At 42.1% G+C, this 144,179-nt stretch overlaps 1 protein-coding gene and 1 pseudogene across 2 annotated transcripts; one reads left to right on the top strand and one right to left on the bottom strand.

Moving 5' to 3' along the window:
* Positions 1-52,164: 52,164 nt before the first annotated feature.
* slc38a12 (solute carrier family 38 member 12) lies at positions 52,165-141,905 on the bottom strand. Of its 2 annotated transcripts, none has more exons than XM_085158185.1 (10): positions 141,622-141,905; positions 140,998-141,064; positions 138,787-138,908; positions 135,555-135,636; positions 127,891-127,987; positions 127,060-127,140; positions 115,576-115,675; positions 108,026-108,122; positions 69,699-69,792; positions 52,165-55,853 (listed from the first exon to the last, which is right to left on the bottom strand). In XM_085158185.1, the coding sequence occupies exons 2-10, from the start codon at positions 141,040-141,042 to the stop codon at positions 55,090-55,092; spliced, it is 1,482 nt and encodes a 493-aa protein (XP_085014311.1). In that variant the 5' UTR covers positions 141,043-141,064; positions 141,622-141,905; the 3' UTR covers positions 52,165-55,089. The 2 variants fall into 2 exon arrangements, with proteins under 2 accessions (XP_085014311.1, XP_085014310.1); XM_085158184.1 differs by having other exon boundaries at positions 140,998-141,071; positions 141,629-141,904.
* A 1,293-nt stretch (positions 141,906-143,198) lies between these two features.
* On the top strand, positions 143,199-143,924 carry LOC146519464 (uncharacterized; annotated as a pseudogene).
* Positions 143,925-144,179: the final 255 nt, after the last annotated feature.

The following is a 144,179-nucleotide window of genomic DNA, read 5'->3' as shown; positions in this document are numbered from 1 at the left end:
ATCTTATGCCATCAGCTTGTCCTCGGTCACAGTTTCCTTCCACATATAACTTTGCAAAAACTGCATAAAAAGCACTTGCAGCAACAAAAACATAATATTCCAGAAACACGCTTTGCTGATCCGATCAGCTGTTCATAACACTTCCTACATTGGATTAGACGTCAGCGCGAACTTTTGGATGTCTGCCATGACCTGCCCGAAACCGGAAGTAACGTCATTTTCGCGGAAATGTAGTTTTTTTGTTTTTTTTTTACTATCAGGGCCTCATGAGTCTATACTGGTGTTTTTAAAAGTTATCTTTGACTTTATGACTTTCTGTGTTGTTTCTGGGATGCTTAGGACTCATATTGCACTGCTGGAAATAGTTTATTTTGATGCATATGCTGCTTTTTTTGCAAATTTGCACTATAATATTTATTTTCGTTTTTCCTGCAGTGTATAAAAATTGGTGTATTTCAAAAATAAAACTATGAAGACACTCAAAATAAATTTCCTGTGGTGGGAAACTATTTTGTGCAACTTTTTTGTATTTACAGTTTTGAGGGATAAGCCTCTTAAATTTCTCTAACTAGAAATATATGTTAAAAAAACAAAAACGATTTTCAATTTTTTTGTAGTTTATTGCACTTTTTTGCAATTTATGTAATTACTATGCACTTAATGCAGACATATTATTATAATATAGGCTGTAATGGTTGTATTGATGTATAGCAACTTGAAATGCTCCCAAAAATGGCTCCACAGCATGTAAAGATATAATATAAGCTCTGGCGGACTTGGTTCTATGGTAGGTCTTAAAGGGTTAAGGTACCCATTAAATGCAGCCATGTAGCATCTGTTCTTCCTGGGGTCGGTGAGCTTTACACTTTCACATACACGTAGGAACTATAACCACATACACACATGCACAAATTCTGCCCTAGATCAGGGTAAACAAAAATCTTTATTATCCTGACGTGCACGTGTTTTGTTAAATATACTTCCCCATCAGTCGGATGGAACTTCTACTTCTACCGCAGCACTTAGTGTTGTGTTGACAAGTTCAGTAATGGGTTCGGTTAACACCGAGTCCCAGCGATGATCCGATAGAGGAAGACACTGCAGTCGGTGTTTCTGTTTACCTCTCAGAGTGGTCAGCAGACAGATAAGGGAAGCAGACAGCTCAATGAGCAAAACAATAAGCACTCAAACAGCAATTTCCCCCAGCAGAATGAGGAGGGAGAGACTGAAAGAGCGAGGGTCTCTTTATCAGCAAACAGAGGAGCTGGGTGTTTAATCTCCATCTTGTGGGGCTGACACTTAAATAGATCTCTGGTGTCGGTGTGTGCATTTGTTTGTTTGTGTGTGTGTGCGTCCTCTGACAAAAGCAGCCGAGTGTGTCCTGACATTTTGCCCTCTGCTGCACCTTCGGTCCCACAGGTCTTTCTTTCTACACAAATTCCTTCCCTCCTCGCTCGCCCTCTTGACTCTTTCCCCACTAACTCGGATTTTATTCCTTATTTATTTTTTGCAGAGGAAGTAGAAACATTTGAAAGTCACTGCAGACGAGGTCAGAGGTTTTCTTTATATCGCGACACAAAACTCTGAGGATTTTTACTTTTTAGAGAACGCAAAGATAATTCTCCTGAGTCCTGCTCGCTCCCTGCAACCCAGGAGAGTTATCTGCAGTTACCAAGCAGGCTGACAAGGAGGGGTCGCATTAAAATAGCAATAGAAGGACTAATTTTAACAGTTTCTGCATGGGTACTCTGAGGAAAGGCATGTACTCAGCTTTCTAACAGTATATTAGAGGATCTGAGTTAAGAGTAAATGTGCCGTGCAGCTTTGATCTACTCTTGAGATGATTTGCAAACTCAAACATCCATATCCGAGTGTTCTTGGTATAAATTAGTTGTTTTCTAACTCAGTGCAGATAGATTTCCTTCATTTATTTTTCAGGGACAATGAACATTAATCAACAGTAAACTGCAAATGTTCTAATTCCCCCCCCGCTTTGGCCAGATGTTGAAACATTAAAACAACAATAAAGCTGCGGCGTTTTTATTAGTACACAAGAAAGCAAACCATAACAGGAGCGCAAGCATGAACGAGTACAACGTGCGCAACCGATGCAGGACATTATCGAGCAGACAATTAGCGCCGCAGACAACAACGAACGCCGTTACATCACAGACAAACGACAAACGGCAACAAACGAGAGCAGGAAGGTGAGCAAGCAGAGCGAAGGTTTGACGGCGTGAACGCTTCCTTTTAATGCAAACGAACACCAATCTGCCACAACAGTCAAATAACCGGTTTAAGATCATGTAGGCCGTCCTCGTGTTCAAAAACACATCATATGAACACAGAGTCACACGGAGTTGTTGCCGCGGTTACAGCCTCTGTGCTGTGTTGCGTTAATGAAGAGGCGAGCCCACCGTTGCCCACTTTGCCAGCTGATCAGAGTTTATTCTCACAAGAACTGTTTTAAACTTCACATTATTTTAGTGCAGCATCTTATTTTGAACGCGTTAAAATAGAATAAAAACAACAACAGAGAAAAAAGAGACAAATAAACAAAGCAAAGCAAAAGGAAAACAAAGCAATAATAATGATAAATTACTTACATGTTCAAACAGGAGACTGAGCTTATTTAGTAACTAATCGTCTACACCAGGGGTGAGCAACTCCAGGCCTCGAGGGCCGGTGTCCCTGCAGGTTTTAGATGTCCTCGATCCAACACAGCTGATTCAAATGGCTAACTTAGCTCCTCAACATGTCTTGAAGTTCTCCAGAGGCCTGGTAATGAACTTATCATGTGATTCAGGTGTGTTGACCCAGGGTGAGATCTAAAACCTCGAGGCCTGGAGTTGCCCACCCCTGGTCTACACCCTTTTCTTCCTGTTTATGGCCTGCCCATCAGAAGTTCTTCAGTATAATTACATGTTACATCAAATAATGATGTCACTGTCTGTACAGGTGATCTCTGCATCACTCTCATACAGTTTTTCTACTATTGGCTCTTCAGTACGTTGCAGAGAGGGGATATCCCTAATATGGTCATCCTAAGTACATCCTGGCTGTGAAGCCCCACCCACCTCCCGTTCAAGCCTTCTGTGAGGGGCAGCCAATCTGATGCAAGTATGTTTAATGGGAGGCCTTAAATGGCTCGTTTCACACGCAGTGAGATAAATAAAGATCGTTTCGAGCTATGAATCACGAAAAAGGTGGAAATGTGCTTAACGGACCCGCTTTAATGAGACAAATGGTGTTGAAATATTTTTAATGGTCTAATTATATACAGAAGAACATTTAATCAACAGTTTGGTGAAATCTTACTATGAACTATAAAAGACATCTCCTGGATGCACTGGTACGCATCTTCAGGGATGTATCCTGGGGTCATCGGGTGTTTCGGGTCTCACGACCAGAGATGGGCAGTAACGCGTTACTTGTAACGTGTTACTGTAATCCGATTACTTTTTTCAAGTAACGAGTAAAGTAAGGGATTACTATCGCAAAAACGGTAATTGGATTACCGTTACTTTCCCGTAGGAACGCTGCGTTACTGTGTTACTAAAACCGTGATTTTTTTTGCGAGAGTGTCTCATGACAGTGACGTAAGCGAGTGAGACGTTCGTGACAACAGCTGTGTGCAGATCAACAATGGATCATATATCGAGTGCAGAGAGAGTATGAGCGTGCAGCGTTTAAAGCGTGGAAGTACTGACCTTACTTTGAGTTTGATTCCATAAAAAGTGACAAAAACATTAGTGTCCGTTGTGCGTGGGAAGAAAACTTCTTTTTACAGCGAAAAAACCCCTAAACTTCCGAACAAGCACCGAGTAGCTACGACGTAATGGGAAACTCACAGAGAAACTCGCGGATTCTTCCACTGACCGCGGCACACCTGCACCAGGGTAACCCTCCGCCTACCCCACTCCTGCTTTACAGGTGAAAATAGAGCAACAGGACCGCTAGTCTTTGACTTTATTTATTTTCTGCTGTGTTTTACTTGCATCTATTTGAAAGACTGAGTGTAAACACACAAAAATTATTTTATTTTATGTGCTGGAATGTGCAGAAAATAGGTTTAAATGTTAAACTAATTTCTTCCAGTCAGAGAATGTTGCATATAATTAAATTTTTGTTTGATGCATAAAGTTAAAAGATTAAAACTGATAAAACAAGTTTTAAAAAGAGACTTTTCCATTTGATTACATTTTGTATGATGATTATGCAGAAAAAGTAGAATTGGGCTGAAAGATCTATCACTTTATCACCTATTCAGGTTGTAAATCGTGTTTTAAAAAAATAACTAAGTAACTAAGTAATTAATTACTTTTGAAAATAAGTAATCAGTAAAGTAACGGGATTACTTTTTGGGGGAAGTAATCAGTAATTAGTTACTGATTACTTTTTTCAAGTAACTTGACCAACACTGCTCACGACATCATACACCCTCGCCCAGGCGACTCAGCCGGGGGTGATCAGGCCCCGACTTGCGTACCAGTAACTACCCACGGATCAGCCCTCTTGATCCACAGCCATCTTGTGGCGTTCTCTGCCGCTTCACTCACAGCCTGGATGACCCTCTTCTTGGCTGCCCAGCCGGCCGAAGACTTTGCAGAGTGATCGTCCTGCAAAGCCCCTACAACCCATTTCTATGGGCTCACAGAAAGTCTTCCAGCCCCTTCCCCTGCACTCCTGTTTCTATTCTAAGAATAGAAACAGAATAAAGTAAAAGTGTTTGCCATTAACATTAAACAACAGCTATTTATCAAGATATTCAAATAACAGGTGGATTAATCCTTTTCTTAAATAATACAAAGTACAACAAAATTCATGAGGTCATCCTGCGATTTAATGCCTTATTTAAATTCCAACACATTCCATAATTGCTTTTTTTCTCTCTTTTTTTTACTTCATCAGTTTCTAAACTGAGGTTAATGAAACAGCGTAAAAGTGGCGCTTCAGCCTGGTAAACGGGGAGCTGGAGGGATGTGAGGCGCTGGAGTGTCACACAGGTACGGACAGATGGCCCTCTGTGTGCTGATGAATGTTTCAGCACATTAAATCTGGTCATTTACTCTAATGACTTGACTTCTTGTTCCTCGGCGCTCCCTCTTTGACTCTTTGATGAAGCCGCGGATTCTTCTGTTCGCTCGCAGATGCTTTGTTTGCTTCATTCATCAGTGTCCAAAATTCAGGAAACTTTTTCTGACTGGCCGCCAGCATCGCGCCATCTGTCTCCACCTGTCCAATAACTGGAGGTGCGGCGTGAGAAATGGACTTCTGGCGCCTGAGCTCATCTGCAAGAGAACCAGATGAAGCCGCAAGGTGCAGGCTAATAGCTGCAAATTATAATAGAGCAACAGCTACAAATATGTGTTGAATTATGCAGCGATGCGCTGGGCTAATCTGTCATTAATATGCCGTCCTGACCTTTGCTGGTGTTTGTGACTTTCACTGTGAATAAATGATAAATGATACCAGAAAAAGAAAGACTGTTTCGTGATAAGTATTTCTTTGAACAGCTGTTGTAAGCCACAGAAGTTTGTGCCCCGCTGAGCATCTGCCTTTGCAAATTGATTACCCAGGGGAAGCCCAGACCTGCCCTCCCTCCTCCACAAACTAACCACAGCTGCTGCTTTGATTAAAAGCTGGATGGAAGTCCCTGAATGCAACTTCCCGCTCATAAAAGTCAGACTGCAAAGTGGGATCGGTATTATCTGAAGAGGACGGAGACAAGGTGCCTCTGTGGTAGAAGAATGCTGAAGCTTCTTGTTTGGGTTTTGGAGCAGAGGGTCATGTAATCAGGTATCAGCTAATGCTAGCGACATCCACAGACTGTTGTGCAGAAACACAAACACCTACACAGACTCATAGATATGGTTTTTAACAATTAACTACAGAGCGGATGAGTGATCTGTCACTAAAAAGTGTTTCAAATGGCGTTAAACGCGGTCTGGAGGTCGAGTACGGACACTTTGGAGACCACTTGAAGACATATTGGCAAGTTAAATATATAAGTTGTGAAAATATTCAACCTGTATGGTTTTTAAGTTTTTGTATCAGGTTATAAAAATGTTTATTTCTGCTGTAAACTCACACTTTGGAAGTTTAAAGTGTCCATTAGACGTGCAGTTAGTGTCCTGTCACCTCGCCACAAATGCATCTACACAGATGGAAGAGCAGAAGAAAGACCGCAGCACAAAACAGACATCATCTCTACATCAGGACATATAGTAGCTGGTTATCAGTTGTCCAACTTAACCAGCGTTTCCCGTGGTTAACTTAGCAAACTGGGTTCACATTAGAGGGACGGCCCAGCAGCCTCTGACCAATCAGATTTATGGATATCTGTGAGGCGTACAGGAAGCGCTGGTTTTCTGCACCTTAGGTAAGATAAAAATGTACCATGAGAAAAATATGAAGAGGTTGAAAAAAGAATACAGTCCAGAAAGACTGGGAAACAGTTACTATATCAATAAACATACATGAAGCCAGGAAAGAACGTAACACTTACTACAACTAGGTGTCCTGCTTTAAGGTCATATACTAATACTTAGAGAACAATAAACTGTTGTAAAATAGTTTGCAGAATAAGAATCTGCATTTCGTACTGATGCTCAGCAGGGAAACACAAACACTTCAGATACAAGTGACAAACTTTAGACCGCTTTACTGTCTGCACACAAAGGCTCAAGGAGTGTCCAGGAATGATGAGGCTACTTTTCTGGAGAACTGATTGGTCAGTGGAGGGCCAGTTCATTTCATAGCTGCTGCATCATCAGGAAACATGTAAACATGTAGTTTCTTTGTTCACAGAGCAAAGATGAAAAGGTCCTCGGGCTGTTACAGTTTATTAACTCATGTTCAGCTAGACCAGAGCTTCCCAAAGTGTGGGGCAGAGCCATTGCAGGGGTGGGGAACAAACAAACGCTTGGACACTGCTCTCATGGGGCGCCCACACAAACGCAAAGCAGGAGATGAAGCATCGCTGAATATGTTTCCAAACCAACTTCATTCTAAGCCAAAGTCTAGAAAATATGGTGAAGCAAATCTTCCCTTTGGTTGCACCTGCACAGGTGCCGAGGTAGGTCTCCCTGCAGGATTGGTTTTCCCTGCATCAGGAGCAGCGCTGGACTCTTCAAATCACAGACAAACAGGATCCCACAGCTGTTTATGTTTTTGGACCCATTTTGCACAGAGAGGCATTTTTTGAAAAATGTATTGATAGCAATGTTGAATATTATTACACATACAGTAAAATAATGACACCGTGACGCCTCTGCCTTTCTAAATGGAGGGACAGTAACTGTGTGTAAAACCTGCAGACAGTCAGATTAACAGTATTTTGTCTCTATCTGCCATTCTGCAATTCATCCCATGTAAACAATAACGTGGCGCACAGCGTGACGTGAAAAAAGGCACATAGACGTTGCGTGACGAATATAGTGTATATTTTAAAACATCAGCGCCCACAGAATGTAACAACAGGTAAAAAGTAGCGGTGCAACGATACTTGTATCAATATTGAACCGTTCATACAGTGCTTTCGGTTCAGTACACATATGTATGAACAATACAACATTTTTAATTTATTTTATCAACTTTTCTTCTGACGATGCTGTCTGTGTTGAGCGCTCAGTGGATCTGTGTTCGACTACTCCGCCTAGGCTGCACTGTCGAGCGCAGATCCACTGAGCGCAGCGCAAGCTAGCAAGACAGAAGCTAAGCTCTCGTTGCAACATGGCAAATTGAACCTCCCCCACCCTCATTCAGATCTGGCCTTTGGAACTATTTTGGTTTTCATGTGACGTATGACCCTGAAGGTAAGTCCATTTTACATGGACTAAAGTAAAACAGTATGTTGGATGTGCCAGCAATGCTCAATTACATTGGTGGGAACTAGTGTGTTAGCGCAGTTAGCTCGTTAACGTGTTGACGCCGTCCAGCCCCACGCACGGGGCGATCCGTGGTAGCTCGTTAACGGAGATTTGCCGTGTTGTGGCGTTAACGTCATTTCAGATTAACGCTGACAGCACTAGTGGGAACACAACGAATATGACAGCACATTTACTCCGACATCATCCTAGTGCAAAAACAAGTGGAAGCAGACAAAAACAACAAGCACGCATGCTACAAACTTTACCCGAGTCATTTAGACAGCCGTTAGCACATGATTCTCCTTATGGGGACCTGATATGTTTAATATGCTGCTGAGAATATAGCCCAGAAGAAGCGTATAGTATAGCTTTTATTTTGGAAAGAGCCATTTCTTTGTAATAAACTCTCTTTTCCAAAGATGAGTGATTTCTCGATCAGATAGATTTATTTTTTTATTACTTTGTTGTTTCAGCAACATTAAATTTAAAAACTGTACTTTTGAGTTAAAATATATATTTATAATTTTAATAAATGACAAATTAAAAAAGCATGAACATTTTTTTGTATCGAAAAAATATCGAACCGAACCATGAATTTTGTGTATCGTTGCACCCCTAGTAAAAAGGTTTATTTACAAAGGGCAGGGAATGTGCAACAGAAGGATGCAGGTAGATATCGCAAAGGTAAAGATTCAGCAGTGACACGGGAGAGCGGGATTCGAAAAGCCACTGAAGACGAACACAGGGACGACTCTGCGACGGAAGGGAAGAAAAACAAGGCCAGTCGAAGTCAACAACACAGAATAGGATCTAAAGCTGAGCATCACTACCAAACAAGAAGAACGAAGACGACCGAGCGGATACGTTTGGGCCAAGATGGATTGCACGTGTGTCAGCAGGCAGAGAGCAGGAAACACAGGAAGGAGAGAAAAAACAAACACGCAGGCGGATCCACGACAATAATTCAGGTTCACAATTTAAAAGTAAATAATTGGTTTAACTTGAACATTTCTTCTTTTGGTAAAAATTAGTTTGGATTCTGTCTTTGTGAGGTTACTGCATGGTGTCTCGTGTTTGTCCTCTGGTACCGTGTCCGACTTGTTACCTCATCAATCCACTGCCCATGAAGCAGATCTTTTCTGCTGAAAAACAATCACTGGAGAAGATGAAGCTTGTTGGTCAATGAAGACGGAAAGTTGCACAGGAAATTGGCCTCTTATTCATCCAGCCGTCACCAAATTACATCTTCATGGACCAATGAGGAGGAGGTCTGCTTCCAATATCTAATTACCCCAGTCGTGTTTAACAGGAAGGAGAACTGACCTTTGACTCTTTTTTATAACATTTCAGGTCATCGATCTTATCGACTCCACGGCGGCAGTCACCCTCCTGAGCAGTGCTGGGGTCATCTGGTTAGCTTGAGGGTAAGAATAGCAAAAGAGGCACTCCTAAAGCAGAAAATGCCTCTTACACGCAACCAACCTCCCCAATATTTAGCCAAACAAATTTAAACCAAAGAGCCTCTAATCAGGGGTTAGAAAATCCTCCCAAGCAAATCAAACGACTAATATGTAATTCTAATTTTAAACACAGAGGGATGATGGAGGCGCTACATTAACACTGACCTTGTGTTGATTAAAATAAGAAAATAATTTCAGTCCAGTTGTGAATTTGTCCAGAGGGAAAACTCTGATTAAGTGCACAGACTTAATAAGTTACATCTATTTCAAAGACTACATGCCACGAGTGTAATCACAATGATGAATACATATTCACATGTCTTTGGTTTACATTATTATGAGTTGTGTGTGCATCGCAGTGCAGAGTCGTCACAGTGCTACGCAGGGACAGGGACTGAAATGCAACACAATCAATCGAATAACTGTGTTTGCATGCATGCAGTCAGAACGGTGAAGTCTGAGATTTAAAAGGACAGTAATGATTACTTCATAAGGTCAGAGACAAGAGACGATCATCTGCAAGACCGAATATACGAGGTTCACCTCAAGCGCTTGATTTGGTGCAGGACACGATGCACCTGAGTGCGTGTACGCTGCAGATTTGGGATCATTAATGATGACTTTGTCTGCAAAAAAACAACATTTAAAAATAGTTTTAACACGATTAACAGAAAACGTTCGTGTAGATTCCAACAAGGTGGAATTATAACTAAAAATAAAGTGGATCTACATCTAATGAATACAGAAATGTGGGATACTTCAAAATAAAAGCATGAATAACAGTCATAAATAGAGCCAAGAAGACAGTTAGTTACATTCAGGATATGCAAAGTGAAGGTTGTGGAGGAGTCGTGCACGATCAGCAGGATCAGCTTGAGGGTCACACTCATGAAGTAACCAACATGTTCCTTTGAAACACTGTTTGGTCTCTGCCTGCTCGGTTTGATATGTGACGTTTACGTTAAAATCTTAGGTGACCCAACACCAACCATCACTCCCACCTTTGAAGCGTCATTCTCTTTGCATGTGCTTTTCTCTGTTTGCATTTTTACTTGTTGCATTTTATACATTTGAAGCTTTTCCCCATATATGCTTGTGCTTTTCCCTTCTACAGTATGTGTTTTGTCCTTCGGGACCACATTATATCGCTGACTCTTGAAGCCTTTTGCTTATCTGCCGGTGAAAGATGTGTTTTGTGCTTGCGTACCACTCCGCTGTATTCTGTGCCGCTCTGATTCATCTATCTTCTGTTGCTTATCTGGAGCCTGTGCTCGCGGCAGAAGGGCAAGTAAGGTAGTCCCTCTTCGGGGAATCCCGAACAGTTACCGAGCCGAATGAGATGTATAATCTCTCCAGCATATTGTAGGTCTGCCTCAAAGTTTCTGTCCAGTTAAGCGCATGCAGAAAACCTCCAAAGGTGCCCCAAACAACCTTGACCGGCTCCTCTTATTGCAAAGACTCGTGGGCTTGTCTCCAAACTCCTATCTGTAAGTGTGATACTCTGATTAGTGGCACATTTGGTGACTAACAGCAGAAAGTAGTTTACGACAATACTGAGCAGATAATGGCTGAAGTCACCTCAAGTGCATTTAAAGAAAGTTTGCTGTACAATCTTTCACCTGTGAACATGTGTCTGATAGAAATGAGTGCACCTGCTCTCACTACCAAAAGACTTTTGCTGAAACCAAAACTGTAGTTCCTCTAATGACCACATGGGGGCGACTTCAGAGGTGGATCAATCCTGGCAGACTCGCATGTTAAAGCAGAAATCAACATGTTCGCAGCCTGTTTTTGTGCAGCTCACATAATTTTTTAACGTTTCGAGATGTAAGCTGATGATTTCTGCACGTGAGCGGTAATCTGAGTAGCGTCACCGTGCTGCTGCTTGAATTCTAGTGTTTTATTTGCATGCATCATGTGACCTCCTGTGCAGACTTCTTTTCTTTTCACCTGGCCGGCTTGTGTGTTTCAGAGGCGGAGCTTCCTCCAGCGTTCCTGTGCTGCTCCTACTGGAAACAATCGCTTACCTGCTACTTAAAGTTTCCCCGCCGTGCACCGGTGGTGCTTCTTGTTGTTTTTCTTCTGTTTGTGTATTTGCTTGTGGATCCTGTTCTTCTCGTGTGCAGATGCCTCCCTCGTGTCTGAAACCTGCAGAGAAAAATGAAAACAAAACTCTGCATTTTTGCATTTTTGACTGCTAATTCAATCAGAACTGCAGTAAATGTGTTAAACTTTTATTCTGGTGGTTGCAGTTGAGTCCAGATGTGGTTCAAGTCATTAGGGTTTGCTAATAATTAGCAGGTATTCATGCAGCACACCAAGCTGGCCCTCCACTGTCTCTGTGGTGGAAGAAGCTAAAGTTTAATAACTAATGTGATGTCAGAGTGGCTACTTCTGTCTTTTATATTAACTCTTAAAAACCGGTCAGAGCGGGCACGCTCCGTTTTGCGCAACTTCTTTTAAATCCCGGTAGCTCTGCAACCACGTAAGCTAGCGCAATAATTTTTTTTGCATATGAAACTGGAGGAGTTGTACTTACATCTTATGCCATCAGCTTGTCCTCGGTCACGGTTTCCTTCCACATATAGCTTTGCAAAAACTGCATAAAAAGCACTTGCAGCAACAAAAACATAATATTCCAGAAACACGCTTTGCCGATCCGATCAGCTGTTCATAACACTTCATACATTTCATTTTCCCGGAAATGTAGTTTTTTACCATCAGGGCCTCATGAGCCTATACTGGTGTTTTTATAAGTTATGTTTGACTTTATGACTTTCTGTGTCGTTTCTGGGATGCTTAGGACTCATATTGCACTGCTGGAAATAGTTTATTTTGATGCATATGCTGCTTTTTTGCAAATTTGCATTATAATATTTATTTTCGTTTTTCCTGCAGTATATAAAAATTGGTGTATTTCAAAAATAAAACTATGAAGACACTCAAAATAAATTTCCTGTGGTGGGAAACTATTTTGTGCAACTTTTTTGTATTTACAGTTTTGAGGGATAAGCCTCTTAAATTTCTCTAACTAGAAATATATGTTAAAAAAACAAAAACGATTTTCAATTTTTTTGTAGTTTATTGCACTTTTTTGCAATTTATGTAATTACTATGCACTTAATGCATACATATTATTAAAATCTGGGCTGTAATGGTTGTATTGATGTATATCAACTTGAAATACTCCCAAAAATGGCTCCACAGCATGTAAAAATATAATATAAGCTCTGGCGGACTTGGTTCTATGGTAGGTCTTAAAGGGTTAACAGATTTTGGGCAGATCTGTTCAATCTGACGTTAACTGTGCTTCAGAAAGTTGAACAATATTATTTTATTGCAATTAAGAACTAATAATGTGAAAGATTTCATGCACTTACATGAAAGTAGCACAAAGGGATCGTTTGTGCAGCAGGTTATAAATCATGTGACGTCATTCTTTTCCACACGCAGACGGCCTGCTGTGACTAAAAATGATGCCAGCGTGTCATAAATTATGACATCCAGTGAGACGAGAGCGCTGGGTTTTGATGGCTGCGTAGGAGGGCGGCTACATTTCACTCCTTAGAAAACACAGACAGATAAATAACATCATATCCAGTGTAATTCCTGGAATGACAAAGACGCTGAGCAAAGGAGATGGAGGTGTGTGAGGATGAGGAGAGGAGGAGAGGAAGGAGGGAGACGGCAAGCAAGCAGAAGTAAAGAGTAATTTTGAATGAGTGGAAAAAATAAAGTAATGGCCAATAAAAATGAGACGCCCGCTCCTCTGCTCTCCCGGAAACACTTTTTTGTGCTGCTTTATGCGATGCAATAAAAAGGACAGCTGAGAGCAGCGAGCCGGAATGGCCGTTTTATCAGCTGCGAATGAGTCTGTCTCTCTCAGCCCCAAAGACTCATATTAGTTTTATTCTTGTCACGGTGAACTTCCCTGAAGCTTCCTGCCACATTTTCCCGTGTGCTCGTTTAGCCGGTTTGCTCAGATTTACGCACTCATTCTGCTTCCTCACAGCTCCGGGACTCTCTTGCTTTTTATTTCATGTAGTGCGTGGAGACGAACAGTCAGAGAGGCACTACCAGACGCTGAGAGAGGCACTCCCCCCCCCCCTTTTTTGCATTTACAATACATGTTTCTAATCTGTCCAACAGGAAACTAACCCTAGCCTCAAAACATACACACACTGCAAACTAGTGCTGAATACTAGATTTGTTGTGCATGCAAACTGGAATTTACATATATAATAAAATGAATGGAAGGCTGTAATGAGCCATGCATTCACATGCAAAAATAAAATAAGATCATCTACAACCTCCAGTAAAAGCAAAATTCATTCATTAAAATTAAGATCCGACCTTCAGGAAGCAGGAAAGGCCAACATCTACATCAGGAAGCTTCATGTGCTGCTATAGCTAAAAGAAAACAGTATCCCCAATCTCAGTTAGGACACATCTTTGGCTGTTTTAGCTCAACATAGATTTGGAAGTATGAGTTTTCAGAATCAGGCACTCATCAGAGACCGGTCAGCAAATAACGGTAAACTAAACTGGATCACAAACATAACACAAGGAACTAAGAGACACAGGGTTGACATAGGGAAGGAAACAGAAAGGAAACAGACTGGGTAGACAAGGAGGAAACTCAAGGAGGCGAACATGGGAACAACTAAGGGAGGGAGAGGGAGACCGAACAAAGACATGAGTAGGGAACATATAAGTAAACTCAAACCTAAATCATTTTAATAAAGCAAAGAATCATGAATCTAAAACGTAAACTCAAAAAGCTGGGTCACAGACCCACAACCACGACACGCCCACAGTGTCACAGTACACACTAATTTGTCTGCAAACACACATGAACAGGCCTGCTCGCCTTCAGAGTAAAAGCGCACCTTACCGCTGCAACCAACACATTTCAGAAGGCACAGCTTTTACTTTGAAGGGGAAAGGTCTCTGTTTCCACACATTTCCCAGCTACGATCAAAATCACAGCTGTTTTTGGTGCCGCTCTGTGTACCTGTGACCAGTTTCATCAAGCGACACCAAGCATCCTCGCAGCCGGTGTGGGAATACACTTGGTTTTGTTTCACAACCAATAGTTACCAGATGTTTGCAAACCCGTGGACCTGTGTGATCGTGACCTCTCAGTCCCACTTTAAGGCACTTACAGCCTTCGCTGCTTCTTATCTAAAATTGAATTCAAATGTAAACATGAAAACATATCTCAAACTCTCAAACGTTTGTTTGTGTCAAAGCTCGGCACTGAAGCTGCTTCCGCAAATGATTCCATGATGGACCTGGAGGAGGAATTCTTATTTACCTGCAGGTCCGACTGCATATGCATGGACGAAGGATTTGTGGAAGCGGAAACCCTGACGCTGGGATCATCGCAGATGCTCTTCAGCCTCATTTCCAATCCAAGAGGCAATGATGACAAAACACTAACAGTGATAACTGCTTCTACTACAACATTAGAAAGTCCATAAGCCTTCTAATGTGGATCACACAGGCCGCATTTACATTTATTCAAGGTTGCTCTCTCCATAATCAGAGCTGTAAACACTCGTAGTGCTAAACAGCAGTCAGCTGGCATGTGCACAGTGAGTGGACAGACTCACAATCTACTGCAAGGGCACAGGGTTAACAAACAGATCCTTCATTACAGCCAAAACAATCTTCTTCTCCTACAAAATTAGCGCCAAAGCTCCCAGCGGAGGCTCGACAGCGCTGTGCTGCCGTCTGTCTGCTCCCCGCTCCGTCCAGGATGACGAACACTCGTGCACAGCAGTGTCTTCCCTCTGTTTCTGCTGCTGTGCAGCCTCAAAACACCAGGCAGACGCTTCCAGAGCCAGCAGCTAACAAACCGAGCTGCTCCCAAGGGCCCGGGGACAGAAACCGTCTCCAAACACGAGGACAGAAACAATAGATTCAGTTTGTCAGAACTTCTCAAAGCACTGGATACCACTTTACCACAGAAAACTTTTCTGTATCAGTCCTATTCTCACATATATATGCTGTTTTTAACACACGTTTATGTAGTAATTTATAAACAATCATCTTTATCGTCACTTTTCACACAGATTTTTTTGTCTTTTCTCATAGATAAATATTTTTTTATGAAAAGAGCAAAACATACAAACAGCTAGACTCCACTGAGAAGCAAACTAATGGAGCAAACCTGCAGATGAAGGGAAGAGATGGTGACAGGACCTTCCTGAAGTCTAGAAGCAGGTTGCTGTGACTGAGGTGGAGAAGGAACAATGATGGAGGGGCTGAAAGGCAGTGTGGCAGAGCACGAAGCGTTTACAGAGCAGGAGCTAAGGGCTCATCGGACTGGAGAAGGTGAAGAAAAGGAAAGGAGATCATCCTTACTGAAGTAAAACCTGGAAAGCCCATATTTGGTTAAGGACACTTCTGCTGCTCGGTGTTCAGACTGGGAGGTGAGGGTGAAGGAAGCTGCTGGCTTCCTCGTATACATCTTCCTTTTAGCCACACCAATATTGTTTAAACTAAGGAGCAATTTGCACATTATCCTCATGACAACCGAACAGCTCTCGATTCATCGTCGTGTTCAATTTGCACGACTAGTTTGAGCCAAGTGGAGACGCCTCCCGACAGCCCGGTGCACCCTGCATGTGTGATGCTCACATGCCTGCGAGAGAACGGATGAGGAACGCAAACAAGACAAGCATTAATGTGCTCATCCATAACGTGCTGGGCAAATATCCCATAATTACTGCACAGACCGGGGTCCAGTCATACATTAGCTTTGATCATTACAGCATGAAGCTACCTGGTTGAAGCAGCTGATGATACCAATCACAGCCTTAATGAATCCCACTTAGCACCAGTGGATGTTTGTCCCACAGTGATTGCTCTCCCAGTAAATTAGAGGCTCACATCTGTCACATTCCTGCAGATCAGCAGTTTAACCACCGGGAGCTGTCACGGTTCGATGAGAGGCACCGTGTGTTTCGCAGGTTTTCCTTCGCTCGGTTTGAACTGAAAGGAAATAATCTGTTTGTCTTTTGTTCTTTTTCCAAATGACTTTGGTCAGTTAGCGGAGCGATGAGCCGTTCCAAGCAGCCCTAATGACCGTCCTCCTCCGGCTATTAGCAGAACAATACAGTGGATTTAGAGCTCGTGGTGGGCAAGCAGATGTGGAACAAAATTTCAGGCGTTATTACTATTATTGTTATTATTGTTGTTATTGTCATATGTTCGTAACAACCTGTGCTTTTGGCTCCAATCACTTCCCAAAGAGTCCGGTGTTTAGAGGCTGCTACAACGACCGCTATGGCTCATTTACTTCATGATAACTGCTTAGAGCAGAATTTGTTTTTATCCTTTCACATTGAATGGCACGTGTGCTAACACAGCTGCTAACTGTTTGCTAGGCTTCACCTCTGTGCTGTCGTTGCCTTTTATTACAATTATTATTTTAAAAATAGTGACAACTAAAGCAGTAAAATCAAGGCCAATCACCAATTATTTTTTCTTATACAGTCTGTGGTGCCTCTGATACTTCACCTGCACTGTGTGGATTTTTTAAAGTGTAGACTTGAAAAGCCGACTGCCCCCTAGTGTCTAAATGTGTATTACAACAAAGAAAAAAGGGAGTAAATGGCTGTTACAGAGACATCTGTGGTTCACGGTAACACTTTGAGTCATTCATATTATTTAGTAGCTTTACTAAAAACAACAACATTTCTCCGTGTGGAGCAAAATTTAAATATCACGCGATCAGTTATTATCTTCACTCCGTGTCACAAATTAAAAAGGATCCAAACTCTGAAAGTGTTAACCCAGGTTAAAAACTGCAGTGCAAACATGTGAACGAGCCAAAAATCCAAAAACAAGTAAAAGGCTTAATTACCACGACAGCTACAAACAACGGGCACCAACGATAAAACCAGTGATTTCAAAATAAAACAGACAATTACTTTTATTTTGAAATCATTTGAGTCTTTTTGTGCAACTTTAAAACTTCGGTAAAACAGACACTATGATATAAAAATCCAGTTCATCCATCAGGTGTCCTTTATTATTTACTATTGTTGCGCTAACATGTTTGAATCAGAATCAGAATATTTATTGATCCCTAAGGGAAATTATTTTGGTTACAGTGCTCCAGTATAAACAGTAACAGTAACTCCTGTGACTGACCAGTGTGTCGTGGAGTGGGTGGGAGGCATTATCCAACATCGTCTTTATTTTGGACAACATCCGCCTCTCCGACACCACCTTAAGGGAGTCCAGCTCCATCCCCACAACATTACTGGCCTTACAGATCAGTTTATTGAGTTGGCATCAGCGACCCTCAGCCTGCTTCCCCAGCATGCAACGGCATAGAGGATTGTACTGGCCACAACAGACTCGTAGAAAATCTTGAACATTGTCCAAGGAGTCTAACAGTTTTTGCTGCTGGCCTCACTTTGCAGCCAGCGATATAATCCTGATTCACTATAGTGACAGTCCGGTCTTTTGTACCTTGTTCTATGTAATCTGAACAAGCCCCTAAAAACAGTCAGTGATCACTGTCAGCCTCCCTCTGTTTTTATTACCACTGTTCATTTTAAAGCTCAGTTTTTAAAACCTTCCGATGTAACTACAGCCCAGCAGCAGTATATTAATGACTAACCTTGTATTGTGGATGGATTATCTCAGTCGTTCTCCTGACTGAAGTTTGGTCCGTTTACAGCATCCTGCCATGCGATTGCATTTGTCTCTAACCATTGTGAATCCTCGCGTTAACTTTTATCAGTGGAAAAAAGTTAGCATTCATCCTCCAGCTTCACTGTTTATATTATGCTAACATAGCTGTTAGCTAGCCACCACGTAGCACATCATTATATACCAGCTAGTCCAACTTCAGTAACCCTGTAGTAAAGGGACCTCTGGCTAATACGGTGGGTTCATGTCAGGCTTGTAGCTGAAAACTAGCTTTACTTTGTTGTCTGGGTCAACTTTGCTAGCGAGAGACAGAGAGAGGCGTTGAAAGGCTGCTCCAACGGGACTTATTGTTTTTGGAGGAAAACACGAACACGGTGTACAGTCGAGTCTTAATAGCTTACTTACAACTGGGCTCGTCAGGCTCTCTTCTTGGCTGCAGTGGTTATTATTATATTTATAAGCTTCCAGCTCCCGTTTTTGCTCGATGACAGCTCGTACTTTTCCTTTTTCTCCCTCCCTCGCTCACAGACACATAACGTGTATGGCAGTCCATTCTCCCTGCAGCACGGACTACACTGCCCATGATGCTACATTCTTTAGAGCTATACCTGTAGCATTCTGCCTGTTAGCTTAGCACAACAACAACAACAAAAAGTCGCTCTCTCACCCAGGAAACACGCAGAGAGAGAGAGAGAGCTGCCTGTAACCATGGCAGCCGTAACGCTGCCGCCTGGAACAACAGAACGTAGCTGTCAAACAAAACCCAAACAGTCCTGACCCGCCACAATATGAAACAGGGAAGTACCGCCGTGTAATCCATTTATTTCAACAAAGTGAGCGGTACATGTATTCCGTTACTCCCCAACACTGGTCTTCATTTATGTTGGAAGTGACAGCAGAGCTGTACGTTTGAACTTTTCATAAATCTCTCAGTCAGAACATGCTACATCATGTTTAGGTGGAAATTAGCGAGCTAACTTCCTGCTAGCTTCAGACTCCTAGCTTCATAAATCCTGCATCCAGAAGATGCAGGTAATGATCTCTGTTTATGCTCTGACAGTGCAGGGAAAATGTTCCCACACTTCCCCACTAATCTGCCCACCTTCCGGTGCTATTCTCGCCCTTTTTAATTGGTGACCAAAGACGGCGTTCACCACCAATTAGGAGTCAGTATGAACAAGGGGAGTTAAAAAAAGCTCAGGTTGAATCCAGAAGTCGTCCAACCTGCAGCTGCAGCCGTTCTCACGCCATGAAAGGAAAAAGAGTCTCATATATGTCAAGACGCATTAACGGAGATTTAACCACGCTGTTCCCTGCGTCCCTCAGAGGGGGGAGACGATTCGCCCGTGAGAGAAACATGGTAGCCAGAGGAGAAGGACAAGTGTAAATCTGAGGACACTTTCAGAGGCAGGAGACAGGGGGACAAATATTGTGTCATGTGTCCGTAAATACCAGCAATAAAACCAGACAAATCCTTTGGACCTTGGAGAGCTTTCATGCAAACAGGCTCCGGCTGGGTAGGGCAGCGCTGTTTATCATGAACTTGTGGATCGTTGCAGTGTGGCAAACTGTTTGGATGGGATATTAAAAGTCATATTTCACTTTCTTCCCCTGGTTTTAGCCACAGCAGGTGAGGGAGTTCAAGCCTCCCGGTTCACTCATTGATCAACACAAATAAGGCAACGGCGCTGCTTTTTAAAGGCTCTGATACAGGAAACAAAATTCTTTTCCTGAAATGAGAGTTAATACCTCACATTTCATCATCGTGCTTCAAGTTTGCAAGCTGTCAGTTTGATTGTGATTTCAGACGTGGGCATAAAGCTACGAATCAGCCTGTAAACGTGATTTATGGTCCAGTGTACTCTTTCATTTGGAGCTGAGGAGCGTCTGATGTGGGAAGCTGAGTCACTGCATCGTAGTACAACGATAGGTAATAAACAGATGAATAAAGCACAGCTGACATTTGTTAATGATAAGTGAGAGCTTTAGATTTCTGCACAAGGTGAAGTTCATCAGCGGGACGTTGGCTGAGGAAGCAGAGCAGGTCGTTTACTAATCGAAAGGTTGGTGGTATCATCGGACATAATAACGAACCCTGAGTTACTCCTGATATGTTCATCGTAGTGTGAATGGGTCTCTCGCAGAGGACGAGACGAGGGAAGTAAAACTACAGCACAGGAAACCAGAAACTATCAAAATAAAAGTGGAACTAACTCAGAGATTCAGACTAAGACAAACAAAAAGTTAAACACGGAGACAAGACTGACCTCACAAAAACGACACAAACACAGAGAAACAACGAAGAGAACTAATGAACTTAAAGTCATCAACAACTAAACTAGAAAAACAAAAATAACAGAACTCAAAAACCCCACAACCCGGGAACTCTGATGGTTTATGTTTCCTAAAAATATGAAAAAAGGTTTCATTTCTATCTTGAATTTTTAATTTGCTTGCAGATGTCAAACTGTATCTGTTCTTTGAATTCTTGTGTTTTAATAATGATGCAAATAGATTAATACTCACTTTTAATTAATTACATAAACTTAGGGTAAAAAACTGGGTTTACAAGAAATCATCACACTTTTATTAAAAGTGGCCAAAGATGGAAAGTTGTCATCAGAGTGGGCGGAGCAATCCAAATATGAGTAGTATTGTTGCTAATGCTGACTGATGCTAGCGCGATAGGATCGCTATATGTTTCTATCTTCTAAGTTTACTATGCAGATCAGTGATTCTGACACCTCAGCTGCTTGTGTTTGCTGTCAGGTCTCTACAGCTCATTCAAACAGCAGACAGATGCATTTACAGTCCAGGTCTCCAGAAATAAACTATTTCAGAAGCAGAGATGGGCAGTAACGCGTTACTTGTAACACGTTACTGTAATCTGATTACTTTTTTCGAGTAACGAGTAAAGTAAGGGATTACTATTGCAAAAACGGTAATTAGATTACCGTTACTTTCCCGTAGGAACGCTGCGTTACTGCGTTACTAAAACCGTGATTTTTTTGCGAGAATGTCTCATGACAGTGACGTAAGCGAGTGCGACGTTCGTGACAACAGCTGTGTGCAGATCAACAATGGATCATATATCGAGTGCAGAGAGAGTATGAGCGTGCAGCGTTTAAAGCGTGGAAGTACTGACCTTACTTTGAGTTTGATTCCATAAAAAGTGACAAAAACATTAGTGTCCGTTGTGCGTGGGAAGAAAACTTCTTTTTACAGCGAAAAAAACCCCTAAACTTCCAAACAAGCACCGAGTAGCTACGACGTAATGGGAAACTCACAGAGAAACTCGCGGATTCTTCCACTGACCGCGGCACACCTGCACCAGGGTAACCCTCCGCCTACCCCACTCCTGCTTTACAGGTGAAAATAGAGCAACAGGACCGCTAGTCTTTGACTTTATTTATTTTCTGCTGTGTTTTACTTGCATCTATTTGAAAGACTGAGTGTAAACACAAAATATTTTATTTTATGTGCTGGAATGTGCAGAAAATAGGTTTAAATGTTAAACAAATTTCTTCCAGTCAGAGAATGTTGCAGATAATTAAATTTTTGCTTGATGCATAAAGTTAAAAGATTAAAACTAATAAAACAAGTTTTAAAAAGAGACTTTTCCATTTGATTACATTTTGTATGATGATTATGCAGAAAAAGTAGAATTGGGCTGAAAGATCTATCACTTTATCACCTATTCAGGTTGTAAATCGTGTTTTTAAAAAGTAACTAAGTAATTAATTACTTTTGAAAATAAGTAATCCGTAAAGTAACGGGATTACCTTTTTGGGGAAGTAATCGGTAATTAGTTACTGATTACTAATTATTGTGGAAAGTAGAAATCACAGTGGTGGTGATGATGATTGGTCGGTACTGGTATCAGCAGTGATGGCGCTGTGCTCACTTGGTATCAGATCGATAACTACAGGCCGGGTCGCCTCCACAGGGGTGTGTGTCTGTGCCGAGCAGGGGGTCGGAAACTAGTCAACAAACTAGATTTTTACAGCTTTGAGAGATTTTTGCAGACAGTGAAGTTAACGTAAGAAACTTTGGAAATATTTGAAAGCCTGGATCTTCTTGTTTGCGTCATCGTTTAGCAGCCAAAGTTCTCGGTCGGCATCTTCGGCTGACTTTTCCTCATTTGTTCAATAGACCAGCAAAAAATAAAAATGGTGTAAATAGGCGTGACCTTTACCCTTTCTTCTTTTTAAAAATGTTTTTGTTTTATACCTCTCTGTTATCTAAATATCATAATCACAGAGGGGACCATTGGGTTAATTCTCACAGTCGTCAGCGTATCCTGATTAAACGTCCTCGCTGACAAGTCATTTGGGTGAGAACGAAATTGGAGGCTGAGGCTGGCATTAGCGGAGCGAAGTCTTAGAGAGATGATGGCAGGGCGGGATGGGTGAGATGAGAAACAAAGCACCTGGAGACTAATTAGATATGACATCCAAAGCCTGCTATCAATTTGTACCCTGCGCACACGAGCCCGGCCAGGACCGACCTCGACCAAGGGCGAGGCGGCGAGGTGAGAAAAGGAGAAGGAAGAAAAGCTCATTGAAGTGTAGAAGAGGAGGGACATTAATTACAGAGCAGCTCTACTCGGCTTTTTATGGGAAGTTAACTCTCCAAACTGAGGCAAAGCGTGTTCAACATGGACTTTGAAAATGAAAAAAGTAGCGCTGACATTATTAATTGATTAATCAGCAAGTCTGAGAGCTGATCGATCATCTTTTCAAACACTATTTGATCCGTGCCTAAATGTTTCGATTATCAAAAAATGTATACTCTTGTGTTTCGCACTTTGATCGTGTCATTAATCAGCTGTTTTTCAGCAGATCATTAACATTTTGTCTCCTTCTTCTTCTGTGGTGTCTGATACCCACAGGGGGCAAATTAAAGGCCTGAGGTCGTTCGCTGTGGGAGCTGCCGCCTGTTGTCCTGGCGCTCTGTCTTTGTCTTCAGGAGGAAGTGTGTGCTTTGCAGCCCAGTTCAAATGTAAAGGCACTACTTTTCACTTTTTAGCCAAACCTCAGCGTTGTTCGGACACGAGGCGAAGTCTGAAAACTTTAAATCTGTTTAAATCGAGAATAAAAAGTAGAGCAACGATTTACAACACCTGTCACACTCCTCTGAATTCCTCCGTTCACATTAATAAAACTGTGCAATCGACTGAAAATGAGGCATATTATATATTTATAAAGTGCTGACAATTTCATCCACACTTTTGTGACTTTAAGATTGTAACTCATCCCTGAACATCGGCCTGAGCCAGGAAAGCTGCAGCTCACCTGCAGATGCTTCAAATCTCTGCAGACTTTCTAACAAGGACAAAGTGCAGCACTTTACTCCAGTGCTGAGCCTCTCTCCGCTGACAGCGAATACGACCCAGAATTTAACATCAAATTTTGCTTTTTACTTATCAGCTTCTAAACTGTGGAGCGCCCGTCTGTATTTCACATTTACGTCTGTATGTTATAATCTAAAATCTCTTATTCTGGCTAACCACCAGCTACTGATGTGCCTGGAGCTGTGCTGAAGAAGACACGCTGAACACTTTCCAAACTTTCCCAAGACACCAATTTTATCTTCACCCATGAGCTGGCGCTTGCCTTCATTTCATTACCAGGGGATCGGTGTTGGCTTAATAACATCAGGCCTGAAATGTGCCCCTTTAACCCAAATCAAGGCAGCGCTGGGGCACGATACAGTCCATCTACTTTCCTAACAACATTGGGGATGGCATTCTCAGGAGGCTCCACTTATCTTCTGCGTGTGCATATCAGTCATTAGTTCAGCCTAAAATAGTCTGCAGGGGCCACATTAAAGAGAAATTGTTGGAAATGTAGCCTGAAGTTAACCTCGGGGAGTAAAAAGTCTCTGCAGAATCAAAGCGGCTGTTCCTCACTGTTAGAGGTAGCTGGAGTCACGTTACCCGTAACACATCACATCTCATGGTTGAATAATGATCCTGGATGTTTGTACACACAGTGAGGTGCATTCTTTGTAATGGCCAGCAGGGGGCGACTCCCCTGACAGGTAAAAGAATTGCTAATTGTCGGCAGGACGATCAGAAAATGACCCAACTTCTCATTTAGTAAAAAACGTGATTAAACACACTATTTGTCTTGAAATTTTAAATTATGGTCTCATGAAGAGCAAAGTAAAAGTCAGGTTCAGTTTACTGTCATTGCAATGACGGCAGCAAAACAACAGAATCACTCTGAGACCCACTGACGTGCAAAATGTAAAAATGAGTACAAAATGCAAAACATTTATATGATTGCACGTAAAATAAATATGTACAAAGATAAGAAAACTATAAAACACAGTTTAGACGTGCAGTTAATGATCATATGTGCAGTTTAACGATGTGACATTATCACAAAGAATGATCACACTTTTTTCTCATATTCAGGGCGACAAATACTGCAGATTTTAAAGCTTCTGGCATCCTTTGACGCTGCTGCATTGACACATCAGATCATGACTGTGGTAAGACTTGTTTCACTTATATATCTTCACATATGAATGCTCCATCTCTCACTAAACCACTGGGTACATTTAAGCATTTTTTATTTTATTTTTTTTACAGTATGCGGGGTTAGTGTTGTTGGAGCATATCTGAACCCAAACCATGACCTCCTGTTGCACAAATCCAAGATTCTTTGGTGTCTAAGTCTTACAAACTATTGAATAAAAGTAAAAACTAGAGAAAATGCAAAAAAAAATAAATCATAAAAATCACAAAAATGTGACACAAGCTCCTGACTCACAGATGTGTGTCCTTTCAGACAGTGCTCGGATCCTTTGGCATGATTATTGTCACCATGTGCAACAATCTCACAACAAACTCACAATCTCCCTTTGAAAGGGTTGTTTTGATGAGCTGGTCTGCAACTCCCAGTAAGTTTCCATCTTCAAAGCAACTCTGGTGCATCAATATGGCGATAAAAAGATAATAATGTAATAGATAATAAATAAATACTTTTCTGTAGCGTAATTTTATTGTTTGTCTGTTATTTTTTCACTTTATACGGAGCCCCGCAGGGGACATGGGAGAAAAAAAAATGAAAACGGACTTTTGTGAGATCTCGCAAAAGTTTTTGAGATCTCGCAAAACAAACTCGGGATTTCGCAAAACTTTTGCGAAATCTCACAAAAGTTTTAGCCGCATTCTTCGGACGCTGGCTCGAAGCCGGCCGGGAGGTCGAGGCACGATGTGCCGGGAAAGCGGTGTTCCTCCCAGCTGTAGTAGGTCTCGACCTCCCATTAGCTCGAAGCTAACGGGAGGACCTCCCGTTAGCTTCGAGCTAATGGGAAGAATGCGGCTAAAACTTTTGCGAGATCTCACAAAACTTTTGCGAGATCTCACAAACGTTTTAGCCGCATTCTTCGGACGCTGGCTCGAAGCCGACCGGGAGGTCGAGGCACGATGTGCCGGGAAAGCGGTGTTCCTCCCGGCTGTACTAGGTCTCGACCTCCCATTAGCTCAAAGCTAACGTTAGCTTCGAGCTAATGGAAAGAATGCGGCTAAAACTTTTGCGAGATCCCGAGTTTGTTTTGTGAGATCCCGAGTTTGTTTTGCGAGATCTCGCAAAAGTTTTGCGAGATCTCGCAAAAGTCTCGCAAAACTTTTGCGAGACCCCCGTCTTAATTTTTTTTTCTCCCATGTCCCCTGCGGGGCTCCGTAACTTTATCAGCAGCCAAAGATCTAAAATGTTAAAAGCCCCAAAATCTATGCCCTCCTGCATGTTTTCTAAAATCCAGTATTCCAGGTTGGAGTCTTTGCTGGGCCAGTTCTGCCCCCACGGGCCTTATGTTTGACACCCGTGACCTGGAGGTTGACTGTCTTGCACAGTCAAACTCTGGGCAACGGGCTAATTACTGCACCGGGTCACCAAATGCTAAAAAAATTCAATGCATCCACCTGTTTATACTCTAGTGACTCTCAGCATCAGGTGTTTCCATAGACAGCGAGTCAAAGTCCAGACACCTCTGTATGATTCCTGTGATGCCTCTGGGATGAGATCATGTCACAAAGCATGCACACTGGACACAGCAGATATCAAAGTTTACATTAATAAATATTCAGAAGTAAAACAGAGCAGCAGAGAGGCACACGGACATGAGTCCCTGCTCCTCCAGTGTTTCCTGTCTCATGCTCTCACATCCCGGAGTGTGATGGAGCTAAACAGTGGAATTTCTCTAGTGACAACAAACCCAAATCAGAATGTGCGCACACGTGCACTTCTGGCCACAATTCAGGATGCAGCGGCGACAGATGGCTCCAGATGAAGGCGGCTGGGCAGGGTACAGTATGTCATCAATTCATTTGGACTGTGTCCTGAATCCCAAATGATGCTCCTGTACAATTTCAAAGACGCAGCAACAGATTGGAGCTGTGAGGGAGGAAAAAAGAGTTTAATTGGGAGCGCTAACATGCAAATTCCTTGTAGCATCAAAGGCAGCCGCAGTTATTACAAACCTGTCTTTTCAGAGTATCTGTCAGGTATTACTGAGCGAATCAATCCAGACTTTGAGGAAGAAGTTCAATCTGACCCTGCAGCCAGAGGCGCAGCGATGATCTGTGAATAAGACGCTTTTAACCTAACTGAACTTCATGACGACCACATGAACAGGTAATCAGCAGACACAGAGTTTGTCTCCACGACGCTCTGCTGTCCTTGTGAGGTTTGTGATTAAGATTGCGAATCAGTCCGTGCCCTGTCAGCCGAGGCAGACGCGACCCGAGGCCATGGATTTGCAGCGTGGAGCAGATCGGTCACCGGGGAGACTGCTGGAAAGTCTAAACTCGTACGACCGATACGCCGCAGAACATCTTAATCTTCTCTGGGAGCGGCGAGACGCCGGGATAAGCTGCATGATCTCGGGAATCTTCTCGGCTCAGTCGAGCATCTGGGCACACTCATGCATAAATCCACGTCTTAATACACAAACAAACTGTCTGAGCGAGCTTGATGCTGCTGGGTAAACTGGGTCACTGCATCGGTGGAACTACGACAACATGAGGTGAAGAACAGCAGAACATGAATGGATGGAAGCATGAATGAAGATTTGAGACATGCAGCGATGGCCCGGCTTTCGGGACGACGAATCAGGGCGTGTTTATGAAAAAGCAGGGGGGTTAAATGTGGTCAGAGTAGGCGTGGCCAAGAACACGCCACACTTCAGATCGTCTCTGCTAAAAACTGCTCGGCTGTAGCTGCGACATCCTCTCTCACTATCACTTCTACCTCTTCTTAAAGTCAATAAAGAGTTCTTTTACTGATGGCATGAAGTTGGCTTTAATGTTAGTTGTAAGGTCTTGGGGTTGTTACAGCTTCACCTTGATCACAAACTATGCCACCGTCGAACTAAAACATAACATAAAATTCAATGAAATAGTAAGACGAGTGAAATAAAGACATAAAATGATCTATATAGCATACAAACATACCTCGCTGGCTGAGCCATGCTTTGAGGCAGAAATGAGCACTTTACAGATACTTTTAAGAAACAACTTTCTCTGAATTAAATTGGCTTCTCTTGCTTCAACTTGCCATTGGCGTGCACATCAACATGGGCGTGCATCTCAACAGGTGCACCAGTGGAACCAACATGCAGTACAATAGTTCCTACATGAGAATTTTCACAATAAATGACCTAATGGCATATAAAATATGCATAGTGCAAAACAAAATACATTAACTGAAAGTAAGGCAGTAAAACTCACCACCACATGATCCTCGAAAAGAACTTTTATGTTTACGGTTGATGACTGACAGGCTGTCAACAGCAGACGTGCTCAGTGTTGCCAACTCCTCAGTAAGGAAAATCGCTATTGGCTGTCCTAAAAGTCGCTAGAAGTCGCTAAATGATGTCATCACCTAATTTGCATAATTGGTCATGCTAATGTAATTGTAATCTATGTTGTTGGAGAGAGAAATAACATCGTGGAAGAGACATAAAGTGAGTAAAAAAACGTCCTAAATGCAGTTAGAATTTATTTAGAACTACAAATTAAATTTATTTTAGCAATTATTGTTTTTTAATGTCACAATTCCAACCCTGCTCCTTTATCCGGGCTTGGACCGGCAAAAGTGACCCGAAATAGGCACTCTGGTGGAGTTACTTTGTGTGTGTTTATAAGTAGTTTTAAACCTGATCCACAAAACAGCATAAGAGTAAAAGAAGAACTGACTGCGTTACAGCACCCGCTGCTTGTTGAGAGTAAAAACGATATGCGCTTTCACGTCTTTTTTTAGCAACTTTTTTTAGAAAAAAAGTCGCTAGGGGGTCTGAAAACTCGCTAAATATAGCGACAAAGTCGCTAAGTTGGCAACACTGCGCAGGGAACATGTGAGAAAAAAAAATTAAGACGGACTTTTCGCAAAACAAGCTCGGGATCTCGCAAAAGTTTTAGCCGCATTCTTCGGAGGCCGCCAGCTCGAAGCCGACCGGGAGGTCGAGGCACGATGTGCCGGGAAAGCGGTGCTCCTCCCGGCTGTAGTAGGTCTCGACCTCCCGTTAGCTTCGAGCTAGTGGGTGTCAGCGAGCAGATATTTGACGTTTACACAACTACATTCACGCCTCAAAATATCTTAAAAGTGTATTTTGTGACCCAGAAAGAGGAATATTACAACTAAGTAGCTGCCGCCATTGTTGGAATTAAACTTTTGCGAGATCCCGAGTTAGTTTTAGCGAGATCTTGCAAAAGTCCGTCTTAATTTTTTTCTCCCATGTCTCCTGCGGGGATCCGTAGAACCAGGCTCAGGGAGGGGCGGGGCCATCTGCTGTCACCAGTGGGGGTTTCTATTTATTTATTATATGTATATTCTCCGTGGCACATGGAGACCAGCACCAGAGTTACCTTCTACCCAGCTTTAGTCTGTTTCTGTCACTTTTTAGTTTTATTTATTGTCTATTTTATTTCTATGTTTCATATTTCACCGTTTTTTTTTTGTTTGATATGTTTTGCATGTTATTGCTCTTTTTACTAGAATGGGCCATGCTCCTCTTTTTAAAGTGCTCTATAAATGCAGTGGGATTGGAACGTGGCCCACTTGTGTTAGAAGAAGCACTGCGAGGTATGAGAGGGCATATCCACACTGTCATAAATCCAGCTGTTATGTAATGTGACACAAGCAGCCGTGTACACGACTGCGTGTTCGACGTCAGCGTGAAACTCGAGGGTTTTTTCCGTCAGCGCCGTGGCCTCGTGTCAAACCCGCCCGCTGTCCCACTGCGGCTGTTTCAGCATCACTGCTCTGCAGAGTTTAAGCTCCTGTCACTTTCACCATTTTGTATTCTGATGGCGAGTCCTAATGAGGATTATGGAGGTGACTCCGTGACCCCTCCCCAACCCCGCCGTCCACCCACATCAATCCTAACTTTGTCAATTAATCCTCGGCGGGCCGGCTCCTCCTGGAAAGAAGGGCAGTCGCTCACAATGCAGAAGAATCTTTGACCTTTTTACAGAGGAAACTGCCAGAAACAGCCGCTCAGGCAGGAACATGATACGCTTACATGATTCTGATGTTTTTTAAAGATTTGTATGAGGTAAATTTATTTGAAAAACATCTATACGGGAACATTAAGTAGGATTTGGGAATGAGCCTTCAGACTGAAAGGATCGGAAGAGGCTCACCGATCATTCTCACTGCAGGTTGAGCAGATTTATCGTGACATTTCTGCTGAAGCGAATGATCCATATGGACGTATCGTTGTTTGACCCTCACAGAAACATATTTATTCATCCATCTGTACCACTGTTCACAGCCCAGGTCACAAACCTCTGGATCCCCTCCACCTCCAGATTTTCCAGGAAGGCACCGATGCTTCCCGAACCAGGCGAGAGACACGATCCCTCAGGTGTGTCCTGGGGTCTGATCCCAGCGAGACAAAAGACGTCCCATATGTCTGAACCACTCATACACTGTATATTAAAGATGGCTTCTGGGTCTCAAAGGTGAAACTAATGAGGAAGCACGTTAGCAGGAGGTGACTCCCAGCGGGTGATCCTGTGGGAATGTTGTGATGTGTGACTTCAGCAAACTCTCCTGATGACTTTATGGTCAAACTTTCATCGTCTTATATCTTATTCGTTTATTTTAAATACTGCGTGCTCCTCCATGACTACGCCTCACTCTGAGGGAGAGTGGCCCTTTGGAAAAATCAGGTGAGTCATGAATCAGGCAGAAGTCAAGCAGCAGCCGTGGTGGTCCAATCACGAGCTGCCAAAAAGACTCAGACTCAGCCGCTGTGCCGTAAATCCTGTCAGTCCACATCAGCTGATAGATCAGCTGATGCCCTGCTACTCATCCTTATATATTCTCATATAGTGTGAACAATTTATTTTACAAATATCATTTAAACTACAGTAAAACTAGGAAATCAGCGATCACACTGGATCCTTTTTTTTAAAATTGGAAACAAATTGTTGCAGCAACTGAGCTGAGCGTGCAACACCGTCAGTATCTGGGCGACCACGTTCAATCGCCCGGTGGGAGGCGACAGACTGGCTGGTGTGGAGGTCACTGACTGTGGTTCTGAGCACTGACTTTAAACGATGCAGTGTTAGGAAATCAAATATTATCTTGGAGTTTATGTAGAATTTTACAGTAAACCACATGAACTGTTGAAGATTTGTCCTGTTACCTTATGTCATGCGTTACTGTAATCCGATTACTTTTTTCAAGTAACGAGTAAAGTAAGGGATTACTATTGCAAAAACGTAATTAGATTACCGTTACTTTCCCGTAGGAACGCTGCGTTACTGCGTTACTAAAACCGTGATTTTTTTTGCGAGAATGTCTCATGACAGTGACGTAAGCGAGTGCGACGTTGGTGACAACAGCTGTGTGCAGATCAACAATGGATCATATATCGAGTGCAGAGAGAGTATGAGCGTGCAGCGTTTAAAGCGTGGAAGTACTGACCTTACTTTGAGTTTGATTCCATAAAAAGTGACAAAAACATTAGTGTCCGTTGTGCGTGGGAAGAAAACTTCTTTTTACAGCGAAAAAAAACCCCTAAACTTCCAAACAAGCACCGAGTAGCTACGACGTAATGGGAAACTCACAGAGAAACTCGCGGATTCTTCCACTGACCGCGGCACACCTGCACCAGGGTAAACCTCCGCCTACCCCACTCCTGCTTTACAGGTGAAAATAGAGCAACAGGACCGCTAGTCTTTGACTTTATTTATTTTCTGCTGTGTTTTACTTGCATCTATTTGAAAGACTGAGTGTAAACACAAAAAAAATATTTTATTTTATGTGCTGGAATGTGCAGAAAATAGGTTTAAATATTAAACTAATTTCTTCCAGTCAGAGAATGTTGCATATAATTAAATTTTTGCTTGATGCATAAAGTTAAAAGATTAAAACTAATAAAACAAGTTTTAAAAAGAGACTTTTCCATTTGATTACATTTTGTATGATGGTTATGTAGAAAAAGTAGAATTGGGCTGAAAGATCTATCTAGTAATTAATTACTTTTGAAAATAAGTAATCAGTAAAGTAATGGGATTACTTTTTTGGGGAAGTAATCAGTAATTAATTACTGATTACTTTTTTCAAGTAACTTGACCAACACTGGTCCTGTAACATGGACACAGCAGCTGGAAAATGACCTTTTCATGACTCCAGAGGACAATGATGGATTAGAGGCATTTGAATAAAAAGCTGGATGTGAGGTAGGAAACAGGGAGGTTGGTAAAAAACCCCAAAATTTAAATTTCTAGCAGCATTGTTTTTTTTCCACAATCCAATTATCTGAAAGCTGCTTTCACATTGATATTAAAGACACAATCCTCCCCACAGCTTTTTGCTCCTAATAGCTGATTTTTGTGGTTCGACACACAATTTCGAGGAAAACACTGTGAACGATGATTAGCAGTCACCTCTGCTGCCCCCAGGAGGGCAGCTAAATATTTAATAATTAACTCCGTTAACCTTCCCGTGGGTTTTCCACAGGTGTGGCGCCGATTTCACCCCCATGAACGCGCCGAGTCGTGGATGAGAATTTTAACGAGCTGATTCGTGACAGAAACAAACCTGGATGTGCAGAACGTCCCGTGTACGCAGCGGCTTTGATGGAGTGATTTTATGGGTGATTAACAGGAATTACATCCCTCCTGTTAACAGTAATAACAACTCTTGTGCATTAACTGCATATTCGCCCCGATTAATTCGAGATTTATAAGCACACAGGGGCCAAATGTTTTTCTTGGCCACTTTTAAGTGTCACCATAAATTGTCGATCCAAGCAGGGATGAACATAAAGTGTTTCCAGGACAGGCGAAGAGAAGCTTCTGTTTTCTTATTTTAAATCTTTATGAAAAAGGAAAAGAACAACACTGCTGCACACACTAATTATGAGCCGCCGCCGCCACTATTAAGGGCTTCGCTTTGGTACAGTGGGAGGATGCGGTGAAGTGTCATCCATCTTTATATACAGACTTTGATTAGCAGACAGGCGCCTAGAATAACTAGGCTGTCCTCCCTCAGACGAGCAGATTATTATGGCCTACGCTCGCCTTTTCAAAGTTAAGCAATCATTAGCGGCGAGCATGGAAAATATCTGCTGCTGTCCTCTGCTTTAGAGGAAGCCTGGAAAACTGTTTCACATGCATTTAAACCCAAAATCAAACAGTTTACAGCTCGACTGATACGCAGCAGGATTCTTAAACGTCTGATATTCTAATATGAGCAATAACTTGCTTTTTATCTCTTTCAGACACAGGAAACATAAACATAAATATGTATTAAATGCAGTTATTTGTCTACTGCAGGGGTGGGCAACTCCAGGAGTCCTGCAGGTTTTAGATCTCACCCTGGGTCAACACACCTGAAATGATTAGTTCATTACTGGAGAACATTAAGACATGTTGAGGAGCTAATTTAGCCTTTTAAATCACCTGTGTTGGATCAAGGGCACATCTAAAACCTGCAGGACAAACCGTCCTACTTTAGCGAAACGTCCCACCGTAAGTAGTTTATGCACATTTCTGCTGTCACACAGTAATTACAGCACAAACTTAAGTAGGTATGACAGTTTGCCACTTAACTTTGCCCATTAAAGTATGCTTGTAGGTCACATTCACAAAGGCAGGACGGTTTGCCACTTAATTTCGTGATGTGCGCATGCGCAGAAACAACGGGTAGGATGGATTCCCAGAATCAAGGCTGCTCAAAGTAGCAGAGTGACCTCTGCTGGACAATCGATGCCACGCCAGCACACATAAGACTGAAGGGTGTTTCTTCAGGACTGGTAGATTTGGTGCCTGAAACAAACCAAATGAGTGAATGGGAACACGTTTCAGTGCCAGATGCTCATATTAAACATGGTCAGAGCTTCAAGTAATGCGGTCAGTGCATGTAGACGTAATCCCTGCAGCCAGTGGTCAGCATTCAGACTGCTCAGAGAGGTGTTTATACTTTTTGAATGTGTAAATCATTGTGAGTGGATATCCCTAATGTGGACATTAAGCCCCACCCCTTGCTCTTTGACCCTTTAAAACCAGTCAGAGCAGCACGCTCTGTTTTGCGCAACTACATTTAAATCCTGGTAGCTCTGCAACCACGTGAGCTAGCGCAATAATTTGTTTTGCATATGAAACCGGAGGAGTTGTACTTACATCTTATGCCATCAGCTTGTCCTCGGTCACAGTTTCCTTCCACATATAGTTTTGCAAAAACTGCATAAAAAGCACTTGCATCAACAAAAACATAATATTCCAGAAACACACTTTGCCGATCCAATCAGCTGTTTGTAACACTTCCTACGTTAGAATAGACGTCAGCGCGAACTATCGCATGTCCGCCATTACCTGCCCGAAACCGGAAGTGACGTCATTTTCATGGAAATGTAGTTTTTTTACCATCAGGGCCTCATGAGCCTATACTGGTGTTTTTAAAAGTTATGTTTGACTTTATGACTTTCTGTGTCATTTCTGGGATGCTTAGGACTCATATTGCACTGCTGGAAATAGTTTATTTTGATGCATATGCTGCTTTTTTGCAAATTTGCATTATAATATTTATTTTTGTTTTTCCTGCAGTATATAAAAATTATAAAAATTGGTGTATTTCAAAAATAAAACTATGAAGACACTCAAAATAAATTTCCTGTGGTGGGAAACTATTTTGTGCAACTTTTTTGTATTTACAGTTTTGAGGGATAAGCCTCTTAAATTTCTCTAACTAGAAATATATGTTAAAAAAACAAAAACGATTTTCAATTTTTTTGTAGTTTATTGCACTTTTTTGCAATTTATGTAATTACTATGCACTTAATGCAGACATATTATTAAAATCTGGGCTATAATGGTTGTATTGATGTATATCAACTTGAAATGCTCCCAAAAATGGCTCCACAACATGTAAAAATATAATATAAGCTCTGGTGGACTTGGTTCTATGGTAGGTCTTAAAGGGTTAAACCTCCAGTTTATGAAGGACAGCCAATCAGGAGAAAGATGGTTTAAAAGAAGAGTGGTAAAAACAAGAGCACCAGTAACCTCTATGTAAAACATGTAGTAGTTGCCACGTCTGGCTTCACAGAGTTAAAACCATGATTTTTAAGGCAGAAGACACATTTCAGCTGAGTTAAAACCTCAACATTTGTTTTTGAGATGTTTCATAGATAGCAGAAGCAGCAGTTTGCAGGTACATATGTATGTGACATATGCGGGGATGTAATTCAGCGAGTCTGGCATGTAGCGCACATCGCAGCATCGCCCGGTGATGGATGACGAGGCTTCAGACAGCTTGGAGGGATGAAGCAGAGTCTTATCTCTCACATCAGACTCACAGCTTGCCTGGAAAACACGCCATCTCTGTGTCATCCCGCTGACAGAGACTAATGCTGCTCTTTCTTCTCATGCAAATTCACAAAATGTGCAAAGAGAGAAGACACAAACTGCGGCCTCTGCAGGGGTTAAGGGATGTTTGATTGCAACATGATTGCCTTCAAGTCTTCATGAGCCAGTTATGTAAAATAAAAACTACTGTACAACAATCCCTCCCAGTCTACCACTGGTCTCAAGAAGTTAGTTTAGTTTGAACTATATGAATAGTTCAGTGAGGGTTAATCGCACCTTTTTGAAGCCAAAGATTTCCATAAAATTACTGCTGTTTGCTGCCAGCTTGGTTTTTCTGTCACAGTGGGAGGAAAATGCCTCAGACACTATTTAATCCAAGCTCCACTTAAACTCTACAATGGCATAAAAACTGTCCAGTTTATCTTTTTGGAAAAGTTGCAAAAAATTTAGGACGTTTGCATATCTGCAACATTTTAGAGGCAATTTAGCACAGATGGGATATTCAGTCCCAGCCAAGACTGGATGAAGCCAGGCGGCACCTTATCTGCCCTGATGGTAGTTTTACTCTTTATTTTACTACTCAGCAAATCTGATAAAAGACCCTGAACACAGCCTCAAGCCAGCTGCTTTATTTGGAAGATGAGAAGAGTTGGAGTCCTTTTCTGGACTGAGGTGTTTAAACAGAGTAACCTGCAGCGTGTCCAGCAGAGGAGGTCTATGTGTGCCAAAACATAACACATCTAATCTCAGAGCTCTTAAAACAATCAGTTAATTTTACATTTGCAGGGATTAGTCTGTGTATATAAATCATCATCAGACGTCTTTACTTACTTCACATGCACAGACTGTATATAAGAGATGGATGTAGCCACTGTGACATCACCCACTGGTTTGCTCAGGCTTCAGTTCAAGTGCAGTGCACAGATACCTGCTCAGTAACATCCAAATGGTACTTTAGCCCAACTAACCTCACAGAAACCAGATTATTTGTCAGATGTAATTTAAAAGTGCTTGAAAACCAACAGCACCAACATGGTCTCTAATTGGCTGAGGTGAAGCGTAGCAGACAGTGGCCATGTTGGAATTCAAACAGACCACACCCCTAATAATGCAAATAATTGTCCTTTAATCAAATTCAAACAGGAGAATTATGCTAAAGATTTCAGAGCAGGGTTTTAATAGTTTTGCAATTTTCATTAGTTTTTATTTTTATTTAGTTTTGACTTCAGATTTTCAATTTTATATCAGTTTTAATTAGTTTTTACCAATTGTTTGCTAGTTTAGTTTAGTTTTTATTTTTTGAAAATCCTTAGTTTCAGTTTAGTTTTGATTAGTTTCAGTTATAGTTTTAGTTGTGTTTGCAATAATTAAGTGTAACAAAATCCGAGTTTCATCATATCAGTCATTCTGCTCATCCTTGGGTATGTTGCTATTCCAGCTACCATACTGCACCCTGGACAGGTCGCCTGTCTGTCGCAGGGCTAACACGCAGAGACAGACAACTCACATTCCCACCTATGGGTTCTTTAAATAAATAAATAAAGGCAGATGAACAACCATTGATACCAGGCAACTATAAAACGTATATCTTGGCCCCAATGAGACTATTAACTCTCGCAGCACCGGGTGTTCGTAATTTTGGTTCAAGTGAATTGATAAACTTTTTGAAGGTAACTGACTCACACAGTTGTGTAGATATCCCGTCCTGTTGTCTCGGGATGCATCACGCTGCCTTGCCTGGGGTTAGCTTCTGTTTTCTGGGGACGAGGGTTGAGTGTGCTCCCTTACCTTCTCAAGCTAAGCTAGGTTAGCCTTCTTGTGTGAGCTTTTCAAGTGCACTTTAAGGTTTGTGGGATTTTTTTCCCTTTAGAAATGTCCCTCATAATTTGTCTCTTTCCACTACAAGACACTTGCTTTATCCAAAACACAGTCATATTCAAAGTAATCCCAAATTGGACTCTGGCGCTTTCTCCCGACTTTTCCTGACATGATTCTGCGCGTGGACGGAGCAGCGACACAGACGACTCGACTAACGTGCTGCCACCTGCTGGCATAATGAGACACAGCAAGAAAAAAATCTGGAAACTAAAATTCATTTTCACCCTTGACTATTGTATGACACGCACACATCAATGAAAACTAAACACATTTTTGCTATAAATTTAGTTAATTTTAGTTAGTTTTGTGAACACTCATTCCAGTTTTAGTTAGTTTTCCTTTTTTTGTTTTTGTTTTGATTTCCGTTAACAAAATGTTTTTTCACTTCTAGTTTTCGTTATTTCGTTAGTTTTCGTTAACGATAATAACCTTGTTTCAGAGGAACGAATAAACGTGTTGATTTCTACTGTAGAGTTTGACATTTAAACATGGGAGTCTATGGCAACTGCACATACACAGTGGCTTCATCATTGCTGCTTGGGTACAAAGCACCTTGACCTCTCAGGTTACCTGTGCTAAGCTTCCTTAGTGTTCCCAGTATTACAACCAAGCAGCTTTAAGTTTAGCCTAAATTCCTAAAACCTTCAGCTCATCAACTTCATTGTTTTCTGCATCTTTCCATTAAATTTACCGCCATGCTTTTATGAAACACCTTGAACTACCTTGAAGTGCCTGAGTGGCGCATCACTCAAGTCACATCACTCAAACTTGAGCCTATAGCGATCAGAGTGCAGAGGAAGTGGAGCGAGAAGGGCTTGTGTATTAGCACGTGTCAAATACTGTGTGTACATATGTGCAGACCTGGAATATATCTGCCTTATGTGACAGTCGAGTGTGGAACATACAGCCCAAAGTGCTCCAGCAATGCTGCAAAAGCAGTAACAGAAAGCTAATGTTGGAGCACATCACAGTAAGCTCTGGGCTTCAAATAACTGGCAGGTTCTGTTTGAACCCTTCAAATAAAGTGACAGAGTTCACAAAGAAAGAGGCTGCAGAATGCTTTTCCAGGTTAAAAAATACCCTAAAATCCCAAAGAAAACTGAGTTCCTGCCAAAACACGGCCGTTTGCTTTTGTTCCCAGACGGTGGGACAGTGAGAGAGTATATGAGCAGCAGGTCCAAACATGGCAGCTCTGTCTCAGCGCCCTTTAACCGCTGAGGCTGGGTACACACAGGCCGGCAGTGCTGCCATCAGCGTCTGCAAACAGGCAGGAAGTGAAAGAAGCTGGGAACATGAAGAGAAACACCTCACTCATCACCATCAAGCTGAAATATCTCACATTTTAAAGCCACGGACGCTTTCTTGAAGTGATGTTGTAATGTAAGAAAAACAGACTGTATTTAAAGATGGACGTAGACACCATGGCATCACCCATTGGTTTACGGCTCCTCATTTTGAACTCTTAGCATTAGCATTCGGCTGATGTCGTGTTTAGCTAGCTTGGTTAGCAACTGTATCCACTGACCGCATGGATAGATCAATAACTATGAGTGCAGCATAGAAACCAGAGACTATAGAAAGTGAATGACTTTCCACGACTTTAAGCAACTACGGGTGCTGGTGACGAGAAGTGGGCGGGGCCAGAGACAAACATTTGTAAACCTCCAGGCGTGATTAAAACACCAACCAATAAGAGTGAAGAACACCCATGACTGATATACTACCTGGTAGTAAATTAACAAGTCAGCCAGAGCCTGGATAGTGACCGCGTGTACGCAGCTTTAGAGATACGGGATAAGGAGCTCAGTTATTCGGAATTTATTCCTCTACATCGGAGCCGGTTCAGTATCTGACTAGGATGCTTCCTGGACACCTCCTCAGTGAGGTGTTTGGGGTAAGATCCAGGACACGCTGGGAAGCTTATATCCTTTCAACACGTTCTCACTCCCAAAGCGTAACATTTTACGCTAGGTGACAAATCGTCAACATATTATGTTTTCGGCTACCCACCACGTTCCTGAATGACGACCTCGGAAAAATGAGGAAATACGAGAACCCTATGGACTCAATCTACACATGTTCGCTCTTTTTCTTCAAATCGCTTAGAAACACGCTATTTAACATCATTAAAGTCCTGGTTAAGCTCAGGAAAAAGGTTATGGTTAGGGCTAGGGATAAGGTTAGGTTTAGGGCTGGAATACAGGGCTGGAACGTCTATTACCGCGGGAGCGTCATTGCACTGGATTTCAGCCATAACCCGCCGCGTACCATAAGAACGCCGAAGGTCTCTCGCGTTCCTCAGGAACGCCGCGGGACGTGACAAAACGTCGGCATGTTATGCCTCGGGAGTGAGAACGGGCTCATCCTTTTGTTGGCTTGGGAATACCTCTGTGTCCACCTGGAACAGTTTAGGAAAGCAGCGATGGATGGATGGACTTATTAAAGGTGTATCTTTTTAGTGTCTGGTCTGTGATCCTGCAGCTGCCTAATACAAGACGATTTCCTCCCGCAGGCCGCGAGTTTCAAATAACAATATCTGGACAAGAGGGTGGTTGCATTTCTGCACTGTAAGGATGCACAGCAAAAACATAGATATCTGTTATTTGACAGATTCTCCAAAAAGCTCCAAGGTCAATGCCTCAGATTAGAGGCTCTGTCTGTACCCACCTGTGTTACGGTCAGACAAACATATCTTTGAAGGTTAACAGCAGCTGCAGAGACTGAATCTGTTCTCACTATCGGACCGTAAACATTTTTACTTCTGCTGTAAAGTTCTCCAGGAGTGAGTCGGTCCCCTCGGACTCCTATGAAGAAATGTTTTTGTTTCACGTTACAGCAGGTAACTAAAACATTCTGCAGTTAATATTCAAGAATTTAAATAATAAGCACTCGGACCATATTTATCCACTCCAGCTAAACCAGCTGTTTCTCCACATTTCCCCGCGCACAGTAAACTTCAAAGTGTCATCAGCAGCACATAAAATATACGAACTTTAAAGAGTTGAGTTAATGTGCGTCTGGTTGAACTGCCCAGATTAAATATGTAATATGTAGCAGGAGCACGGCTACGATGTATCACTGCTGCCATCTGGTTACGCTATAAATCTGCAGGCAGGAGATCACCTGCAGGGCTACAGTACAGGATGGAGTCGTGTGTGAGTGTTCGTGAACGACAGAGAGGCTTCGCCGAGCGCCGTGTCACGGACCGAGTCTGTTAAGCAGACAGGTGTCAGAGTGTCCAGCTCCGGCAAAGAGCTTTCTCAGTGAAGCGGCGAGCTGACAGCAGAGAGCAGCGAGATGCTCGTTGACCTAAAAGCTGCCTGAGACGCCATCCTGCAGACCTGTCATCCTGCAGAGGCTCACGGGTGACGAGCTCGTTTTACATCGAGGAGAAATTCTCATTCTCGGAAAAGGAAGAGATGTTAGCTGCACACATTTCTGCAAAGCTGTTTATTCATTTTTACCTCGTTCAGTTTTCTCATTTCTCCAATTCCTGGAGGAGCCGCGCTGTAGCGCTCGGTGGATGAGGATGAAACTGAAACGAACACTAAAGTATTTACTCAACACACGCATCCACATCTAACTAACAAAAATCCAAGCATGCAGGGAGTTTGGTTTCCCTGATGGTAAAAAATAAGCATCAGACCACAGTGGCAGCTTGTTTAAGGTGGACTGATGGGACCCTTTACCATATAAAAACAAATAAGAGCCACTGAATGAAATTCCAGCTGGATTTTAAATGGAAAACTGAACATCGATGTAGGTTTAAGCCTGAACACAAACACACGCGTGTGCCTGCTGAATGTAAAAATCATGTTAAAGTTCATCTGCACGCCGAGCGTGAGGATTATTAATCACGCACCGACACGCTGTCCAGACACGACAGCCGCAGAATATTCAACTACAGCGCCATCCTTTGTGCCATCGTGTGGCCACGCCCCCCCAAACGGTTTCTATAATACAAACCATTCAAGCTGTGCTGTTTGAGGATATGTTAAACCAATAAAAACGGACTTTACTGTCCTGTCTACAGTTTAAAGAAGAGGAAACTAAATCCTCCTTCACTGCTCTGAACGCCTCTGAAATAAAGACAATGGTCGTGTCCAAATTCATGGGCTGCATCCTCCTGAGGACCCGGCCTTCGTGGTCTACATGGGCCGGGTCCTCAGAAGGACAGGTAGGCTGGAAGTAAACGGCTGGAGAGATTGGACGGTTTAGCCTTCTGATTAGCGTCACCGCTGTCTCGGTGGAGTTTAATAAACTCAGCCGTCTGCTCCTTGCTATCTAAAATATAACAGGACACTGGAGTAAACTCTCGACCGTCTCACACTTCTGTTTAATCAGTTTTCTGTTTGACGTTTAGTCAGCTGTGTGAAAACCAAGGAGGAACCCACCCGGGGGATTAATAAAGTTTTATTTTATCTAATCTAATAATTTTAATCTCAGCCAAACCGATTTACTCACGAACAAACAAAACACTGAAAAAAGCCCAACAATAACATTTTTAGGTTGTCTAAGTGACTTATATATTACGTTTAACCCGAGCAGCGAAACTCCGCGGTGATCTGAGCATGATGTGCCGGGAGTTGTGCCGTTCTCGGCGTTTTCAGTGACCCTCGAGCTCCCGGCGAGCTATCGAGCTGGTGGGTAACAGACGTCTCCAAAAACGTCGGCACACTTTTGCAAATATGCGATATCTCGATAAACCGAGCAGATATTTGATGTTTACACCGCTACTTTCTCGCCTGAAAATATGTTAAAAGTTTATTTTGTGACCCAGAAAGATTAGTATGAGTAATTTTAAAACTTAGTAGCGGCCGCCATTGTTGGAAACTGGAGTTTGGCTGGGCCGCGCTATGAATTCTGGGATATGGTGGGCCAAGAAGGACACACCCGACCCATCCTTCAAATTCGGGGAAAAGGAGGACGCATTTGTCGGCTGCATTCGGAGGAGTCTACGAATTTGGACAGCCTTCGGCGCGTCGCTGTGACGTAATCGGTCTACAAATGCGGCCTCAGGAGGAAGCAGCCCATCAATTTGGACACGACCAATGATAAAAATGCTTCACTGTTTTTGAGAATGACGCCTGAAAGTGTTGATCTAGTTTTCAGAAATGATGAAAAGGTTTTATAATATTATCCCTATCTGACCTTTGACCTCCTCTCTGACTTTATCAGCTAATCAGTAGTGCTGCAAAGAAAATAATCTGTACTCTGCGTTTAATGTTTCATGTCCCTGTAACCACGGTGTCAGCGATGGGGTCAGACCACCTGTGACCTCCACCTGATCCACAAAGCGCTGAAGCCCGACAGAACCTCCTGATGAGGAGGCGTCTCCTCCACATGGAGAGATGCCTCCTGCGCACCTCCTACAGTGGGTGAAGTGTTTCGGGCACGTCCCGCTTGAAGAGCTGAGGAGGTGGGTGGGGAGAGGCTGGTATGAGCGCTGTTTCCTCCTGTTACTTTATCATCATCAAGTCATCAACGCTTTAATCTTTTCAGGAGATTTGACCCCATTTAAATACTCACCATGTCTCTGTCCCAGTGACCACTGAAATGAAAATCATTTAGATACATTTTTAAAATAAGTGCCCCAAAAAACTGCCATTACCAAGATGGCACTTAGTTCAACGTGGCTGTAATTTAAGAGGTAGAGTAGCATGTTTACCGATTGGAAGTCTTAGCATTAGATAAAAGGAGAGCAGCGAGAGTGAAAGGAAAGGTTTGGAAGATGGCAGTGAGACCTGTGATGTATGGTTGGGTCTGACACGGACATCGGGCAGGAGGAGGAGCTGAAGATGTTCAGATGTTCAATGGGAGTGAGCAGAAATGAGTCAAATTAGAGGCTGGTGTTGATGGTGTGAGCTGAGGAGGGAGACTGGATATACTGGGCAGGAGGATGAAGATGGAGCTGAGAGGCAGGATGATGCAGAGGGTTGGTGTGACAGAGAAGGATGCTGGGACAGGAAGAGATGGAGGCAGATGAGCTGCTGAATGAAGAAGAGTATAATTATTATTATACTGACTGCTGTTGTAAAAGGATTTCCCACATTTGGGATGAGCAAATATCTCGTGTTAAAACTGAAGTGAATCTCTTGCCCATGAGGTCACTCGTGGCTGCAGAAACACTCCCTCCCTCCCTCCCTCCCTCCTGTCTGGACGCTCGGTTTGAGGACGCAGCTCCTCACACAGTTATGCAGATGCTGTTAAAGTTTAAAGAGCGCGTCCCGTCAGCGCAGACAGACAACCCGCTCCGTCCTGCATGACGATCAGGCTGTCACAGCAGCTCAGTCAGGGCTTGGCCAGCATCCCTAAAATGCTGTGACCCTAATCTCTCTCCAAGACTTCTGCTAAGCCCCGTTTGTGCTAATGAACCTCACAGCAGCGAGGCACGAGGGAGGGCAGCGAAAAAAAGGCCATTTAAAAAAGGGAAGCATCTGTCTGGAATTAAAAGAAAACCATCTGTCATTACAAGATGAGACTGCACCTGGCTGGGATGGAGCTCCAAATGGGCTAAAACCTCAGGCAGTTAAATTCAGACGTGAGCGATGATGAAACAAAAGCAGTTTGTAGATGGACATGAACGCTCCGCTCTGGTGCGTTCATGTCTTACCCTGTAACGCCTGTGTTTGCTCCTATCGTCTGAAATGACTTCTATTAGTGAGGCAAGGTGAACTAAAGCTCTCAGCCATGCTGGCTGTACCACACGGCTGCAGACAGAAGAGACATGTGACCTGTTAATGAGCGGCGAGTGGCTTGAAACGGCACGCGGCGACTGATTTCCCTCCGCAGCGGCCACAGCGCCCTGCCCGCTGCTGCTGACACTTAATAAGAGCTGCTGATAGAGTCATAATCGCCTCCACCGCCGGGGCTCACCTGAGGGGCCAAGCAGGGCTCGCAGAGGCACCTGACCCAGCCTCAGTAAATAAATCTAGTAATAAAGCTGTAGGCCAGAATAGATGCGACTGCAGATGGCACTGTGTGTGTGTGTGTGTCCGTCCTCACAAGGACAAATCTGGTCAGATTCCCATGACTATCAAAAGAGCTCAGCAAAGACACAGAGGGAATTTAACTGCAGAGAAATAATATTTGACAGAGCAAGAAAGAAGAACGTCATTGCAAAGAAGCGATGACGTAAACGTGCACGGAGGGAGATGATCGGCCTGCTGTGTTAAGTCTCCTCCAGCATATCTGAAAGATTTCAAAGATGAGGTGAATGTCTGGTATGGGCAGAAATCTGTGCCATCAGAAACTGAATTTGAATAAGTTAAATTTGAATTTGAATTGCTCAGATTGAATCTGAATTGTAACTTGAATAAATGCTTTTGAAAAAGTAACTATTTTAATTTTATCCATCCATTCGCTTCCACTTATCCTTTTCAGGGTCGCGGGGGGCGCTGGAGCCTATCCCAGCTATCATAGGGCGAGAGGCGGGGTACACCCTGGACAGGTCGCCAGTCTGTCGCAGGGCCAACACACAGGGACAAACAACCATTCGCACTCACATTCATTCGCACATTCACACCTAATGGCAATTTGGATTATCCAATTAACCTATCCCCACAAGCTGCATGTCTTTGGACGGTGGGAGGAAGCCGGAGTACCCGGAGAGAACCCACACAAACACGGGGAGAACATGCAAATTTTAATTTTATTTAAATTAAAATAGTTACTAAATAAATAAATAACTAAATAAATAAATCTATTTTAATACTATCTTAACTATTCACTTTAGCTAAAGTTATTAAGTTAGCTAAAGAGTTGGGATGCTGTGTAAGACTTAAATAAAGCTAAAACACAAAGGTTTGGACACCGTTTTGCATGTTTCCCTACTATAGGGGTCTCTGCAAGCATACAGAGGGGGTACTCTGAGAGGGTCCAAGATGACAACTTTGGAATTCTACTAGAAACAGTCGATCATATTTGTTTGTCAAAGCTGAATCCAGGGCAAACTACGCTAAATTAGCGTTTTTAGCTAGCAGCTACAATAAGCATAAAAGTTACCGTACGGCTATCATTTGTTAACATGACGCTTGTTCTTATACATGTAATACATTTATTACCAACCTGAGAGTTTATCCGCTGCTCATTCGACATGACGAATGACTTCTGAAGTCTTAATTCAGCTCAAGATGCTGTAGATTCCCGTCAGTAACACTTCCGGTCCGTTAGTAAAACGTAGTTCTATTAACCGGCGCTTGAACCGGAACCGGATGTAAGTTCCAAAAAACTGAATTTTGAAACTGAAATTATTCGAGAGCTGAATTTTTAAAGGATAAAATGCAGTTTCAAAGCAAATCAATTCATTTTCAAAATATAAAATTCAATTTCAATTTAGTGATGATCATTTTCAAACCATAAATTCAATTTCAAACTAGACTAATTCAAATTCAGTTTTCAAAAGCATTTATTCAAGTTACAATTCAGATTCAATCTGAGCAATTCAAATTCAAATTTAACTTATTCAAATTCAGTTTCTGATGGCACAGATTTCTGCCCATAGTCTGGATTCATAATCTGAGTTTGAATCTCCATAATCGGCAACGTCCTCGTGGAAAAATCCTCTGATGGAGAAACCTGGTCATTCGGTCTGTTCAGGTTGTCAGATGACCTCAGTTTGCTGAAGCTGACCGACAGAAGCGACCCCAGATCATAATGTGATGGTAGGAGCGATGCATGCTGGGTGCTGCCCGTCCTCCAATGGCACAAAACGAGTAAATCTGGACTCAACAGACCAGGTGAGCCTTTTTTTCATTGCTCCAGAGTCCAGTCTTCACGCAAACTGAAGCCTCTGTGGTGTTTTTTGTGGTGCACAGGTGTGCACGAAGCCGTGTTCTGCTGATTTTCTTAGATTTGATTGAACTAAACCTTTAAATGAACATTTTTTCACTGCTTTGCTTCCAGGTTTGAACTGGTTTGGACTGGTTTGGAAAGTTTTAACCTCATCCTAGTTTCCCTTTCTCCTTATTTTTTTCATTGGAGGCCAATAATGCAGCAAAAGCGAACTACAAAGTGTTCCAGTGTAGTTGTTGAAGAGATGAGAAGCTAATCACTAATCAGTTAGCACTAAATAACCCAGAGCCAGCCGAACAATATTAATAACTGCAGTAATCATGCAGTGGAAGCTCATATTTGCTTATGTAAGGAAGCTTCTTTTGGGCCACTCGGTGTAAATACGTTGATGTAAAGGTTTAATTTTTACATTTTAAAGTCTCATCAAATAAACCTTATTCGCTTACAGGCTGACCTTCACTCAGCAACACTGAGGTTTGTGCCAAACGAGACACATCAGAGAAAGATTACGCGACACGCCGGCGTGATGGGAATGTGATAGCGTGGATCGGATCCTGGTCTGATGGAATATTAGGCTACGTTCACTCTGCAGGTCTTAATGCTCAATTCCGATTTTTTGATCAAATCCGATTTTTTTGTCTGCTCATTCACGCTACAAATAAAATGCGACAGCAAACGCGCTCTAGTGTGAACGCTCAAAGTGCCCGCATGCGCAAAAGAAGACGTCACACACAACGCGCTCTGTTTAGACCCAGAGCAACAGTATTGTTTGACTGATGCACCTTAATATAAAGACTTCGGACTTCACGTTTCCCAATTTTTGCTTTAAGTTATTTTGTTATTTACATAATAATATAAATAACCTAATAATGATCCTTATTGCTGTTTTAGAGGAGCGCTGCTTCAAAGGATAGTTACAGATTTCTGTCAGAATCTGCAGATTATACAGTACAAATAAAATGTTCATGTTTCTCCAACGTTGTCTTCCCAATAGTTTCACCGGATGGCCAGGAAGCGTTCACGATGTCTTCTCTGTCTTGTGTCAGTGACGTAAAAGACGGATTTAATGCGACATGACCATCAAACAGCAGCTTTCTGAAACATCAGATATGTATCGGATTCAGGACCACATACGAAAGTGACCCAGATCGGATTTGAAAATATCGGATTTGTGCCGTTCACACTGTCACACCATGATCGGATATGGGTCGCATAGGGTCAAAAAGTCAGATTTGATGCGCTTTCGCCTGCAGTGTGAACGCAGCCTGAGTCCCAAACTAACACGAGCTTGTTTGGCTGTTACCTGTGCAGCATCACAACAGAAAAGTGTTTTTCAGGGAATTTTTAACCCTTTGATTCTCTGGGAAACATGATGTCTGTGTGAGATTTAAAGGTGATCCTTAAATGAAGCCTAATCGTCAAAGTCATCGAAAAAGTCCAGAAATCCCCAAATGTGTTCAGGACTTTGAATCAGTCCATTCTTACAGAGTGAATGTTAAAGCTCTCTATTACCTTTGACTACCAACTAGATTTTGGCATTATGTCATTATAGTTTTCTTTGTATTGAGAGAAAATCTGTCTGGCACGAGATTTTCTGTGAGAACAATCAGGTTCATGAGAGCACAGCCCTGCAAAGTGTTTGTTCTCTGGAGTTTGTTAAAGTTCAGGAGAGAAAAACATACTCGGCACTAATAAAAGACTGTAGTGCATTAAAATAAACCATTTCAAGCACGGTAATGGGTCACGTCCCAAATATTTTCACTGTGAGAGGTCACCTTCTTACCCAGCAGCCTTCAAAAATCCAAACGTTTCCGAGTTAATTCCAGCTGCCTGGAGCCAAAATAATATTTTTAATTTGTATTTAATTCGTATTTCTTAAAAAAAGAAATAAATGAATAAATAAATAGCGTGGCACTTTTACCAACATGATACTTTAACGTTAATTCAAAGTGAAACGAGAGAAAACTTTTTTTAAAGGATGTAGAAAATTCATCAAAATCGTGTTTTTAATGAGAGACGGGAGTTTGATTCTGCAGATTATCTGACGCTTCAGCGGAGAAGAGAGCAGGTTCGAGCTTTTTGATTAGTTCTGATGAAGCCAGCAGTTAAAAAATATCCCCAATATCACCCCAGGTGATCAAATATTTGCAGGCGTGAGGCAGCCAGTACGCGCGCTCTCTTCACGCCGCCGTGCTGAATAAACCATGCAGCAATTAAAAACGCTGTGAATTAATTAAGTTTGCATTTCCAATTAAAGCTCTGCCCCCAAACACGCAGGCACATCCCACATACATAAAAGGACAGAGGGTAAATTAAATTACACCGGAGCGGCCCTGCTGGGATTGGAATTGAGAGGGGGAGGCTTGCTTCGATAATAAAAACAACCATCTCGAGTATCAATAAAAAAAAATATGGCGTCATCCTTCAGGGAAGATCGAGGTGAAGAGGGCTGGAAAAAAAGGAGATGCCAATTACCTGCAGAGCAGATACAAACACTGCCAACGGTGAGTGTGTGGAAGTATGAATGCAAGAACGTGGTACGAGACTCTGATTCATGCATCCAATTCCAGGGAATAGAGTCGGGACAATGTGTCATGTTTTTGTACTTTCAGGACCCTGATAGGGCGGCACAGCGATGCAGTCGCCGTCATCCACAGCAGGAAGGTTTGAATCCAGTCGAGGCCTCTCTGCGTAGAGTTTGCATGTTCTTCACGTGCCTGCGGGATCTCTCAGGGTTACCTGGCTTCCTCCCACGGTCCAAAGACATGCACGGGGCGTACTGGTGACTCTAAAGTGGCCCTTGGTATGAAAGCGTGTTTGTAATTTATGTGTTGGCCATGAGACAGACTGATGGCCCCGCCTCTCACCCTGTAACGGCTGCGACAGACTCCAGCAACGCTGAGTTAGAAAAGCAGAAGCAAATGTATGTACGGCTGATTCTGTGAACGGACACAAACTCTTGTAATTTGATTGACCGACTCTTACAGGAGGATTTGATCATTTTGGAGAATCAGTTACGGTTTAGTAGTTTTTGCTACTTTGCTGGTTAAAATACTTTAATTGCTTCACTACTAAGATTTTCCACTGTTTTAGAGTCGAGTCAAAAGCCACAGAATTCCCTTTTGTTATGGTTTTGGGGGGGAGTTGATTTTTTTTTTAATTATTCTTTTTTTGTTTGTTTGTTTGTTTGTTTTCTGTGTGGGGGTTCTTGTTTTTTTTTTTCCTTTCTTTCTTTTTTCTGTTTTATTGTTATCATCCGAATCTTAATGGCCTAATTTGTTTTGATATATGTCTTTATATCAGTTAGTGCTTGCTGTATTGGGCCTGATATGTCAAATTACATGCGCAAAACTTTATAAATAAAGAGGGGAAAAATTTTTTTTTTTTAAAAAATAGAGTCGAGTCAAAAGACACCACGTTGGCAATCTGTTACCTGGTTTCCTCAAACACGTCGGTGGATGAAACCTCTGAACACCATCTCAGGAAATCTTCCACCCTGACTGTCTTCTCCTTCGTCAGTCTTCAATATGAAATAAATAAAGACCTGTCTGGACCTTAGAAATGTAAACAATAGAAAACATCTGGCCTATCACGGTGCTGTTTGTGCTTTGTTAGCTTGTTTACTCTAAAATGTCCTGAAGCGGCTCCTCTTTGGTTTGAATTTTCAGCGATCTGGTGGTGCCGTTCCAGTTTTTAGTTTTGGTAGAAATGCATGAAACCAGTTCTGCACTGGTGTCCTGTCAGTGGGCCACCTCAACACCGACAGGAGCTACTCCACCAGTGACGCCTACGTCATGAAGCTCCTGGCACACAGTTTTTGTGCTGATGTTAATGCCAGACGAGGTTTGCAGTTGGTCCCTTTCACGCATTCAGTGCCCCCCTCTGTTTTTCACTCTGTGGCTGAGTGGCTGTGGTTCCTAAACACTTCCACTGTGATATAATCCACTCACAGCTGATCGTGGAATATCTCGGAGACAAGATGCTGCACAAATTGACATGATGCAATGATGGTATTCTCTCACATGACGTAACCGGCTGTATAAAAGGTGAAGAAGCAGAACGCAGATGTAACGTCTGCTCCTATAGAAGGTCTGTGGAAACCTTTCATGAGTTTACAGCTCAGGCATCGTATTCGGATCAATTTTGCACATTTTCGTCATTCTAAATGTAACAAAGCCAAAGATTTCAGTCCGATCTGTCCCTCGTCATCACATAAGGTTTCAAAACAGAGAAAAATATGATTTTTGTTTTCCATTAACAAACTCGATCAGTTTTGAAGTAACGGTCGATACAGTACGTCGACCTGGATCTCCACCAGGGACAACAAATCAGCTTCCAAGTTTTTATCACAAATTGAGAAACACAACAGAGCTGATGCCGTAGCACAAAAGCACTTTGTTCATGTGGTCATGCAGCGTATCTCAGCGGTTAATAGAAAATGACGGTACAACAGAGACCAGATTTGTTTGAGTCCTAAATGTCTGACAAAAGGCTGAAGTCACCGAGGGTTAGGAAAGTTTTCCTTCAAGGCTGATGCACTTCAGATGAATATAAATCATTTATTTCATTTAACCTTTATGTGAGTCATAAAAACCAAATAATAAAAAAACATAAAGAAAAGAAACAGAATATCCATTAAAGCAGAAACATTACAGCCAGATCTCTAAACAAACACCAGAAACACAAGACGTAAACTTATGGAAGAAAAACAAAGAAATGAAAAACATGTAAGTTATTTTTTGGCAAACACAGATTGTCATTTTTAAAGAAAAGGATTAATGCTGATGATGTCGGACACGCTACTCTTCAGATGATAAGGAGGAAGTTTAGGGCTGTTTTTAAAAAAAGGCACGTTTCATATCCGATCTGCTCGCACATGCACACACGTCGAGTCCGGCTTCAGGTGAAGTATCAAACATCTCTTCAGGGTTCAGGTGTTCGTATTATTCGCTTCACTTCAGGCGATTGCAAACATGTAAATGGCTTCTAAACATCACCTGCTGGCGGGCGTCACACCAGCGGGACCCGCCGCCGATATTTGCATTAAATTCGATTATTGGCGATCGATCTTGTTAAAGACGGGCGCGTCCTGCTGACGCCGCAGACGCCGTCACCCCTGTGACCTTCAGCGGTGCTGGACTGACGCTGCGGTGCCTTAAAAACACTCGAGTCACAGCACATTACCTTTCAATTTAAACTGCGTTACAGCGGTTGATGAAAAAGCTGCGGCGCCTTTGGAACCACTGCTCAACCCGCTGAACCCTCCCGACACCCTCAAACTGCGTTTGCATTTAAATTGACCACAACTGTTAATTCTTCTACAAGCTGAGAACAACAGCAACAATTAAAACCCGGAAGAAAATGCTTTCCCACAGAGTCTCGTGTAATCATCCTGTACACGCTGCAGGAAGTTTTAACTGTGCTTTGGACTAAAAGTGTGGATCTTTGCTGGGCCAGCTGACCATGTCCGTTCTTCCTTTGACAGACAGATGCTCAATTTAACCATAAAGATAACCTGGATCTTTATTCTGAGATGTAAACAAAAACAATGTGAGACAATGTAGGAATGTTATGAAGTCCACAGACAAAAAAAAGCTGTTTTTACACAGTAAAGGTGCAGAAAATCCTTGTAAACCAAAACTATTTCCTCACTGGAAATACTTACAGACCATCTGATGTTCAATCAGGCCGACTGGGACTTTTATAAACTTCAGCTTCAAACCAAATAAAAGCTCCATTTACCTCACATGTTACCATGGGTTCAGTAGAAATCTGTACTTGTCCTCATTCTCCATTTGTTCCAAACTCTGAGGTGTGGAGCCTCAGACACTAATAATCCAAAATTAAAATCCACGGGAGAATTTCAGAGGAGCACGCATCCGGGCGGAGATAACCTTTAGGTGGTTTTTATTAAACTTGACCTGTGACTCTTTATATGCGGTTTTAATGCTGATCTGAATCCACTGAAATTACATTTATTTAAATAATTATTAATTTATCCAAACGACTGGGCGAAGACTTCGAGAAGGACTTTGGTGTTACCCAGTCACGCTTTAAGCATCTCAAAGTCAAAGCCTAATCTAGAGTAAACCTAGAGTTCATTATTAGACTGACAAGTCCTCTACACCCGACAGAGGGGCTGAAGCAGCAGATGGAAAGGGCCCATAACCCCGTTAAGTGGTAGAAAATGGACGGATGGAACCAACATCAGCCAAGCAGGAATCTGCATCTATGTTATAAAGCAACACACCTCCCAGCTCTACTTTCTTGCGCTTCTTAAATGCTGAATTCTGTCTTTGGTGGTTGCAAGCAGTCACAAAATCATATTCAGAAACAAAAGAACTCCTAACGGCTCCAACACGCTTAAGCAAAAATAGAAAAGTGACTGAAGATTGGTGAAGGATTGCAAATAATCACAGAGTGAGTCAGTCTGCACTGATGTGTCTCTACACAGCAGGTACTTCACTCAGCTGGTGGCCAACGGGTTGCATTGTGGTTACGTTGTTACATAAAAACAAAGGTTGCTCATATTAACGTGCAGTTAAGTTGCCGTCCTGCAGCAACTACGTTGCTATCTGATGAGGGACTTCTGTTCTGTTCTAGATGCCAGACTGAATGTAAAATGCCAATGACACACTGTCTTGCTGCCTTTTTATTTCCATCATTTGTCCATTTATTTCCAGAGCTGTTTGTCTCCAAAGGCTGAAAGTTCATTGCCCATGATTGCATTCATCTTTGCCGCGTTGTGATCTCAACTGTTTTCCTTAAAGCGGCGTTTTGTTCACCGTGCTTCGCTTTGCAGCTGAACCTGTCGTATGTCAAAGTTACTCTATGCTGTGACAGCTCAGCTCACAGTTCAGGTCAATTTAATTTGGGATCTGCCCGCTTTGTACTGCTGCTAGCTTGAATTTCACTGAGATTTCTCAGTCTGCGGTCACCACGCTGCTGGAGGTCACTGCTTGGGCTCTGAGCACCTACATTTTCCTGCAAACCTGTGTGCGACACTATAAGTCGAGCATGAAGGTTTTTCTGGTTGTTGTTAGTATTTCCAGATGATTTCCACTGTAATGTGAAAATCACACAGACAGAATCGTGCAACGGGTCAAAGATGGAAGTGTAAGGGCGATGATGAAGTTGGAAGAAGCTGCCAAGTGTCAGTGAAGTTACCATTGGTGTACAGTCCAGCGTGCACTTTATGAAGCCGTGCAGTTGGCTCCCTTCGCTTTTGGCCGCGGATGCCTTCGTCACAGCCAGAGCTGAAGCACTGTAGATCTCCATTATGCTGTCAGGTGTAGCTGCGTGATGGATACAGCTCGAGGCTGACAGAGTCATGAATGGGTGCTGAGGAGTAGAAGACGGGAAGACATGCCCTGTGTGTGAACTACAGGCGCGAGTGTCAGGTGATAAACAGAGATGGAGCTCCTCCTGGAAGCCTATCTGTCAGTGGATCTGTCACGGACGGAGCTTCATTGTTCACCGGGGGGAGGCGAGGAGATTGGAGGCAGCCGCCGCTGAGGAATGGATGCGCGTCAGACATGAAAGAGCGATCGTCCCCGATCCCTTCGTTTTTCTTCTCCTGTTGGTTCCTGTTCCAATCTCATTATCAAGTTTTGCAACAGAGCACAAGTCTGAATGTGACAGCCTCTTTTTCACGTCTGCTCTTCCGCTTGCTTTAATATATTTTTACTGGAACATTCTGCCCTCGAGGTCCGTCGGATCTTTTCTATAGTTTGGAATATGAATGAGGCAAACTTTAAGAGCGACCCACAGAGCTGTTAAGCAGCACGGCGTGTCAAGTAGCATGTTAGAGTACTCAGATTACACCAATGAGAGCATATGTTGCTGCAGATCAAAAACAGCACATTGTTGTTGAGCCAGCGTGGTGACAGAGCAGACGCCCTTGTTTCATATTCATATTCTTGTGTATCAGGGTGATGCTACGTGTCAGCTGCTACTTCAGAAGCACCGTTACTGCTGAATAAAACCAACCTGCTCTGCGATAGAGTCGCAGCTAAATCCCCAGTAGTCTACAAATCCTCCAGATAACAACACGATCGAGCTAACTGCAAAGGAAAAACTCATTTATCCACATTGTAGAATTCAGAACTACTTTGTTGCCCGTAATGTTGTTGTTGTAATGCGAGTCACACCACCCAACTCTAATCTTACGCCATACGTTTGCTTTAAATGAAGCGTTTGCTGGAAGAACGCTCTCCAGTGATGGTTGTGTTGACAATTTTGTCCGATACTTGGACAGCAATCCTGGCGGGTGATGAAGAAGGTTTAAACGTCTTTCTCTTCTGTTGGATACATTTTTAAAAAGTGAAAAACTCAAACTGTCTGGTGTTTATTGACAAAAAATCCTATTAATAAATTCCCTTTAACTGTCGTGCACTGTTCCAGCTTGAAACATGTGACATTTGGTCCCTTTTGACCAGGACATGTCCTTCAACGCACATATTAAACAAATATGTAAGACTGCTTTCTTCCATTTGTGCAACATCTCTAAAATTAGAAATATCCTGTCTCAGAGTGACGCTGAAAAACTAGTTCATGCATTTATTACTTCCAGGCTGGACTACTGCAATTCATTATTATCAGGAAGTCCTAAAAACTCACTGAAAAGCCTTCAGTTAATCCAAAATGCTGCAGCAAGAGTACTGACAGGGACTAGAAAGAGAGAGCATATTTCTCCTGTTTTGGCTTCCCTTCATTGGCTTCCTGTTAAATCCAGAATTGAATTCAAAATCCTGCTCCTCACATACAAGGTCTTAAATAATCAGGCCCCATCTTATCTTAATGACCTTGTAGTACCATATCACCCTATTAGAGCACTTCGCTCTCGCTCTGCAGGCCTACTTGTTGTTCCTAGAGTATTTAAAAGTAGAATGGGAGGGAGAGCCTTCAGTTTTCAGGCCCCTCTTCTGTGGAACCAGCTTCCAGTTTGGATTCAGGAGACAGACACTATCTCTACTTTTAAGATTAGGCTTCAAACTTTCCTTTTTACTAAAGCATATAGTTAGGGCTGGACCAGGTGACCCTGAATCCTCCCTTAGTTATGCTGCAATAGATGTAGGCTGCCGGGGATTCCCATGATGCATTGAGTTTTTCCTTTCCAGTCACCTTTCTCACTCACTATGTATTAACAGACCTCTCTGTATTGAATCATATCTGTTATTAATCTCTGTCTCTCTTCCACAGCATGTCTTTATCCTGTCTTCCTTCTCTCACCCCAACCAGTCACAGCAGATGGCCCCGCCCCTCCCTGAGCCTGGTTCTGTTGGAGGTTTCTTCCTGTTAAAAGGGAGTTTTTCCTTCCCACTGTCGCCAAAGTGCTGCTCATAGGGGGTCATATGATTGTTGGGCTTTTCTCTGTATCTACTGTACAATATAAAGCGCCTTGAGGCGACTTTTGTTGTGATTTGGCGCTATATAAACAAAATTTAATTGAATTTTCAAAAAATATTTGATAAATTACTCTTAATTACATTTAATTGACCCAACAAACGTTCAAAAAAAGGCACACTGCCCAACCAGCAGCAATAAGGCTTCCTGTACGGGAACCACAAATTGAAACACAGAGTTCTCACTTCTTGGTGTCAGTCAGGATGATGTTGGCTGTGACAAACATGAGGCAGAAGGCAGCCCACAGCAAAACGAACCACACCCAGAAGCTGTGGCGGAAGGGTGACCGGTGCTTGTTGATGGCATCTCTGCCCATCACAGGCTCCAGGTGGCGCCTGGCGTAAAAGACAAGGAAGGCTGGGACAATGTACTGGATCCCTGTACCGGCATAGGACCCTGTGATTCCCACCAAGGATTCCAAGTTGTGTGTACAGAAGGCCACCACGATGGGGGGCACGAGTGTAATGAGGGGAAATACCACTCGGTCCACCACCCACGGGTAGGTACCTCCGTCTCGGTGGAACAGGGTCTTCCAGTTGTTTCGAAGCGTGACGGCGATGATGGGGAAGTTGGTGCTGATGGTGAAGACGGGGAACAAGCCGAGGAAGTAGCGCAGCACCGGGATGTCCAAGACGTCGCAGTTGTCTGTGAAGTTCAGGGTGTACATGTCGTAGAGCAGCGAGCTATCGAAGCAGAAGATGGCGGTGAACGAGAGGAGCACGTAGAAGCCGAGGATGAGGACGTAGTCGAAAAGCACCAGCGAGCCGACGCGCTTCTTGTTAGAGATGGGCGTCACCAGGGACGGCAGCGAGTGTTGGCACATGAAGGAGTAGACGCACACCCCGAACAGGTTGGGGACCCCAGACAAGGAGGCGACAGGTGGGTGTCCCGCGCCGTGGTCTTTACCGATGCGAATTAATGCCAAGATGATCATCATGGTGAAAGCTGGAGGGACAAAAACAAAACAGGAAATAGATTTTAAAAACCCACTGATGGCAGAAAAGCTATAATACTATTGTACATTTGACCATCCTGGTAGAAAGGAGAACTATTCTGCTCATTTTCAGCTCCACTTTATTTTTCTTGAGTAGCTATGAAAGAAGTTAAAGTTCAAAACAAGCCTGCTTTCTTCCAACTGACTGCACCCCACAAACAGAGGATTTAAATCAGCGGGCCAGTGGGGCGTCAGCACTGTGTGCCTCAAATGACCCCCAAAGACCAATGGGTGATTCCTCGGCAACCTCCAGTCAGTAGGGAAAGATGTGTATTCCTCAACCAGTTGGTGAGTGCTTGTTGAGTTTGCGGACTGAAATCTGTTGCCGAGAGGATCCTCCACCAAAAACCTCCCTGTGATTGCTTTGGTTGCTAACAGATCGCTGAGGTTCCCACAGTTTACACGAAAGACCCTGACGAGCAAACACTTGCCAACTAACCACCGAACAGTAGCACGCCATATGGCATTTTTCAAAAGGCCCAGCTTTTATTTTGACAGTGAACAGTCTCCATTTCCAGTTTGCGTAACATTTTCACAGTTTTACTACTTTTACTAAGAAGGCCTAGTTGGCAAATTCAATTAAGTTCAGTTTTATTTATACACACCACCAAATGACAACAACAGTTGCCTTAAGGCGCTTTATAGTGTAAGGTAAAAACCCTACAATAATACAAAGAAAACAGAGAAAATCCCAACAATCATATGACCCCCTATGAGCAAGTGCTTTGGCAACAGCAGTAAGGAAAAACTTCCATTTAACAGGAAGAAACCTCCAGCACAGGGGTCCCCAACTCCAGGCCTCAAGGGCCTGCAGGTTTTAGATGTGTCCTTGAACCAACAGCTGATTCAAACGGCTAAATGACCTCCTCAACATGTCTTGAAGTTCTCCAGAGGTCTGCTAATGAACTAATCATTTGATTCAGGTGTGTAGACCCAGGGTGAGATCTAAAACCTGCAGGACACCGGACCTCGAGGCCTGGAGTTGGAGACCCCTGCTCTAGCAGAACAAGGCTCAGGGAGGGATGGCCGCCTGCCTTGACTGATTTGGGTGGGGGTGGATGGGTGTTGGTGGGTGGGTTGGGGGACACACAAATATTTGCAGACAAGTTGGAGTCCTCAATGCAACTTGCGGGTGACTGTAGAAATCTGCAAAGGACTTAAACAATCATAGGGAGGTTTTCAGTAGTACCCATATAACAGGAAGCACTTGGCAACAGGAAAATACCCGTTTTCCCTTAGTGATCGGTGGTTACTATGGGGTGCTCGACCGGTCTCTATGGTTGTGTGACTGCAGCCTCAGCGTGGTGGCTGACAGGAGTAAAAGGGAAATGTTGACCATTACACTAAATGAATCATTTCTCTGGGTTTAAACACCAAAATGTAAGTCAAATTAATCAAATAAACTATATCGTTCTTGCAGATTATATTTTTTAAAGATGTTTAACTTCAAACTTCTGCAAACTATTACAGTAAATGTGCTTTTTACACATTTTCAATTAAGTTATTTTAAAGATATCATGATCTGGTCATCTGGCCTTCAGTGTTTCGCAACTGCAGCTCAAAAAAATCTAATTTAGTTAAATATCAGTAACATAACTCTAACATTGGTTAGTAACATCCACAGGGTTAAACCTTGTAATCTTCCAAGTGTTATTAAAGGTATTTAGATTGAATCTTGTGTTTGTGAGTGGAGGAGGCGTTAGTGTGAGGGAGCTTCCTGTACATTATTTATTACAGGTTTCCAAATAACAAATAAAATAGTAATAAGGGAAGGTTTAAGTCAGCGTTTTTCTGATGATCTCACTTGATTTTAATGTTCTTATAAAACAGCAAAGTGAACCCAGTGTGCATGACAATGAGAGCTGGAACAGCCGTGGGTCAGCTCGGGCTCAGATGATGAAACGATCCTTTTTGTTGCTCCTCCCTAATCCAACCGCTTTTGTTCCTTTACATCCTCGACTAATTTTGCCTTTTACTGAAAGAGATAAGTACAGATAAGTAATGAAACCCTTGTTTCAGTGCTAATCACTGACAGATTAATGTGGTATTTTGTTGCCTTTGTGCAATCACAATGGAGCCGTCGAGATAAATTAACACCCTCCATCTTCACAATATTCCCGGCTAAACTGGGAACGCCAAGCTGCTTTTTGCTCTCTCTCCCTGGTTTTGGATCAAAAATCTCTGAATGTTTTTCAGCACGAGCCCTGTTTGATCATCTGGCTAACTGTTTCCAGTTGGATTAAACCTCTGGAGGTCAAAGTTCACCCAGTCTATAACTATTCATTTGGTTTAAATCCAGGCCTTTAAGCGTCTGTTTAATTCAACTTTTTTTAAATGAGGTATTTGGTGCATATAATCCACTCAACTTCAAATTGGTTATCATTCCACCTTTTTTGTGCTTTTATTTTGAATTAAACTGGGCTGCCAAACACACCGTACATAAAGTTGAAGGTGAATTTGACTGATTTCTATGGTTACAGAGTGAATTCTTTCAAAAGATCAACGAGGTGAAAACCTGATATGGTGACCACATTGTAGTCCGGTCTCAGTTCTCTCAGAGTTTAACCTCATGTGGATAAAGATGGCAGTGCTGAACTGCCTTCCAGCTGTTTGTTCCAGAAACATCAGGCGTAAAAAACAAACCAGTTTCACGGCCCAGTATAAAACCGTCCCGCGGTTCCCACTGCAGCTCCAATTGATTTCAGGAGGTGCATCGTGTGTCTAAAGGAGACTCCTGAGAGCCGCATGCAGTCCTGTTACAGGCTAACGGTCATGTGGCCCAGCAAGCCTCCAAATGCGCGCACACACACACACACTCACTCAATCAACCCGTGACACCAGGAGTTAGTCATAGCCCAGGCCAGGAGCCAGCTCCTCAGCTTTCATTATCAGCTGTCCTTTAAACACTCGGTGACATTTAGGAAGTGTCACTCGGACCATTATATGCCTGATATCTGCAGTAAAATAATTCTATACCTTAAACTCTGACATCACTCTAAAAGACTGAGACTCACGCCGTCTTTGATGGGACTATCTAACATCTCAGACCAGCAGCTAAACTGTAGGGATGCAGTATGTCACAAGGCAAGCTTTGTTCATCTGCACTGTGGCAAAATAACTGCTGACCAAAGAAGAACCAGGGAAAAAAAGCTCATTTTGCCTTTGTTTTAGTGTTTCAGTGTCAATGTAGAGCTTTACAAAAGAGCAATCGGATCTCTGAAAAAGAATATTCACTTTTATTCACTTGCTTAAATTTATCCGCATGGATAAAGAACAAAATCAGCACTGATTTCAGTATAACTTGGTATATATTTTATATCGTGCACAACTTAAAAAAAGGCAACGACACGACACTGCAAGCTCATGAGGTACCGACTCATCTATCAGAAAGCAGCGGCACTTTAAAGCGCACCATCCTTTATCGTCTGCTTTACTCAGAAAGTGAAGATCATGTAACAGAGAAACATGGCGCTCATCAGAAGCGTTTTTACTGAGGTCATACATCAAAGGAGAAGTAGGCTAATTTTGTCATAGACCTCGATTCAAACAGACTTCTTTGCAGAACCAGAAAGGTCACCCCCTAGTGGCCACGTCAAAAGAAAGCAACTCCATTCGACCCAGAAGCTGTGTCCATTGTTTAGCTTCCTCCAAAACTCGGGCCATTGTCTCCAGAGGCTAAACTCATGAGATTATAACTGACGGGCCGCCTGATTGAACACTTGCTGAAAATGTAGCCGTGTCAGGAAAACACAACACGGCTACATTTCGCACCCTTGTTTCACGCTTGCCTTGAATCTCACACGTAAGCACAAACTCTCTAAAACCCGTTTCACGACTGTTCAATATTGAATGCATCTTTGGCTTAGGCCCAATGTAATCTGTGGCTCCGGGGAAAGCTCTGCGACTCACCGCTACAACCTCAACCCTCTTACGCAGAGATGTCGAACGAATGGGCAACACACCAGCTTTCAAGGACGATGACACGCAAAAAAGTTCCTTAATTTATCCGTGCTGTTTAGATACTCTTTCTGAATTGCTCTCTCTTCCTACAAAACATCTGCAATGTGTGAAAGAGTCATTGCCAAAACCATCTGTCTGCCCCCTTTGCTCCGCCTGTCTTCTTTCTCCTTCAAACTCATCTTTTTCCGCCTTTCTGTCTGCACGAAGCTATGTGTGAAATAGCTGGCAACTAAACCCGTCTGCCTGCGGTACACCAGGGAGACGAAGGTGCAGGGGAAGAGAAAGAAGGCTTGACACCAACACTCACAGGCTGCACAGGAAGGAAACTAGCAGGGGCTTTTAATTAAGAGTGCCTCAGGGTGGTTGGGCACGGTTACATTACCTAAAGCACCTTTTTCCAAGTCTGGCCAAGATTAAGATGCTGCAGGAGAGCCTGCAAGGACAACGGGGCTGGTTGCACTGGGAAGCTCCCAGTCAAAACTTATTCAAGCTTAAAAATGAAATGCTTTTAAATTGAAAAGAATCGAATTTTTGGCCCACAATTAGAACATTTTTATGCTGATCAGACACAAAGCACTCATTTATCCCACTAAAGTCACAGGAACCAGCTCATTATAATTCAAAGTAACTGAAAGTCAATCAGATGGCAGAGAGGAGCTGAGCACTAGATTGAAGCCTTTCATAATGTGCTCATTTGTCACCGGCCCTCGCCTGCATAACGCTACACGAGGTGGGCAAATCACGTCCGGCCGTGACAATTTTATCGCGCTCATTGCACCTGTAAGCCATGAATCTCAATGCTGGAGTACTGTACGGCCGTGAAATGAAAGCATATTAGCTTTGATCACCTTAACTGAGTGTAGACGTTTATTTACATAGTAAATTCAGTAAGGCCTCGTAATTCTCTGGACTGACGTAGGAGACGAGCATAAGGGGCATTCGTTGCTCCTTAAAAGGCATTATTCAGTGACAAATTACAGAGAGCCGCGTAGTGCATGCACACGACTCTGCGTTAATCTAAACTCGTCACGTCTTCTTGTAGCCGTTAATGCTCCTGTCTTCTTCTGTGGTTTTTATTTGCTCACCGGAAACATTTCACACGTAAACCTCAAATGATTTCAGGAGAATTAGACCTAAAGATATTTTTACCAAGTATGCGAGCGAGTAAAAGCGTAGACAGTATTATTTTATTGCTCTATTGCCGTCTTAGCCAATCCTAAGACCTAAAAATGCCAAACCAGTTAACTGACCTGTAAATTAGGTGTCACAAACATCCACACTTGCTAGTATACACAACAGGAAATGCTGTGCGCCCTGCTGAAATTACTCCTTTTGGTTTAGGTGATGGATTGAGTGTGCAAAAGGCACCGGAGCCGTTAATGCTACTATTTGCACGTTGATGCAATCTGACATCTCATGGACTTCATCACAGGAGTGACTAATGTCTGATCTGACTGTATACTTGCATATCTACCAGTCATCAGCCATCTTTGGCCTGTCTCCAGAGGCTTCCTTCTCTCACCCCAACCAGTCGCAGCAGATGGCCCCGCCCCTCCCTGAGCCTGGTTCTGCCGGAGGTTTCTTCCTGTTAAAAGGGAGTTTTTCCTTCCCACTGTCGCCAAAGTGCTGCTCATAGGGGGTCATATGATTGTTGGGTTTTTCTCTGTATCTATGAAGCTCCTTGAGGCGACTTTTGTTGTGATTTGGCGCTATATAAATAAAATTGAATTGAATTGAATTGAATTGGGAGCTTATTTGGACAGTTACACTGAAATCACAGGTTATAAATGCTTGAAATTAAACTTTCACAATCACCTTCATGGACTAGATTTCAGTGCCACGTCTGTGCAGTGCACATGTGGAAGCGTGAAAACAACACCCATCTTTCAAAGCCCCTGCACAACACACCATCACAGACAGGATGAGCCATTACCCCTGCACCTACCCGTCGAGATATGCTAATTCAACGCGCCTTCACATAGACACACAGAGCCCAACCAATACTCTCCACTGCACTTGACGTGCGACAACAAGAGCCGAGTAAATTGAGCAACCACGCATCCCAATCCCCACGACTAGGCCCGTCCATCTCTTTGAGCCAGTGATTTATATTACCTGGATGGGAACGCCATTGACCTTGTGAGGAATGCTTCAACTTAACGACCCTCCAGAGCAAGCTCGTACGGCTGTGTTGTCTCGAGTAGCAAACACAGCAGACGCGGTTAGAGCCGAGGCTGCCAGACTCTCTCGATGCTCCAAGAAGTCATCGACTGCCTTGAGAGAAAGACTCCCAGCTGCTATCGGAGAAGAGATGGGAATCCTGGACTCAATCAATGAGGAGAAAATGGTAGAAGGTGAGAGGTGATCAATCTCATGTGCAGTGGTGCACAGGACAGCTGAAAGTTGGGAGGCCCTGCTCTTTGAACGGAACAACGCGAGTACTTAAGTGTGAGCGATTCACTGATGACTGCAGGAAGGTCAAGGACTTCTGCGCTGTGCTTTGATGCTTAATAAAGCAGCCGTGCTGAAGAGGAAATGCTGCGCGCTCGAATGTAACGCGAGGTTCTGGTGATGCTGCTTGTTTTCTTGTCACGTTGGCCAATTTAAGCATCCCCCCCCTCTGGCAGTTTTAACGCACAGCAATCTTGCCATCCCTAATTAAGAGAGGTACTCCTTGAGCGCTCTTGGATAATCTCTGCAGTAATTAGTAGCTCCGGCTCTTTGCCCAGGTCTCACCAGGGTTTCAGGAATTCTCACTGTGCCGAGCCTCCATCACGTCAAGCCTATCAGGAGCAGAGGTAGCGAGCTGCTGGGGCTGTTGAATTACTCGTGTTTGTTGGGTGATAAGTGGCTTCCTCGCCTCCTGACGTGCTCTGTGATGTTGGATGGGGCTTTCTGTATACATGGCACAAAGCAGCGCAGCGGTTGGCTGCACCGTTTAGCACCCCATGCTGCAGCTGAGGTTCACAGACACGAGCCAGCCAAACCTCTGTTTCACTGATTTAAATGCTTTGATAAAGATGCTGAATTTCATTTTATTTATATAGCAACGACTCGCAACATCAGTCGCCTCAAGGTGCTTTATAGAAAAGGAAACACACAATATAAAGAAGTGGTTTATTCTTCATTTAAAAAAAGGTTAGGTCTAAAACAAAAACATTTCTCTGGCTCATTCTACTTTCTCAAAAGAAATTATTAGATTTTTATAATTATTCTATGACTTAAATATGTTGATTTTAAATGACTGTGATGCTTTTTTAAATTGTCCGTGTCTAAAGTAACTTATAAAATAGACTGTCAGGACTTTCCCAGTAAAATGTTTTCCAGAGGAAGAACTATGAATAAATGTTAAACATCACGAGTTTAACATGCAGGTGTAACCACGGTAACTTCTGACCCCACTTCCGCCAGTCCCTTTATTGTGGCGGGAATGAACCCCGTATAAGTTCCGGGTCAATCAGCTGCATGTCCCCTGCTCCTCTGGCTGCTGTTGTCCCTGTGGTTGGCATACTTGTCAGATATTGACAAATTTTACATTGCATACTAGTTGACAGCGTGCAATAACCCGGCCGATTCATTCATCTTTACACCACCTCACAATCGACTCAATGGTCAGGTATTTTCCCCCCCGCGATCAGCCCTGATCAGCACGGGATGGCGAGCCACCCGACCACCGCTAGGTTGCGGTAGGAATCGTAAACCTATGGACTGAATTAAACTGTTGACACATAACCTATCACAGGTCCATGGAACTAAACTAAATCTCATACTGGACTAAACCTCATCCCACCTCCTTTTGGACCATAATAAGCTGTTTTGTATTGTTAACATTATTTTGTTTGTGATATATATGCATATATTTGTTCTTTTTTTGTATATCTGTCTATATATTTATCATAACATACACAATATATATATGTTTGAGCTCTATTTTGGTTTCCTGTGTTTTATTCACACACTCAGGCTCCATAGTTGAGACTACTTCTGAAAGCTCATTGTCTATGAAGCTGCAGTCAGGCGCCCTGGTCCTTTAACCGCGTTACACAGTCATATGTCATCTTCGAAACAACTCTGGTGCATCAGTAAAGTGATAAAACGGCAATCACAGGAAGTCTGTCTGCTATCAGTTTGCAACTGAAAGGGGCCAAACTGGTAATGACATGCGAACTGTGATAGCACAGCAATTAGCTGCGACACGCCAGGGAAAATCTGCATAAACAGATATTAACTCACATTAAGAGCCCAGCCAATTGTCAGAGATTTGAAAAAACAAAATCACAGCTCCTGTAGGACAGCAATCAACCACAAAATGAAAAAGGTGCTCAGATTATTAATGAACAGAATAAAACCAGTTGAGCCGAGTCTCCTGCTGCAAAAAGACATCGCAGAGTGAGAAAAATTCAGCAAAGTTTTATCTCCTAGCTCAACACAAACGCAACGTTTGGGAAAAATCCATGGTGGATTTTATACTGAGGTTTAGCTGCTACGTTGGATATGAAGCACTTAAAACAGTGTAACTAATGAAGCCCATCTTACCAAACAGGAATTTTAGCATCAGGGGAAGAGCACAGTCAAACTCTGTCATCAGATTCATGGAAGAATCTCTCCTCTGGATAATGTTAGCTAATGCAAGTATCCATGTTAATATATAAAAAAACCTGTCTTGAATAGACGAGGTCTGTTAATTGACCCTCAATGCTGGTCTATAAACTCCACAAAGCATTTTCATGTTATTTTACCAGCTAATGTTACAAACTCACCGTCACCAGACTCCTGCAGTGTAGCTAGGTTACAGCTCCCTGCTTGCTAACGTTGTACGTCCTGCTATTAGCTGCTTTGTCATGTCCAACCCAACTTTCTGTGAGTATACAGTATATATACTGGTTTCTCAGTTGTTGGACAGTGTCAGCTGTTTACATTTTAATCAATGTTTTTAAAAAAGCCTATCAAACATAATTCTAATATTACGCCTAATTAAGGTCAAATGTCAAATAAACGACCACAATGCTAAGTGGATTAAGCATTAACGATTTTTTTAACAAATGGCTGAATCTGCAGCATTTTAATCACTTTAATCAAATCTTTCTGTGTAATGACACCGAGGTAAACAAAGACCTGAGGTCAGTGTCTCTAATTAAAACCTTAGCTAGTGGATACAGTTGTGTTGGATTTGATTCCTGAACCACCTCAAAAACATCTCTGCAGAAAATCAAAGTGGCCATCACACAAAGGAACATCAATGCTAAGCAGCAAAGCCAGGCAGGCAGTAAAAACACTGAAAGTGGTTGTGATCATGTAAATGTTTAGACGCAAAAAAAGAAAAGGTTCTTTGCTCCTGACAACACAAATGTCACTGAAAGCCAGAACAGGACTGATGCTCTTCAGCTGGTCTTGAAATGTAATTTTTCAGTGATTCTGGCTGCTGTTCACTTCATTAAGACCAGCTCATAATTCACCACCCGCTCTGAATGAGCAGAACCTTTCCAGTCAACAAGCCACCACAGTTCCCCTGACCTTCAAAAACAATATCTCAATCCCTCGGCCATTTAAAATGGCAGTGGGCAGCTGTGAGCATCCCTGCGGGGAATTTCTTAGCTCTTTACATCATGTTGTTGTAAACTAAGAACAGATGGATAGATGGATGGAGAGACCTGCGGATCGCTGAAACTACCAGCAAGAGCAAAAGCTATTTATGAAAGATGAACTCAGGACAAAATCTTAAAGATTTAAAGTGTTTTAACTCTTTAAGACCTACCATAGAACCAAGTCCGCCAGATCTTATATTATATTTTTACATGTTGTGGAGCCATTTTTGGGAGCATTTCAAGTTGATATACATCAATACAACCATTATAGCCCAAATTTTAATAACATGTCTGCATTAAGTGCATAGTAATTACATAGATTGCAAAAAAGTGCAATAAACTACAAAAAAAATTAAAATTGTTTTTGTTTTTTAACATATATTTCTAGTTAGAGAAATTTAAGAGGCTTATCCCTCAAAACTGTAAATACAAAAAAGTTGCACAAAATAGTTTCCCACCACAGGAAATTTATTTTGAGTGTCTTCATAGTTTTATTTTTGAAATACACCAATTTTTATATACTGCAGGAAAAACGAAAATAAATATTATAATGCAAATTTGCAAAAAAGCAGCATATGCATCAAAATAAACTATTTCCAGCAGTGCAATATGAGTCCTAAGCATCCCAGAAACCACACAGAAAGTCATAAAGTCTAACATAACTTTTAAAAACACCAGTATAGGCTCATTGAGGCCCGGAGGGTAAAAAACTACATTTCCGCGAAAATGACGTCACTTCCGGTTTCGGGCAGGTCATGGCGGACATGCGATAGTTCGCGCTGACGTCTATTCCAACGTAGGAAGTGTTATGAACAGCTGATCGGATCGGCAAAGCGTGTTTCTGGAATATTATGTTTTTGTTGCTGCAAGTGCTTTTTATGCAGTTTTTGCAAAGCTATATGTGGAAGGAAACTGTGACCGAGGACAAGCTGATGGCATAAGATGTAAGTACAACTCCTCAGGTTTCATATGCAAAACAAATTATTGCGCTAGCTCACATGGTTGTAGTGCTACCGGGATTTAAAAATAGTTACGCAAAACAGAGCGTGCCCGCTCCGACCGGCTTTAAAGGGTTAATGAATTACACTGAAATCAAAAAGTACTATTTTTGGACAAACTAAAGTCATATCCTGCTGCCAGCCAGTCAAGCTAGAGTTTAAATGTTTTCATTTTTCCCAATAATGGGAGATGGGAGTTTCGTGATCGAGGACTGTTTCAGCCACAAACATCGAGTACAAATCTTTAAAGGCTTTCCTGTTAAGTAAGTCTGATGGCTGTTTTTAGGAGCCCTGAGATCCATATGGCACCGACCTACTGATAAACAGACAGCAGCCCCTCTACACATCTATCCACACGTCTCAGGAGAGATGGCTGGCAGTAATTAATACTTATTTACTGAGCAGACAGGCTGTTAACTTTTTCCCTTTGTCTCATATGACTCAATAACAATTAGAGAAGCTGTGTACTCCTGTAAGTGTTTGGAAAGTGTCCTTCTGGAGCACCAGTAATGATCCACTCAGCTGACAGCGGGCAGGAAGAGGCCGGCTGCAACAGGTTACAGCAATGTCTGCCTTTACCTTATATTTATTAAGATTAATGTGAAAAAAAATAAATAAATAAGGTGAAGACACTCCAACTACATCTAACTGCAGCTACATCGTGTGTACATACACTGAATATTCATATACGAGCTGTGCACTGTGGTTCCTTCTCTGTCTCCTTGTCCTTCACCAACATGTGAGGTACTTCTGCTGTGAGACACGTTATCGCAGAGATGCAGATGGCCCTGATGACGTCCTTTATTAGTGACTATAAAGCATTAATTTAGATTTATATGGCGCCGCTGCAAACAAGGTGACTAAATGACTGCAGCTAGGAATAAAAGGTGTCACGCTGACCCGGGCTAATGGCGACTCTGCTGAATATCCCAGCGTGTCACCGACAGCCGAGCAGCGGGCAGGTACACCATCACTCATGTTTGGTGTAAAAACCGGGCTCTCTGGACAACGAGGTGACTGCAGTTGAGTGGCAACAACTGTGACAAGGCCGGAGCCGAGGGCGGCGGGCGGGGCACCGACGCACCGGCCAGCTGCTACCCCTGACATCAAACGCACCCCGTCCTCGCTCAGGGCAGCGCATGTGACTGCAGGTGCGTCCGGGGATCGGTGAGTAATGGTCAGGAGGGGAAGCAGGGTCTCCTGTCTCATGTGGTCAGTGTCAGCGGATACCGAGACCCAGGGACACAATATAAAAAACAACTACACAACAGACATTTTCCAGATGGTAGAATTACAAAATATGGGGCTACGAGTTCGAGCGCACCAGCTCGCAAACAAGCGTCTTATCCTTCATTTGTTCATATCTGTTCATATTCTGCATGCAGCTTATTTGCTCCAGCACATTCACGTCTCTTTGGTTGTTTGTCTGAACGTCACACTCAACAGCATTCACAAAAAGAGACTCAATTCTAGTGGGACAATACACTGACTCGTCCTCAAGACGCAGCAAACAACTGTAACTCAGACTGTCGTTACACACTGAGAAGGCTGCTTGCTGCTCTGCACCAAAAACAAAGATGCACAACTGGACAGAGCAAAGAAAAGGATCCAGGCCGATAATGAGGATTGATGGCGTGATGGACAAAGTAGGCCACGACGAGGGCCAAGACATCAGTGCACAGGTCGGTACTTGGACTCGGAGTGTTACAGAAGGTTATTAAGTCCTCATTTTAAAGTGTAAGAAAGTGGAAACTGCTGGATGTAAAACAGGACGTGAAAGAGTCGACTCTTTCGACAGCGCTAACGCTTTAGCTGTCGTCTCTCGTAAAGAGGTCGACTTGCTTCTGGATTGTTGTGGAGCGCTTTTATGTCTGAGAACAGCACTGACCTTTACAGACACTGACTGAATGTGTGCTGTTTGTGTAGTTGACTAAATGTGTGCGACTGACAGAGCTGTGTGGTGTGAATGTCACTACAGGAGAAGTGTTAATTGATCATAGAAGATCATTTCCAGACAAAAGGAAAGACTGGGAATTTTGATATGCTTCACTAGTTAAATGTGCTGCAGGACTGTATATGTCCTCTTCCCCCAGTGTATCCGTCTGTTTATACATGTTGCTTTGAAGGGTTTTTAACTTTTAGCAGGTTGTATCAGTATTTATCCTATACTGGTAATATGAGCAGCTGAGGGCCCGTGCAGTTATATTTAACTACTAATTTTAGCATTATTTCACATTTTTATCCCTCCAAGAGCCGGTCAATGACATGATCACTTTGCTAGTGAATAATTCATTCACTCTAATGTTCAGTAATCAGCTAGCCTGATCTATTTCAGCTGCTTCAGCCCAGCAAGGTGACGCAGAAATTCATCCACAGGACGAGAGACTCACTGGAGACGCAGCTGATTTTGATGCTCACGTTCAGAGAGAATTATTTAATAGTTCGTTTAATAAGCACGTCTGCTTCTCTTCTCTGCCAAAACTCGAGCTAAAGTACAGCAGACCCAGAACAAAATAAGTACGACAAGTTTATCTTTGGCTTTTATCAACAACTTCAAAGTAATTTCGATGGTTTAAGCCCCGCCCTACAAAAAAAACAGGCTGTTTTTTCTTTTTTAACGATCTGTTGTTCCGGTATCTTCTCTTGTCCACTGGAGCCGTTTTAAATCATTATCCCGTGTTGTTTGCAGCCCTGCAAAAGTGACACGACCAATCAATTGCAGAGCCAGGGGACGCTGAGACGAGGAAGAGGGAAGGATGCAGCTAAAACCGGCGTGTTATTTAGTCAGACGATGGACAGAGCGCGAACGCTGTTGTGTCTGCGTGCGTTTACGTGAGCGAGCGTGCGGTCGTACGGGGGCGGCGGGACTGCCATGATTCAGTGGTGTTGTGATTTTACCAGTGGACCCAGGACAGGCGGTTTATTTTCATCCGTCGCCGTGTGAGTGACGGTCCAATCAAGCTTGGGACGGGCTGTCAAGCCTGTCAGGCTGAGGAATGAGAGGAGATGGGAATCAAAGACACGGAGCAGGACCAAACCATGATGGACGGACCTTAAACGCAGCAGCCACACAGGCAGGTGAAGGCAGGAGGGAGGGATGAAAGAAACTCTGAGGGAGACGCCGATAAAATGGAAATATGCGCGTGTGGAAAAAGAGGCTGCAGAAACGGAGAGGTCACAGAAAGCGAGGCGAGAAAATAGTGAAAAGAAAAACAGCACGTTACGAGGGAAGATTGCAGGAATGTTTTCTTACCAATCCATCGCATCAGTGAGGTGAGAATCTGGAGATACTTCGTCTTCTGGGCGTTGAAGAAGGTGAACGGGCCCAACAAAACAGTGAACACGCTCTGTGGGAACAGCAAATGGGAAAGCACATTTAGCTAGCTGAAGAAGGCACATTCATTAATTAAGAAGTGCTTTACATTTCTTAATTAGGTCAGAAATCAATCACAGTCATGTAAAAGCTCCCATATGGAAAAGATATATATAAATCTTATAAAGTTTGTATCTGTCTTGTGTGAAACTTGTATGAAAAGCATACAAGAGTGAAAACACATAAGATTCCTTGAAAAATTATATAATGAAACTTGTATGTTTTGGATACTTGCTAAAAAATATATGAAAGTAATGGGAAAGTGGCCACTTTCATGAGTAAATCATATATGTTTTTACTATTTCTTTTCCATATGGGCTGTTAAACCATAAGAGATGAAAAATACGGAGAAAGTAGACAGAAGCACTTTTTATTAACCTCCAAAATTGGAAAAATAGCCACAGAAAAACCACCAATGCAAACTAAAACGGCCCATTACAGTAAAATCGCTCAAGAAAAATAAATATGTCAGAGAAAAAAAGGTCAATAAAATATAAAAATGACTCAGAAAAGTAACAAAAGCTCAATAAACTAGAAAAAATATATCAATTATCAATAATAATAATTGTTCTAATGAATATGTCTAATATATTGTGCAGAGTAACGCAAACAGTGCAGGATCCTGAAACTAGACCAAGAGATTAACAGTAAAGAAACGTTTCCTGTGTTACATGAATAATAATCTGTCAGTCAATCTGTTAAAAGAAAGAAAATCACTTCTGCTCGTCTGTATTACTGGATCGGACTGTGAAGCTACTGTAAAGTATCTCTTGTGTTCTTACACTGGGCCACAGTTCACCTCCTGTCTGATACAGGTCGTTTTAGCTCCTCCCCCTTTAATCAACAATATTCGGCTGTCACTCATGAACATGTTTGGGCTTCTCTGCTCACAGGAATTACTCGCACATACACTGACCCCATTATTTGAAACTGTGGCTACCATTATAACGACATATGTCAGGGGTTTCTTGTAAATGAAAAGCAAAAAAATGACCAAAAAGAACTTTCTCCCCATTTTAAACCAGAAAAATATCCCATATAACAACAGAAAGGAACGAAAAAACATAGCTGGAAAAACACTTTCTGGCTTCAGCATCGCAGCTTTTCCCAACTCCTGAGTTGGGCTGATCCTGCAGACTTCAGTCAGCAACTCTTTTTTTGTCTCGCAGTTGTGACACTGACATGCAATTCTGAAACGCTATCGAAGACGCAACATTCCTCAAGTGCTGTCAAAATCCCATCAGCGCTCTCAAAGATGGGTGAAAAGATGAAGAGGTGGCCCGATCCATAGTACAACAAAAATTTCAAATCCTCCCAGGCCACAGCTCTGATTGCCTATCAGATACTTTCTTTATCAAGAGCTGCAATCAGACGCAGCTCAGCTACTGTAGCTCCATTCCCATCAGCTCCCATCACTCCCTCTCCCCCACGCCTGCAAACGTATTCCCTTCATCCGTCTCTTCCATATCCCCGCTCTCTGACACGCTCAGGTCTGACTGCACAGTTTGAGTGGCATGTGATCTCCGAGGCAGTCGCTTGTGTGCTTTTTCATCTGAAGAGCAGCCTGCAGGCTTTCAAAGAGAGGACCTCGCTCTCCCATCAAACGCATGAGGACAGACACACACTGACACACACACACACACCTCTGCGAGAGCGCAGGATTTCAGCCCAGCAGTGGAGGTGCACAAACAGGCTGCTTAACACCTTCCAAAGTACTTGAAAAATAAAAAGAACGAGGCGAATTTAGCACTTTTAAAATTTTGATGAAAAAAGTGCCAGCAGCGTATCCCTGAACGAGGACTTCACTGGCACAAAATCAAATAATACCAGTTTGTATAAAAGGGTGGGTGGATGGTAACACAAAGGTGCTTTTATAATGTTTGAAGACATCGATGGAACTGCTACAAATGGCTTCCTCGTTTTTTCTTTTTAAATTTTCAGACCTTTACTGTCCCCAAACGATGGGTAATAATCACTTCAATGCTATTCTTTTACAGCAACACAAGTTTATATCAGTTTTTTCTCCACACGTATAAAATGTCTCAGGAACTATGTGATGGATTTGTTCAGACACTGAGAATGAATACAACAACGTGGCCTGTCCACATCCTATTGATCCAGAACTGGCTGCAATCCAGGAGCACCTGCAGTCCTCAACGGAGTGAATGAAGCTGAAACACTTTACAGCTGCTGCTAAACATAAAAAACTCCCAGTTTATTTTAGTTTTCACAAATGTAACATGACTGCATGTGCAATTTTGTAAAAACAATGTTAGCATCCTGCTAATGCATGCTAACTGGTTGGTTAAAGACTCATCACTCTCTTGATGGTAACTGTTTCCAACTATAGACGCTAGCAGGATCGTTAATTCAATTCAATTCAATTTTATTTATAAAGCGCCAAATCACAACAAAAGTCGCCTCAAGGCGCTTCATAGATACAGAGAAAAACCCAACAATCATATGACCCCCTATGAGCAAGCACTTTGGCGACAGTGGGAAGGAAAAACTCCCTTTTAACAGGAAGAAACCTCCGGCAGAACCAGGCTCAGGGAGGGGCGGGGCCATCTGCTGTGATTGGTTGGGGTGAGAGAAGGAAGACAGGATAAAGACATGCTGTGGAAGAGAGACAGAGGTTAATAACAGATATGATTCAACACAGAGAGGTCTGTTAACACATAGTGAGTGAGAAAGGTGACTGGAAAGAAAAAACTCAATGCATCATGGGAATCCCCGGCAGCCTACATCTATTGCAGCATAACTAAGGGAGGATTCAGGGTCACCTGGTCCAGCCCTAACTATATGCTTTAGCAAAAAGGAAAGTTTGAAGCCTAATCTTAAAAGTAGAGATAGTGTCTGTCTCCCGAATCCAAACTGGAAGCTGGTTCCACAGAAGAGGGGCCTGAAAACTGAAGGCTCTCCCTCCCATTCTACTTTTAAATACTCTAGGAACAACAAGTAGGCCTGCAGAGCGAGAGCGAAGTGCTCTAATAGGGTGATATGGTACTACAAGGTCATTAAGATAAGATGGGGCCTGATTATTTAAGACCTTGTATGTGAGGAGCAGGATTTTGAATTCAATTCAATTCAATTAAATAAACATAAAGTCACATGTGTGTATAAGAAGGAGTTTGAGTCCTCTGTGGGAGCTTCAGCATCTCTAAAACCTTTTCTAACACTAAAAGCTGATGAAAGAAGGCAAACAGTTATGGACCTCCTGTGTTGACCCCTCCATCAAAAACACAATAAAATGAAAAGACACTTTGTATATTTAACCCTCTCCAGGCATGCGTTGCCGATTTGCAACAGTTAAAAGCTAACAACCTGATTACCCCACATACATATGACAGAAGCGAGGCTGCCATATCGCGCCATCGGCCCCTCTGGCCAACACCAGTAGGCGGTAGGTGAAGTGTCTTGCCCAAGGACACAACGACCAGGACAGAGAGCACGGGGATCGAACCGGCGACCTTCCGGTTGCAGATACGCTTCCCAACCCCCTGAGCCACGGTCGGGGGGTTGGGGTTTTTTCACTCAGAAGTACCACTGCAGGACTTGGTTGTGCATTAGCAACAAAAAGTTTAATTTGAGCCTCAGAGGGTTAACAAAACTGTGGGACTTTCTTTTTCACAAAGTGAGAAGATGGTTCAATATGTCAACCAACTAACCCACAGCACTACTAAGTTGCACTAATTTGTGCAACTCCAGACCAACTTGGTGGTTCAAAGGTTCCCCACGAGACCTTCAGCCGGTGTATCAAACTCATTTTACATCATAAAAGCAGTTTGAGTAAAAAGGTCTAAAGAACTTTAACCATAAATTTAATCCCTGAGATATTTTAATATATGGAAAAGAAGCAATTTCAGCAGCACATGTTGGTTTGGTGTGTCAGCGCGACTCTTTGGGTGGAAACTGTAAGAAATCTAAACTGAAATAATGTGTAAAATGACAAAAGTTCTGGTAGCTCATCATCCCGAGTGTCCTGTAAGAATAAAATGAAAAGGTTTTCAAATTTTTTTGTTTGTTTTGGGGTTTTTTTGTTCTACTGTGAAGCCACTGTAAACATACATTTCTATAGTAGATAGTGGAAAAACAGAAACTTTGTGTCATTTAATTGTTTATCTGTTATTTACATTGGGATAATATGAATGACCACTGGTTTGGTCTTCAGGAGAAAACCTGCAAAGCTGATGAAAATACAGTTGGAAACGTATAAAATACACCTAAAAGTTGCACCTTAAGTGGCTGTAAGCGACTGCAGCTTTCAACCAGGTGTCGTCAGGTGGTGTCCAAATATCATCAGGCATTTCCACCCTGAACCAAAACACCCTCAGGTCAGCAGTGATGATCAGTCACATACCTGAGCCACTTGCGGAGGTGTTTGTTTACTTGCCTCTTGATACCGATCATTTATGTCCTACTTCACATTTTCCAAAGCAGCTCAGTGGCCCAGGTTGGAGCCTTTGGCAGGCTGATTTTTGACACCCGAGCCTTACAGAGTTTTTCCAAAGTTCAAATCAATGAATGAGGAAACAAAGAAGCAATTTTAGACACAATAAGAGCTGAAAAGATGTTAAAAAGGACAGCTGGGCTATCTGTGAGTTTGACAGAAAAAACCCCCCAACAGCTTTTAATCCTGCTGAGTAATGATGATGCCTACGTCTCTATATATTAAAGTATTACCAGCTGTCCCCTTGGCAAAGTGCAGTCTAAGCTCGGGCTGAGCCAAAGCATAAATCTGCAACAGCCATTGGAGGTAATGAATGAACCATTATGAAGAGAGATGTGTCTGAAGAAGAAAGTGAAATTAATGGCAGCCGGCTGACAGAAAGCTGTATTTCAGCCCTGAAGCATGGTCGGCCGCTCTCCTGTTCCTTTATTTTCTGTCTAAAGATCACTTTGCAAACTACAGAAAGACAACGTGAGGTCTAATTTCAGACTGAATTCATCTACGGTGTGTTTGTCGCGCTGGACGACAAAGGCTGGTTCGTATCTATCTTAATCTTTTTCTTTGGATTTCGTGGTGTCAATGATGAAACTGTGCTTAACCTACTCTGCATATTAATAGGCACAAAGTTCACCAATCATGTGTTCAATCTGTACAAAATATACCAGCATGATTAATTATAAGTGACTTTGCATGGGCTTAATATTCTCCTATGATTTTTAATTGAAAGGGTAAATGTAACGTTTCCGTTAAAGAGGTTCTTTGATTGTAACACTTGGGTTCAGATACAATAAAACTTCATCCAGGCATAAAAAGTATTCATCTACAAATCCTCTATATTATGTGTTTGGCTGATTGCATCCATCTAGTCAACTAACTCTGACTAAGTTTGATTTATTTAGATTATTTATTCCTCAGATGTCTTTGAGCCTGAAGAATCCTGCAGCACTGAAGTGCCTCCAAACCAAATTCAAAGAAGAATTTTAGAAGCTGCATGATTGCAAACAAACTCCGTGGGAAGTGTAGTCGGACAGTTTGGCCAGGACGTCATGAAGCGCCATCATTAACATAAAATCATGCATAATAATAATAATGGATTGGATTTATAAAGCGCTTTTCTAGGCACCCAAAGCGCTTTACTATCCACTATTCATTCACTCTCACATTCACACACTGGTGGAGGCAGCTACAGTTGTAGCCTCGCTTCAGACTGACATATCGCACCATCGGCCCCTCTGACCATCACCAGCAGGCGGTAGGGTCTTGCCCAAGGATACAACAACCAGGACAGAGTCACAATAGCTCTTAGTTTCAACCTCATTAAGGTGCATTTCACCAAGTCATGTGATTATTTTTCCACACAAAACAGACCAATCAATCACCGCCTGCTTCAGTCAGAGGAACTGGTCACGGAGAGTTGTGAAGAATAGGGGTCGTTTTAAAGAAGTCCGCCCCCTATTAGCGCTCTAAAACTTTAAACGTTGATCTCTAAAAAAATGCCAAACCTTCCAAATATAAATGCTGCGCTTGAAATCATCACCAGACCTTTAACCTGCTTATTTTATAACAAAATACCTGTGGAAAAACAGCTGTACTCATTGGTCAGTGTCTAGTCCTGTACTATGAGTCCCTGTGATCTTAGATTAGTAACTTGAATATTTTTGGTAAAGAGATAAAACAGAAAGTGTGTCAGCGTCCAAAAATGTGTAATGTACTCCCTCAGGTGAGAATCTCTATCTGTCTTAGTGATGACAACATCTGAACGTGACCTCCTTCAAGGCAGTTCAGATGTGCAGCATCAGTTACCGTGGCGATCGAGCCAGGTACAAGCAGAGCCACCTTTGTGACTCTGGCTTTAGGCAAAACGTGTCTTCATAACCCATTAATTTCACTTTGCAGTGCATCCCTCGACTGTGGCACAGATTCAGGTAATATCCCTGAGGCTTGTGTGTTGTTGTCTGCGTGCGACTCCCGGCAGTTTTTGAACTGATCGTGAATCAAGACTGCACCTCCACCAGCCTGAGGACACCGGGCCTCAGCTACAAGAGCACTACAAGAAAACAGTCCAAAAATGAAGAACTGCAACACATCTTTACTGGGGTTTCCATCAGCTCAGCAACAAACACAATAATGTGGCAGCTAAGGTTTGGACTTGCATCTGTATTTTGATATTTGGTGGTTTTTATCCCACACTGACCATAACCTTCGAAACATCGGTCTGAATTTATGTTCATCTGTTTAAAATAAAAAGAGAGAAGAAAAAGAAAGAATGAGTGCATAACTGGACAAAAATGACGAACCTACGTCGACACAATAACAAGCTCTTGATTTTGGCAGATTTGAGATGAGGAAACAGAAGACTGGAAAGATGACAGGATGTCAGGGAGCGAGAGAGCATGGGAATGGAGCAGGAGAAAAGTGAGTGGGCGAGGAATCAGATGCCATGTGTTTGTGAGTGAGTCAGACCCACAGAGCTGGCATGACCCACCCAAAAGGAGAGAAACTGGTAGGGTCACACTTCACAATTCCACTTTAAATAACACCGATCCAACCATGCACTTTATCAGTTTACCTGTAACATTAGCAAATATGTCTGAGCAGACCTTCCTGTTTTATGAATGTCCGTTTTAAGGCGCCCACATGTCACACAGAGATACTCCGAGCTCTAACTGCTCCGGCTTTTCTGGCATTTTTTAAGAAAACTGAAACATTAATGTTTCTAATTAAAGGCTAAACAGCAGCTCAGAGGCCCTGACCTTCTGCTTCTCAAGCAAACACGTTAAAATTATTCATTCAGTGATTTACACAGGAGAAACTTAACATCAGAGTGCTTTACAAGGCCGATACACAGCACATAACTCAAAAGAATTAAAAGCGACACATTACTGAAAGACTGAAGATTCTTTGAAGTTAAAGTAACACAAAAAGAACTAAAAACACACAAAAAAGAAACAAAAAAGAAAGGTGAAAGCAGCTCAAGCACAAACTACAAAGCCAACCTTGTGTATGAACACAATGCAAATTCAGGTCCTTAGTGACAGCCTCACAAGCTTCTCTGATGCCACATATTGTGTTGTTTGGTTGGTGTTTTACTGTCATTACAAACAGTGATCAAAATGTTCCAGGAAGAGAAAAGGTCCACAAAATGAATCATCTTAAAGCTTTTAAATGTTTTCATTACAAAAACATCTTGTCATGCACGCGCCAACAGACTCACTCTGCTCGACCCGAAGAATAACGAAACAAAAAAGAGCATTCTCCATGTTCGCAGGCCTTACCGACCATCGACCATCGAATGACCGGGTCACTTTGAAACCTTGATGTTTGCTCTCTGTGCAGGTTTGGATTTGTGACGAAGCTGTCAAACAAGAGTTTGTCCAAATTTAAATCAGGTAAGGTTTAGATTTTTCTGGATGACACCTTATACAGCGGCTCAGAAACTCTGATGAGGTAAACTTCATGCTCACAGCAGAGACAGTTTTCTTGTTTGGTCGTGTCAAAAAGCAAAGTGCACATAAAACTGGTGCTGAGGATGAACCGAGGAGCTGCTGCTCTACACCAACGGGTTTTCCACTTCAGCACCTCATTAGTGCTGGGCGATACGGAAAAAATATTTATCACAATATGCATTATTTTATATCACGATAACGATATATATCACGATATACCACCTGACCATCTGGAAAGTGCGCAGTCTGTAAACAGTGAGCGCAGAGGGTGGAGTCTTTGTTAATGACATGGATGGTTACGCTCATGTAGGGCTGCGTAATGCACGACACTGCAAAGATCCTGCTCTACTTTGGCCCGGCATGCATCATACAAGCGTATAAGTATTCTTTTTCGTGGATCTCCTGTAGGTCATAGAAGAGATTTGTTGTGTTGCCATGGCCTTGCTTAACTCTTTAAGACCTACCATAGAACCAAGTCCGCCAGAGCTTATATTATATTTTTACATGCTGTGGAGCCATTTTTGGGAGCATTTCAAGTTGCTATACATCAATACAACCATTACAGCCCAAATTTTAATAATATGTCTACATTAAGTGCATAGTAATTACATAAATTGCAAAAAAGTGCAATAAACTACAAAAAAATTGAAAATCGTTTTTGTTTTTTTAACATATATTTCTAGTTAGAGAAATTTAAGAGGCTTATCCCTCAAAACTGTAAATACAAAAAAGTTGCACAAAATAGTTTCCCACCACACGAAATTTATTTTAAGTGTCTTCATAGTTTGATTTTTGAAATACACCAATTTTTATATACTGCAGGAAAAATGAAAATAAATATTATTGTGCAAATTTGCAAAAAAGCAGCATATGCATCAAAATAAACTATTTCCAGCAGTGCAATATGAGTCCTAAGCATCCCAGAAACAACACAGAAAGTCATAAAGTCAAACATAACTTTTAAAAACACCAGTATAGGCTCATGAGGCCCTAAAGAAAAAAAAACTACATTTCCACAAAATGACGTCACTTCCGGTTTCGGGCAGGTCATGGCGGACATGCGATAGTTCGCGCTGATGGACGTAGGAAGTGTTACAAACAGCTGATCGGATCGGCAAAGCGTGTTTCTGGAATATTATGTTTTTGTTCCTGCAAGTGCTTTTTATGCAGTTTTTGCAAAACTATATGTGGAAGGAAACTGTGACCGAGGACAAGCTGATGGCATAAGATGTAAGTACAACTCCTCCGGTTTCATATGCAAAACAAATTATTGCGCTAGCTTACGCGGTTGCAGAGCTACTGAGATTTAAAAATAGTTACGCAAAACGGAGCGTGCCCGCTCTGACCGGCTTTACAGGGTTAAATGAGCATCCAGCACTGAAACAGGAGATAAAATACAGCAAAAACAGAAATAAAATAGGTCCCCCCCTAAAATTTTTACCATTACAGTTGCTTTGACCCCACATTTGTGCGTTCAGGTTGTTGAACAGTGTTTAGTCATGCACCGTCACTCAGTATTCTCCACTGAGACGTAATAGGACAGATCTCGGTGTTTGTGTCAGTCGTCGCTTTGGTCACCTTTGCAGTTTCTCATCTCAGACTTGCTGTTTATTGCATTTCACTGAAGTGTGTGACTGCAGCCAGCCAAGGTGGCTGAGAGTGTCGTGTCGTGCTGAGGAGGAGAAATGGACGATTTTTAAGAACGTCTTTGTCAAACCTGAATCGCTCACAGTTGACGGGTGTGCTGCTGCGGAGGAGCAAAACCCATCGGCCTGCCAAAAAGGAGGGAACGCGGGGGTTTTGAGTGTGGGAAGGGTGAGGTGAGCGTCCAGACTAAATTGATTCGTGCCACTTTTCTCCTGACAGCATTTGTTTTTGTTTATTGCGACATTTATTAAAGTGAGCGTGAAATGTAAGCAGTTTCTGTGGCGAGGAAGCAAAAACACCGTCAGAATCTGTAGACCGGCCCTACGAACAGGAGCCGGATGAAATTGCAAGAGCAGCCCAAACAGAGTATTAAATGAATAAATGCATTGGAAGCAAGTGTCATTCAATCTGTCTGCGTTATGAAATCCTGGTAATATTAATCTGTTGCTGTCTGGCAGTTTTGTTTTGTCTGGTGGGCATTTCCAGCTAAAGCAGGCCATGTTCACTCCGACGACACCGAGGCTGTTCTGTCTGATCTGAAAGCAGTTAGAGCTGTTTGGAGAGACAATAATCCGAGTGATGACTTCAGTGTGCAGCTTCGGTTTTATCTGCTATATAAGGTGTAGTGCTGGGCGATGTATATCGTCTATTGTGTTATTTGTCTTTTATCGTTTCTAACCTAATTTTATAAATTATTACATAAAATATATCATTAACCCTATAACGCCGGTCAGAGCAGCACGCTCCGTTTTGCATAACTACTTTTAAATCCTTGTAGCTCTGCAACCGCGTGAGCTAGCGCAATAATTTGTTTTGCATATGAAACCGGAGGAGTTGTACTTACATCTTATGCCATCAGCTTGTCATCGGTCACAGTTTCCTTCCACATATAGCTTTGCAAAAACTGCATAAAAAGCACTTGCAGCAACAAAAACATAATATTCCAGAAACACGCTTTGCAGATCCGATCAGCTGTTTGTAACACTTCCTAGTTGGAATATAGGTCACTGCAAATTATTGCATGTCCGCCATTACCTGCCCGAAACCGGAAGTGACGTCATTTTTGCGGAAAATGTAGGTTTGTTTGTTTTTTTTTTACCTTCAGGGCCTTATAAGCCTATACTGGTGTTTTTAAAAGTCATGTTTGACTTCATGCTTGTCTATATCATTTCTGGGATGCTTAGGACTCATATTGCACTGCTGGAAATAGTTTATTTTGATGCATATGCTGCTTTTTTGCAAATTTGCATTATAATATTTATTTTCGTTTTTCCTGCAGTGTATAAAAATTGGTGTATTTCAAAAATAAAACTATGAAGACACTCAAAATAAATTTCCTGTGGTGGGAAACTATTTTGTGCAACTTTTTTGTATTTACAGTTTTGAGGGATAAGCCTCTTAAATTTCTCTAACTAGAAATATATGTTAAAAAAACAAAAATGATTTTCAATTTTTTTGTAGTTTATTGCACTTTTTTGCAATTTATGTAATTACTATGCACTTAATGCAGACATATTATTAAAATCTGGGCTATAATGGTTGTATTGATGTATATCAACTTGAAATGCTCCCAAAAATGGCTCCACAGCATGTAAAAATATAATATAAGCTCTGGTGGACTTGGTTCTATGGTAGGTCTTAAAGGGTTAAAGCTTTTTTAACAGGACTTCACTCACCAACAGGTGGAGTTATGGTGACAACATCATCCATCAGACTCGCACTGTGATGCAAACATACATCAACAACATGCATGTTGTCATTCCTCATCCTTGTACCAAGGGTCTCATTAGAGCCCAGGACCCAAATCATAGTAAAGCACAGGGATTGGAGGGACCTACAGCCTCACTGTCAGATAACAGAACGCTTGCAAATCTGATCCAGGAAGAAAGTCTCACTTAAAAAATAAACAAATAACTAAAACAGGAGCAAACCAGCCGCCTTGTACTTTATGATATTGACCATGTGACCACAGCAGCTGTGATGGACTCTGACCGGAGGTGTGTGTTGCACATCGTCCTCCTTCTCCGTTCTTTCTCTTCAACAAAGTACGAAACTTTTAAAAGTGAAAAAACCCACTTTTGATGCACTTTGTGTTGTTCCACGAAACAAAGTTATAATTTGGAAGGAGGAGATTAACGAGGCTTAGATATGGTGAATGATTTCAGTAATGGCGAAAAACCCGCCACCAACTGGCAAACCAGACGATGGCTGTCAATCACTTTGTTTTGGATTTGTGCGGCTGAGAGAGTGCGGGGACTATGAAAAGGCATTTAATTGGCGGTAGATTGCGTAACTCTGAGCTCACGAGCCGTTCCACTGGTCTCTTTTAATCACCGCGTATGCGAGCGCCTCTCCTGAGCCACGTGTCACTTAGGCTCTTCATCCATCACAGTTGGGCCGTAAGTCAACCCCTGACCGTCCACCGCTGACCGTCCACCCCATTTAAGTAATTAATCAGCCAAACACTCGTGGCACAGATGTCCTTAAGCTCTCTGATGTCACTGTGGCTAAATTCATACCCAGAAGAGCCACACGACTGCTTTGTTCACAACTGCCACGCCGTCAGCGATTGGGCAATTGCAGATATTGCGTGATAAATAACCTCGTCATACTCAAAGCGGGTCGGGGGGAAAATACCCCGATGACTAGCAGTGATCACCTCAGGGAGAAAGTCCAGCAGTGAAAATCCTAAGTGCCCTGATGGTCCAGCCTGGGCACTCATAATCCCCCCCCAATCTAACAGAGAAAGAAGGATTATGATTCTCTGCCCCCAGAGTCCCGAGCTCCCAGGCCATTTGTGTCTGACGTTAATCTTTGTTCTGAACAGATTTCAAACAAAGCGCTGGTACCGAACGTCACCACTCGTCCTCACTTTTATTATTATTGTTTAGTTGTTGTTTTTTAAACCAGGGATGCAAACACAAAGTTAAAAAACAGCTTAAAAATCATCCACCCACCTGAGGAACACCTGTGCTAAGGTCAAACCTTTACTTTCTATAATTCGTAGATTCAGACAACGTTTAAAGTGACGACGTGAGCGTATGTACGCTGTCAAAGTGAGCTTGAATAAAACAGATAGAGACAGAACAGCAGCAGAGTATGGTATCGCGTTATCGCATCTGAAAACGTGGGTGTCCACGCCGCCCACCCAGCAGGTTCACAAGAAGCTCCAGTGTCCACCTTTAAAAATCAGGTGTTCCTGTTTCCAGTTGCAGCTCGTTGTGCTCTGTGCAGTCGCACGCTGCTGCTGATGCTGACAGGGGAAAGATGTTAGTGTTGTTTCTGCATGAAACTCAAGTTTATCGTCCTCTCAAACATCCCCACCTGCTTTTGATTGATTGAGCCATTCCCTCTACCCACACACAGCTGCCCTGATTAATGAAAGCAAAGCGAACGTCTTAAGTGATTGATTAATCGTTGTCATGTGTTGGGCAAAGCCAGACAGGCCCATCTCATCTCATTATTATGAGCTTTATGATGACCTCAATCAACATATAATGCATACCAATGCATATACTTTTTGATGTATGCACATATGTTAAGGTGAGGCAGCGTTACACACCGCGCTGCACAACTGTGATCTATTTCATCAATCCGCCTGCAGAGTTACAAGAACAATGAATATTATACTGTAATTATACAGTAATGCCTCCTGCACCGAGACTCTAGCACTAACTAACACAAATATCTGTATTTTTTCCACACAAAGACTAACTTTATCTTTAAAGGAATATAAGGACAGATTTATATTTATTCCCAGTGTAAACAACATCCCCTTGCACTTTGTCCAAGGCTTCAGGGATTTTGGTGTGACATTTTTACCTACTTGTCTAATATTTTTAAGAGTAAGATTGAACCAAATCCAATAGTAATTATCTTTGGGATCTCCAAAGAAACACAAAATTTACAACACTCTCAAAAAAGGTTTATGTCATATGCATTGATTATTGCAAAGAAACTGATCCTGCAGCTTTGGAAAGGCAAAGAGACTCCTGTGTTAAAGACGTGGCTTACAGAAATTACAAATACTCTTCATCTTGAAAAAATAAGATATACCATGAATGATAATGTAAAAGACTTTGAATTAATCTGGCATCCTTTACTTACATACCTTGGGAAAATATAAACTTTCTTTTTTTCTGGCAGTCGGGGGATTGGGGCCCATAGTGGGTGTTTTTTGTTTTGTTTTGTTGTTGTTTGTTTTGTTGTTTATTTGTCTGCTTTGTAAGCTTAGAGAAAAAAAGGGGCATAAGTTCTATCAATTTGTAACAACCATGATACTTGCTCCTAATAAAAGATATTTGAAACAAGATCCCCATGCTCTTATTTTGAAAGTTTGACAGCTAACCAGCTTGCTGCTGTTTTGGTGGTCCTCGAAAATCATTCAGCTGCCTCCCAAGAGACTCTTCAGTTATCCTGCAGTTAATTTTGATTCAACTGCTGTGATCTGCAGCTGGAAATCGTAGTCTTTGTTCTGTTTCTTTGTTCTGTTTCTGCTGTGAGCTGGAGGGTCACGCACTTGGAGCAGGTGAAGAAAGGACTAGCATCTGCAGCTGCAGTTTGAGCTCATTCATAGGATGAGGACGTTTCTTGAGAGGCAGCTGACTGTTGCTCCATTATTCACAGTCTCCTATCTCCATCAGTCTGGCCCACACGGTGGCTTTGTAACACGTGAAAACTCTAAAATGCAGAGATTTCCATGATGTGATGAGGCCAGCACTTTTCTTCTAAACGCAAATGGAAATGTAAGAGAAATTGCCTTATATGACCTATTGTGCAGAAATTTGGGGGAACACATACAAAACATATTTGGATTCAATATTTAAATTGCAAAAAAGAGCTATTAGTAGGGATGGGTATCGTTTAGGTTTTATCCGATACCGGTGCCAAACCGGTACTTTTGAAACGGTGCCGGTGCTTAAACGGTGCCCAAACCGGTGCTTAAAGAATGGAAAACACAAAATTGGTCCAAAAACCTCTCATGTTCAGCTGTTTTTTTGTAAAAAGATAACAATGTTAGTCTTTTCTGCAGGTATAGGGCATATATGGTATCACTCTGGGCTGGAAGCAGTGCTTAAACAATGGAAAAAACACAAACTTTGTCCAAAAACCTCTCATGTTTAGCTGTTTTCCACTTTTTCTTCGGTCATTTTAGCCTTTTTGGCCAGGGTGAAGGGAGTATCTGCCATCAAACAAGAAGACAGCCGCATGTAGCTATGATGGTGTTTGCTAGTTCACGTTACATGCATTAATTTAATAACGCGGTTAGCTTACTCAACGTAAATTACACACGAACAACATTAAGCTACTCACGCAGAGAAGAACGGCTGCTGCTGCCATCATCATTTCTGCTACACTGGCAGGGCTAGGTTCATCGGATTTAAAGTGTGACCTCCTTTGACAGTATCAGCTTAAAGCACTTGTTGCAGCTGCTGAGTTTGCATCTTTTGCTGTGAAGTACAGCCAGACTTTTGACCGCTTCGCCTTGGGCATTTTTAATCTGTAGCTCTGCTCTAAAAGAACGTACGTACCTGGACCCGCCTACTATCCTCGAAACGTAAAATGATTGGCTACAATCTAAAGTGTATCGTTCCATACCAGTTGGTGGCGGTAATGCACCTTTCAGTTGTTTGCCAACCGCCAATAGAAATGTAAGGAAGAAGAAAGTGTATCACAGCTCAGGAAAAAAAAGCACCGAAATAAAGCACCGAAATGTGCGCTGCTTTTCGGTCTGGTTACTACCGTTTATGTCAGAACCGGTACCATGATGGCACCGGATACCGGTACCCATCCCTAGCTATTAGAATAATAAATAAAGTTGGATATAGGGAGTCCACCAACCAGTTTTTGTAGGATCATCTATGTTAAAATTCATGGACATTATATATTCTAAAACTTTAGAAATGAGATATCGTGTGGTTAAAAAGAATGTTCCAATTTGTATTTTAAGTATGTTTCAACTAAGAGATGGAAAATATGATTTAAGGGGGTCTTATAAGTTTGAAATACCTAAAGTGGAAACCAATGTTAAGTATAGATGTGTCAGTTTTGGGAGTGAAATTATGGGATGGACTTAATGATGAACTGAAGATGTGTTTTTATTTGTCATTCTTCAGGAAGATTTTAAAAATTTGTATTATACAAGGTTATTTATAAATTGTGTTGATTTAATTTATTGATTTATCATTGATTTCTTTTCAAACTGTTATGTAACTTATTTATCAATGCTATTTATTTTCTTGGTTAAGGATTTGATTATTTCTATGGGGGTTAGGGATAGGATAAGTATAAGCCATAAGGCTATTCCTTTTTCGGTTACTGTTTGAGTACTTTATGTAAAATTATAATCTGTTGTTGTTGACTGAAATCAAATCAAATCAATTTATTTATATAGCACTTTTCACAGGATAAAAACCACAAAGTGCTTCACAGTAATATAAAACAGAAATACATAAAATACATTAATAATAAAACACAGCACAAATCTAATTAAAAGCCAATCTAAATAAATGAGTCTTAAGTTGCTTTTTAAAAGAGTAAATACAATCATAAATACAACGTAATGATGTAGGGAGAGACTTCCACAACCTGACATTTTGAAATAAATTTCAAAATGTCAAAAAAAATGTCATAAGATAAGTCGTCTGAATCAAGATGTAAAATAATGTCAGTGTTTAGTTTTAAAAACATATTTTTTGCTATGATCTGTAAATTATCACGTACATCTAATAGCAGCAGAATTTGGAGGATTGTTCAAACTGTACTTATGGTCTCTTAACACGTCTTACGTCTCTGTTTTTGTCCCACTGAGAGCAAAAACAACAAAATCCTCCCAGTTGTCAGTCATTACTGTGCAGTGGTTTTACTGGCCTGACCCTGCTGAGATCAAACACGTCTGCCATGGCTGGTAGGATGTCATCTAGAAGCCATTCACCAGCGACCATTAAAAAACAAAAATGGAAGAAAACCCTGTTACTTGCATTACACTGGTAAAATGTGCACGGCGCAGTGACAGTGAGTGGTACCAAAGCAACGAGGGTTGGAGAACTCTTTGGGGTGAAGTCTTAGGCTACGTCCACACGTACCCGGGTATTTTTGAAAACGCAGATTTTTCTATGCGTTTGCACCTTTCGTCCACACGTAAACGGTGTTTTCGGTCACTGAAAACGGAGATTTTTAAAAACTCCGGCCAGGGTGGATATTTTCTAAAACTCAGTTTTTGCATTTATGTGTGGACGAGAAAAACGGAGAAAACGCAGCGTCAAAGGCGTGCGCCTTTTTTGACGTCACATTGTGCGCCACGTTATTGTTTCGGTGAAATGAATTTCTACAATACTGTTACTGTTAATTGTCTCTGCAGTGTTTAAATGCTTACATACACACACACAGTTACTGTCCCTCCACACATACGACTCGGTTCTGCTTCTATGCCCCAGCTTTGTTTACTATTTCCCGCCGAGGCTTCTAGACTTCTGATTGGCCAACATTTCTACACGGTTAGGAATATAGCGCCACCTGCTGCTTTGGCATGTTCCTAGCAGCATTTTCATTCATTTCTGCCTTTAAGTGTGGACGGGATTATTTTTTTAAAACGAAAACGGAAAATCTCCGTTTTCAAAAATACCCGTGTACGTGTGGACGTAGCCATAAAATAACAGTGAGCTAAATACTGGGGAATTTTAAATAGTATTTTTGCTTGAAATCCTCAATCCTTTCATTTCTTACGAATGTTTTTATGAAAGTGTGCTGTCAGATTGCACCTCCTTCCTTTATAAAGGAAGCAGGTGCTAGTTACTCTGAAGAAGTTTGTCTCATTCCTATTTACCTGCCTTAAGAAATGCACGAAATATTATTCTTTGGTTCATATTTTCAAAGCGTAACACTTGAAATGCCAGCTTGAATTAATTACAAGATGCATTTCACAACAAACACAGTTAAATAGCTGCAATGCAGACAACTCAACAGTGTTTGAAATAGAGCCGAGCTGCTTCCTCTGCAAAACTGCAATTATTTAAGACCTCAACAACTGCAAGCATCATTTAACTTTAATTAAGACCTTGAGTTGAGACCTTGAACGTGTAAATTTAAGAGTTTTTTTCCAACCCTCTGACAGAAATTAAGACGTTGCTCACATTCACTGTGCGAATGAAGCAGTTTTCTTTCCGTTATGGCTGACTGAAATTAATCAGCAATAAAAAAACGATTAAATTATTCAACATATGTTTAAATAGCTCGGCACCTGAAGACATACTTTGTATGTTCATGACATGAAAGCGAAGAAAGAACGATTGTTGTTTCCCGGCGATATTTAACCTTAATGATGCACGAGAGAGTAAACCACTCCGTGACTGAATGATGCTGGAAACACCACTATGACTGCATCGTACAGACCACGAAGAAAAATGTATCATTGCTACGATTCTGACATGTATGATATAAGACGTGAGGACACCCGACAGCAGGGAGTAGAAATGGCCTGAAATAGTCCATAAAAGCCCAAAACACACGTGCAAATCCTCGTGATAGCAATAACAAGGATTTGCTGAATATACGGGCAGCGAGGAGGAGGAGAGGCAAGTAAGACAAAGAGTGTTAGAACATGATTATGGTGGAGGTGGTCGAGGGAGAAACAGAAAATATAGATGGAGCATGGAAGAAAGCACTTTATAAGAGTGTTCGTTCAGCACTGTTAATCAGCTGAAAACATCCCCATCAAGCAAACCTAACTGACATTTATACGCATGTTTCATCACATTAAACTCAACGTGCTTTACGTACAAAACAGGGGAAACATGAGAAAATGGATAAAACAGAAAATAAATGCACAAATAAATAAATGAAGCTGACCTGACATGTGATTTATACGTTTGTATTGCTTAACCCATTATTTCCAAATAATGTTCCAAATAAGACCAAATACTCATGACCTGAGAGGAATCCTTATGTTCAGCAAGCCAGTAGTAATGACAAATGTAAAATATCAGAGCATTACAGTCAGAGGAGTTAGTGTGTGGAACACCTGTACAGATGAAATCAAGATAAGTACATCAGTACAAAAATTCACACGATTGTTCAAAAATAATAAATTGCATGAATATAGGAAATCTTCCTCTCAGTGACTCAGTTGTCTCATTGTGTCCTCATTTTTTTTATAGATCAAGGCCTGAGTAACCCAACCTTAAGTTTTTATTAAGGTGTTTGTCACATAGATATAAAACAAGCTCAGAGATTAAGCGGCTGTTAAAGACAGCGTGATTAGTTTATGTAAAAATGTTGTTTGTTGTTCTGGTTTACGTGCTGAAAAATGGTTTTTATTTGTGTATGTTCAATGTGTTAGACTTGTACATAGTTAACCATATATGATCAAATAATGTTGAATCCTGAATATGGATTTGTAAGCAATGCAATTTGAAATAAGGGGGTAGGAACAAGAAAAGTGTAAACTTCATCCTACTCCTTTTCGAGCACACGCATTCTGTAGACAAAGAAATATACATGAAAACTTGATGATTTTTAAGGTTTTTTTTGTTTGTTTTTTCTGTTGTTATTTCAATTATATTTGCATGTTCGAAATAAAATTATATCTATCTATTATACACCACCATCTTTCTTTTTAACACAAATGAAGCGACAACAAAAGGATTCATTTAAAATTAGAGTCCCTTAAAAATCACAGACTGTATACAGAAGATGTAAGCATGTAGCCCATTAAGTGCTAACAGGTCATAACGGGGTTCATGATTTTATGCATTATTTAACTTTTTGAAATCATGATTTTCACACAACTAGCTGGTTGTCATAGCACTGCAGCCATGACCAAATGAACCACGCCCATCAACCATCGCCGCCTGATGAGCTCAAACCACGAGCGCACTTGTTAACCAAACTAAACTTTGGGAGTCAAATAGCACATATGTGTGAAAGTATGGACTGCTTCTAACAATCACACTGAGAGGAACTGCATGTACATTAGAGAACTAGAGTTTATTATCATTATTATTAATATTATCATTATGAGAATAACTGCCTGTGTTGAGCCTGAGAGAGTAGATAAACCTTAATTCAACACACACAAAAAAAAACACACTGAGGAACAAAATGGGTTCAAATTCTGCAGGAAAACATTCCCAAAGTAGACAAGTAACACTTTCTGTCAATCTAAACATAAATATTATTAAAAAAGACAGATTCAGGGTCAACGTTGTGCTAATTCCTCATTCTGTGTGTGCGTATTTGTGTTTTGTTAGAGAGGAATTTTTTTTAAAAGTGCTTTTTTACTGAAAGCAGAAGCCTCTCCATCCGTGTCTCATGTGACTGTCTCCATCAGCCCTGCATGCTCCTTTCACCCCTCTATGGCTACGTTCACACTGCAGGTCTTAATGCTCAATTCCGATTTTTTGATCAAATCTGATTTTTTTTGTCTGCTCGTTCACACTACAAATAAAATGCGACAGCAAACACGCTCTAGTGTGAACGCTCAAAGCGCCCGCATGCGCAAAAGAAGACGTCACACACAACGCGCTCTGTTTAGACCCAGAGCAACAGTATTGTTTGACTGATGGCCGTTAATATAAAGACTTTGGACTTTACGTTTCCCAATTTTTGCTTTAAGTTATTTTGTTATTGACATAATAATGTAAATAACCTAATAATGATCCTTATTGCTGTTTTAGAGGAGCGGTGCTTCAAAGGATAGTTGCAGATTTCTGTCAGAATCTGCAGATTATACAGAACAAATAAAATGTTCACGTTTCTCCAACGTTGTCTTCCCAACAGTTTCACCTGATGGCCAGGAAGCGTTCACGATGTCTTCTCCGGAGCTGATAATTGGCGTCTGTCTTGTGTCGGTGACGTAAAAGATGGATTTAATGCGACTTGACCATCAAACAGCAGCTTTCTAAAACATCGGATATGTATCGGATTCAGTACCACATACGAATCGGATTTGTGCCGTTCACACTGTCACACCATGATCGGATATGGGTTGCACAGGGTCAAAAAATCGGATTTGATGCGCTTTCGCTTGCAGTGTGAATCTGTGTGAGTCTTTGGGCCACCGTTTGGCTTCATATATTTAACTAGACATTCTGCACCAACACAGAGAGTATCGGTGAATATTGAAATATATCATTGTGTCTTTCTCTGAACACGTTTCACAAAAGCAGGCTTCAGGAAGTCAGGGAACAGGCCTCTGTCAGGGGAAGTAGGAATGTGTCTGCCATGATTAATGAACCTAGAACATCGAATATTGCGTATCAATAATGGCCTTAATAAGATTACAGTGAAGAAAGGAACTACTTACTTAATCTATGCTCCTCAGTAAAGGTCTTTTTTAATGCTGCTTTGCTTACTTTGTGTTGTCCGCTTATGCTAATCGAGGCCATGCCTCAAGAAGGAGCGACTTGGCCGAGGTTAGATTTGGAGTCATGTCTTCAAAATCACTCAAACAGGAACATGAAAAACGAGGAAACATTATTTTGATGTTCTTAAAAATCCCACAAGCAACTCCAGATTTCCAGATATCCGTCAGAATCCAGGAGTCAGTTCATGCATGATGTAGCGGGGATTTACAGCCTCAGACTGCTGGTTAGAGACACGCCCTGGAGACCGCCGTACATATACAATTAAAGACACGACGAGAAGGAGGCGGAGAAGTGAGGACGGAGATGAGGAGAATGGCTGATGGTGTTTCCTGCGACAGCACTGCAGAGCGGGTCGTTATATTTTAAAGAGTGCGTGAATATGCAGCTCAAGATAAAGTTCAGGAAGAAAAACAAACAGCGCCTGGTTTGGGATGTGATTCTGACCGTGGAGAGAGGGTAACGCCGTCTCAAGTTTGGATAAGATTAACTATGTGGCATTCAAGTTCAGAGCGCAGAGCCAACCTGATGGAACAATGTAGAGCAGAGACACCTTTATTTCACTGCAGCGCTCCTAAATCACACAGATCTCATCACTGTCAAACAACGACTGTTGCGATATGCAAGCGCAGTAAACGAGCTGGCTGGACCGTTCGTGGCAGAACTCGTGTGTAAAAGTTAATCACACGTCGGTCATCTGCAGAGTGATTTAGAAGGTGATTAGGATGTTCCACTTCCGCGATTTCAATAACGACAAAAGGTCTTTCGACAGGCGGCGTTTACCTTCGGGTAATGGGGTCACATTTTCCTTGCATTCCACTCGCAAACTTATAATGAAAACTAAACAAAGACAATTCAGAAAAACAAAAACAAACGCTCCCGTTAACACGGAGCATCTCTGAGGCTGTACGTCAGAAAGTGATTATAGCAGTTCCCCAACATTACGCATCTGGCCAATCACCAAGTAGTAAATGTTAGATTGTTGGTTTCAATTAGGAAAAAAATCATAACACCAGTTATGACATTAGAAAAATGTAGAAGGAGAGAGCTACGGGTGTTGCACAACCATCCAGCAAGCACTTCTATTGGAATATGCTGCCAACTTTGGCCTTATTATTACTGTAGAGCCAAATACATGTTTCCTAAATGCCTCCAGTCATCATAAAGATGGCTTAAATTGCTCAGAAGTGTCAACTGAGTACAGAGATAAAAACCATAAAACGGAGCCATCTGAAAACAGAATCAATCTACAAGCAGAATAAATCAGAACAAACAACAGCAACGGCAAACAGAAGACAAACACTTTCCAGCAGTAAAACAAACATGAATGAAGAATAATTAGTGTAGAAAGTTTTTAGCCTTCAAGACTTCACATTGTTTTATCATCAGTAGTGCTTGTTCTAGTCTACAACCTCTGATCTCTGCTTATGCTACAGGCACAGAAAACAGTGCTTTGAGATTGCAGCACAAATCAATGTGACTATATGCAGTAAACTTAATCTTACTGCCTTTGAAACAGGTGCTTTAACCAGGTCTGCAACCACTTGCAGCCGGTCTTAAGTCCATAAAGATGTCACTAAAACAGCAGCAAGATGAAGTCAGTCTGCTGTGAGTCAATCTCGCAATTAAAACGCACCCTGTTTGTCATCAGTCTGTTCAGAGTCAAGCCAGGACCATCATCATGATTTTTTGGAGATAGGCTTCCTGCTGTGTGATCAAAATAGGGCTGCCACGATTAGTCGACTAGTCACGATTAGTTGACTATCAAAATCATCGACGACTGATTTAATAGTCGACGCGTCGTTTGAAGCTTTGTAAGATCACAAAAGACGCAGGAATAAGTAGTAGGATTTAAGAGTGTAATAACGGACTGAAACAGAAGATGGCAGCACTGCATGTACAAGGATGCCAGCTGCCGTTAAACCCCGAAGAAGAAGAAGCTGTGTCCCAGAATTCATAGCGCAGCCCAGCTCAGTTTCCAACAATGGCGGCAGCTAGTTAGTTTTAATATTACTCTTATTATTCTTTCTGGGTCACAAAATAAACGTTTAACATATTTTCAGGCGAGAATGTAGCTGTGTAAACCTCAAATATCTGCTCAGTTTATCAAGACACCACATATTTTCAAAAGCGCTCCGACGTTTTCGGAGACGTCTGTTACCCACTAGCTCGATAGCTAGCCGGGGGCTAGGCTCACTAGAGCCGTGAGAACACCGGACTCCCGGCTAATCGTTTTCAAACCCACCGCCGTCTTTCGCTACTCAGGTTAAACATGATATATAAGTGACTTAGATAACTTAAAAATGTTATTGTTTGGCTTTTTTTAGTATTTTATTTGTTCCTGAGTAAATCGGTTTGGCTGAGATTAAAGTTATAGTTTTTACACAGCTGAATAAGCGTCAAGCAGACAGCTGATTATCAGAAGTGTGAGATGCTCGAGAATTTACTCTGGTGTCCTGTTATATTTTAGATAGCAAGGAGTTTATTAAACTTCACCGAAACAATCTGCAAATTTCATTTAAATTTAATAAACTATCATCTTGTCTTTATTTTTAGTTAGCGCATACCTTAAACACTTAAAGCTGTAAGCTAATGATAGTTATATAAGAGCAGATGCTGCTGATGCAATAAGCTGTACGTTTTACGTCCAATGGATGATGATCTGATTAGTCGACTATCAAAATAATCGTTTGTGGCAGCCCTAGATCAAAATGTGGTCACTACAAATACTTGCAATCATTTGGTGAATGTGAACAAATGAAATGCAATTACCAGATAACCCCAACCAAGAACAGCAAAGTGATGGAGTTGGTGCATGTCCCAGAGCAGGACAAACTTTTTTGTATTTGTTTTTTGTGAAAATTTGATCAGTTCACCTGTTCTAAACCTGATTATTTAAATGCTAAGATTTAAGGTATGAGTCAAGGAGGTAAAAAGACTATAATTGCTGCTGAAATATAACACAAAGGGCCCCAGCAAGATTCTTCTGGAAAAACTGTGTTGGGGAGTCATCTTTGCACTTTAGGAGTGCTTTCTTCTGGATTATTTTTGGAGGGAGGGATGAGTTGGTTTACTAGATAAAATATTTCAGTTACCCAGGACAGCGTTTCTGCCCATCCGTGGGATTATGAGAAGTGGCGAGGAGCAGAAAAAAAAGATGCATTTACAGCTTATACTTTTGGCAGCAGCCAAAGAAGTAATATTGCTGGTTTAAAAAAATCCTCCACTCTCAGTATATGGAAGTCAGCAGTTAAAGGAAAACACACAACGGACAAGATAACTTTTCAGCTGAGTCTGGAAAATATGCAATTCAAAGAGTGATGTTATCCTGGTGATGAGAGAGATCGAGCTCGTCATAGATGGGAAACTTTCATGTCTTATCGATTTACAAGATTGGGCGAGTCAATGGTGAAAGAACAGATAACCGTGTCTGTGCAAGTCAGTGTTTGGTTATGATGCTGATACGATTCTTGGTGTGTGAGATCGAATTTTTCTGGTGCAGGAGTTGAGTTTTTTATTTGTTTGTTTTCTCGCTTTGCTTTTTGCGCAGTAGAGCTCAAGGAGGAAATGGAGGTTATTGGAATATGTCTCTGATATTTTAATAGTCTGCTCTCAGCATTGTCATTTCCAACCATCAATCCACGAGAGGAAGGAAGTCGAGCAGAGACACAAGGAAACGACGCTGAATGGGCTTCGTCCAAAGTTTAAATTAGGCAAAGGTTTTAATTCTTCTAGAAAAAGCTTCAAACTTTTAATCACTCCTCATTAATGCGGTGGAGAAAAAGCTCAGAAAAGCAACAGCAAGTGTAAATAATTTCATAATCTCGCTGGCACCGCTTTCCTTTATTCATCCGTCATTACAGAAATATTAACATTTCACACATCAGGCAGTGTTGGAAATAACTCAGAGGAATAATTGCCCTTTTGTCCCATAATACTCATTTCTACCGTCAAACCTGTTTGTATTCAAAAACATCAGGTCATTCATTGTGAAAGAAAATTACAGTAAAGAGTGACGTGTGTGCATTTGCTACAGACTTGTTGCTGTTTTGGAGACATTTTCCTAATTAAAACCTACAAAATCCAAAACGGCCTCTCAAGAAAGACGCCGTTAAACACCTACCAAGGTAAAAATAACAAGCAGCAGGGCACAGTGAAGATTTATGATGGGCTTGAGACATATCTGGGGGGACATGAGAAATGATTATTTGCTGTTGGTTTATTAGGGCGACTATTTCACTCCTCCTGCCATCACGAGTATTGGAAAAATGAGAGCAAAGAGAAGGATTCAGAAGTAGGGATAAAACAAGTTGCCTCCAATATGATAGACAGATGAAAACAATCAGAATAAATGAAAAAATAAAGCCTTAGGTGGATTTTTCTTAATTGAAAAAGTCAATTGCTCAATGTTTTATTTAGTGAAGGGCATTATGGGTCAGTGGACAGCATTTAAACAGATGCTAGAGAGAGCACCGTGACCCAACTACCCAATCAATTCAGGACACTGGAATGAACTGCAGCCTTCAGTACACGAACGCCCAAGAGAAGCAGCAGGACACGTAATGAGCTCAAGGTTATACCAGGTCTCAGTGTAGACAGCTATTGTTAACCTGTCTGCATTTTAATTGCAGCCAAGTACTCCTGTAGGTTTGATGTAAATCACATTCATTTGCCTTCAGATCCCTCTGAAACGTCCTTGTACCAGATAACCGGCTTTGCACTCCTCGCATGCTGCATGTTGATTTCCTTCCACTTCATATGGAATACAGCTCGATGAAGCAGTAAGAGAAAAACAAAGTATATACAGAGGTTCTCATGTGATGTCACGCACACTTTGCCCAACAATACTATGTATATTCCTGACTGGTTGGCAATGGTTGCTGGAAGTTGGTGGGTAAAAGCCCTACTGATCGCTTTGGGTGCAACTAGATTCCCGCAGTTGCCTGTAGTTGTTTTTCTAGCTTTGTGATAGTAAAACTTGAAGTTATGATGCAAACCAGAGACGGACAAGGTTCAACTTCAAAGTAAAAGTTGTCCCTCGGCGCTGAAGCGAACACGCGAACAGGTTCTTTTTCTACAGCTCAGAGGGAAGTTGGGCAATGTTTTTAGAGAAGTCAGTTTTTACTATTCAAACTGCAACTAGCTATATGGTAGCAACCAAAGCAATCACAAGTACCAACATTTTCCCCAAGCAACCAGAGTCGCCCATCAACCTCCACCAACCACTGGCAACCAGTTGGGGAATACTCATTTGTCTCTTAACAACTGATGGTTGTGGGTGAGTCTCTAGGTTTGTGCAACTTTATCTTATTTAATTCACTTCAGTGAAATTTTACTTCTATTGTGCCAAAGTACTTGCTTTAATGCACTATATATCAGAGGATAAAGACCCTACGATAAAACAGAGGACCAAAAAAACTAAATCAGACGACCTATGAGCAAACACTTGGTGACAGCGGCAAGAAGAAACAGTTTTAACAGGAAGAAACAATTGTTACCAAGACTGTAATAGTTTCAAAATGGTTAGTGGTCACATGATTAACATCACACGGTTAGTGGTCATGTGCCTATAAAAGCTCAGAAGAAACAATTGCACCACATGGGGACACCATACATGACTATTTTTTTCCTTTTATGCATTTATTTTCCCATCCATCCGCAAATATTTACCATCTACTGCTTTATCTAATAAGAAACAAGAATCAAACTGCAACATTTCGTTGAACCACTCGATATTGTTGCGACTTTACGACACATTCGATCCTTGCTTAAACCTAAACTTGTGACTTTTTTGCATTTACTGAAACGAATGGTGCCGATTCTGGGAGGACAGTCTCATCAGGTCCCCCACCCTCACAATGCCCTTGAACATGCTACTGCTTAATGAAGGCATGATGCATGAGTGTACAGTACATTATCTCTCCTAAACAAGTCCCCATTATTAATCATTCTGTTTATCAGCCTACACGAAAATAGCCTGAATAACTATCTAAACCTAATTTTTAAAACTTTAAAAAAGGTCCATCAGTTATTCCTCAGTGACCTCTACGTCTCCTTGATAACTGCTCCCTCCTCTCCAGTCTCCACCATTTAAACAGCACCATGCTTTCCCCCCTCCCCGCCCTGATACGGCTTCCCGCTGTTGCATGGAGTGGACTCCCCCCCGTGGATCGTAGCTCCAACACTTCATCCCGCTGCGATAATCCCCATTAAACCATCTGCACTGTCGGTTCCCCGCTGCTGCGGCCCTGACTGGGATAGCCACTGCCATTACATACAGTATATATCTGCACTGTACAAATCAAACATGACTGCTTCAGTCATGTGCAGCAGATCAGCAGGATGGAAACTGCTCTTAAATATTAGGCTCCAATACAGAAATGACATGAGCTGTCAAACTTCAAGGATAAGGAAAAATGAGCTCAGACACTGTAAAAAACATCCGCTTTTCATCAAGTTCAAGTACACACTGGTGTCATTTAGAGGTTTATTTTGGGTGAGTTCACAGGGATCAGAACCAGCCCACTGAAAAATGTAAACGAGCTAAAACTGGGAACTTTTACTGGAACAACATCGTAACAGTCTAAACTCTAAGCTTTGCAGAAGTCTTACAAAGCCTCCACCTCACACAGAGTAAATAAACAATAGATGAACAAATAAATGAATATTCACAGTTAGTCTTCCACTGAATAACAGAGGTTTTAGATTTTTTTTTTGCATGTTCACCGTTAAATTATTTAAAACTCAACATTTTTGGTGAATTCACAGAAAAAAATCCTCTCTTTTTTTAATCACAGGAGAAAGTGTGAGTAATACGTTTTCTGTAATTTTAGGGATTTATTTCTCAGAGTTTAAGCCCGAGGAGGCACGCCGACGGCTTCCTTTGATTTACTACAGCACCATTTTCTGTAATGGCGTTAAACTGAATGAATGTGGAAAAACTGAGACGCATTATTTTTCTTAAGACATCTCAGGGTGTTCATCATCACTTTGTTAAAGTGAACTTTTTAAAAAATACATTTAAAACTTCTTTATGCTAAAAGAAAAGGTCATTTCAGTGGTGTGGCCCACATTAGATCAAACTGAGGTGTTTAAAACGAGCTGCTTTTAATGCAGCATTCGACTTCATGTAAAACTTGTTTTTAGTGTCGGGATAATTAACTGCCACTGAAACAGTTCAACAGAGCAAAGAAAACCAACAGATGATTACACAAGCTTTAAACAAACCAACAAACTGTGGCACACAAATGTTTTTAGAAGAGAACAAATGCAAAAAGGCTAAAAACATCCAAACCGGACACAACAATCTCTCTACAGAACTGCAGCCCAATAGTAAACTGACGACAACTAATGTCTGAATGAAGTGATTTAGATTATCAGGTTAGTATGAGCCTGTTTACACGCACTCAGTTATCCCACTACTTTTTCACATCCTGCTGTTTTGCCAGACGTACGGAATAAACGTATAAAAAGTACACGTTTATCATACTGCATTTTGTCTTTTGATATCAGGTCCAAATTTCATTTTAATTAAAGTCAAACCTTTGCTCACCACTTTGAAGGACAACCACAAAGAATGGTAAACAGGACTGTGTAGAAAAACCTCAGGTCTGCAGAGACTCCAGGCTGCTCTGATGGTTTTCTGCATGACTTTATCAGGATCTCACATTATCACCGATCTGGACTTTGGATCATTGCAGAACCTTCATTCTTTTCTTTTCAATAATTCAGTGGGAGGTTTGCTGCTGTGCTTGGGATCATTGTCCTATTGATGACCCAGGGCCGAGATTTAACGTTAACATCAATGAGCACAAGGTGCCCAAACCACCATCCCTCCACAATCATGTTGACAGTCGGTTTGAGATGTTTGCGCTGATATGGTATATTTGGTTTTCTCCAAACACGGTGCTGTGCACGATGGACAAACATCTCCTCTTTTGTCTAATGTTCAAAAGACATCGTTTCAGACGTTTTTTGGTTGGCTGCAAACATTAGCTGTGCTGCTATATTCTTTGTAGAGAGCCACTCAAGCCATCTTTGGTATTTGTTTCATCTGAACAAGCCCTAAAAAAACAGTCAGTGATCACTGTCGACCTCTCTCGGTTTTTATTACCACTGTTTAGGGCTGTTCGATATAACCATATATATCGGATGACGATATAAAAACGTCTATCGTTTCATTTTACGCTATTGTTTGTTTTGTGGTGTCGCAAAATAAACTGTTTACGGCAATATTTTTTCATTATTTTGATGGTCACTGTAGTTATTATTAATTTCTTAAAGTTCTCTCTTTCTCTTATATTTAATATAACCACACTACTGATGGACAAGCGCCTGTTTTTATGCGTTGTGGTTAGCAACAACGAAAACCATTGTGTGTCCGCTTGTTTATGTTCCTTTCACAATAAAGCTCAAGATCCTGTTGAGACTTTTCAAAATAAACTGAATCACGTGAAAGATGCAGATTATTTACGGATGAGAAGTAAAAAAGACGCCAGGTGCTAAAAAATAAACCTTAGACTCAAACGTTAGAGCAGGCTTTTCCCCGCAGCACGCCGTGTAATAAATACTCACAAAGAAAACAGCGGCCGTTACAACTTATGTCTAAAAATGTATCGTTTCATGCATCTGTTAAAACGCTCGACTCCAACTACATGACGCGCAGCTGGAAACACTTCACGCAAGTCGAGCTGCCCGAGATTCACAGAAGTTACAGAAAATGTTACATTTTTGTGATTTATATCGTTATCGGGACGATAGATGTCTTATATCGGGATATGAGATTTTGGTCACATCGCACAGCCCTACCTGGATGTTAAACTTCACTGTTACACCTGGTAGAGCAGCAACGCTGATCATTTTATTACAGATGAAAGAATTTAGACAGTTTGTAACTGTCAGTGATGGCGCAGTGTTCGTTTGAACCCCCACCGCATAGAGTCCTTTAGTGCATCAGAGTGCAACAGGGAAAAGAATGAAAAGGTTTTTTTGGGGTTTTTTTTAATGACGTTATTCCAAGTTATTCCCACACATAAGATACTGTTGTTGGTTATATTTGTTTCCAGTAGTTTGTTGGCCTGTCACCATTTTCTGCAGTTTGTACTACCAAAACCAACCAGTTTTTCCTCTGATTAACAGCATTATTATTTAATTTCAGATTTGTGCTTTGAACAATTATGAAAACAAGATCGCTGGAATAAAACCAATTTAGCTTTTTTCACTACACTGCTTGCTACAGTGCATTTCCACCTCTCCGTGAAACCTCACACTCATTCACAGTTCAGTGCAGCTCGATTAGATTGAGATCACTAATAGAGAGCCTGTCATTGACTGTGTCCATGCAGACACAGTAAAACTCACCAAGTTTGAATATGAAGAATATAATTTCTCTAAAAACAATAATTACGAGTCGTATGACAAACCAGTGCTGTCCTTTATTTCACTATAACTTGAAGTGGATTCACAATTAATTCTAAATAAAATAGAGACGGGTGTGGAGCAGTTGACTTTAGAAAAAGAAGCCACGGCTTAAAGGCAGGATGAAGGAAACATCTTGTTTCAGAGAGAAGATGAACTGAGGGGCGAGACCAAGGCCATGTATAAGAGAGGGATTATTTTGAAGTGTGAATCATGCAAAGCTCTCTTGGAAAAGTTACGCATAAATGGCTTGTTTCAGGCCATAACAAGCTAAAGTACTGCAGTAACAACGAGGTGAGTGGCCTTCAAGGGGAACAGCACTCAAGGTCACTGAAACTCCTCTTAGAATAAATCTTTATTAGTCAGTTAATTAATCAATCAGATCAGTATTGAGGAAAGTGGCAGGTTGGGTCGTTTCTGAAGCTGTGGGGGACAGGCGAGTTAAAATTAACTTTATTTCAACACATGAAACAGCGCGTGGCTTAATAGTCACGCAGTGCAATTGAAATATCTGCATGACGATAAGCCGTGAACAATGCAGCGCAAGCATAAACTGCCTCTGAGCTCATATACGCCATCGATTTTCCATCACTTCCCACATACTGGGAGAACAATAAATCAGCCATTTAAAATGTACTGGCCGTCCAGCGGGGTGGAGTGCACCAACCGCCGCTTGGCTAGTCAGTGTGACGCAGACCCTGTGGTGAAATTCAAAAAGAAAACTTATCTGGGGACAATCAAGGACAGAGAAGTTTAATTGAGGTCTCGGGAATCTCTGCCGGAGCTCAAGCAAAAAGCCAGAAAGACCCGGCTCTTTCACGGCCGCTTAATCTTTTCAATCAAAGCTGTGTAAAGGGCCGGGATCAACACTGTGATCAACTCTGTTATGCAATGGCCTCCATCGTCTCCCCTTCACACCCTGGAGCCGACAAATACTGCCAGGAAGGGGGAAAAAGAAAATAACGCATTCAGCCATCCATTTATCCGTTTGGGTGGTGAACATGAGAATCAATCAGCAGGAGAGCAGATCTCAGTCGACAGAGCTTTTTAAGAGCTTTCAGAAGTTGAAGATCACGTCACACCCACAGCTGATAGCGCTGATGCACGAAGAGATGCTGATTAAGAGATGTGACCTGATGAATTATCAACCGGGCTGCTTTTAGGCCTTATTACTGTGAAGTAATTAGTCTGTCTCTTTGTGGATTCTTCATTAAAATCAGAGGTTAATGCACAGTAAAATATTCACATCACACTTAAGTGGCTTGTGGCTGAGTGAAACTAAAGATGACAATGCAAGATCACAGGCAGCATGCAACTGATTTAACTCGGTGCACTCGGCAAACATCACCCATCATCTCCCTGTGGGGAGAAGAGGCGTCGGTGTCAAGCCTGTCACTCTGTTTGGGTGACTGACAGATGGTTGGCGAGCAGGCCTAAGGTGAGGCGCTAAAAACAAACCATAGGGCCTGAAACTCCAGGGGGAAGAAAGAAAGGAAGTCTGAATCAAACAGGTGACCCGTTTGATTACAAATGCTGCCAAAGCTCAAAAACCGGACCAAACAGGTGTCATCCTTAATGTTTTTCTCATCCCTGCTCATCTCTGCAGCGCTGCTGGTAAAGGTCTAATCATCTGCACGGGGACAGCTGCTGTCAAACCTAAAAATAACCCACAATCTGTTGTCCGCTGCGAACAAAGCACCCCGAGTGCTGCAGATTGTCCGTCTGGGGGGAAAAAAATCTGCCAAAACTGCTCAACAGATTCACACATAAAAATCTAACAATGCAGCGCCCGGGCAGACGAGACGCGGCCAAAGAAACCGAACAAAGTAACGTGACGTTAGAAGCCCAGCTGCTAAACTGGTCTCAAAGATAAGATGAAAGATCAAACGGTAAAATTACACATCTAATATTCAGATTCCTGTTTAAGGTAATATGAATATTACTTAATATAACTCCCTTTTAAATAATTCAAATGTCTTTATTCTCCTGACGTGGCGTTATAATAACCTTCGACTTTGTGTTCATCAACTACGAGCGTCCCGCTGCTGATGTGCTAACAATGGAAGCCTTAAAACTTGGACACGGTTTAGTAGTCTAGAAGGGTGTTAACATACACACACGTCAGAAAGCATTGTCCTTTTAGCAGACAATGCTTGTCAGATTTCCAGGAGGGACATGATTAGAAATGAGTATATCAGAGGGACAGCTCAGGCAGGGATGGACAGTGCAGAGGGAGAGCTGATATGTTGGGCAAAGGATGGTGAGGATGGAGCTGCCAGGCGTGGATGTGGTGGAGGAAGAAGATGACAGAGATAGGGTGAGATGGAGGCCGATGATAGGCTGTGGCAAGCAGCCAAAAAAAAAGAAAAAATTAAGATTTGTTAAACTTGAGTTTAAATCCAAATTCAAAACGAGCACTTATTACATTCTCAGGTTAAATGTGACCATGAAAGGAGAATAAACACATTATAAATGTTATTTAACAGAAAGCACCTTGGAGTTAGTTGGTTTTGTTTTCATGCATTACCTGCAAAGAGCAAAATGATATGAATCTCGTAAATGCAGCTCCTGAAGAGCTTTTTATCCTCAAAGCTGTTTATGCTGCTTTAAGTACACGATGATCATTTTATCCTGTTTTCTGTCTAATCCCGTATATCGTGTAGTGGAATAAAAGATCAGAACTGTTGTTTTTTCCCAATATTTCTTTGTTACAGTTATTTTAAGTACTTTCAAACATGTCCAAGATTTCAAATAATGTGTAACGCTCCAGACAGAAACACATAATGGTACATTACAACCAACAAAGAAATATACTGTAATTATATTATAAGTAACTTTAAGTAATACATAATTTTTTATGTATTGCATAACTTAAGGTATTATACAGGAAAGAATACATAATTAATTTTTAAGTAAATGTGAAAACAAAACTATGAAAATTATATAAGTAATTTAAGTAGTGCTTAAACTCCTGGTAATGTTTCTCCATCTTACACTGTACTTATATTACTGGAAAATATTGTTGAATTATGATTGAAATTCTATTTATTTACGAGGCAGTTACGCTCTCAGTCAGAGGCTGTATAATAAAGTCCTACCAGCTTTTCTATTATTCGTTTTGTAAGATGTCAGTGGGACCAGATTCTTATCAATATCACTTCAGCCAATCAGGAGACGGTTAGCTTCAAGGTACAGTAACGGGAGTAAAACGGCTCGTTTCACTCAGCGGATCAGCTGCAGGGCCTGTGGTTTTAGGAACTTTTAAAAAAGAAATGCTTTGAGCGGTGAATCGTACAAAGCCACTCAAGCTCCAAAGGTACAAATGTGGAGAGGAGAACGTCCTTGAAGCTGGTCTGGCTTTAGTTGAGTATTATCTTTAAAACATCAAGGTTACAGGAAGATTCATTTAAGGTGTGTCGTTTGATGCCAGTTTCAATTTAAGAGAATATCTGTCCTCTTAAAAAGTAGATTAAAAAAGTGTGACCCGTTAGGGTGGATGTGTGCAGGCGCATTGGAAATGCTTTTTAAAAAACATACAGCTGGAAGAGGATATTTCCACCGATAAATAAAGGTGAGACATGTATATTTATCATAAAACTCGGCCTTTCAGATAGCAATTTTGAGCGTGGCTTCCTGAGCGCCCTGTCCTAAACTTTGCAACTGTGGTGGGTCCCAGAAATAAACTCCCAGTTCAACACAATGGAAGAAGAAGGGCACCTTGAACCCTGCAACTGAGCTCCCAATGCGACACTGAAAAAGCCTTCTGGTTCTGTGTGAGTCTGGCTTTGATGGTCCCCCTGCAGGCAAAAGAAGAGCTGATAAGAAAGAGTCAATTATTTAGAGTCATCAGTCTGGGTAACTTTAGGCTAGAGCCTCTGACCCCACACAGACCCGAGTGAAGACGCCACTGTGAGCCGACCACAGGAGTGTTTTATCCCCCCTAACAGAATTATGACTTATTGAAGATATGAAAGAAAGATCTGATGGATAAAAATACTGTTAAAATTATATTCCTAATAAAAACAAATAAAAATGTAACAAATTATTACTTGTCAGCTGTAAGCTGATTATGATAAAGATCATATTATTTCTAGTTATTAACACAGTGAAAAATCGAACGCGAGGGGTGTAAGTTTAACTCATTTAGATCAGTGGAATGAACAATGAATTAAATTTGTGCCATTACATAGATTTATATACAGTTCTCTGTTCCTCTGCATTTCTTCAAAGTGCAACTTTTTGCTATACAAGACTTATTCACATAATCCCATGCATGCCTGCACACACGCATGCCTGCACACACATGCATGCCTGCACGCACACATGCACGCGGCATTGACAGGTATAATTACGTGAAACTTTATCGCCACTTCAAATTAAATTTTGATAGAAATAAACGTTAAAAGTTAAATCTACTCTTTCGCTGTAAGAACCCTGATGTCAGTTCAAAGCGCTGTGACCGATTTTGTCTTTATCGGGCGGTGACCTCGAGCTCGCACTAAGATGGTTTGCAGCCAAGTGTGAAGTGGCTTGGATTGTGAATTAGCACCTCTGAGTTTGAAGCTACGGGTCTGGAAAAGGGCGGAGGGCCCGCTCGGGGTCGGGAATGAAGTGCTGCCCGAGGTGGAAGAGTCCTTGTCACAGGTGGGGTGAGAGCAGAGCGGGAGACTGACAGATGCAGCATCTGCAGTCGTTGTCTACAGCGGTGTGGACGCTGTAACGTCCTACTGCGGTAAAGAGACGCCTGAGCATGAAAGTGAATGTGTTAAGTATTAAAAAATCTGCGTCTCTACCCTCAACAACGGCCACAAGCTGTGTGCAGTGACCAAATTATAGGTTTGTGGATAAAATGTGGCAGAAACGGGCTCCCTCTGAAGGTTGGCTGGGCTCAGTCTTAGAGATAAGAGGAGCTCAGAATAAAGCTGCCACTCCTACAAAAGAGCCAAGTGGACGGCTTTTGGTATCTGAGGATGAAACCTCCTGAACACCACCTAGCTGAGCACTGCTGGAGAGATTGTATCGCTCAGCTGGCTTGGAAACAACTGCTTGCACGGTTAGTTTGGTTTGATGTTGGACAGCATGTTTCATGCCTTTCCTAAACAATACTCCATTGTTGCAAGTTTGAAATACGTCCACAGACAGCACAGTTTTCTTTTTAAGCATTTCAAAGGAACAGACAAACCGCAGAGTAGCTGTTATGAGTGTATGAGAGTCTTATAATTTATATACATATTTCTGTTATTACTTAGCCATAAAAATCTTTTTTCCTTGTCTCACATAATCATGATTGATTCTGTTGAAACTGTTACATTAATCTGCAAAACTGCAACTGTAAACGAAAAGTCCGGAGATCACAAATCAGCATTATTTAAATTAGTTTCACATAATAAGAAGCTTCACCCCAAAGGAGACAAAGGAGAGAAAAGTTCATTTATTAGGAAATTATTTTGTCTGCTCATTCTGTTAAATGTAAGCAAGGACTGGACGAAGAGCGAGAGAGAGAGAGGAGAGAGGCGAGGCTCCGAAATTATTCGGGAGAAGATCAGCACATCGATCACTGTCTCAGCGCAAAGTTAAAGCTCGAGTGGAAATCACAGTTAAGACTTCAAGGACACAAAACACTTCCTGTGGGCAGCCGAGGTGGGGGCGTGCAGGGTGTCGGGGGAAGTTTGAGTGAAGACGAGAACAGAAAATGTTGTTAAGATCAGAGTCTGACAGGAATGGAGGCGAGGCTGGGCACATTACGCCTTGTTCTTATGGGAGATAAAAATATCCATGCAGGGTGTACGAACATGGGCTGCTTGGGCCAAAAGAATATTTTTATCCAGTGAAGTCATCACTGTGGAATTCTGTTCCCTGGAAAACATGCTGCACTTGCACTGCTGAACAAACCTCTTGTACTGTCTTTGCTTTTTATGCTGGAAACAAACAACAGTCCACAAACTCTCACTGACACCTGTTTTCTCCTCGCATGTGGTTCCCACATTTAACCACGGTCATGCTGTTTGTAAATGCGACTTGACTGAGACACATCGAGCTGAACAGAACCTGAGGGGACCATGAACTAAGGGGTTAGCAGGAAATTCTGGGCTTGTTAGTATCTCAAATGTCCAGAGCTGCAGTTTTAACTCCACAGGAAATACAAAATTGTCACATATTATTGTAATAAAGAGTTAATGAATAAACAAAGTCGTGCAAACTATATGCAACACATTGCATGTGATGCAGAAAATCCATAAATATATTTTTATGTTTACTGATAAAAAGCTCATCTTTAGACCATTTTCCAAGAATATTCAATCCATAAAATTAATTTCGCTTTGATCTGGCCACAAATTGATTTCCACATCTCCTCACAGGGTATGAGAGAGACCTGAACGCACTCACTAGCCTGTCCTGTGTAAATAAATGAGAAACAAACCAGCTCTGAGAAAGTCCTGAGTGGTAAAATAACACATATTAATCCATGAATTCAGAAGACTGCTGATTTTCTGCAAACATTGTTCTCTTGATTTGCTCTGGGTCTTTTTTATGACTGAAACAAGCAGCATGCATTTTGTGCAAAGGAAGAGTCAAGTATCTGCTTTTTATGTTACAGCCTGAAGCAGAAAGCCTGACCACAGGACAGCTGCCTCCATCATCAAAGACCCACCTCCAACATGGACTGTTCACACTTCTACCCTCGTGTGGACGTATGAAAGTGTGACATCTAAGATCTGCAGACTAAAGAACTCTTTCTTCCTGCTGCCATTAAACAGAAGTTAATCTCGGCCTACTTTCATCTGCTACTGTCTGCATTTCTCACTCTGCACACTCACAGCTGTCTACTGCACCCACAGCTGATCAACTACTACAAACTGCATAAATATCCACAACATGCACATAACTCATGGGAGGTCAGATTCTTTCCTTTTATTTCTATAGTTCTATTTTTTGCACATATGTTTTTTTTATAACCGTTTTTAATTATAATTTATTCTATTTATCTGTTTTATATGTGGATTTTCCTGTTTGCCATCTGTTGTGGACATCAATGGAAGAATTGCACAATTGTACCAGGACTGGTAAATGGACTGGTTCTTATGTAGCGCTTTTCTACTCTTCTGAGCACTCAAAGCGATTTACACAACTTGTGCATTCACCCATTCGTACAAGCACATTTTTCCTAGGTGCTTTCTAACTGACATTCACACACATTCATACTCCGATGGACGCATTGGAGAGCAGTTTGGGGTTAGTATCTATCCAAGGATATTTGGCATGGAGACTAGGGGAAGCCAGGAATCGAACCACCAACCTTCCAATCAGTAGATGACCTGCTCTACCACCTGAGCTACAGCCACCCAGGGAAATGACAATAACACTTGGAAACCAAATTGAAAAGCCTGGTTAGGTTGAACCAAGATGTATTCTGTTGTTGCTACCTTCTCTCAATTAGATTTTTAAAAACATGTTTAATATTTGCAAAAACCGCACAGGAGACACACAGAGAAATGTGAAAGCTGTCCACTTCTGTGCACATTTCAGCCAGAAGACAAACCAAAAGAACAAAGTACTGCATGTCCACTGATCCAGAGGATACTTTCAGCTGCTATGAATACAGACGTGGCTTTAAACTGTCACACCTTTTTGGTGTGTCCCAAACAAAAAAACACTACAAATGAATCTTTAGTTGGTGGTTTGCACTGGTTAGTTGGATGTTGGAGGGATTTGTCAGAGCAGCTACAGTCTGCCAGCTCACCACAGTTTGGCCTTAGTGCTAACATTGTGAGGTCAACTGACTGTGGCTGCAGAACTGGGCTAAGTTCCACTTCCTGAGGCTTGAAAAGTGACCGTTAGCTGGAAACTGATAAAAGTAGGTTAAAAAATGAATAAATAAACACTTACCAGAAACACCCGGTACGCATCTTTCCTCGTGACAGAGCCCCAGCACGGATCTGTGTCGTTGTACTTGACACTTCCAGCGCTGCAGGAGTGGTTTCCACTGCAGGCAATCACACAAACAGAGCTTCATGTTAAACCACGTCACCTGTCGGCTGTGTGAAACAAACAAACTGTCACCGCAGCTCTAACGCTGACGTGCAAACTTTTATCAAAGGTTTAATGTAAAATGTCTGTGTTTACACAGACGAAGATTTCCACTGAAGGAAAAGCTTTAGAGTGTATCGCTTAAGAGCGATCGCTAAGCCTGTCGTTGTTGCGTAACAAAGCAAGCGTTGGGAAAATCATCTAGTTCTGTCACTGTTACTCGGAGGTCTCCAGTTTGTGCCTTCAGGCGAGGCAAACTGCCTCTGAAGTCTCAGTTACATCTCACATTTGTTCTAGCTGGAAGGTTAGCAAGGTTGGCACCAGAGTCAGGAGAATTTAATACAATGAGACAGCATCAGCATGCCACACCCCTGGACAGGATGGAGAGGTCAGTTCTGTCATAACACCAATTAGAAGAGGAAAGGACACATTAAATACGAGGGGGGGCATCCCTTATATGGTCACGAGGAGAAGCCACGAACTTAAAGCGAGAAAGATGGGACTTTTTCAGACAGATGAACGGAGGCGCTGCACCAAGGCCCAGTTTAAGAGAAACAAGGAACATTCTGAACAGGAAATCATGCAAAGCTACCCTAGCAGAGTCAAAGAACAAAGACATGGAGCTCAAAATGAGAACAACAGGTCCCCTTTAAGCACATGTAGCATGTTTTTCCTTCTGCTTCTATTTTGGCTTGTGCTTTAAAGCCACCACACCTGTTTCCTCTACAGTGGCCCTTTTTTGCGCCTCTCTAAAAGCCTGAATGCTTACCAAGGGTTGGATTGTTCCCCCATTAGTAGCTGAGAATAGACTGCTCTCAGACAGCTCGGTTTTACAGCGCTGCTGCTGCTGCTGATGACATGTTGTTACTGTAAAAATAAGGTTCAGACATTGTAATCTTTAAAACTAGGGTTCGACGACTGGCTGTGTTCCCAAGTGTCCATCACAGGTTATTTTCTGTTTTCCATTATAATCATTTGCTTACGTTGTGCTCTGCCTTATTGAGAATTCAGCTCAGTAAAGCATTCTGTTATAAAGCACAGCTGTTAAATGACACGCGAGGCGGAGACTTCTTTAGAAAGAGGAGATTAAACCTGACCAAACAGGTTTTATTTCCCATAGGCAAGGTTCAGATAATGTTAGAAGGGCCCTCAATCTTCAGATTATGGCACAGGACAGGGACACCTCTTCAATGATCTTGAGCCTGGATGCGGAAAAGGCCTTTGACCGGGTAGATTGGGACTTCCTGCAACAGACTCTCAGGCATATGGGCTTTAATGAGACTTTTATCTCATGGGTCCAAACGCTACAGTGGGGCAAAAAAGTATTTAGTCAGCCACCGATTGTGCAAGTTCCCCCACTTAAAATGATGACAGAGGTCAGTAATTTGCACCAGAGGTACACTTCAACTGTGAGAGACAGAATGTGAAAAAAAAATCCATGAATTCACATGGTAGGATTTGTAAAGAATTTATTCGTAAATCAGGGTGGAAAATAAGTATTTGGTCACCTCAAACAAGGAAAATCCCTGGCTCTCACAGACCTGTAACGTCTTCTGTAAGAAGCTTTTCTGTCCCCCACTCGTTACCTGTATGAATGGCACCTGTTTGACCTCATCATCTGTATAAAAGACACCTGTCCACAGCCTCAACCAGTCAGACTCCAAACTCTGCCATGGCCAAGACCAAAGAGCTTTCGAAGGACACCAGGAAAAGAATTGTAGACCTGCACCAGACTGGGAAGAGTGAATCTACAATAGGCAAGCAGCTTGGTGTGAAAAAATCAACTGTGGGAGCAATCATCAGAAAATGGAAGACATACAAGACCACTGATAATCTCCCTCGATCTGGGGCTCCACGCAAGATCTCATCCCGTGGGGTCAAAATGATCATGAGAACGGTGAGCAAAGATCCCAGAACCACACGGGGGGACCTGGTGAATGACCTGCAGAGAGCTGGGACCAAAGTAACAAAGGTCACCATCAGTAACACACTACAACGGCAGGGAATCAAATCCCGCAGTGCCAGACGTGTTCCGCTGCTGAAGCCAGTGCATGTCCAGGCCCGTCTGAAGTTTGCCAGAGAGCACATGGATGATACAGCAGAGGATTGGGAGAATGTCATGTGGTCAGATGAAACCAAAGTAGAACTTTTTGGTATAAACTCAACTCGTCGTGTTTGGAGGAAGAAGAATACTGAGTTGCATCCCAAGAACACCATACCTACTGTGAAGCATGGGGGTGGAAACATCATGCTATGGGGCTGTTTTTCTGCCAAGGGGACAGGACGACTGATCCGTGTTAAGGACAGAATGAATGGGGCCAAGTATCGTGAGATTTTGAGCCAAAACCTCCTTCCATCAGTGAGAACTTTGAAGATGAAACGAGGCTGGGTCTTCCAACATGACAATGATCCAAAACACACCGCCCGGGCAACAAAGGAGTGGCTCCGTAAGAAGCATTTGAAAGTCCTGGAGTGGCCTAGCCAGTCTCCAGACCTCAACCCCATAGAAAATCTGTGGTGGGAGTTGAAAGTCCGTGTTGCTCGGCGACAGCCCCAAAACATCACTGCTCTTGAGAAGATCTGCATGGAGGAATGGGCCAAAATACCAGCTACTGTGTGTGCAAACCTGGTAAAGACCTATAGTAAACGTTTGACCTCTGTTATTGCCAACAAAGGTTATGTTACAAAGTATTGAGTTGTATTTTTGTTATTGACCAAATACTTATTTTCCACCCTGATTTACGAATAAATTCTTTACAAATCCTACCATGTGAATTCATGGATTTTTTTTTCACATTCTGTCTCTCACAGTTGAAGTGTACCTCTGGTGCAAATTACTGACCTCTGTCATCATTTTAAGTGGGGGAACTTGCACAATCGGTGGCTGACTAAATACTTTTTTGCCCCACTGTATATAAAACCCCAGGTCTCGGGTAAGCGTTAATGGTCACTGCTCTGACTTCTTCTCTCTAGGCCGTGGCACTAGACAGGGTGAAGTGTTATCGCCGTCCTTATTTGCTCTCAGTATTGAACCGTTAGCTGAACTGATCAGATCCAACCCTCTCATACAAGGAATTAGAGATGAAACCAATACACAACATAAGCTGTCACTTTTCGCACATGATATTCTGCTATTTTTAGAGAATCCGGTCACCTCTGTCCTTCTGAGCAACCTTAAAGATTATGGTACAGTGTCAGGTTATAAAATGAATACAAATAAATCTGAGGCGTTAATGATTGTTGGCAACTGGCCCACACAGCTTAGGTCATCTTGTATCTTTTAGACACTCCAAACAGGGCTTCAGATACTTGGGGGTAATTATTACTCCTAAAACCAATCAGCTACTTGCACTCAATTATGATCGGTTGTTCAAGGAGATTAGGGGGGACTTGGACAGATGGAACTTACTCCCACTCGCTTTTATGGGGAGGATTGAATGTATAAGGATGAATATTCTTCCACGCCTATTATTATTATCAGGCCCCTCTTCTGTGGAACCAGCTTCCAGTTTGGATTCGGGAGACAGACACTATCTCTACTTTTAAGATTAGGCTTCAAACTTTCCTTTTTGCTAAAGCATATAGTTAGGGCTGGACCAGGTGACCCTGAATCCTCCCTTAGTTATGCTGCAATAGATGTAGGCTGCCGGGGGATTCCCATGATGCATTGAGTTTTTCCTTTCCAGTCACCTTTCTAGCTCACTATGTGTTAACAGACCTCTCTGCATTGAATCATATCTGTTATTAACCTCTGTCTCTCTTCCACAGCATGTCTTTTATCCTGTCTTCCTTCTCTCACCCCAACCAATCACAGCAGATGGCCCCGCCCCTCCCTGAGCCTGGTTCTGCTGGAGGTTTCTTCCTGTTAAAAGGGAGTTTTTCCTTCCCACTGTCGCCAAAGTGCTGCTCATAGGGGGTCATATGATTGTTGGGTTTTTCTCTGTATCTATGAAGCGCCTTGAGGCGACTTTTGTTGTGATTTGGCGCTATATAAATAAAATTGAATTGAATTGAATTGAATATTATTCCTATTTCAGCACCTACCCATTTTGATCCCTCAGTCTGCATTCAAATTATTAGAAAGCATTACATCTAAATTTATCTGGCAGAATAAACGACCAAGGGTCAGACTCAAAGTGTTAATGTCTGAAAAGGAAAAAGGGGGCCTCAAGTTGCCCAACTTCAGAATGTACTATTGGGCAGCTCAATTAAAATCGATGGCTGCCTGGATTATTCGTGATTCAGAAATGCAGTGGGTATCTATGGAAGAGTATTCATTACCAGGTATCTCCCTTCGGAGTCTCCCATTTCTCAAACCACAATCACAGAAAAAGATTAAAATAACTAACCCATGGGTCAAGCACACCGTAAAGATTTGGAACCAAGTGTTAAAAATGTTAAAAGGGAATTTGACCATGTCTCGAGCGGTTCCCATAAATGGAAATGTTGAGTTCCTTCCATCGTTGTCAGATCGGAGTTTTGAGAGGTGGGCGGAGAAAGGATTGATTACAGTCAATTAGCTGTTTGAAAAGAATACTCTTAAAAGTTTTGCCCAGCTAAGGGCTAAATACGCTTTATCCCCAGGAGACCATTATAGATACTTACAGTTAAGGGACTACATTACAAAGCATAAAGACTGGGACAATATTAGAAGAGAACCAATCGGGTTGGAAAACCATTTTATAAAACTGCTTGAAAAGTCGGGTACATTGAAAAACCAAGTGTCTTTGATCTATCAGAAACTGCTGATTGACATGTCTGATAATACCTATCATATAAAACAACAATGGGAAATGGAACTAATGTTGGATGATGTCACATGGGAGAGTGTCTGTTGTGGCTGCCATAGAGGGGCGGGTAGTCAAATGTGGAAGGAATTTGTCTGGAAGGTTAAATTAAGATTTTTTAGAACTCCACTGAAAACCTTTCTATCCAAAAGTAGTGTCAGTGATAAATGTTGGAGAGGGTTTGGGTTTGTGGGGGACCAGACGCATATTTTTTGGGACTGTGTTTACATACAACAGTACTGGATGGATGTCAAGAACATTATACAAAACATATTGTCAGTCAACCTCCCAATGGATCCTCTGATCTTTTTGTTGGATATCTTTCCTGATGGTTTCTCCTATGAGCAGCACTTTCTCCTGCATCTCCTCCTCATGACTGCAAGAAAAACGATAACGACTCACTGGCTCAAACCAGAAACACCCACAGTTGCCCAGTGGCTGAAAACTAGACATGTCTATACGATGGAACGGATAACAGCTCAACTACAACTAAAAGTCAACCTTTGAGAAAAAATGGAGACTAATTATAAAATATCTTGAAACACTCAAGCCTTAACATTGTTACATCTGTGCTTAGGTATTGGTATGTATGTATGTATGTATGTATGTTTTTTCTTTTAAATTAAGTTTTTGAATAACCCCCACCGTTATATGCAGCAGATTCGGTCTCAGGTCATGTTGTTGATGTGAATTGCCTTGTTATTTTTGGCAATAAAAGTTCAAAAAAAAGGAGGAGATTAAGACACTTTTAATGTTACTGAGATGAAAATGAGTTTAAGGTGACCTCAAACACCGAACTCACAAGAAAACACTGAAATAAATCAGTTAATAAAGGACTGTGCGTTATAGCTTCCTTAAATCTTCTTTGAAACTGCCTGAAACTATTAAAAACATCACTGTCAGAAACTGTCACAATCCACAAATAATAAAAAAAACACTGAAGGCAGAATGACTATTTCTGTGATCTGGGCTCTGAAGGGCTGAGTCCACTATAACTATATATGAAACACCTCATTTTCACCCAGACACTCGCAATAAAAACCTTTCTGGAAGCAAGTCAACACGACTCAGTCGCCAGCAGCACCGGTATGAGGTGAGCAGGCCTAAAGGTGAGAGCGAGGCTTTATTGTCTTAATCTCGGGTTCAGCAGGTCACAACAGGACTAAAGAGAAAGGACAGAGGAGCCGATGAGAAGACGGACGTGCTTCATTGTGCCAAAAGTAAAAGCACAAAGGTTATGAATACTTTTCATGAAGAATATGACAAGTGAGCCCTAATTTTCAGCTTTGTATTTTTAGGCTTGGACACTACTTTCAAGCTAATGTTTATATTAATGTTTTTAAGACAAAAACATTAATATATTAATGAGTCAGGGATGCATTGTACTCAGAAAAGCTACGGACGTTAGTCATGACCAAATTCTGACAAATGGTTTGGTCAACCCAATAAAATGACCTTATCTTGGTCTCGTCTTGTAGTCTCAGACAAATGCTCAGAATGAGATGAGGATTAATTCAAATTTGATCTTTCAATCTGGGTCCAGAGCCTCACTACAAGACATCCGTCCAGGTCCAAGTTTGAATCAGGGGGCAGTGGTTTAAACAGAGTGTCAAGACCTCCCCCTCCCTGCCCAACTTCTCCAGCTCTACCAGGAGACACTAAGGCAAGAGTGGGAAACTCCAGGTCTCAAAGACCGTTGTCCTGCAGGTTTAAGATCTCACCATGGGTCAACACACCTGAATCAAATAATTAGTTCATTACCCAGCTTCTGGAGACCTTCAACACATGCTGAGGAGGTCATTTAGCCATTTAAATCAGCTGCGTTGGAGCAGCTTTGCCACTTTAGCCCCACCCCCTTTAAGGCTGCACTCCCTATTAGCCAACTTTGTGATTGGCTGCCCCTCAAAGAAATGTTCTTTGAGGGGCAGGTGGGCGGGGTTTCTGCACTCAGAACAGCCGAGGTGGAACAGACTGTTTTTGCAAGCTAATGTTTAAGGCATAATTTCAGCAAAATAGCTAAATATTTATTACACTGGCTCCTACACTACTATCCAAATTAATTTGAGTAAATAAATGAATACAGTTTCAATAATAAAATATTAAACTGAGTATTTATGCCCTTTCATTCTTGTTACAAAGTCACCCATTAAAAAACTGAGACTAATACTTATTAATAGTCCCGATAAGATTCTAAAGCAGCACCCGTTTCCAAACAATAGAAACAAATTAGAAGTGAAGTTAAACCACAACAGAAATTTCCACGTGTTCACAAAAACAGGAGGCAAGCCCCATTTTGCTTTGGAGCGCCTCACTTCATGTCTCAAAGCAAAATGGGGCTTGCAGCAGAGAGAGCCCTTGTTGCTTAATGTTAATTAATTCTGTACAACTTCACAAGCCCCTCCTATGAACTGGCTCTATGAAGTCCAGCGAGTAGAAGCTCCTGAGTATTTATGAGTCTGACTGGAATGAAATCACCAAAGTGAGAAGAGATTACCTGTACATACACTGACCTCTATGGTTTAAAACTTTAGTCTCTATATTAAACATGGCTAAGGACAAGCAGAGTAGGTCTACTTCTAATATAATCTCGTTATTTCAAAATAAATCCAAAAATAATCCTACCAGGCAACTTCCATCAGCGATATCGGCACAGCTGCTGCGTAGATGGCCAGGTCTCCATAAAGATAGACTATGATGCAGATGTAGAACATATTGACACCAACTGAAAGACAAAAACAAAGACATAAACATATTAATGAGTCAGGGATGCATTGTACTCAGTGCTGAGAAAAGCTACGGACGTTAGTCATGATCAAATTCTGACAAATGGTTTGGTCAACCCAATAAAAGGACCTCATCTTGGTCTCGTCTTGTAGTCTCAGACAAATGCTCAGAATGAAATGAGGATTAATTCAAATTTGATCTTTCAATCTGGGTCCAGAGCCTCACTACAAGACATCCGTCCAGGTCCAAGTTTGAATCAGGGGGCAGTGGTTTAAACAGAGTGTCAAGACCTCCCCCTCCCTGCCCAACTTCTCCAGCTCTACCAGGAGACACTAAGGCAAGGGTGGGAAACTCCAGGCCTCAAAGACCGTCGTCCTGCAGGTTTAAGATCTCACCAAGAGTCAGCACACCTGAATCAAATAATTAGTTCATTACCCGGCCTCTGGAGAACTTCAACACATGCTGAGGAGGTCATTTAGCCATTTAAATCAGCTGCGTTGGATCCAGGGCACGTCTAAAACGTGCAGGACACCGGCCCTTGAGGGCTGGAGTTGGACACCCCTGCACCCCTGAGATCGTATCTCCTGGATCTGCACTGGGGCCTCCCCCAGCAAGAACACCTCACCTAGGAAGAACCCAGCAGGCATCATGGTCAACTGGCTCCTCGAAACTGAGCTGCTCCTAAAGGACCGAGCTCCTCACCCTCTCGCTAAGATGAGACATCCTTCAGAGGAAGCTCAGTTCCACCTCTTGTATCAGCGATCTCATTCTTTCCCAGTATGACATCCATGCACTGTGGAAACTACCTAAAACTAAGGATACTCAAAACTGCCATAAATATACAGTCTACATGATGGGATTTTTATGTTTGAGTTTGAGGACAGGAGTCTTTCTCAGAGTTTCTGACACATAGAAGGGTAGTGCGTTGATGGACGGTTGGTTTCCAGGCTCGGTGAGGTGTTTCAGGACAACTTGGATCCAAACTGAGTGCAGATGGCAACTCCACCATCAGGGATTAGCAGGCAGGCGGCAGACACGGGGACAGAGCCATCACAGCCTGGTGTGGGTCACTCCTGTGTGTACGTACCACTCCCCATTAAAGCTAATAATTTGGTAATTATGTTTGTGTGACGCAGACGATCTTTACAGATCACCAAAGCACGGCTGGTTTCTCTACGTGAATAAAAACAAAGTAACACGAGATCAATAAGTGACGAGGAGACGCATTTGTCATTTTTAGCGTCCGTCTCAACGTTTCATCATGAAATATGAGCGACGGACCACGAGTGTGAAACTTTGCCATCTCTATTAAAATGTACTCTCATCTACCCCTCTGCTCATTACATCCCTCCATCACTTTTCTGGGACAGCGGCCTGCACAGCATAGGCACGTCTTACTGGTTCAATGAAATATATTAATAGCGTTAATTAAAAAAACTAATCGCTCCATGAAGGGAATTTTCCTCATCAGCCTTTACTCTTTACAAGTTCTTCAACCATCTGTCCTCCTCTCGCCATGCAGCCGAGATCGAGAGCTTTCACCAGCAGACACATCAACACGGTGCCCCACACATCCATCATCCTCTTGAATTCTTAGAAGGGGTTTCGACCGTCCAACCGGACCCCTCGGCTAATTCATTACTGCCAAGGAAATTAGAGCATACAGTCGATTAAAAAGAAATAAAAGTTGACAGATTTACGGCTTTAAGGGCTGCGCTGCTTCTTTTATGGCTGAGGGTGCCCATCAAACAGTTAAATTAAGCAGTGACAGAAGTTGAAAACACGAGGAAGTGGCAGCCTAATAAACAACCATTCATCTCGTTGTAATTAAAGCTGTCAGCTGACTCACAACAGTCAGAATGCAACATTAGAGTCTGGAGCCCTAAAAGAGTAATCCGAGGCTAATTTAGCCCATACTCTATTAGAGTGTGCTGGTTATTATCGTTATAAGAAAATGAATCAATTAATCATGTGGTCAATACAGTGTCAAAATGGAACATACCCATTACATTTTAATAGCATATGTACCACATATGTCACGGTGAACGGCTCGTTCTGGTAAGAACAAAGACGCAGACCCGTGAAACATAAACAGGACGAGGTTTTTTACAAAGGCCTGCACAAAGAACAGCCTTACTGCAATTAAAAGGGGAGCAGCAGCCAGGTGCTGCTATCAAATGCTCTTTATTAATTAATCACCAGTAAATGTGAGAACCTCTATAAACGCTGTCGTTTTGGCACCCAAAGATCTGACCGTGCAAAAAACCCAAGAACTGCATCTCAGACTTCACAGGCCTCAGTTAGCACGTTAAAGGTCAAAGTTCATGAAAGCACAATTAGAAAAGACTGCACGAGTACGGCTCGTTTGATAAAAACATGGCAGTACGGACAAACCACAAGACCTCTGGAACAATGTCCTTTAAAGAGATGAGACCGAATTGGAGACGACTGATGATAATGCACAGCACCACAATTAGAGAACCACACACACACACACAAATGCAATGAATTGGAAGACAGGTTTTATTTTATTCTCTGCCAATAATAAATAATATCTTCATAAAAATGACCACAAAAAAATTTCAAGTGAAAAATAAGCACTTCTGTTAAATTATTGCAGAGTCTCCACATTGTAATTTAACAAAATATCACTGAACTATTGGCACTGTCTCGAGCTTTCAGAATAATAAATAAACACTTCTGTTTGGAATCAAATAAATACAAATTAGGTTTGAGAATAAAATAAACGTTTAAATTGTTGCAGAGTGTCCATATTGTAAACAAACAAAATAACGAAAGTATTTGGCATTGACGAACAAACGCCTCATCAGTCCACTGCGCCGTTAAACCGAGGACTGACATCGCGCACACACTGCTTGTCTTTACCTCTTTAGAAAGTTTTGGCACCATTATCTCCCTGTTGTGTGGGCGGTTGGGAATTTCATATCGCAGCTCGAGTATGCTGAGAAGACGGTGCAATCCTATGTTTTCCACGACCGGCATTGGCTGGTCATCCAGAGCGATAAAATGAGTCACAGTTATTTTAACTGCCCGTGGATTTTCTCTTGACATTTTTCTTCGCTTTTCCAAAACCTGAGTTAAAGTTGGCTGTTCCACACTGCTGACATTTTGTTTAGCCTAGCTACAGCAGCCTCCAGTTTCTCTTTTTTATCTGGAGCTGCCAGTCTCACTCGTCTAACCCTGTGCCTGTTTAGCACGGGATGTCCCCCTAGTGGCCAATCTAAAAAACTACAACAGAAATGACAAGCCACCCTCTGATTAATGAAATAAGTTAGTATCGGTTCATGGTATCGGTTAACTTTTACGAGTATGAGTACACACACATTTTACAGTATCGGCCCCGATACCCGATACCTGTATCGGTATCGGTGCATCCCTAGTTAGAGCACTTTGCAGCCACTGAGTCGCCCATAAACTCCTCAAGTGTTAAAGCTTGGTCCAAACTGGATCATAAAACAGGACAATGATCTCAAGCACAGCAGCAAATCTACAGCAGAAAAGCTGAAAAAGAAAAAAAGGTGCACTCTTCCAAAGTCCAGACCTCAACCTGAGCTCCACAAAGCTGCAAACCTCTGACATGAAGCAGCGCTGTGAAGAAGAATGGGCCACAAGAATGTGACAGACTGATGAAGTCATTTAGAAAACGTGTGGTTCTGCATGCTGCTGGAATATGGCGTGAGCTTAGATGTTAACCTGCTTGCTTTGTCTGCACTGAGTCTGGCTTTCACACCAAGGTCACTGCGCCTTCATATATTAATACTACAGAAAGCACAGGTGCAGGAATTAAACAGTCCCAAGTTCAGAGTCTGCTGCAAACTAACGACAGCACTGTGGTCAGCACCTCGCATTACGATGACCTAAAAATGTCCGGGTTCAGACTGGACAGGCATTAATAATCTGAACATGGATGAGACTTCTCAGTGAGAAACAGGTAGCGGGGTATTCTGCTGCTGCAGTCAGTAAATGATAGAAAGGCGAGCGCTCCACATGACCACGGGCGTGCAGGCCTTCGCTGCACCGCGACTAATTTTTCCCAATTACTCCGAGCCGCAGGCACGCGGGCTACAAAATGGGCCTTCATGTAGGAGCTGAGGACTCCGTGTAGCTGCGAAACACCGCCGCCATCCATCAGCACGTTTCCTCTGACTGACAGCAGACATGAAAACCTGCCCAGGAGGAACCGAGAGAACAGCACAAAGACCACATTTAGTTAAGACTACAAGGAGACTTTGGAGGGATTTAATACCATTTAAGTCCTAAAAGGAATGGGATAATATTTTATTCGTACTGTAGTACTAAGCCACCTGTGGCCTGCTCTTTAAGGTGAAGCAGTTTGGTTTTGTGATGCCTGAAAATGAGCTGTCATCTTTTATTCGGACTCAGTAGTCGCCCTCTCCTTAGATTCCAGTTGTGTGGGACTATCAAAGGGAAATTCTGATGAACACAAACTACAAACAGTCGCTAATCAAACCGATGGACGGCTCGACATATTTATCATGTAGAAAAACTGAGACGTGCAGCTGAAATTGCATTTCTTTATCTTCTATTAGTATACTTCAGGGATGAATGTGTAGTTACCCGTCTTCACACTCACAGAAAGAGGAGTTTACCTCGTCCAGCTGTGTGTGGCCATCGATGTGAAATGAGTTTGACATTCCAGCGCTAAACAATCACTAATCTCTCAGATTAACATCTGGAGAATATCTCCCTTCTAAGTCGGAGCAGAAGTTAGTCAGTTGCTGTGTTGTTCTCATGTAACCAGCGACACAATAACCAAAAACAGTAACTGTGATAATGAGTCCGTGTATATCAATGGATCCTAAATGCTTAAATGTAGTTTAAATGGCACAAAATAAAAAAGAAATGCTCTCGCTAACAAAATGCACATTGATTATTATGTTTTGCAATAAAGTAAAACCTAAGGATGGGTATCGTTTAGGTTTTATCTGATACCGGTGCCAAACCGGTACTTTTGAAACGGTGCCGGTGCTTAAATGGTGCTCAAACCGGTGCTTAAAGAATGGAGAACACAAAATTGGTCCAAAAACCTCTCGTGTTCAGCTGTTTTTTTGTAAAAAGATAACAATGTTAGCCTTTTCTGCAGCTATGGGGCATATATGGTATCACTCTTGGCTGGAAGCAGCTTAAACAATGGAAAAAAACACAAACTTTGTCCAAAAACCTCTCATGTTTAGCTGTTTTCCACTTTTTCTTTGGTCATTTTAGCCTTTTTGTCCAGGGTGAAGGGAGTATCTGCCATCAAACAAGAAGACAGCCGCATGTAGCTATGATGGTGTTTGCTAGTTCACCTTACATGCATTAATGTAATAACGTGGTTAGCCTACTCAACGTAAATTACACACGAACAACATTAAGCTACTCACGCAGAGAAGAACGGCTGCTGCTGCATCATCATCCTCATCATTTCTGCTACACTGGCAGGGCTAGGGGCCAGGACTCTCCTCTTCTGGTTTTTGGGGGATGTTGCTAACTCCGGGTCGATAACAGGCACCACACCCGCAGTAGATGTGCTCGATGTGAGGTCTCGCAGCAAGCTATCAAATACGGCGCATTTCTCAGCTTTTAAAAAACCCGCTATGCGTCGCCAGGTGTTTCATCAGATTTGAGGTGTTACCTCCTTTGACAGTATCACAGTATCACCTTAAAGCACTTGTTGCAGCTGCTGAGTTTGCATCCTTTGCTGTGAAGTACAGCCAGACTTTGACCGCTTCGCCTTGGGCATTTTTAATCTGTAGCTCTGCTCTAAAAGAAGGTACGTACCTGGACCCGCCTACTATCCTCGGAAACGTAAAATGATTGGCTAGAATCTAAAGTGTGTCACAGCTCAGGAAAAAAAGCACCGAAATGTGCGCTGCTTTTCGATCTGGTTACTACCGTTTATGTCAGAACCGGTGCCATCATGGCACCGGATACCGGTACCCATCCCTAGTAAAACGTGATGCAAAAAAAGTTTTACTTATAATTTTTTTTGTCCAAACACAAAGAGACAAAATTCCTGAGAAGCTTCATTGTTCGGTCATTTCACCTGCAAACTGTAGCATCAACACAACGCCATAAACGCTGACTCTCACCTCGAGGTGGTTTTCTAATGATTGCCTACTAGGATAATCTGCAGTAACAGAAGTCGTAAAGTCCAGGAATGACATTAAACACTTGGCTTTCCATCAATCTGATTCCACGAGTCAGTCTTTCGCTCTTGCACTGATGGACGGTAGTTTGTCCGTTTCACAGATTACAACAGCAGCGAGAGGGCTGGACAGCATCAGATCACGGGAGAAGACAGCTGAATGACAATAAAGACAACAAGACAGGAAGTGCTGGCACTAGCTAGTTAGCAAAATAAAAGTATTGCCTATCTCCAAAAGTTGATTCTGTTCATCTGGACGTAGCGTTTTCTGGGAGAAACGTTTCGTCACTCATCCAAGTGACTTCTTCAGTCTCAGCTGACTGCAGGATTCCCCAATCTTATAAACAGGACATTTGCATAATGACTGAAACCAGCCCACTGAAGGAACAATGGGCTGTGAGGTCAGTTCCTTAATCATAATTATGCAAATTCTCATGACCATTGACCAAAACCCACTGATCAAAGACCACTGATCAATAACCATGAGTACCATTCACAGAGAGGTGGGGAATGGCTGCAATCACAGCATTGTAAGATGGTGACAGATGTACCCTTAGGCCCCTCCTCGATTCAGAGATGGTCTTTCCCTTTTCACGTAAATGGCCTCCTTGACTCCGCGCTCAAACCAGGTGTAAACAGACTGCAGAGTCCTGGCCTGACGAGGTAGCTCTTCTGTGTTGTGCCATCCGCTTCGCCAGAGGTTGTTTGGTTTCCCCGATGTATAAATCCTGGCAATCCTCCTGCACTTAACAGCTACACTATGTTACTCTGTTTGTGTCGGGGGACCCGATCCTTGGGGTGGACCAATTTGTGGCACAGCGTGTTTTGACCTCCCAGCCCATTGTTCCTTCAGTGGGCTGGTTTCAGTCATTATGCAAATGCACTGTTTATAAGATTGAAACCTGCAGTCAGCTGAGACTGAAGAAGTCACTTGGATGAGTGACGAAACGTTTCTCCCAGAAAATGCTACGTCCAGATGAACAGAATCAACTTTTGGAGATTTATTTTCCTGGATGATTGAGAATGCATCAAAAAGTATTACGCCTACTTCTGCGTGGAAGGGGACTGCTTTATCACATGGATGAAAGCACTGCAAGTTGCTTTCAGTAGTACAAAGGGGGGATACAACAGAAGTAAAGCCTTCAGGGAGGAGACCACTTTCCCAGGACTGAACTTGTGCTGTTGACCTGCTGTATTGATCACAACAAAACTTTGAAATTAAATTATCCTAGAACTGCTACAGGAAACAGGCGTGTGTGACTTATAGAAAAAGATCAGGAGCCATGCTGGAGCAAACGTGTCCATTCATCTTCCCAGTGGCTCGGGCCCTGCTGGTTTTCATTTTGCCAGAGCTCTGCATGCACAAGTATGACATTTAAGTAAAAGTCACTCCAGTATTAAAAATGGATGTGCCCATGTTTGGCTCTCATTAAAGACAGAGGTCTGTGTTACGACAGATAAATCAGTATTCATGTCCACGGCCCTCCATATGTCAGGGGAAGGGCGGCTTGCGTTGAAGAAACAAGCGTTGTGTTTGCAGAGCCGTGGACAAACGGCAAATCATATCAAAAATACGAAACGCCGAGACGAGACGCTGATGCGAGGATGGCGCTCCCGCTCGCCTCCCTCTCTCTCTGCCTTTGTGACTTTAGCCAAAGTCGTCTCCTAATCAACTTTCAAATCGTCAATGTGAAGGTTATAGTAGCACCTTTCCACAGAGGCGCAGATAAACCTGCCTCCATCAACATTCCTGTCAGTGGCTGCAGGTCAGGCTGATACGATATCCATGGCCTTATTCCAAGCCTGCTTTACCGCTGCTGCCACCGTCACGTCAATTTCAGCCCAGGAGGAAGTCGAATGCCCTCTAAGAGTGCCTATTCAACAGCAGGAGAGATGCTTTTTAATTGCCTGCTACGGCGCGGGACAGGAAGACAGTGTGCAATCACGCCTGCAGGTCTTCAGAATTGAGGGCGGTGATAAAACTGTTTTAAAGTCCTGTAACTTTAGCACAGCGTGAAGCTGTTTGTTTGCACCCATTCTCGTTAATAACGCATGAAGAGCGCTGAATGCGCCTGTCAGTAAAGACTGCAGTCTGCCCTCAGCTCGTTTTGTTTTACTCGGCTTTCCAAGAAAAGACAACTGCCGGCTGTCAGATGTCAACAACTGTCTCCTCACGCCCGTAATCCCTCACAATTTAGGGTCGGGGTTTGTGGACTTGGTTTGGATTAAGTTGTCGCCTCTACAAAGAAACAAAACTGCTCAGCCCAGACATTTCCATACAGACTATAAATAGTCCCTGATAGACTGGCTGGGATTATGTTTCATTTACATTTTTAATTTTAGAAAACAACCCTCTAAATTCTGTATAAACACCGACTGACATACAGAACCAAAAAATAAAGACAGATCTCAATTTTTTCCTCATTATCAGATTATCTGCTGATTATTTTCATCTATTATGGCCCAAAAAAATCAACTCAACTCTAATTTATAATCATATAAAATGACACGAGACAAAGACGCTATTACTGTACCTCAGTGACGAGTGTTTCCTAACAGTTATATCAGTCCTCAGGTGTTTACATGAATTAGAATCAGCCTGAGCACGTGAAAGTCACGTGAAGTTCAGCGGCCACTGAATGAGTCCGTCAAACTCTTTTCCATCGCCGAAATTCCTCACACCAATGAACAATTCCCATATCAGGATTTTGGGGACTTTTCCTTATCGTCAAATGTATTATTTAGTTTTTTATTATGAATGTAAGAAGTTTACAAAGCATATAGTTCTGCTGAAGGGCCTGAAAGATCCCTTTTGTGGATCGAGAGAGAGCACATTGCCAAATAATCCGTCTTTGGTTTGATGAAAGACCTGCAACCAGGGTGTGATCAGTGTGTACGTATGTCTACCATCAAAGTGCTGTATGTGTATGTTTGAATAAGATTTTGACTTTTAAGCTGAGTTTAGACTCCATTACATTGAGTTCATGTTTCATTTCCCACAACAGTTTTCTCCCTTCTGTTATGATGACTGATTAGAGCAAAGAGACGTCTGCTATCGGTGTCAGGGGTTAAGTTCTTGTTTTTTCTACCACTCAGTCCAGCCTGATGTGTCTAGTTTACTTTTTTCAGGAAACTGGGAACACGCATTTGTGTCTTCACGTATTGATTATTGGAACTAGGGCTGGGTATCGCCACTGATTTCTAGAATTGATTCAATTCCGATTCACAAAGTCCTGAATCGATTCGATTCAATTCGATTCGATTTGAATCTGGGAAATTTTGCCTCAGTCAGAAATATTATAATTCAGATCAGTACATTTGCATATTTTTGTATCTATAAAAAGGAAGCTGACACTTTCCAGACTTTATCAAAGGTGTGAGCGTCACAGCAGAGGCCTTTGTGTCAAAGCAGCTGAAGATAAAACACAGAAAAACATGAAGGTGATTTTCCTGGCCTGGCCATTAATCAGCACATGAACATCACCTCTGAAGTTACAGAGGTTTTATCAGAGACACAGCGTTTTGCATAATTTTACATTTTAAATTTTTTGCCGTTCAGTAACCTATTGAACAGCAAAATTTAGGTTTTCTTTTCGGAAGTAAGTAAAAGGAAAAAACAGCGTCCGACAGCCTGTAAACAACGGTAGACAAGCAAGAGAGAGCTGTGCATGAAGTGTGGTGGAAGCAAAACAGCAATAGAGTGAATCCATGACGATGTTTGTGTGAAGTGTAGTTTGGATCTTCTTTTGCTGCTGGTTCGGTCAATATTGTTTGGAGAGAGATCAAACTAACAGCTTCAGAATCAGCGCAAAAAGGGCGTGAACACAAAGCTCGACCCGCCGAAACATCAGAATCAGCGAGCTGTCGGCTTTCAGCCCCGACCGTGTCCGTGCCGTCAGGTGAGAAAGTCACATCTCACTGATTGTGATGCGTCGGCGGGTCGGCGCTTTGTGTTTACATCTTTGTGCAGAATCCGTGTTCCTGCTCTCATTTACTGTTTTAGCTGTTTGGTGGTTGTTTAAATGTCGTGAGGTTTAACCTGGGCTGTTATTGACCCAAATATTAAAAAGTCAGTGCCTGCTTATTAAAACTGCATGACTGCAACAGACGAGAAGTGGATGAAGTGGACAGGAAGGTGGCGAGCAGGTAGAAGCTGAGCAGGTCGGTGTAATCGGGACAGAGAGAAGAGCTCCGTCTCTTTCCTCGACCAGCACGTGTTGGGCTGATTTATTTCTGATTAGAGTGACTGGGCTGCTTCTCACCACATGAGGGAGAGAGAAGAGGAGAGAAAACTCATTTCCTTATTACCAGTCGATAGCTGCCCGTGTTTCACCTGTACGGAGTGGTTTCATGGTGGGAAAGGTCGTCAGCCAGCCTCGTTTTTGTGTTTTTTAAGCACGTTAACCAAGCAGAACAGGCGAGCGAGTGACGAGCAGACTGTACGGAGCACACTGCAGCTTTAACAGCATGAGCTGCATGACAGCATGCATGAGTGCGTTCACACGTGTGGGTGTGAACATGAGCCGAGCGGATGTGTTACACCGAGTGTGTGCCAAGTGCTCCACCTGCTGCCGAAACGCTGAAGGACCGAGCGTGTCGGCGCAACGATGCTGTCGGAGCTTCGACCTTTTGCTGTTGCTTTACTCCTGCAACAACGCTGCACACTGTAGAGGCACCCGCGCCGAGTGAAGAAGAGCCGGCTGGAATAATGCAAGCGGACAAGAGGAGGAGGAGACGAGGAGAGGAGGAGACGAGAGCTCCGATATGAGCCTCGAGGCTTTGTCTGTCTCCGGTTGAAGGTGATTCTGCCTTTAATTCGACAGCAAAACTTCACAGAGAACTCATTAGCCCCCAAATCATTCAGGAATATGCTACAAGTGCAGGTTATACCCTCACTCACCTACTCACCCACCCACGAGCAAGGCAGAGAGATTACCAACCTTGATAGGGTCTCAAACAGGTAATTAAAACCAGAGGCAGTTTTTCCATTTATAATTACATCCAATTAAACTGCCAGCAGTCTTCCTTTTGTAAATGTGAGCACCGGACATTAAAAAGAATCTCTCTCCTGAATTATCCCACACAACCCTCACGACTCCTCCATATAAATGTTACGCGTGGCTAATGACGACGACGTCGAAAGTTAATTGAATAATGGCTGAATAATGGGCAGAGAGAGGAGATGAAGGAGCTGGAGGCGAGAAGATTATTACCTTTGTTGAAGAACATGGAGGCCATCTGACCCATCTCCACCCGCTCCATGATGTCAAAATGATCGGCCTGCCCCGACCTCTCTGTGAAGACAGGAAGCAGACGACGGGAGTAAAGACACCTCGTGCAAGGAGTCAGATAAGCCCAGACTGAGATATCTATCTATCAAAATATACACACATATATATACTCAAGTGTCTTTAGACTTGATTTAAAATGTGCTACAAATTTACTACATTTATTTAAAGAATTCACATTAAAGCATTCTAACAAATGTAACTTTTTCTCAGGAAATGCCAGAAATGATGAGAATTCTACTCAGAGGCTGTTCCACCGTGTTTCATTTGCCAAATTGTGAAAATTTGAAAAATATTTAATATAAAAATCGCATAAAACTGACAATTTTTTACATTTTTGTTTGATAAATGACAAAGTATAAAATCAGCCAGTCATTGGTGCACTTGCTTGAGATGCCATGTCTCTGATGTTCGATGTGAATATTAACTTGTCTGTAGCTGCACTGCTGTCATGTGACTTGCTGATTGGCTACATGAGTAAGAGGAGCCTGAGCCGGCACACCTCGACTTCAGAGCCTGGATCCAGAGCACGATGAATTTGTGATATATTAAGATGACGTCTCACAGTTCTTCATTTCTGAATTTTATGTGCATTCGTGAACACTTCCTGCAAAATGAGCAATTTTGCCCAATTGCTTAAAGGTAAACTGTGCTAAGCAAGCCATGCACATACATCTGTAACGTGAGTGTATTTGTAGAGGTGAAACCTTACAATGAGAGAGAAAGCCTGAACTAGAGCGAGAGAGCGACACTCACGAACAGACAAGATGGGCCTCGTCTCCGGCTCCGATCGACCCCGGCACGTGACCTCGTCGTCGTCTGAATACTCGGACGTGGAGTCGCTGTTCTCAACCTGTTGAGGACGACAGGAGGAAAGCGTGACTTCCTGTTTTCCTCATTTCTAAACACAAACAATGAGCTGCAGCAGAGGAAGGTAACATCTGGAAACTACAAGCGGCAGCTGGGAAACCCCGTGGAGGACGGAGGCAATCGTGTGCCCACAGAGTCTCTGCAGATTAGCGTCAATTAGGTGTCAGTGATGGTCAGATCTGTGCGTGAATGATGAGCTACATGGCCCAACTTACAGCGCCAATCACAGTTTAACTAAGAGTTCAACAAACACCAGACTGCAGGATGTGAACCCGCCTCCATCTGTGACATTTTGTATTATTAAGTTATGATTTATCTTTGGACAAAACCAGCAAGCTTCCTTTTAAAAGATGGTAAATTCGTTTCTTGGACTCCAGCCTTGATTTTAGCCTCAGCTCACAGGTTTTAGGCTGTTTTCACACCGACACAATTTGTTTGCTCAGGTTCAAATCAGTGATTTTTGTAAAGTATTTTTTCCTGTGGTTTAATTTGTTTTCATACAAAAGAAAAATCTTCAAGTAAGCCATTTAATGTGCCTATTGGTCAGATGTGTCGGGGGCAACACGAGTAAATACAGGAAGGAGGACAGAGACCACAGCCTGCACCCGAGTGTAATAACCGTGTTCACAGATTACAGCATCACTCGGACCACCTGACCGTCCTCCTGATGGCTCCCAGATCTTAAAATTAAAACAAAAGGAGGGTCACGTGTTTTTCAGTAACCACCTCAAAGCTTTTAAACATCCCACATCACTCAAACTGCAATTCAGATAAATTAAAGACAACCACAAACATAAAATATACATGAAACAAAAGCAGACTGGATAAAAGGCATCGTGTAATGGATAAAAACGGGTGCAGTCACAGTGCTAACTGTGCTGATTTAAAACGATTAACTGGGATCTGTTTCTCTAACTTTAACAGCTTCTGCAGATTGTGTAAAAAAGAATCTGTTTCAACATTAACCTGATGATTTTCAATAGTCAGGCCGAACATTTATTATCCTTCCTGAAACTCTGAACACTATGACATGTTAATTCAGTTACAGTCCTCCTAAAACACCAGCAGAGGGCAGTCATGTCTCCCAAGCACCATTTAATCAGAACATCAAGTGTCTGAAGATGGAAGGTGACCCGTTACCTGTCACAGAGCCTCCAGGCAGGCCTGTACGCCTCCCATACTAAACCAGATCACTCCTGCTGGGAGGGCTCCTCTTTAATACCTCAGGTAATAAAAGTAATTGATTGATAATAGCTGGTGCTGTCTGACAGTTTTCTTTGCCTTGAAAATGAATCCCTTTGAATTCTTAAATGTTCAGACAAAAAAAGAAATTTAAAATGAAACCCTTTTGAGGGTTTCACAATTTAACCTCCAGTGCACTTCCAGACTGCCCTGCTGGTGAATCATTTTAAGCTTTGGTATTGAACTGGTATTTAATGGCAGTTGATGGGAGCACAGGTAGATTCAAGCAACATTTTTGTGTGGAAATATTTTGGTGTAGCACCACAAAAGAGCCGTGTCCTCAAAAACTGTACTTCAAACTCAGTCCTTCTCAAATACATAAAACACTTTAACCCACAAAGTCACAGTGACGACAGGTGCTGCGCACGCTTCGTCATATTTCCTCGTCTTAGCTTTCGGGAGACGTTCGTTTGTCCCGTTATCGTCGTCTCTCTCCGCCTTTCTTTTCCTCACTGTTAAATATTTTTTTGAGAGTTTGTTTACTGCACTTCATATCTCCTGCTCTGTGCTGTGTGTGTGCACGTGCTCAGTGCAAAAAACCCTGCCACCTACTGGAGCGGGTTTGTGCAAACACACTATTCTAGTACAGTAGGGCTGCCACAAACGATTATTTTGATAGTCGACTAGTCAACGATTATTTTTGCGGTTAGTCGACTAATCAGATCATCATCCATTGGACGTAAAACGTACAGCTTATTGCACCAGCAGCATCTGCTCTTATATAACTATCATTAGCTTACAGCTTTAAGTGTTTAAGGTATGTGCTAACTAAAAATAAAGACAAGATGATAGTTTATTAAATTTTAATGAAATTTGCAGATTGTTTCGGTGAAGTTTAATAAACTCCTTGCTATCTAAAATATAATATAACAGGACACCGGAGTAAATTCTCCAGCATCTCACACTTCTGATAATCAGCTGTCTGCTTGACGTTTATTCAGCTGTGTAAAAACTATAACTTTAATCTCAGCCAAACAGATTTACTCAGGAACAAATAAAATACTGAAAAAAGCCAAACAATAACATTTTTAAGTTATCTAAGTGACTTATATATCATGTTTAACCTGAGTAGCGAAAGACGGCGGTGGGTTTGAAAACGATCTGCCGGGAGTCCGGTGCTCTCACGGCTCTAGTGAGCCTAGCCCCCGGCTAACTATCGAGCTAGTGGCTAACAGACGTCTCCGAAAACGTCGGAGCGCTTTTGAAAATATGTGGTGTCTTGATAAACTGAGCAGATATTTGAGGTTTACACAGCTACATTCTCGCCTGAAAATATGTTAAACATTTATTTTGTGACCCAGAAAGAATAATAAGAGTAATATTAAAACTAACTAGCTGCCGCCATTGTTGGAAACTGAGCTGGGCTGCGCTATGAATTCTGGGACACAGCTTCTTCTTCTTCGGGGTTTAACGGCAGCTGGCATCTTTGTACATGCAGTGCTGCCATCTTCTGTTTCAGTCCGTTATTACACCCTTAAATCCTACTACTTATTCCTGCGTCTTTTGTGATCTTACAAAGCTTCAAACGACGCGTCGACTATTAAATCAGTCGTCGACGATTCTGATAGTCGACGTAATCGTGACTAGTCGACTAATCGTGGCAGCCCTATAGTACAGCAAAAAAAAGCATGCTCCCCGGGGTCACATGCTCCCTCTCTGGCATCGCATCCCACTGTTTGGGAAAGGCTGCAATAAGGGATCTGTGTTGACTTAAAGCTGGGAACGTATGGACTTTACACCTGCTGTTATCATTAACCTTCAAAAACATATAATATAAAGAGGTTAAAAATACCACAGCTTAAGATCTGCTTATATCCATCCACCAACTATTTTTAGTGAAATCATTTAACAATATGTTAACTCTCTCTCCTTCCAAACCAGCTGACAAAGGTCAAACGTATGTCCTGTGTTCAGCGTTAGAGTTTAAATACAGTGCACAAGACCGCTGAAGGATGGAAGCAAGAGTGAAAGGAGAGGTTTACAAGACAGAAGTGCGACCGGCTGTGATGTATGGTGTGGAGATGGTGGCACTGGGAGGAAGACGGGACACCGAGCTGAAGATGTTCACATGTTCATCGGACTCAGCAGGATGGACAGGATTGGAAATGAGTCCATCAGAGGGACAGCTCAGAGTCACAGAGGCTGAGAGGGTTTGGACATGTGCAGAGGAGGAGGGATGCTGAGGATGCCAGGCAGGAGGAGAAGAGGAAGACCACAGAGAAGATTCACGGATGCAGCAAAGGAGAAGATGCAGAGGGTTGGTGTGACAGGAGGATGTGCGACCCCTGAGGGTCTAAAAAATGAAGCTGATGCTAAAGTACAGTTTCTATAAGCATTCTGGAGTGTTTTTGAAGACGAAGATCTCCCTTGCTGTGTGCTCGGGTGGATAAACTTCATCAGTATTTAATTAGCGTGTTGCTAGGCACTAATTAGCAGGTGTCTGTTTGTGTCGGACATCCATATGAACTGTTAGAGCGCCACCTCTCATTCAAATACGGTAACGTTCAAAAAACCAACATGGAGTCCAAAATCAGTGGGTGACATTTACATAAGTGATGTCAAAACATGACAAACATGCACCGGTGCAAACTAAAGAGCAGGTAATGGTGACTGACTGCTCTCTGGTTTTTGCTAAATAAACTTTTTTTGTGTGTTTTTGTTTAAAAAGCGTAAATAGTTGTTAAGAGGCTTCACTCATGCAGAGGGAAATAAAGTGTTGAGCAGCTCTCCCGTTTCCATTAGATGGAGGGAAAATGCTGAGCAGTACAGCAGCCATGAATCACGGCTGAGTGTTTGAGGCGAGCTATTGTCCTCGGGCTCATAACTCCTCGACTGGAAACCCACAGGCATTAAGCAAGACGACTTCTGTACCCAGGGAGAAACAAAAAAGCAAAGGCCGAGCCATTTGGAGTACACAAAGATCTTTTTTCTAAGGCAAAGTAAAAATGATTTAAGACTCTGTTGTTTCCTCTGGTAATCAGTATCGTTCTACACCGACGGCTTCATCCAAATTGGGTTTCTTATAGACGAGTGGCAAGAGGTGCATTTCACTTCTGCTAGGATTGGGCAATAAAACAACAACAGCCCCCTAAATAAAAAAAATACAGCTTCCCTTTTAAAAGAGAGAACTTTCAGGCTTTAAGCTTTAAATATTCTACAGTCAAGTGATTTTTACTGGGAGTGAAATGAAGACAGTCACCGGATCTATAAAGAAGGTCCAAATGTCCGTGTGGTGATAAACTCAAATAAGGAAGACGTCAGTGTTTAAAGGTTACAAACCTCTAAAGTCAGACTGTCGTTCTCATTCTCGAGTCAAATGACTGCACAGTGGACACTTTAATCTTCATAGCAGCGCTATAAGATGTGGTAAAGCTGTTTTCTCTGCATTTGGCATCACAGTTACAAATTTCACCTGTGTCTGCTCGAGTAGAGCCAAATCCAGGGTTCCTGCATCATGTCAAAAGTCTAAATGGATGCAAATCCCCAGAAAAACAGAAAACAGCACAGATTTCTGTGCCAAAGCCTGAAGCTACAGTTACACTAAAGCAGTGGTTCCCAAACTTTTTTTGCAGGGCCCCCCTTGTTTTACAATAAAAATGTTCGCGCCCCCCGTCGCGTGCACATGAACACATCCTCCAACCACACACGCCCATATTTTGCTCCATTGCGGTTTATTTCACACCTCAAACATTTAGTAAACAATTAAGCAAATACAAGTAATCTGCAATAAATGACAGGTAGTAAGAAAATAAACTACTAACTCTTTTACGCTACGTCCACACCTACACGGGTATTTTTGAAAACGCAGCTGTTTCGTCCACACGTAAACGGCGTTTCGAATCACCGAGAACGGAGATTTTTTAAAACTCATTTTTTGCATTTACGTGTGGACGAGGAATACAGAGTTTGTCACGCAACGTCAAAGGTTTTTTCATGTCACGCTGTGTGCACATTATTGTTTACATGAGATGAATTGCAGAATGGCAGATAGAGACAAAATACTGTTAATCTGACTGTCTGCAGGTTTTACATGCTTACATACACACACGCAGTTACTGTCCCTCCATTTAGAAAGGCAGAGGCGTCACGGTGTGATTATTTTACATGTAGTTGGTTTTTTTTTCCTGTGTAATAATATTCAACATTACTGTCAATACATTTTTCAAAAAATGCCTCTCTGTGCAAAATGGGTTTAAAAACATAAACAACTGTTGGATCCTGTTTGTCTGTGATTTGAACCGGGGGAACAAATCGTGGCAGGATCAGCCTGATGTTATTTGTGTCCCGCTGTAACTTTACTGTATAAAGAGCAAACATCTCCAAAATGTCAGGAGTAGTTAGTCATTACTACAAGTGTTTGTGAACTAAAAATCAAGAATGTGGGATACTGTTTGTCCGTGATTTAAACAGCCCAGCGCTGCTCCCGACGAAGGGAAAACCAATCCTGCAGGGAGACCTACCTCGGCACTTGTGCAGGTGAAGCCAAAGGGAAGATATGCTTCACCATATTTTCTAGTCTTTGGCTTAGAATGAAGTTGGTTTGGAAACATATTCAGCGATGCTTCATCTCCTGCTTAGCGTTTCTGTGGGCGCCCCGTGCTAGCAGTGTCCAAGCGTTGTTTTTTTGGGGGGGTTTTTTTCCCTTTTCATGCCGCGCCCCCCCTGCAATGGCTCTGCGCCCCCCCTAGGGGGCGGGCCCCACACTTTGGGAAGGTCTGCACTAAAGGAAAGAGTGGTTGCAGTCGTCGCTACGACCAAAATCACTGCAATCGTAATGATCTTGCAGTCTTGTTTCTTTTAAATGGGAGCAGAACACAACAACAACACAAAGCTGGTCTGCAGCCTTTCTGTAAAAATAATGCAATAAATGTAACGGGGGAAGGGGGGGGGGGAATCAGTGAAAAACACAAATCTGTTGCCATAATCATCTCTGAGGCTACGTCCACATGCACACGGGTATTCTTCTATGCATTTGGGATTTTCATCCGCACATAAACAGCGTTTTGGGTCATTTAAATGGAGATTTTTAAAAATTCAGTTTTGGCGTTTAGGTGTGGACGAGGAAAACTGACATTCATGCAACGTCTTCTTCTTCTTCTAAATTTGATTAGCAGACTCGCGCAACGTCGAAGGCGTGTGCCGTTTTTGACACCAGGCTTACATGTACACACGCAGCTACTGTCCCTCCATTTAAAAAGACAGAGGCATCAGGGTGAACTTCTACATTCAACACTCACAACCAAATCCCAACATCAGTTTTGAATAAATTTATTTTTTTAAATTAAATTGATGCATGCTGTTTGCATTTTGCTCATTCCAAAGTTGAGTCTGCACAACAGCCAAAATACTGTCTTTAGTTATTAACGTCTGAAATGATGAACGCACTTGAAAAATAACACAAAATTAGCTGCCTGACCAGAAAAACAAAAACCTTTCAGCAGTACTTAAGGTTTTGTGGTGGCACAAACCCTCTTTACCCTTTTCCTCCCAGGCTTCTAGACTTCTGATTGGCCAACACTTAGTTTTTAGTGTTTACATGCGGACAGAGATATTTTTTCAAAACTGCACGTGTGGACGGGTTTTAAAAAAAACAAAAACACCCGTGCAAGTGTGGACGTAGCATGACTGCACTCAGAGTCCAGCCAGAGCCTCGCAGAGTCGCTGTAGTACGGTGGTCACACTGAAAAATGGCACAAACGCCAACCTTGCAATTATATAAGAACAACTAGAATAAAAACAGCTGAGTCCACTGAAATTAAAAGCGGTCGCTGAAGGTTTAAAGTATTTCTCAACTCAAACTCAAAAAAATTCAACGTAATCACTGAGCAACCACCAATTTTTCCTAGTCGCTAAGCAACTCCCTCCTGATTTTACTCGATATGACTGAGACATTACTGGCTTTACATTATGCAGACCAAATGTGCAAGGAAGCGATTGCCTCCTCTGACTGCTGTTTTGTCTCTGGTGTCTTTTACTCTCAGTGTTTACTGTAAACATTTTACAACTTTATCGCTGCTTCAACACGTCAGAATGAGACCTTAAGCAGACCTAAGAGCTCGAAACATCCCTGCACTGCTTTTAAACACTAAACATTACTTTCACCTTGCTGCAGGGTCGCAGCTCTGTTTGGCTAAGTGTCTTATTAAACTCCCCCTGACAGGGAGGAACATTTACTTCTTTAATATTTGGTTTGTCTGACACACATCCTCACAGCAAAGGGAGAGCGATCTGTCCAGCCCACATCTTATTAAAAAGGATATTTACATATAGAGTAAGAGCCTGCTCCTTCCGACACTTTATCATCTCACCTCTTCCTGCTCTCTCCTCTTCCAGCGCAGCTGAGCGTTGGCCGCTGCCATCGCCTCGATCACGAAAGTGGTGGTCATGTAGCTGTAGAGGAGATGATAATCGAGTTAACAGGTCATATTTTTAATGACAGGGGAAAGAAAAAAAAGTCTGATCCATTATCAAAAGGTGCTTTCACCAGCAGAAACCTTCATTTATTACGCCTCCGCAGGCTGGCGAAGAAAAGAAAGCACCAAGTTTCTGTGTATAACAAATGAGGGATTTGTGAAAACTTCAGATTAGAATAAGTTTAATGAAAAATGGGTTTATAAAAAGGTTCATATTGTTAGGAAAAGCCTACACTGGGCCTTCCCTATAAACTTTCTCATGTTCATGCTGGTTTGAGTGTAATCCCAACTCTGAAAAACTGATCCAGTATCAGTAACATTTCTTTGCCTGCAGGTATACACCAGCTACTAACATGAAGTGGAAGAAGCAAAGTTTATTTATTTGATCCTTATTTGCCCGGTGCGCTCCCTATAATTAAAATCTCTTTTTCAAAGCACACTGCCAAGAAAGCAAAAGGTTGCAAAAGCTATAAAATGAAGAAAATCAAAGCAAACAATTACAAAAAAAACCCAAAACAGAGTCCAGCTCAGGAATAACGCGCTTGGAGACGGAGCTCTTCCAGGGAGATGAATCAACAGCTTTAGTGTTCTGCAGATTGATCCATGACCTGGTGCAGCGTGAGTTTGTTCTACCAAACAGTCACCAGAGAAATATACTAAAATATATACACAACATGAAATATTCTATACTGGGAGTAAAAAATGTTCACAACAAAACAAACCAAGACAAAAATAAAGCGATTCCCTCTAAAACATACTTCAGTGTCTCTGTGTATGAAACTGATGTCATCACCGTGATTATTTCTTTTTATTTCTCCTCTCATGTGTCAGTAGGATCACTCAGCAAAGACTTCCTGTCACTCATTTATTAATAAATCCCAATTCAGTTAAGTTATACTGAATTATTGCATTTCTGTTATTTATTATTATTACCGTAATTGTCGGGCTATAAGCCGCTACTTTTTGCACAAGATTTGCACCCTGCGGCTTTTAGTCAGGTGCTGCTTTTCTTTGGATTGTCCATGATTTTTGTCATATCGTAAGACGATTTGTTTTGTTTGTTCCGCTGTTGTACGGCACTACGTTGCCTGGCGGAAGGGCATGTGATCCGACACACAGTATCGGGGTTCAAGAGTGGTATGTTGGTCACATGTCCGTCCGCCAGGCAACGTAGTGCCGTACGAAGTAGCGCGAAAAACAAACTTCAAAGTAGCGCTACGCGTTCAGCGGGAGGCGTGGATGATGAGCGGCGATAAACTTGCGAAAAGCAAGTTATGCTCAACTCCACTGGTGGATTCTGACAGCGTGGAAAAGTGTGAAAACATCCACTGGACTGCTGCATGATGGAGACAGCGCCACAGCCCTTCAGAGGGTGTTCGACTCTGACAACGAGGATTTGTTTGGTTTTGAAAGTGACAACGAAGGAAAGAAGTTGAGAGTGGATGACGAAGCCATCCTGAGCCTGTTCATTTCCGACACTGGAGAAGAGGACTTTGGTGGTTTTAGTGCAGGAAGAAGAGAAAGATGGTGAATGACTGACTTTTCTTCTTGTTAAAGCCGTGTCACTGCACCTGAGCCTAAAAGGTAGGCCGAATCTATTTTTCTGGTGTGCTGTAGGTTATTGTTATGTACTACATTTGTTACTCATTTATGAAGCACAGTACATGTTTCGTACTTGTATTTACTGCTACTTGTACATATACCTAAAAAGTTATGCAAATATGTACCCATAACTTGTTTTTCAAAGTATTAATAAAAGGGGTGTGTCTCCAAACAGCCATCTCTTTCCTGACAATTCCCTTTGTGCATATTCTCTTACATATGATAAGTCAACATTGAAACACCTGCGGCTTTTAGTCAGGTGCGGCTAATGTATGTACAAAACGGGATTTTCCCCTGATTTTAGCTTGTGCGGCTAATATTCAGGTGCGCTTTGTAGTCCGGGAAATACGGTAGTTGGGTAAACAAACCCTGATCCATCCTCGCATTATAAAGAATTACTTCCAGTGTATTCCTCACTTCCTAATTCCAGCTAACCGGAGGCTAGTTGGCACCAGAAGCTACACATCCAGGTCCAGTGTGCTGAACTATCAAAGCTCCCTCCTTCATGCACTTATTTGTTTTTTCAAATAAACTTCAGATCCCTGAGTTACTACCAACAACCACTGAAGCAATCTGTGCTCCGCGCCACGACACTTTTGTTAATTAAATAGTCTTTATATATTTCTTAAATCTGATATTTTTCTACATAATAATCTGATTTTAGGGGTAAAATTTGGCAAGAAACACTCAGAACTACAAAAGAAATGTTCATTTGAAAACTCGACATGACCCTGCACAGTGTGCCAATAAAGCCTGAATAATTTCAGCGTCTGAGCATGTCTTTACTAAACATTGCTGCAATCATTCACCGAGCTACTTCTCGCTGTGGGTTCACTGATAGGGACCAAAGGAAGTCCAGTGTCATGAAGTCATTTGAATGAGCACTTCTCATATTTCAGCTACAAGCTGCTCTCTCTTAAACTTAAATACCAACATGCATCTGAGATGTTTAGGCTACATCTGTAAATGGAAGATTAAAACAAAAACAGGGCTGCACAATTTCACTTGATTACAATTTTGTCTTGTCTCAGTTAAATCAAGATAACTGACCTATACTGAAGCTGAGTGCTATCAATCTGTCCCTAAATCTCCACCTGGTGATGTGCCTGCATGTGCCAATCACAGCTCCTCCCTGCACCGTGCAGTTTTATGTTTCCAGTAAACAGTCTGAACCTGTAACGCTACATTAAAAGACGATACAAACACCAGACAAGAAACAAATCGAGAGCTCGTTCCTGGAAGCAGCTCAATCCTTCAGATTCAGGGCCAGCGATGTTAACCACGAACAAATCACAACCGGCATAATCACGCAGTCCTAATAGAAAGTAACCTGGACACAACAGTGTTTTTAAAATGTGCCGTGTTATTAGTGAAAGAGGAAGTAAAAGAAGGCCTACTGGGTGGCAAATATCAACCAAAGAAAGAAACCCACGTTTACCTGTGAATGCCAGACAGAAAAAAAAGGCAGAGCTGGAAGTCAATGACTATTATTATTTAACTCAGTTTGGATCAGAGCAACACTCACCTCATAAATCCTAAAAAGGTGATGAGGGCCAAGCTGACCACCCACCCGGCTTGAGCGAAGGCTTTGGGCATCGTCAGAGCTCCGGTCCCCACAATCAGGTTGAACATGTACACCAGCCCCACCTGGAGAGGAAACCGCGGGAGGTAAAGACATGCACAGGTGTGCTCCTGATAAATATTAACATGTATCACCGCACAAGCTTTTCATTTCACCTCTGCTGACCCCATCTCTCCACAGACATCCAATATTTTTTACTATTGTACAATAATATTAGAAAATATTATTAGAAACTATTAATGATTTACTAAAAGCCTTTTTCCTCAAGTGCAAAACCTCAGGCACCACAGTATCAGGTGCTCCTTGGCACCTGGGCTGATACAGATCAAGCTACTTGGGTGGAAGAATGGGCCAGAGCCAGGGAGACAGTAGGGATTAATTGGGCAGCACTTACACTATCGGATAGCTGAGTGCTTTAATCATTCAAGGCTTTTACTTCCTGGAAGAAGAAAGAAAAACAAAAACAGAAAAACTTCTGACCAGCAGAGCTGACTCTTTGTGGCAAAGTCATGCTGAAGTAAGCAAAGTCAGGGTGTGTACTGAGCTGTCGAACTGAGTAAAGACGCCTGACGTGACAAAAAGAAGAAAAGAGGATGTCGAAGGATCTTTTAAGCTTCCTCTTTATTTATCATTGCACTTTCACACACAAAACTTCTTTTTACAAGCAGACTTGATAAGCTGTTTTCACTAAAAGTCATCTCGAGACCCTTCGTTTGTAAGAATATTAGAGAGAGAACCCAAACAACGAAATGATCCCCTGCGAGCAGCACTTGGTGACTGTGGAGAGGAAGAACTCTATTTTAACATCAAGAGACAGCCAGTAGAAGCAGGATCAACCAAAGGGGGGAGAAAAATGTTGCATACAGTGAACATGAACAACAACTAGCAAATATAACTACAAGTCTGCAGTCTGAGAGTGAAGCTAGTACTCTCACTGTGGTATTTTCAATCAACTGAAGACTTTTCAGAGAGCTTTTAGGAAAGCCTGATAATAAGGAAGCACAAGTCGATCCTAAAAGTAACATGGATACATTTCTGAGGCAACTTGACACAGACGTGTCCTAACTTTATGAAGTATTTAACGTGGTTGTTCAGTCACAGGGTTCTGGGTTTCTGAATGTCAGGGGTTCAATCTCAGGCCCTGTGACGAGGCTTTTAACCCTCTCTGCTTCAAGGAGCTTTGCTCCACTGCACTGTGTTTAAGTCAGTCTGCTCCAGGGCAGCTGTGGCTACAACTGTAGCTGCCTCCACCAGTGTGTGAATGTGAGAGTGAATGAATAGTGGAATTGTAAAGCGCTTTGGGTGCCTTGAAAAGCGCTAAATAAATCCAATCCATTATTATTATTATTATTATTATTATTATTATTATTATTATTATTATTAAGTGACAAAAAAAGAGGCACGTAGTTCAAACAGGTGCAAAGGTTGGCGATAAAGCAACAATACTGCAACTACAGCATTTTCAAAGAGGCCTGTCAGGTGGTTAAGCATGTGCCTGACCTTAAAAGGAGCTCTGACAAAGACGACAGCTGAGGCTTTTTAATCGGGATTTTAACCTCAGCAGTTTCAATCTGCTATTTTTTTTATGCTAATTCTTCTAAAATTTGAAAGAGCATTGCTTTCCAGTGTTTGGTTCCTACAGTGACACCATCAAACACTCGAATGTCCTCTAATTTTCTATCCAGGTCAAGTAAATCCTTCCCTGGTCGTCACATAGCTGCTGTGTTACTCTTTCTTTGAAAACACTTTTAATTAAATTAAACTATCAGCACTGATTTTGTGTTTAGGTGTCCTCACAACCAGCACCATCTCTTAGCTCCTTTAGTGACTAAATACATCAGCTGCTTTGGGACAGAAGTGACGAGAGCACAGCCACGCTTGGAAGTCAAACAATTTCCTTCGATTCTCCTCTTTTCATTGACAGGAAAAGCTGTGACTAACACACCGTCCTTTGTTTCCTTTAAACTACAAATTACAACCAAAAGCAGCACAGTGTGGCAGCCTTTATAGGTCATAATGTGCTGAACATTAAACGCCCGTTCATGTGTTCGTAACAGTGTGCTTTAGTAGGAGAAGCTGTTTTAAACCAGCAAGGGTGTGTTTTAAATATTCAAAGAGAGACTGGGAGATAACTCCTGCATGCTGGAAACTTACAAATGGAGAGTAGGGCTCTCCTGTGTCTGTAATTCCACCTGCCATGGTCGGTGACCCTGGTTCTCACCTCTCACCTGGACAGAAAGAAAAAGCAGTCAGGTAGCTTATGAAGCCTGTTGTGTCACTGCCATGATGACAACAATTATCTTTTCTTTTGTTGTAAGTTTCAAGGGGAGTGTCATTCGAAGTGCTAAATCTTTTCTTACTTGCATGGAAACAAAAACCCGGTAACTTATCGTGCAATTTAGCATTTACCTTAACATTTCCACGAAGTACAAGCACAAAATCCAACCTGAGACATTAACTTTTAGGAGCTGCTCTTTAATTCGGCAGAAATATGACGCGTAAATCTGAAGGATATGACCTACTAAATGTTTTTAAACGTTAAGTATGTGTATCTTCATTGGCCACTTTGCCTTCATTTAGTTGAGTTTATGTAATTTCAGTGAGCTGACATTTGCATGGCAACCGCTCATTCGGGAAGTATAACGTCAGACTAGCACATCTATCACGTTTGAATAACAGCATAAAATAATTACTAATAAAAATAGATAAATTCATCAAGTTATCCTGCAGATATCGAGCTGCCACAGAGCTGTCATTACTGGAAATGAAAGTAAACACTGCTCACCTCCCTCCTCTCTGGTTTGTGTTGCTAACTTAGCTGCTAAGCTAGCAGGATGCTCGGGACCAAATCCTCACTCGCTAGCCGAAAAAAGCTCACTTTTCCAGTTCAGCCAGCACGGACTGGTTCGCCTTTATGTGGCAGCCTGGAAGTTGGTGTAAAGCGGGAAATAAAAACGCATTTCTACAAAGAAATACGTCTCTAACACGGCGCTAACTTCAGCAGTAAACTAACCGAACCAGCTGGTTCGGTCAACCAGTCAAAATAAAGCTACCTCTGACGCAAGCACACATTTCCGTTACTGATTTTCAAAGTAAAGGCTTGTTTACCCTAGTTGCAAGGCAGCCCGTTGGCTGACCAAAGAAAGCTTTTATTTTGAACATTTTGCCCCATCTTATTATCGTTAACTTGACGAGCCGGCTGTAAAATCACGGTTGAAATTTGACTCCATGTTTTAGAGTTTAATATCACATATTAATTATATTTGTTTTTCATGGTAACCTTTAGCTTATTCTGCCTCGCGTTTTACAAATACATTTGATAAATTTGTCTATTTGAATTAGCCACAATATATTACCCGCCTTTTCGGACTGTCAGGGTTATCAATATGAGCGACCCTTCTAGCGGCATGTACACGTGTACATGTCATATGACATATGGCATACCTGTCTGTGCCATAATAAAGCAGAGTCCTGGGTCTTGGGCTCACACTGAAATCCCAGTGAATGAAATCCTTCTTTTATTGACGTTTACAATTCTGGCATCAGACAAGTGAGATTTGGTGCAAAGTTACCACGGATGCCAGTATGAACCAGCGCCCTTCCATAATAATCACACAAACTGAGCTGAACCGGCACTTCCCTCTCAGGCATTTAAACACACCCTCAGCTGCAGAGGTGTTAAATGAAAAACGGTTGTAATCCATCAGATCCTCCTGTGTCTTAACAATCGAGCTGTGATTCTGAGAAGTCTGTTAAACTTATCCCTTCCAGCAATATGATAGATTTTATTAATATTGTAGCTTAGGTCTTTTCCATACTGCTGACCAAAGCATTTAAAATTCACACTCACTGTACAATCGTGACTGCACACTCCCACAGAGCTTTGGAAACGCTTCACACACACACACACACACACACACACACACACTGCTGCTGCTTTAACTGCTTTCAGTGTGTTATATGTGTTTAATCTCTTGATATTTTCTAATATTGTAGTTTTAATTTGCTTTATAAAGTCAATCCGCCGTCAGTAGGCTCATCTGTGTTTCTGATTGGTCAGCTGCTCTCAGCTCCGACCATGTGAGCACTAAACTGATTAACCCTGAATCAGAATCAGAAAGGGTTTTATTGCCAAATGTTGAGCAGGTTTACAACATTAGGAAATTGCTGCGATACTTAGTGCAAACATACTGTCATAAACGCTTAAATAAACATAAAAATTAAAATTAAAAGTGCTAAGTAGATAGATATATACATGAGTGCAGGTGGTGATCAGTGCAAAAATGCAATGATGCAGTGAACAGTGTGGTGTCATGTGTTAGTGGTGCGAACAGTCATATGGTTGTTGTTCATGAGTCCAACAGCAGAGGGGAAGAAACTGTTCTTATGGCGAGAGGTTCTGGTGCGAATGGACCGGAGCCTCCTGCCTGAGGGGAGCAGGTCAAACAGACTGTGTCCAGGGTGAGAAGGGTCAGCTGTGCTCCGAGCTGCACGCCCCAGTGTCCTGGAGGTGTACAGGTCCTGCAGCCAATCACCTTCTCAGCAGAGCGCACAACACGCTGCAGTCTCTGTTTGTCCCTGATAGTGGCTCCAGCGTACCACACGGTGATGGAGGAGGTGAGGATGGACTCGATGATTGCGGTGTAGAATTGCATCATCGTCCGTGTTGGCAGGTTGAATTTCTTCAGCTGCCTCAGGAAGTACATCCTCTGCTGGGCTTTGTTTATGACGGAGGTGATGGTGGGCTCCCACTTCAGGTCCTGGGTGATGGTGGTACCCAGGAAGCGGAATGAGTCCACAGAGGTGATGCGGGTGTCAGACAGGATGATGGGGGGGAGTGGGGCTGTGTGCTTCCTGAAGTCCACAATAATCTCCACTGTCTTCTGGGCATTCAGCACCAGGTTGTTGTGGCTGCACCAGGACACCAGACGTTCAACCTCCCTCCTGTAGGCAGACTCATCCCCGTCCAAGATGAGTCCAATAACGGTGGTGTCATCTGCAAACTTGATTAGCTTGACAGACTGGTGGGTGGAGGTGCAGCAGTTAGTGTACAACACAGCCCTTAGGGGAGCCGGTGCTGATTCTTTCCCAGCCTCACATGCTACTTCCTGTGCGTCAGGAAGTCAGTGATCCACCGATGGGATCAGGCACATTCATATGGGAAAGTTATCAAAAACCTGGGTTAAGTTATCAAGTTGATAACCTCTGCTTAGCCTTATTGAAATGAGAGTGACACGTGGGCGGATTCAAACCAACAAAGAGTGTTTATTTGGTTGAAAGCACAAAAAACCCATAAGCTTGAAGATGGAAGCATAAGAAAAAGATTGATGACAGAA

Source organism: Neolamprologus multifasciatus, chromosome 4, assembly GCF_963576455.1.
Source record: "Neolamprologus multifasciatus chromosome 4, fNeoMul1.2, whole genome shotgun sequence".
Classification (NCBI taxonomy): domain Eukaryota; kingdom Metazoa; phylum Chordata; class Actinopteri; order Cichliformes; family Cichlidae; genus Neolamprologus; species Neolamprologus multifasciatus.
This window is presented reverse-complemented; position numbering and strand designations above follow the sequence as displayed.

What these genes read in the sequence shown, in the direction of transcription:
- slc38a12 (XM_085158185.1), bottom strand. Translation starts at nt 141,042, where the DNA reads ATGGCAGGTGGAATTACAGACACAGGAGAGCCCTACTCTCCATTT. An exon ending in AGAGGAGAGAGCAGGAAGAG is followed by an intron (nt 127,988 to 135,554) that starts GTGAGATGATAA and finishes CGTCCTCAACAG; the next exon opens with GTTGAGAACAGCGACTCCAC. An exon ending in ATGCGTACCGGGTGTTTCTG is followed by an intron (nt 69,793 to 108,025) that starts GTAAGTGTTTAT and finishes CTGTTCCCACAG; the next exon opens with AGCGTGTTCACTGTTTTGTT.